The 124,083-nt window shown below is 34.9% G+C and overlaps 13 protein-coding genes, 1 non-coding gene and 3 pseudogenes across 18 annotated transcripts; 7 read left to right on the plus strand and 10 right to left on the minus strand.

Annotated features, from left to right (window-relative positions):
- Positions 1-2,049: 2,049 nt before the first annotated feature.
- On the minus strand, positions 2,050-4,290 carry LOC146951736 (uncharacterized; annotated as a pseudogene).
- A 5,833-nt stretch (positions 4,291-10,123) lies between these two features.
- LOC146951737 (gibberellin-regulated protein 1-like) lies at positions 10,124-11,915 on the plus strand. Of its 2 annotated transcripts, none has more exons than XM_085754644.1 (3): positions 10,124-10,281; positions 10,413-10,467; positions 11,131-11,915. In XM_085754644.1, the coding sequence occupies exons 1-3, from the start codon at positions 10,201-10,203 to the stop codon at positions 11,310-11,312; spliced, it is 318 nt and encodes a 105-aa protein (XP_085610770.1). In that variant the 5' UTR covers positions 10,124-10,200; the 3' UTR covers positions 11,313-11,915. The 2 variants fall into 2 exon arrangements, with proteins under 2 accessions (XP_085610770.1, XP_085610778.1); XM_085754652.1 differs by having other exon boundaries at positions 10,434-10,467.
- Positions 11,916-17,735: 5,820 nt separating this feature from the next.
- Positions 17,736-18,968, plus strand: LOC146951738 (snakin-2-like). Its single transcript, XM_085754662.1, has 3 exons — positions 17,736-17,874; positions 18,306-18,342; positions 18,475-18,968. Exons 1-3 carry the CDS (start codon positions 17,794-17,796, stop codon positions 18,654-18,656), a joined length of 300 nt encoding a protein of 99 aa, XP_085610788.1. The 5' UTR covers positions 17,736-17,793; the 3' UTR covers positions 18,657-18,968.
- Positions 18,969-22,810: 3,842 nt separating this feature from the next.
- Positions 22,811-27,686, plus strand: LOC146951739 (uncharacterized). 3 transcript variants are annotated; one of them, XM_085754681.1, is made up of 11 exons: positions 22,811-23,243; positions 23,391-23,518; positions 23,631-23,679; positions 24,422-24,528; positions 24,636-24,852; positions 25,414-25,648; positions 25,742-25,808; positions 25,901-25,958; positions 26,083-26,447; positions 26,526-26,744; positions 27,193-27,686. In XM_085754681.1, exons 1-11 carry the CDS (start codon positions 23,174-23,176, stop codon positions 27,541-27,543), a joined length of 1,866 nt encoding a protein of 621 aa, XP_085610807.1. In that variant the 5' UTR covers positions 22,811-23,173; the 3' UTR covers positions 27,544-27,686. The 3 variants fall into 3 exon arrangements, with proteins under 3 accessions (XP_085610807.1, XP_085610817.1, XP_085610800.1); XM_085754691.1 differs by having other exon boundaries at positions 26,086-26,447; XM_085754674.1 differs by having other exon boundaries at positions 26,083-26,744.
- Positions 27,687-27,724: 38 nt separating this feature from the next.
- LOC146951740 (SNARE-like superfamily protein) lies at positions 27,725-30,754 on the minus strand. Its single transcript, XM_085754704.1, has 5 exons — positions 30,660-30,754; positions 30,418-30,567; positions 29,404-29,577; positions 28,228-28,287; positions 27,725-28,001 (listed from the first exon to the last, which is right to left on the minus strand). Exons 1-5 carry the CDS (start codon positions 30,660-30,662, stop codon positions 27,960-27,962), a joined length of 429 nt encoding a protein of 142 aa, XP_085610830.1. The 5' UTR covers positions 30,663-30,754; the 3' UTR covers positions 27,725-27,959.
- Positions 30,755-31,814: 1,060 nt separating this feature from the next.
- Positions 31,815-34,784, plus strand: HXK3 (hexokinase 3). The gene is given in 10 exon segments (XM_085754713.1): positions 31,815-32,119; positions 32,303-32,453; positions 32,767-32,846; positions 32,848-32,947; positions 33,050-33,124; positions 33,231-33,386; positions 33,488-33,583; positions 33,704-33,834; positions 34,166-34,247; positions 34,397-34,784. Coding segments are annotated over 10 exon segments (1,476 nt in total). The 5' UTR covers positions 31,815-31,850; the 3' UTR covers positions 34,733-34,784.
- A 2,075-nt stretch (positions 34,785-36,859) lies between these two features.
- On the minus strand, positions 36,860-37,361 carry LOC146951742 (uncharacterized). Its single transcript, XM_085754720.1, has one exon. The coding sequence runs from the start codon at positions 37,339-37,341 to the stop codon at positions 36,988-36,990; it is 354 nt and encodes a 117-aa protein (XP_085610846.1). The 5' UTR covers positions 37,342-37,361; the 3' UTR covers positions 36,860-36,987.
- A 7,417-nt stretch (positions 37,362-44,778) lies between these two features.
- On the plus strand, positions 44,779-45,423 carry LOC146951743 (uncharacterized). The gene has a single exon (XM_085741438.1). It carries the CDS (start codon positions 44,779-44,781, stop codon positions 45,421-45,423), a length of 645 nt encoding a protein of 214 aa, XP_085597564.1.
- Positions 45,424-48,515: 3,092 nt separating this feature from the next.
- On the minus strand, positions 48,516-51,539 carry LOC146951744 (DEAD-box ATP-dependent RNA helicase 10-like; annotated as a pseudogene). The gene is made up of 13 exons (XR_015025026.1): positions 51,403-51,539; positions 51,209-51,323; positions 51,065-51,137; positions 50,872-50,934; positions 50,688-50,786; positions 50,492-50,608; positions 50,201-50,242; positions 50,043-50,114; positions 49,752-49,897; positions 49,520-49,657; positions 49,340-49,445; positions 49,158-49,246; positions 48,516-48,810 (listed from the first exon to the last, which is right to left on the minus strand). The product of XR_015025026.1 is annotated as a DEAD-box ATP-dependent RNA helicase 10-like (transcript).
- A 1,386-nt stretch (positions 51,540-52,925) lies between these two features.
- On the minus strand, positions 52,926-58,167 carry LOC146951745 (uncharacterized; annotated as a pseudogene).
- Positions 58,168-59,289: 1,122 nt separating this feature from the next.
- Positions 59,290-84,476, minus strand: LOC146951746 (ABC transporter E family member 2-like). Its single transcript, XM_085754743.1, has 7 exons — positions 83,912-84,476; positions 83,531-83,755; positions 83,337-83,434; positions 83,136-83,253; positions 82,957-83,046; positions 59,406-59,561; positions 59,290-59,375 (listed from the first exon to the last, which is right to left on the minus strand). The coding sequence occupies exons 2-6, from the start codon at positions 83,720-83,722 to the stop codon at positions 59,442-59,444; spliced, it is 618 nt and encodes a 205-aa protein (XP_085610869.1). The 5' UTR covers positions 83,723-83,755; positions 83,912-84,476; the 3' UTR covers positions 59,290-59,375; positions 59,406-59,441.
- Positions 75,611-75,717, minus strand: LOC146951747 (small nucleolar RNA R71). The gene has a single exon (XR_015025238.1). It is a non-coding gene; the product is annotated as a small nucleolar RNA R71 (small nucleolar RNA).
- Positions 84,477-86,467: 1,991 nt separating the features above from the next.
- LOC146951748 (ABC transporter E family member 2-like) lies at positions 86,468-96,546 on the minus strand. The gene is made up of 8 exons (XM_085741439.1): positions 96,496-96,546; positions 96,155-96,367; positions 90,203-90,363; positions 89,895-90,090; positions 88,236-88,421; positions 87,885-88,157; positions 87,033-87,278; positions 86,468-86,900 (listed from the first exon to the last, which is right to left on the minus strand). Exons 1-8 carry the CDS (start codon positions 96,544-96,546, stop codon positions 86,781-86,783), a joined length of 1,446 nt encoding a protein of 481 aa, XP_085597565.1. The 3' UTR covers positions 86,468-86,780.
- LOC146951749 (ABC transporter E family member 2-like) lies at positions 96,416-97,601 on the plus strand. Its single transcript, XM_085754730.1, has 5 exons — positions 96,416-96,561; positions 96,643-96,856; positions 96,959-97,056; positions 97,150-97,267; positions 97,344-97,601. The coding sequence occupies exons 2-5, from the start codon at positions 96,665-96,667 to the stop codon at positions 97,584-97,586; spliced, it is 651 nt and encodes a 216-aa protein (XP_085610856.1). The 5' UTR covers positions 96,416-96,561; positions 96,643-96,664; the 3' UTR covers positions 97,587-97,601.
- Positions 97,602-99,955: 2,354 nt separating this feature from the next.
- LOC146951750 (uncharacterized) lies at positions 99,956-101,137 on the minus strand. The gene is made up of 5 exons (XM_085741440.1): positions 100,934-101,137; positions 100,669-100,817; positions 100,508-100,547; positions 100,230-100,421; positions 99,956-100,135 (listed from the first exon to the last, which is right to left on the minus strand). The coding sequence occupies exons 1-5, from the start codon at positions 101,135-101,137 to the stop codon at positions 99,956-99,958; spliced, it is 765 nt and encodes a 254-aa protein (XP_085597566.1).
- A 2,809-nt stretch (positions 101,138-103,946) lies between these two features.
- Positions 103,947-113,059, minus strand: LOC146951751 (C2H2-like zinc finger protein). Its single transcript, XM_085754752.1, has 3 exons — positions 112,404-113,059; positions 111,106-111,206; positions 103,947-104,953 (listed from the first exon to the last, which is right to left on the minus strand). The coding sequence occupies exons 1-3, from the start codon at positions 112,919-112,921 to the stop codon at positions 104,334-104,336; spliced, it is 1,239 nt and encodes a 412-aa protein (XP_085610878.1). The 5' UTR covers positions 112,922-113,059; the 3' UTR covers positions 103,947-104,333.
- LOC146951752 (lysophospholipid acyltransferase 1-like) lies at positions 105,996-109,699 on the plus strand. Its single transcript, XM_085754762.1, has 5 exons — positions 105,996-106,562; positions 107,774-107,837; positions 107,917-108,026; positions 108,377-108,455; positions 109,230-109,699. Exons 2-5 carry the CDS (start codon positions 107,819-107,821, stop codon positions 109,286-109,288), a joined length of 267 nt encoding a protein of 88 aa, XP_085610888.1. The 5' UTR covers positions 105,996-106,562; positions 107,774-107,818; the 3' UTR covers positions 109,289-109,699.
- Positions 113,060-124,083: the final 11,024 nt, after the last annotated feature.

Consider the following 124,083-nt stretch of genomic DNA (forward strand, 5'->3'; position numbering starts at 1 on the left):
AGTGCTTGCATAAAAAAATACATGGGCATGCCTACCCATTTTGGAAGATCCAAGGACCAGGATTTTAATTTTATAATGGATAGGATAAGAAAGAAACTAAAAGGATGGAAAGAAAGAAGTATGTCTTTTGAAGGCAGAAGCATTCTAATCAAAGCTGTGGCACAAGCTATCCCTACCTACATTATGAGCTGCTTTCTACTCCCTAAAGGCTTGTGTGATAGAATTGAGAGAGCTGTCTGCTCATTCTGGTGGGGTGGTTCAGACATTAAGAGCAAAGTTCATTGGACTAAGAAATCTAATCTTTTCAAGTCCAAACAGTCTGAAGGCTTAGGGTTCAGAAACGTTAGAGATTTTAATTTAGCAATGCTTGCTAAACAAGTCTGGAGGTTTCATACTCAACCTAACACTCTCATCTCCAAGTGTTTCAAAGCCAAATACTACCCTAATACTGATGTGTTGCATGCTAATCTGGGCTATAATGTTAGCTATGCCTGGAGAAGCATTTATAACTCCATTTGGTTAATTAATAGAGGCAGCTGCTGGCGTATAGGCAATGGTCATAAGGTCAGGATATGGGAAGATCATTTGTTGCCTAACAACAACAAATTCAAAGTTTTCTCTTCTGTTAAAGAAAACATGGATATCAAATATGTTAAAGACCTTATTCTGACTGAGGCTCATAGTTGGAACTCTACTATCCTTAATGATCATTTTCTTCCCATTGATTGCAACAATATAATGCAAATTCCTCTCATCAATACTAATAACCAAGATGAGCTTATGTGGATGGGGGATCAACATGGGTCTTACACAGTTAAAAGTGGGTATTCAGCTTTACAAAATTGGAAAAAAATGAAGATGACCACAACCCTCTACTAGTGACCCTAACTCATCAACCTGGAAGAAACGGTGGGTTTAAACACAATTCCCATACACAAAATGCTAATCTGGAGAATTTTGAATAAAGCCCTTCCTCTTAGAAGTGAGCTTGAAAAAAGAGGCATACAATGCTCACCTCTATGCCCTAGATGTAATGCAAAGCTAGAGACTTCAACACACACCTTCATGACCTGTCCTATGATCAACAGAACATGGTTTGGTTCAAACCTTAACCTTAAAATTTTGAACCAACCTATATCAAACTTCTCTGATTGGCTTAATCATATTATTCAAAACGAAAAAGATGATATAGCTATTCAAGTTGCAGCTATTACCGACTACATTTGGTTCGCCCGAAATCTTAGCATTTTTGAGTCCAGAATTTTACCTGAGATAGAAATAATCAAGCGAGCTCTCGCTAGCGTCTCTGACTATCAAGCGGCCATTCATCAGCGTACCGAACCAGATCTCCACACCTCTTCCTCTCATCACATCCAGAAGATACCTCGCACCACAAGATGGGTTCGTCCAGCTGAAGGCTCGGTGAAGGTGAATAGCGATGCCAACCTTCAAGAACAAGGCTGATGGGGTTTAGGTACTGTGATTCGAGACTCTCAAGGCCTGATAATGGCAGCGGCAACTTGGAAATGCTAGGGGTTGGATAATGCAGCCATAGCTGAAGCTTTTGGCATGCTCACAGCTATGAAGTTTGCTTTGGAATGTGGTTTTCGTGAAGTTGTCTGTGAAGGAGATAATGAAACGATAATGAGAAGAATTCAAAAAAAAAAAACAATAGTTGATAGATCTTATCTTGGAGAGACTACAAAGGAAATCCAGAAGGTGCAATTAGGCTTTGACACGTGTAGTTTTAGCTTTACCCATAGAGATAGTAATATTGTGGCTCACATGTTAGCCCAATTAGCTTTAACCGACCCAAATAAGGTCTGGTTAGAGGAGGTACCCCCTCCTATTACAAATGTGTACTTACATGATCTTTTGAATTAATAATATCATCTCTTTATTCAAAAAAAAAAAAAATCTCTTCGTGACTTGGTACAAGCAGTGGCGTTGCCAGGACCCAGGGTCAGGAGGTTCAAAATGTTAAACTTTAATTTATAATAAATATAATAATATATATCCAAAAAATTACATTGTATTCAATTTACAATGTACTCAAAAAACTTCATCCATTCTTTACAAATGTCCCCTACGCGGTGCCATGTTCTGAAATCGTTGAATAATCAACTCATCATCAATTTTGTCCGCCACATCTCTCTCAATATAAGTCACGAGACAATCATTCATCCAATCATCTCCCATTTGATTACGCAATCTAGACTTCACAATCTTCATAGCAGAAAAGGCTCGTTCAACGGTTGATGTGGCAACGGGCAAAATCATTGCTAACTTCAAAAGTCTATAGACTAAAGGATAATCAATATGTTTTTTGAGTGCAACCATTTTTTTTCAAAAGATCACTTATTCCTTTCAAAGATGCAAATTCAACACTCCTATGCATATCAAAGATGTAAGTCTCAAGTTGACTATCAAGCAACTCCAATGAAGTTGGAGAAAATTCAATTGGATAAAACTTTGCAAATTCAATCAACTTTGCTTTGTCAAATTTAGAGAATGAGTTGTTTGGGCACAAACACTCCATACAAATGAGCAACCGACTATTTGTCTCATTAAAACGATTATTAAGTTCTTGAAGTTGCATGTCCACAACCGTATAAAATAATTCAATGCGGTAATGATTCCATATTGTGATAGATTCAGCATTACCTCCACGTTTTGACTTTCCACAGAAGAATATATCATCCATGCTAGGAATGTTAATGTCATGCTTATTGCAAAATAAAATTACCTCCTCCAATAAAGGTTCCCATCCATCATCTCTTAGAGCTTGTAATCGCTCCTTTGTGACGCTAACTAGGTTCATAGCATTGACGATGTCTTGATCTTTCCTTTGCAATGCTTGTGACAATTCATTTGAAATACCTAAGACCTTTTTCATCAAATGCAATGTGAGTGCAAAATCAAAAGTATTCATGAGAATTAAAAGACCTTTTGCTTCACCTCTTCCATCTTTAATTGATACATCATCTCTCAACATTTCAAGAACATCAGTTATAGAACTATACATCAATATCAAGTTCACTAAAGTTGCAAAGTGGGAACTCCAACGAGTACCAGCAGAACGCTTCATATTAGTTTCTTGGTTCAAACCTCTTCCACTAACAATTTCCCCATTTTCCAATGCTTCCTTAACACGGATTCTTTGTCTCTCACGGAGCATGTCGGTTCGTTTGCAAGATCCACCAACAACATTTGTTAAAGTGGATATTACACTAAAAAGAGAGTTAACTTGAAGATGATCTCTAGCAATAGCAATCAATGCAAGTTGTAATTGATGAGCAAAACAGTGTACATAAAATGCACACGGATATTCCCTTAAGATCAAAGTTTTAAGACCAGAAAATCGTCCTTGCATGTTGCTAGCCCCATCGTATCCTTGTCCACGAATTCTTGAAGTAGTTAGACTATGTTTACAAAACAGTTCATCTATGGCCATTTTTAAAGACATGGATGTTGTTGTTGTAACATGGACAATGCCCAAAAATCGCTCAACAATACGTCCATATTTGTTAACATAGCGCAAAACAACAACCATTTGCTCCTTATCAGACACATCTCTTGATTCATCAACAAGAATAGCAAACAATTCATCTCCAAGATCCTCAATAATAGCTTTAGTGGTTTCCAGAGAGATGGCACTAACAAATTCCTTTTGAATAGCCGGACAAATCATTTTATCATTTTCAGGAGCATTTTCTAATACAACTCGATTTACTTTCTTTTTTCTCTAAGCAAACCATCTAAGCAATTTAAGGAAGTTTCCTTGATTAGAAGATTCTATTTTTTCATCATGGCCACAAAAAGGCAATCCTTGCTTCAATAGAAGTCGAATACAATCAAGTGAGGCCGTCAACCGCCTTCGGTACAAGTTACGAGTTGTTTGAGAATGCTTAGACATCAAACCTTCAATATGTTGATCTTGTTTCATCAAATCTCCACATTTCTTCCAAGCAATATTGTGAGCAGAATTAGGGCCTGCTCCAACATGTGATGAGAGTGTGGTTTTTTTATTCCAACTTGTGAATCCCTCTGTTATAAATGTATCTCCACCAGTTTGTTTTCCAACATCAGGTCTAAAGAGATAACAACACAAACAGAATGCGGCGTCTTTTTCGATACTATACTCTAACCAATTACTAAATTCATTAAACCAAGAGGGACAAAATCTTCTCATTGAATTTCCAATTTTTCTTTGAGGAAAATTATGTTGATTAGGTTGGCATGGTCCTTTTTGTAGATATGCTCGGCGTATTATCTCTTGATCATTTGGATGGTATGCAGAGGCGGATTTGGAATTAAATTATTAGTGAGGCTAATTTTTCTTTTTTTTGAAAGAAGTAAGACTAAAATTTTGACGAAATAAATTATACAAATAATAACATTTGTATTAATCGTAACAAATTTTCAATCATTTTGTTCCTTGTGTAGTAAAGTTGTTTATATTTTAGTGAGTTTAACTTTTTAATTATAATTTTAATGACATCATAAAAATGATAAAATAATCTAAATGATTGTTAAATTTGGAGTAAAAATTCTCAATCCAAAAATAGGTCTTCCCTTTATTTTTATAGATTAGATAATGCATGACATAAGTTTCAAAAATCTTAATATATATTCATATATAATTTATGTTGTTTATATTATTATCTGACAAAATTAAGAAAATTGCAATGGAGGAGAGTTGAACTTGAAAAAATTAAAAAATGCAGTAATTGAGAGTTGAACCTGCAATGGAGGAGAGTTGAACTTGAAAAAAATTAAAAAATGCAGTAATTGAGAGTTGAACCGGAGACATCCAAGTTTCTACTCAAAAACACAAAACACACGCCACCAGTCCAAAGGTGTATAAGTGTTTAATTACGAAATAGAGGATATATATTACTTAAGATAGGCTTTGTATGAAGAAAAAAAAAAGGTTTGGGCCTGGGCTGGTGTGGCTATTGCCACACCCTGCCCTGCTCAGGTCCGCCCCTGATGGTATGTTGACATTTTAGGCCGCATCCCTGGATCCGATGATAACTCTTCTAAATTACATGGAACATGTTGAGAACTAGATCCTTGCTCATGGGATGGTCTTGATCTTTTTAAAAAATTCTGCATAACTCCTACAACAACCAACACAATAACAAACTTTAAGATTCAATGAGCATGATATAAAAATATAAACAAAAGTTAAAAACATTATCATAGTACCATGACTGATAAAAGTATGGAAGTATTATGAATAGAAGTTAAAAACAATGTCATAGAATTATAGAAACAGTGACCAAACTATAGTTGATTTACTAATTACTATAGTTGATTCAACAAATAAAAGAAACCTACCATTCCAAATAATTCAAAAGATTGAGAAAATAACAAAAGAATTAGCATCACAAGAAAGGAGATACACATACACAATCCACTATACACTTTTGGAGGAACATATTTCATTGAAATGATTTATATAAAAAAGGACAGTAAGTCGCTAACCATCCATTCCAATTCTCAGTTCACATTATCTCTTTAAACCAATTTTCCAATCAATTTCACAACACAAACATATCATTAAGACCCTCAATTGTATATTCAATCAAACAATTTATCAAAATTGAAGTTATGTAAAAAAATCCCAAATTTAAAAACCCTAAACTAAAGATTTATAATTGATTACCTTGGTGGTAGATTCAATGTCTTTGAAGGCTTTTGAATGTCCCTTTGTGGTTGCACGACGGCAGAGGACAACGAAATAAGGCGGAGAGAGTGGTGGTTTGCGTTGCAACAGATTTTTGAGATGGAGAGAGAGAACTCAATCGAGAATCCGAGACTGTAGATGGTTGGAGGGTAGGCTCGCGAGACTGAAGGTGGAAGGGTTGGATTGTGGCGCGGCAGAGTTTGGTGGTGGTACTGCCATCGGAGTGGTGGTAGTGGAGGAAGAGAGGTTCTCTAAGTTAGGAGTACGTATAGTTAGAGAGAAGTTAGAGAGAGGTTAAAATGTTCAAGTGAGGAAAGTGAAAGTGGTTTGGGTATAGGGCAGCTGGTGCAAAAAAAAAAATATGAGCAGGTTTAAAGTGCAAAAAACATAGGGGTATATGTGAAAAAATTAAGATTTGAGGGTTGGCAAGTGCATCCCCTGAGGACTATGTGGACCCGCCACTGGGTACAAGAGATAGATGATTTGAAGGGATATATAGACATACATGATATTGGTGGATCCCACCAAATATTGATCCAATTGAATATTATAATTTACTCCCTCCATTTTTTTTTCTTTTGATGTTTTACCTCTTGGCACAAGTTTTAAGGAGTAATTAAAATATATAAATATTTGTGTGTTTTTGACTAAAATGTCCTTATATATCATTAAATTCACACGTGATAAACCAAAGGTCACAACTACTTTAATAGTTTATGGTGTTTTCCAAAAAGGGTAAACTTGAGAAAACAATAATAAATTCACTAAAACATCAAAAGTTTTGGAATATAGTTGAAGTTCTAAAACATCAAAAGAAAAAAAATGGAGGGAGTATGTCCATAAGACCGGTCCTAAATTTTTTGGTGTCATGGATGAAACAATAAAATTGTGTCATTTTAATTATTTTAATATTTTTTTTGTATTTTTTGTTGCAAAAGATTCATTTATAATCAAAGTTCTATAATAATATTTTCAATAAAATTAATCAAAACGAATTAAAAATAAATATATCTATATGTACTAACTATTAAATAAAAATAATAATTTTGATATCCATGCTAAAAGGATGCCCTGGCTCAGGCTCCCGTCCACCTTCAAGGCCACCATGTATACGCACTTAACTCCTTAATGTGTTTTTCTCCTTAAGGTGTTTTAGAAATAAAGAGGATCTCAATTTTGGTTCCTCCAATCTAATTGGTGTCTAATTCTCGTCAAGTAGAATTTCTTGTACCGTGCACAAAAATACAACTAATTTTTTGTTTCTGTTTTTACACATAATATTCAGTCCAATTTTCACCTACTAAGAAAGCATTGATGTCATCAATTCCTTTTATAATTTACACAAATATGAAAGTAGTTGGAGTTTGATTCCCCTGCTCCAATCCACATAGATAATGTTTTTGAATGCAAGTAGCAGTTTTGTTATTATTAATTTTATTGAACAATCTGTAAAGTTATCATTTGAAGCGAAAAAGTACGTTATTATATCTCAAAGTAATTAATCTCTAAGCTTATGCTAATTGTATAATAGATACTTTAGTAGTAGTACCTTACCATAAATCAGACTTCTCCAGTTGTTCGAAGAATTCCTTCAATGATATTTTTTTTTTAAAAAAGGAATTCCTTCAATGATTGATGATCAACATTTATATAAAAGATGTGTTTTATCATACTCTTTGCTATGCTTTTTTATAAGAACTTGTTTTATTAAAGGGAATATAAGAATACTTCTACTCAATACACCGCTGACTAATTTAGACGACTCAAAGAACAAGAAGACAAACCAAAAGCTAAGTTGAGACTTTAATTTCTACCATTCCTAAACCCACTTGAGTTGTCCTGATGGTATTAGCTTGGGACCTAGAAGTGTGCTCCTCCTTGAGTCTCAGGTTCGATTCTCTTCAGTGTCAATTTAAGTGGGCTAATTTAACTTCTTAAAAAAAATATTCTACCATTCCTAATTCCTATATATGAACTACACACCCAAGATATATATTCCTCATATATGAACTACACACCCAAGATATATATTCCTCAACATCCAAAGTGACCATATGATTACTAATCAAAATGGAAATCTAGTTGTATTTTTTACCATTTTAGTAGTGATAAGTTCCCTCCACCCCCAACCACTCAAATACTTTGCTCCATACTTTATGGGAGAAAGAACACATGTAAAGAAAAGATGAGTGGAGGTTTCAACATGCTCGTAACAAAAAATACATACCCTCTCTATATCATATAACACCTCATTCATGAGAACTTATTTTATAAAATTAAAGTATAGACTAATTGAAATGAATTTTATGATTAATGTCATTAAATTTAATATAGAATTAACTGAGACTTATTTCCATTTGGCTTTAATTCATTTTTAGTCCCTATAATTTTATATTTTCACAATTTTAGCCACCCATTTCTAAATTTGAAAATATAATTCTCAATTTTTTTTAAATTTTAGAAAAAATTTCCAGCCAAAAGGTTTAGGCTTGTATTTGGTGATGTGTCATGTTGACTTATAAATTAATTACAAGTTATAGAAGGTGGTGTGACAATGGATATATAGATTAAATTTTATTATTTTATTTTCCATCATCAAATTCTTGTTTAATTAAAAAAAACTTAAAAATAAAAAAAATGTCAAATCCTAAATAATCCAATTTCCCAAAAATTATACATTCTTACATCACTCAGTGACTTGTTAGTTTATTACTTTATTATTTAACATGACATATCAACAAAATTAAGTCTAATTTTCAATAGTGGATTTTTTAAAATAAATTTAAAAATAAGGAGACTACATTTTCAGATTTAAAAGTTGAGAGACAAAAATCGAGAAGGAACAAAAATATGAAATCAAAGTGCACCTAAACCTTTATATTTTAAACCACAATTTTTTTCCCCTTTCCCTTTTACGCTTATAAGTTTTTGATTTATAGTGGTAGAGTATATCCTTTATTAGCATAATACAGCTGGGGTGCCGCCACAAACAGCTGTAACGTTGGCTTCAACAATCCTTTTCTTGCTTTCCACTAATGGTTCCTTCCTTTTCCACATCTTTCTTGCATCCAATTCCCATAATCACAATCTACCAAAGCCAAACTTCACGTAGGGGTAGACACTCTTGCTAATTTTTGGCTTTTAGAGCTTTTGTAGTTTTCTGTCTGCATGAAAAATATTAACCCCTACGTACGTGTATTCACCGACCCTTCCCAATAATGTAAACTAGCAAACCCTATATTAATATCTATAAATATTTTTCTTCAACCTTAGCGAACTACGTTTAATACCGTGGCACACTGATATAAAAGATACGGACACCGGATACAACAATAACACAAACACATTTGAGACATGTCGTGACTTGATGGACCACCAAACATGCCATACCTTTAATTTATAGTTTGGGATGTCGGTAATATGAAGCATAATATGCTAATCAAACTGAACTGGATATGCCTTCTTTTGGCATGATTTTTGTTAAAAATTTGACTCATGATATGGCCAAAAACGTACGAGTTTTCAGTATGAGAGTAGCTAGAGACACAATTTAATTAATTAGACAAGAGTCGTGGGGTTATGAGAGTGTGACAATCATATTATGACAAAATAGAGAGAAAACTGTGCGCTAACTAGCTGCTGAATTAATATTCTTCAATGCCAGCGCCATTACAAATTACTTACTCACACATGTCCCACTTATATATATATGATAATGGACCTATAATTAGGCTCAGTTTGGTTGGGAAAAAAAATAGTTGTTTGATAATCTATTTTATATCGGATGAACTTATAATAGATAAGTTAACTATAACTGACCGCAGATAAATTAAAGTTGATTGATTTTGTAGTGTGTAGTAAAATTACCGGTTAAAATATTTTATAAATTTATATGGAATGAAATAAAATAAATATATTAAGTTGATATTATTTTTTTCTAAAAATTAAGAAGAAAATGATAAACTATAAGCTAGTTGAAGTAGCTTATAAAATGCACTATAAACTAGCCGGTAAAAAAACGTGCATCTAATATGAACCTCTAAAAATGGTTTAAAGGTGGACTTTTACCATTTTTTAAAAAATAAATAAATTTTATAATAATAAAAAATAAAGAACGAAACTAATATTTTATTTAAATTTACTAAAAATAGTATTATTCACCTTTTACCAAAGCCATAATAGACAGCTCCCTGAAAATAATATAATCTCAAAAAAATTATTATAAAACATGTCTATTTTTATCATATGAAGTTATAAGTTATGAATCATATATCCACTACAAACGTAAAATTTGGTCTTACCAAACAGAAATTTAATTAATAATTGCATTGAGTCTAAACAAAACTTAGGAATTGGCTATCTAGCTAGCATTTCATAAAGCTAATCTCATCATATCAGCTATAAATACCAGCTCATCTTATTTCTCATTTCACAACTTAATTGGTATTGGCAATTAGTTCTTCTAAAAAATATAAAAATTTCTTCATATTCGTTGCATATAGCTAATCATGGCTTTCTCTAAGCTTCTAGCTGCTTCCCTTCTTGCATCACTCCTCCTTCTTCATCTTGTTGATGCAACAGATCAATCGGTATGTATATAATTTAAACTTTAATTAATTCGTGGTTCTTATATATACATGATTAGAGTTAGTGTTATTTTCTTAATTACTTTCAATCAATTAACTATATAGGCATGTCGTACGTACTTAACTAATTATAGCATTCTTTTGATGAACTGCAGGCATACTCAGAGGGTTCTCTTCTTCGGCAGATAGGTACAGTACTACTAAACTATACAATACACACACACACACACACACACACACACACACACACACACACACACACACACAAATTCATACTTTTAATTTTATTTGAAACTTGAAGCTTTGAGCTATGATAAAATTAAGTTCTAGTATATATATAATATTATACTAATTTATATTGATTGTATCACCATTAAGTATTAAGTTTTTACAGTACTTTCTTATTTTGCGTTTATAACAATAATAATAGATAAAAACTAATAAAATAAAATTTATTCAAATCAATTATTTTTTATCATCTTTAATTTTTTTAATTTGTGTAAAATGGTTGAGTGTAAGAGAAGCAATTATTTGGCCTGGTGAATTAGAGCTAACAAAAGTTACTGGTTGATTGCATTGTTGATGTTCCATAAATCAAACTAAATTTGATCATATTTTCTATAATTATCACTGATCACTTTTACATCATTTTTTTAAACTTTAAGATAAAATTTATAAGGTAACAAGTAGATATTGCTGTCCATAATTTAGTTATGGTGTCAAAATTATATGATATGCTAACGGATCATTTTTTAAACTTTGAATGAAATGGAATACGTTTCATACTGTATAAAAAACAAATGTACATGTACATGTAGAATTGATTAAATCCAACATTTTTTTTTTCTTCAGATTGTAATGGAGCATGTGTTGCAAGGTGTCGTTTATCATCTCGACCAAGATTGTGCCATAGAGCTTGTGGGACTTGTTGTGGAAGATGTAACTGTGTCCCACCAGGCACTGCTGGCAACCAAGAAAAGTGTCCTTGTTATGCCAGCCAGACTACCCGTGGTGGCAAACCCAAGTGCCCTTAAAAACAAAAATTACCTTAATTGGAATTTGGACTTCCACATCGACCATAAATATCCAAACCGTTACCATGCATGCATAGCAATAAATAAATATTCCTTGCTCATTGTCAAAATAAAACAAAAAAAAACCTTTGGTTCCCAAGTGCCTTTTCAATTCCTGTTGAATTATCGAATGTGAATTTAAAAAGTTAATAATCTTATTTGGGAGAATTAGTCACTTTAGTCTCTGAATCGGAAGAGATTCGTCACTTTTGTCCCTGAATGCAGATAAATTGCAAAATAGTCCCTGAATGTAGACTTTGTTAGTCAATTTAGTCCCTGAATGCAAACTTCGTTAGTCAATTTAGTCCCTGAATGTAGACTCCGTTAGTCACTTTAGTCCCTGAAATGACCATGCAGGGACTGTTTTGCAATTTCTCTTCATTCAAGGACTAAAGTGACGAATCCTCTCCCATTCAGGGACTAAAGCGACTAATTCCCCATCTTATTTGTGTATTTGTGTGATCTCTTTCAATTGTTGTCTGTTGTATTTACTTTTTTTTTTTTTTTGTACTACCTATCATTTGTATTAATGAGGAATTCTTGTTTAACGTTGTTATTTTTAAATAGGAGTATTCAATGTTATTTTGCTTTTAATTTGTTGATGATGAAACACAATGAAAAATTGTACAAATTAATTACAAATCGAACCCGTAAAATCTCATTACTTCTCATCGGTCTATAGTTTTAATCATGCCCTTAAATTTATGACAATAACAAATTTTCTTTTGATCGAATAATCTAACTACTTTGAAAAGGAGTACAACTAAATAGAAAATAAGACGTGATAGAAGAGATACGACTCATACCAAAGATCCAATAATCAAATTCTTACCTTTTTCTGTTGAAGTGTAAATCAAAGTGGCTTTGGCTGTGTTTGGTAACGCCGAGAAGCTAGCTTATAACTTGTTGAATTAGCTTATAAGCTTGTTGAATCAAAACATAACGTGTTTGGTAACAAGCTTTTCTCACGAGCTTATAGCTTTTTATGAGAAGCTAATTCAAGTAGCTTTTGAGCTTAAAGCTTTCAGCTTTTTATATTCTCTTCCAATTTTACCATTATTAATTTAATTTTATTTATTTTTTAATAAAAAAACCACCCACATTTATATGTAACTACCCACTTTTTCTTTAAAAAAAAACGTAACTACCCACTTTTAATAAAAAAAAATATATAATCACCCACGTCAGTACACGGGTACCATTTCTCATGTTGTAGTTTTTTTTATATTTCCTTTTCTTATTACCTTGCTATTAATTCATATAATATAATTATAATTTTAAATAAAATATACAATAAATAGTAAAGCAAATGTTTAGTAAAAAAAGTTAATTGAATTCATAAAACACATTTATCATTTTGGAGATGAAAATAATTTGAATATTTAAAAAGACATAAAACACATTTATCATTTTGGAGATGAAAGTAATTTGAATATTGGATGTATATAATTTATAAAAAATAAATAAATAAAAATGTCCTTTTATGTCATTTTATAAGTATCAGCCACTTCAACAACTAATTTTACCAAACACATTATTTTTAATAACTGAGCTTTTCAGCTATAAGCTACCAGCTATCAGTCATCAGCTATAAGCTAGTTTTTCAGCTATCAGATAGCTTATCAGCTATCAGCTAGCTTATAGCTTGTTTTTACCAAACAGAGCCTTTGTCTAACATATACAAGCAAAATGGCCTTGCAAACAAATGACTTTTTTATTATTGGATCAATAAATTATATCTCATTTAAATATTTAAAGGTGAGATTTATTATTGTGTATGATGCAAAACTTGTTTATCAAGTTGTGTATTGTAAAATTTTCCAAATTAAATGCTATGTGTTGTAAGAGTTATTTATGGAGATTATGATGTGTATTGGACCCCTATAAATGTATTTGAGCCGAGTCCATTAGGCATGCACAAAGAAATTTGCTCTTCTCCCTTTTAAAAATTTTCATTCCCTTAATTCAGCATGAGTTAACTCACATTCGGTATTTTTTAGCGTGAGTTAACTCATGCCGGCATTTTTAAGATCAGTTGAACAACTTAAAAAGTGATTGAACCGATCTTAAAAGTGTCAGCGTGAGTTAACTCAACTCACGCTGAATTAAGGGAATGAACAAAAACGAAAGAAAGAAGAGCAATTTTCCACAAATAGTTAAATCGCTATATATAGCACAAGCCACTTTAAATAGTTGATACTTTCCATTAGTAGAAGTTAGTTGATCATTTTACAAGTATGTGTGTGAGATCATCCTTTGAAAAAGTTCTAACTAGTATCGAAAGCCTCAAGCTTGGGGGGTTCGAAACTTCAAAATTGAAGTTTCATTTCATTGTCAAGTTTTCCAGAAATTTCTTTACATTTATTCTGATTTTCCATATTTTCAAATTGTTTTTTTTAAGGCTATGATTATTTAAAAAAAAAAGAAGATAAAAACAAACTATTCTAGCACAACGTGTGCACAAAATAGCTCTCACCAAGAGTCAAATTACATCCAAAGGAAACTCAAAAACATACATAAAATGCTACCAAAAGCATCAAGTGGCTAAAATTCGAAGACAACAAAGAGGATTGCCCAAAGATTCAAATCACAATGGAAAATTTTCTTCTTAGATTTAAACCACCACCAAGCAAAAATCTTCACTTAATCTAAAATTTGCGATAAATGACTTTCTTTCTCGCCAAACAACTAAGTATTAAGCCATTTCCACAAAACTCAAACACAAGCCAACCAAATAATCTAAAGACCTTTCTGAGACTCCATACGACTTGAGAGAAGACCTATGAAAAAGGAAGTGGCATTATATATGAATGCCCAACCAATTCAATAATACATACCCCTCCAAATTGTCCTTAATTGTATAGTTGGTAAACAATTTTGAAAAAATTGGCAAGCAAAAAAGACACCTTCAATGAAACAATTTTGTTCCAAACAAATTCGGTAGAAACTTAAGTAACCATCTCCACTTCTCGAGTAAGCATGTGTTAGACACGTATGTAGAATACTTGTTACCATTACTAATCCTCCAATCTCACCTCTTTGTGACATTTTCTCGCAACAAAGAGCAACATTAACCACCACTCGCCTCCCATCTCCTTCTAAACACATCTTTCATAGAAGCCTCTTTATGTAAAGAAAGCTCAAATAATCCATAAAAATTCTCTCTCAAAATACACTCCTCTAACCAAGGGTCACACCAGAAAAATTTTCCCTCTTCCCTATCATTCAAAACAAACAACCATCAAAGCACTTCAACCTACTCACACCCACATCTTCCTCAACATGATGGAAATCTATTCACTAGTCACACGCTCTTCTGACACCACACCACATTCTAGCACATACTCACGAGACAACACTCTTAAACCACAATTCCTCTTGATAAGTCTTAATAGCCTCCAACATCATTTTTCTAGTAAAGAAAAATTGAACTCCCGAATCTAGTCAATTTTAGAATTGTCAAATTGTTGTTTAAATAAATGAAACGTAAAGGTTTAAGTCTTGACAAGGAGTAAAAACTAACATAACATTTAACGTAACAGTAATGCTATATACCGCGAGAGTTTTCTCGCCAATATTTCAAGAAACAAAAACTGCAGTTGTAAAAAAAAAAAAAAAAACAAAAAAAAGGCCCCACTTACCAAACATGAGAGTTGCCATAGTAAAAGAAATGGCGCTCGTGATGCTTTCTTGATAAAAAAAATTCGCTCAAAACAACATTTCCCTTTACATAATAACAATTGTCATTTAAAAAAGAAACTTAAAGTGAAAAATTATTCTTGATAAAAAAGATTCACTCAAAACAGCATTTTCCATTACGTAATAACAATTGTCATTTAAAAAAGAAACTTAAAGTGAAAAATTATTCTTGATAAAAAAAAATTCACTCAAAACAGCATTTTCCATTACGTAATAACAATTGTCATTTAAAAAAGAAACTTAAAGTGAAAAATAAAGAAGTTAAAACCATAAAAAAAAAACCCTAAAACATACACTGTCTCGCATCACTAATGATTTACGAACTTATTATTCAACATGGCACTTCATCAAAACAAATGTAAAACTCAATATAACAAACACTTTTTTTTTCCTGAAATTTTAAAAATAGGAGGACTAGAATATGGGATAAAAAACTACATTTAAATCTTGAGCAATGCTATTTAGTAAGAATTATTTATGCAAGAAATAAAAGAATCCACAAAAATAGGGGATTTGACCAATTAGGTTGGACTAACCATACATGGGATAGGGGGTGGTTATTATTTGAAAGAATTACATGGTGCCACGTATGATTCTTGTGTTTCTTGCATATAATCTACAGTAACATTTAGCAATTTCCTTAAATCTTTATATTTTAGACCACAACTTTATTTTTATTTTTGGGTGATTTTTTTTGGTTAATTTATTTTTTAAATGGTAAACTATATCTTTTATTAGCATAATACAGCTGGGACGCCAGAAACAGCTGTCAAGGTTGGCTTCAACAATCCTTTTCTTACATTCCACTATTGGCTCCTTCCTTTTCCACATACTTCTTCTTGCATCCAATTTCCATATATCACAATCTACCAAAGCCAAACTTCACGTAGGGGCGCTCTTGTAGTTTTCTGTGTGCATGAAAAATATTGAACCCCTGGCTACGTGTATTCACCGACCCTCCTAATAATGCAAAACTAGCCAATCATATAGTAAATATATAAAGTATTGACGAAGTAGAAAGTAGAACAAGAGATGCAAAAATAACAGCAATTACAAATAAATCATTTCCAAATCATTATTAATATTCATGTATATAAATAATAATTTGAAAAAATATGTATTGTATATGTGTATTTTAATGTTTTCTCGGTGACTAGATCAGCCACTAAACACACCTTTAATTTAAAGTGTCGGCATAACGTGAAGTATATCATGTAACCAAAATGAACTAGATAGCACTTCTTTCGATTTTTTTTTTATTGAAAAATTGGTTCACGATATGCCAATACATACGAGTTTTCAATATGGCACATAAAGACACAATCTAATTTATGCCAATACATACGAGTTTTCAATAGGGCACATAAAGACACAATGTAATTAATTAGACAAGAGTCGTGGGGTTTGTGAGAATGAGTCGATCATATTGTGAAAAAAATTAAGAGAAAGCTATATGCGCTAGCTGCTGAATTAATATTATTCTTCAATGCCAGCCATTTGAATACTTTAGCACCATGCAAATACACCTTTTTTTGGAACGTTCAAGTATTACACTTTATCAAACTTGATTGGTTCCAAATTAGACCCCTTTTATTTTCAGCTTTCACTACCGAATTCCCCTCATCATGTGTGATCATTATAACACCAACTTTAAGATTCAGGTCTCTTCCGCGTATACACCACATTACACCTTATAACAAAGATACATTTGTCCCACTTCATATAGTGTTTTTTTTTTTTTTTTTTTTTTTTTAAGAATTCTTAGGCACCTTAAAGTTTGGTTGGGGATTGGAACTCCGTAGACAAAATTTATTTAAAATTTTATTTTTAAATAAATCATACCAAAATATGATACAACGTTGCATAAGAATACCCAACGAAACTTTAAGCGTACCATTGTGTACTTTTTTTATTATTGATGTAGTGGTCAACAAATTAAATACTCAAATCAACTCATATGAAGAGGAAGAAATATGATGATGCGAGTTCAAACCCGGATGCCACATAATAAGGTATTTTCACAAACAATGAGATGTATATCGAGGGCACATATAGAGACCTTATGATGAGTAAGTAAGATATGATAAGTCAATCATAAGAATTATCATATTTTGTCTATCTGATTAAAAAATTTATCATGAATTGGGTAAGTAACGTGCTAAACATAATAACAAAATTATTTACTCATATACCCTTATAAAATATACTTTAGATTATAAAAAAATATTCCAATAAAATATAACTATAAATTTTGAAGATATTACATGTAATTGTTTTTTTTTTTTTGAAATATCATGTAATTGTTTTATAAGGCTGATTTTATACATTTAAATATGTTATATATTTTATCATGTTATTATGCGGTACGTATAAAAATAGAATTATATAAAATAAAATAATGTTATCCCGCTTGTTATCAGGTACGCATCAATCACGCGATAACATATATGTTTATCTTATCTCAATTTCATCTTTTCCTATTCAGCCCTATCTAATCTAATATAATATTGTTTCTTTATCGTATTCTTACCATCAAAATGGGTCTCTATATGTGGTAATCCATCTGTACTTAATTAGTAAATGGTTAGCTAACAGCTAGCATCTTTTGTTCATACTACTAATTAGTAATTTCATAAAGCTCTTATGGTCATCAGCTATAAATACCAGCTCATCTTGCTTCTCATTACACACACTTGGCATTGGCAATCAACTCTTCTTATTCCACCCCTATAGCTATCTAGTCATGGCTATATCTAAGCTTCTTGTTGCGTCCCTTCTTGCATCACTTCTTCTTTTTCATCTTGTTGATGCAACAGATCAATCGGTAAATCTAGTTAAATTAGTTTTTTTCTTTCTTTCTATATTTGAGTTAGTGTTTGTTTGCTTCTGCGTTTTGCAAACCACGTTTTCCACAAAACCACAGTAACTCACCATGTTAACCCAAAAACTTCAAATGCTAACTTTTATAAATCACCACAGTTTTGCTTTGAAAATCTCCCAGACGTGCGTTTGTGGTTGCAAACTCCAAACCAAACAGGCACTTAGTTTTTTCTATATATGCAAATCTAGTTAGTTGTTATTATGATATGTTTGTATATAATTTAGAGATTAATATTTGGACTTTCTTCTTAAACTTCTTGGTGTCTAAGAGCTCAACTATTTGAGTTAAGCCTTGTTAATATTTTTTATTTATTTATTTTAATTAACTATGTATATCTACTTACCAACTTTTTGCATGCTTTTGATGAACCGCAGGCATATGCACAAACACAAGGTTCTCTTCAACAAATAGGTACGTACCACTAATAAACTGCAACATACAATTATACAATTCAATAATTCATATATACAAATACTTTTAATTAATTTATGTGTAGAATGAATGAAATGATTAATAATTTGAATATGATGTTATAAATTTCAGATTGTAATGGAGCATGCGTTGCAAGGTGCAGATTATCATCTCGTCCAAATTTGTGCCAAAGAGCTTGTGGGACTTGCTGTAGAAGATGTAACTGTGTCCCACCAGGCACTTCTGGCAACCAAGAAAAGTGTCCTTGTTATGCCAGCCAGACTACCCGTGGTGGCAAACCTAAGTGCCCTTAAAAACAAAAATTACCTTAATTGGAATTTGGACTTCCACATCGATCATTACTCCTATGAAATATATCCACACCGTTACCATGCATGCATAACAATATATACATAAATATTCCTTGGTCACTATGCTCTGATGTAAAATAAAATCCGTTTTCAATATCGGTTGAATTACCGTGTAAAAAATAAATAATCTTATTTGTGGATTTGTTTGATCGCTTTGAATTCTATAGGAATATTTGTAATATCTATCATTCGTAATATCAATCAAAATTTGTATTAAGTGTTTACTATTAAAAAAATTGTAATACTTTGTTATTATATGACCTTTTTTTTAATTTATATTAGTGGTTGCTATGAAAAAATTTGTAATACTTTGTTATTATGACTCTTTTTAATATGTCAAACTAGTCCATCAAAATTGACATCCGAGAAAATCAAACCTCAAGATGAACTCTCAAACATATGTCATCAAGCCAACTCAAATGAGTTTTTGCCATTAAGACTTAAGCATATGAGCAAAGGCCAAATCAAAATATAATAATCCATTACATGGGAGAGTCTATCGACTTCTATAATGATTGTGTAGCTTCACCGATTATTATAGACTCCAGATGACCGAGTCCGCATAGTCCCGGCTGAACAAGGTCCTACGGCTAACATACAATATTTATACGGTCTTAACACAGCCCAAAGGAATGGGGCATAATGAAATAGTATATGATTTTCTATAGCATTTGTTTTGAAGAACAAAAAATGCTAGAATGGAGCCTAATGAAATGAGAAATGATATTTGCACAACCATTTTGTGACAACCTTTTGACAATTATCTATCTCATACTTACATTATCCTCTTATTCTCTCTCTTCTTTTTTCTCTCTCCATTATTTTTGACCAATTAGAAGAGAGAAAAAAGAAGTTGTCACCAAAGTTGTTATAAATGGTTGTTCAAATATCACTACTCTAATGAAATAGAATGGAGCATTAAAGAAATAGTAATATTTAAAATTATTTTGGGGAGGTAGTGAAGGGAGAGGATTTTAATATATTCCATTGAGAGATATATTCAGATGAGTTGAATCATGGCTTTTGTCTTTTGATATAGAACACGTAAAAATTGCTTTGGCTTTTGGTAGCGTAAGAAAAAGGAAGCCTAGCAGTGCAATTATATTGTTGTGATTGAGTCCTCGTGAGCTTAACTCAGTTGGTATGGACAATGCATAAAATATGCAAGGTCCGGGGTTCAAATCCCGACCACCACAAAAAAAAAATATTGTTGTGATTGAAATGAAACTTCTAAAGCCAAGACATGAGTCAAGTCATTTAGAAGAACACTCTTCATAATTTACGTAACACTACGCACTAATCATTTGCCCCCATAACAACAACTCACGGTTTACATTTTGTGTTTACTATTAGCAAATTTGTTTTATTTTTGTTTTTTTTTTTTTGAAGGAAGCAAATTTGTTTTATTTGGTGTTCAGACTTAAGCGTATGAGAACAACCCACCAACACAAAAGACTAGTCAATTAGGTTGGAGAGTCTCATGACTTTCATTATATCGGTATTGAGTCGAAGATAACTCTTTCGTTTTTTTTATCTAACAATGACTTTCACTACAATGACATCGAACCGATGATTGCCTTTTTGCTTCTGACAGTTTCACTTATGTACCAGTATTCAATTGCGAACCTTAATCCGATAATTCTTGTAGCTCCACTCTCAAATAAAACATCAATTGTTAGGACATAACAACTCATAAGACTAATTAATTGTGTGGAAGCGACTCGTGACTTAAGTATGAAATTGAACATTTTATCTGTACAATGTATATTTTAAAAAATAAACATAAAAAATAACTATTTATGTGAACAATTTTACACATTTGTTAGAATTAACCGAGAAAGAAAACACATGAAAATATAAAATCATATAGAATCATGGAGTATAAATGTTAGGTGTGGGGTACACTTATAAATCTTCTATAATGATTGTGTACCCTCCCTCACAAGTTAGTATGGGCACAAATACACAAGACTTATACGGTCTTAACTCAGACCAATATTTCTTTTTATTTTTTTAGCCTGGAAAAACAATTCATAAAGAGCTTATAGCATTTGTTTTGAAGAACAAAAATAAAGCTAGATTGTGCAAAAACAAAGATGATTCAAATACCACAAGTAGCATCGTAATGTTTTCGTGATACGTTTGTCCACTACAAGTAGCATTTCCCATTTATAGAATGGAGCACAGTGAAATAGTAGAAGATTTATCATATTTTATCGTGCGAGTATTTTATAATGGAATAGAATACAACAAAATCTGGATGAAAATAAGAACAAACAAAATAGAATGAGATGAAATGGATGTCACCACTTTTAAATCAGCGGAAATAGACATAAATAAAGGGAAGAACTACTAATTTATAACACTTAGGGAGTATTCCAACCCCACCAAAACATGAATCCAAAGGGTTGATCATGAATTTATAGCCACAGTTACCCATATTTAGACACACAACCCAGCCATGTCATTATGTTAACGACTTCCTTAATCGATTTAAGTAAGACTCAATCCATATTCGAATTCACATGACATGACTAATCAATCGGTTACACTATCAAATAACAATAATGAAACAAGTTTACTTTCAAATCTTTTGAGGGGAGAGTTTTGGCAGTCAATGCGGTTTTATCCGACTAAAAAACTTTTGAGGGGAGAGTTTTGGCAGTCAATGCGGGTTTTATCCGACTAAAAAATTAGTCTCTACAAATATACACATAGATACTCAATTTACACCAAAAAATTGAACATAAATTGTAGATACATCAAGGAAGTTAAATGAGATTAACCAATATTCTAAATATGCTTATAGAGACCAAAATGATGTTTGGAGAGTTAGTAACATAACTCTACCAAGAAAAGAACTTTGAGTTTGATTCCTAAAGTCACCCATTTGAAAGACAAAACAACTCCAAATAAAAATAAAGATATATTCATTGTCAACTCAATAATTAGTTTGCAGTGAGTTCAAAGAGTTTAAGCCGTAAGGACAACTTAACCGATATACTAGTGATATGTCCGGTGAGGAATTGATGGAGACAACGGTGGCGGAAAGTGCTCCGGTACGGTGGCGATGAGTCTTCATGGTGGGACGAAAGGTGTATGCAGGCACGTTAGCACTACAACGCTCAAGTCAGTATGAGAAATGAGATGGAATGTGCGAAAAGTATGGGAAAAGTGAATCATACTTTGGGGTGAAGCTCTGTCACCCTTATATAGGCGTGTGTGAGAATAACCGTCTCCGTGAGATGCGGTGCCTCATCAAGAGGTCGTTGAAGGACACGTGTACGGTGCCTGATGCATGTGGGCGTGCTCCAATGGGGTAAGGTGCATTGTTGCTGGTGTGCTCCTTCAGGCGATGCGCCTTGGTCTGGTGGACGTTTGGTCCACGTGTTAGTGTTGGATTGACTTTCTAGCCGATCCAGAACAACTAGTGTTGGCGGCCAACACTCGGGTGGGATTTAGTCCCACATCGGATAGATAGGATTCTTGAGAAGAGTTAATAAAGAGGAGGCATTCCTCACCGTACAAGCTGGTTTTGTAAGGATGAGTTAGGTCTCGATATTCGTGACATGGTATCAGAGCCTATCGGGTCTATCGTTGGGCTTCCTGCATCTCCACGCTCCAGGCCCATTGGGCCGGGCTGAAGCGTGAAGGGGTGTGTTAATGTCCAACACTCGGGTGGGATTAAGTCCCACATCGGATAGATAGGATTCTTGAGAAGAGTCAATAGGATAGATAGGATCGGATAGATAGGATTCTTGAGAAGAGTCAACAAAGAGGAGGCACTCCTCACCTTACAAGCCGGTTCTGCATCTCCACGCTTCAGGCCCATTGGGCCGGGCTGAAGCGTGAAGGGGTGTGTTAATGTCCAACACTCGGGTGGGATTAAGTCCCACATCGGATAGATATGATTCTTGAGAAGAGTCAATAAAGAGGAGGCACTCCTCACCTTACAAGCCGGTTTTGTAAGGATGAGTTAGGCCCCAAATCCAACAACTAGGATCAAAGATCATTATTGGATAATTAAAAAATAAAAAAGATAAGTAAAAGATAATACTCTATCTACAAGCAAAACTCATTGTAATTACTTATCCACTATCTTTATCTCACATAAAGAACCCAATTCACTTGAAAACGATGCATGATTAATTACATTTCCTCTACATTCATTTTCCATTCAACAACAACTACACAGTCAATAGTACAACAAAGTACAAGCAAACAAACAACCTCATTCCCATTCCATGTTCCCTTTAACTGTTCTCTCTCTCTCTCTCTCTCAAACAAACTCACTTTCCTCTTCAACTTCACTTCACAACAAAAACACACTACCTCTTCCATGTGTCTTGCATTTATCACTATCATTGTTAGTGTGATTGTGATCAATGATCATAGTATATAACTGATAAATTCAAAGTGTAGTAAAAGTACTTACTTAGTACCATTCTTAGAAAGTAGAAATGGACAAGACTCAAAACATGAAGCGTGGAGCTAAGAAGCAAAGACACACAAATAAACTCTTGTTTGGTGGTAATCAACTTACACATTCTCGTTTTTTTCTCAGCTACCAAACAAAACTCATTTATCGGTTTTTCTTTATTCTATCTCTCTTTTCTTTTATTATCAGATAACATTTTCTAGTTATCTATCTTACTTTCTTTTCTTTCTGACACATAGCTCTCCAATTCTCAAAGAAACCAAAGAAGCAAGAAAAAGTTAGAAGCTTAAGTGCTGTTACTCAAATGAGTTGTCATGTTACTGAAAAACAACAAGAACATCCAAAGAGATTTAAGGTTCATAATAATGTAAGTATAATATAATGTGTTCTGTTTTATTTTTTATTTTATTCATTTCTAAATTTTTATGGACTTTCATGCTTGATGATTATATTTATATTTTTTTAACTTTTGTTCTTAGTTTTTGAATGGATGCTATGGTGCTTCTGTTCCAAGGAAGCTACGTTCAGGTGAGTATAATTTTCTAATTCAAAATCAATGCTTTTTTAATTGTTTTTTTTATCATTAGTATCTTCACTTTCTTTATATTTTTCCATAGGAACTCTATGAGTTTTATGATTAATTTCTTCACTTGAAGCAATCTTTGAAGCTTTTACTTTTTCTTTGTCATGATTGTTACACACTTGATTCTGTCTCTTTTTCTTTGTTTGTCAATTATTATTGCAAGATAGTATATCTTTTCAGAAATATATACTGTAGCAGCTTTTGATTAACCAAAGGGCCATTTTTTTTTAATGGCAAACATTTTGGATAATAAAGTTTACTTAAGCTTTTATACCATTTGAAAAATTCATATTAAGCAGTTAGGTTCATTCAATAAGCTGTTTATGTTTTTGTTAGTATGTTATAGGTGTGAAATATTCACTAACTTCACGAATAATTTTTGTCCGCGGATAATGTTATTTTCAATTTACAGGGCTCGAACATGAAACCTTGTTTGTTTATGTTAATTTGCAATGTCAATATTTATTTTCTATGTGTAATTATAAAATTTTAAACTGTATGGGATATAAGTTATGAACACAATTCTATAAGTTGTTATGAATACTTACAAAAATGCTTTTGTGGATAAGCTTTTATAAAGCTCACATATCTAGTTCTTTAATCTATTCTATCATCATGAATTTTTGTTATTCTGTTTGCTTAAAAGAAGTATGAACTTTATTTTTACTTTTCCTTTTGAAATTACAGCCATGAAGAAGCGCGGTCGCGAATCCATCTTACATGATAAAGAAAAGAAGAACCATAAGTTCAATGGAATAGAATCTCTAGAAAAGGATAATGTAAAGAAGTCAAAAGTGAGTATTGTAATAAGACATTTGTGGTTTTAAAAACTTGACCTTTTGCTTTGTCTTCTAAGTATTTTTTTTTTTCCACCTTTAACTTGGAATTTTGCATTTTGTAGAAACAGGAAATTGGCCAAAATTGGTCCCAAAGAGGAGTTTCTGGTTCTATCACAAAAGATGAGGAAGAGGTAGCTGAGACTCTGTATGCATTGGCAACAATGTTTCCTCACAGTGGCTCCAATCATATTATCAAGGAACTTGATGGAGAACCTTTCATGGAAAACTCCTCAGTTTTGCAGGACATGAAGGAGAATGTTAATGCTTCTTCTCTTGAAGGTTATTTTCACCCTTCTTCTATATGATATAAGAGATTAATTTTAATGCGTCCCCGTGAGCTTAGCTCAATTGGCAGAGACATTGCATAATATATGCACGGGCCGACCCACTTCTCTACATTTAAAATGGGTGAGCTCCAGCCACTAGGCTACCTGACAAAAAATAAAAGATTAATTTTAATGCACCATCAGCATAAAACTTTTTAAACTGTCAAATAATCAAAAACTATTATGTATATGACCTTTCTTTTTTTGTCAAGTAGCCTAGTGGCTAGAGCTCACACAATTTAATTGTGGAGAAGTGGAGTGTCCGAGGTTCGAACCCCGGCCCCTGTATATAAAATGTAATATCCCTTATGACTTTTAAGGTAGATCTAGTTAAAGTCAAATATTTGTAATGATTCAAGGATTATGATTAACTGACAGTATAAAAATTCATTACACTGACAGTGCATATCAACTACGTTCATTACATAACGATTCTTCTCTCTTACACAATACCTTTCTTTATTTATTAAATCGTTCATTTCGATTTCCCACTTTCTTTTGCCATATATTCTAGCCTCGGTTCAAGGCGAAAGTTTTTGTCGTGAAAGTTGTTTACCTGGAGAATCTTCAAAAATCACGTCTTTGAATGAAACTATTAATGGTCAAGAACTCTTTGAGAGGGCAAAGTTATTGGTGGCATCTCATAGCACAATCCCATCTACAAATCTTCAGACCATGCCTGAGACGGTTAATCACGAATATCGCGAAAAAGTTGCATTGGATGACTCTGAGTTATGTCTAGCAATGGGGTAAGTATTTTTTTTTTTTTTTTCAGTTCCATTCTGAAATCTATATACTTTTCACCTTTGTAATTAATAACATGTTTTGTCATCATATTCCAGATTAAATATGACTGGACAATCACAAATTTCACAATGCGAGAGGAAACCAGATGTTGAATTAGACGCGGTAGGCATTTCAGTTTTCACAGTTTGAGCAAAAAATTCTGTTTGTGAGCTATTAGTACTGATGTTATTGGTAACCCTGCGTTCACATTTCAGGCCAGAAATTTTGATAGCAAGCAAAAACAGCAGTTGATGAATGAACAAGTAAAAAATGGTATGCTCCCACAAACAACAAATTGTCCTAAGTGGTAAATTCTTATTTTGATCATAAAAACACAGGCTGAAGACTTTTACATCAATGTGACTAATTCTTAGTCATCTTTCTGTTGTTTCATCAGAAGGCCTTGCATTGTGGCCAGGCTTGTGTTCAGTGTCATATGATGTTAGTCATAAAAGATCACGTAAAAGATGTGCAACTCATGTTTACATCAGTCATGCGATTCGGAGTTTAGAGTCGCCAAAACAAAAAGTTATCAAAGAATCCAATCTTCGTGGGTGTCATGAAACGGGAGCAAGCGAAAGATCGAAGTATCGAGTTCTTTCGGAAGTACAAAACTTGAACAGAATGATAAATGGAGTAGTTACTTGTGATACTGTGAGGAATCCTAATGAAAGTAAGAATGGCATTCTTTTGCAGCAATGCCACTATGGTGAAATATCACAGGCTGCTTCAACATCTGGAGTATATGGTCATCAAAAGCAAGTAAGATCGAGGTTTATTTTGGTAAAGATGCTTCCCCTTATCCCCTTTCACGCCCTGATAACCATCCTTGTTATGCAGAGTTTCAATCTCTTGTCCTTGTCAACTGGAAGTTATGGATTAAAGGTCGACAACAATAATTATAATAAAGTTCGAAGTAGGTTGGAACCGTCGTCAAATTTGCATGCACCTTATTTTCAGTCAATAGCACAGCAGCAAAGGGTAATGCCAATTCCTACGCATCAAAGTCGTTACGCCTCGACAGTTTACCTTGATCATCTGACTGTTGTAGGACCACAGGTATTGATTAATTTGTTTTTGTCACAAGAGAAACTGAACAAACAAATTCTAGGTCCTAACTCTTCTATACTCCGTTCTTAATATATGTATTAGAGTTAGAGTGTTTGAGAAGCTTGGTTAAGAGTTAGTTAGAGTTAGTTACACAACTAAACTCTATATATAGAAACACTCATGTATCATTTCATCCATCTTTTATCAAATCTAGTTTACTCTACTATGAGTCACTATGGGTATCTTCCACATGAATACACCTATGCTCTCTTTCTAGCTGATCACTATGAAATGAGGTTGTTAAAGTTTGTTGCTCACAGTGAACTTAATAAACTACTCTAACAACGAAATAACATGGACATGCAATTAAATATCCCTCATAAATATATCCCTTGATCCTATTACTACAAAAGTATCTTACACTGATGTCTTTCCATGATGCTTAAATTATCTGCAGCTTCAGTTGCAACAACCTCGTTATTATGGTAGCCAATTATATGGAACTCAATATGGTTCAACAGTCTCAAATAAACAAGAGCACCAAAAATTGTGGGGGATGCAACAAGCAGCTCAAGCTAGGTCATCTGAAAATTGCAATATTAAGTGGACCAAGAATCCTAATTGGCAAAGTGGAAGAAATGACTATTCTGCAATGGGTCCATGTGCCCCCCAAATCATCTTTCCTCATACCCCTACATCACAAGAAATATTTGGATCCAAGATTACTTCAATCGTTGGACAACAGCAGCAGCTCATTTCCCCCATCCAAGACAAATGGGCAAGATCTTCATCTCAATTCTATATGTGAAGAAATTAGGGACAGATTCCAAAGTACTGGTGTAATAAGATTACTATTTTCTTTTTTTCATTTGTAGTTGTTCCTTAAAAAGTGAAATGAGCAAGTGTATCACTCATTGTGAGACGGGGGAAGTAAAATTATACAGTTCTATATCTCTGGTGTTTTGCTAACTACAAAGAAGCACAATGGATTGTTTTAACAGAACACACAGATAATGAAAAAGGGTTACTTAAAACCCCAACTTTCTGAATGTCTACAACATATTAACACGAGATTTAAGAAACCATGGAAGTGTACATAATACATGGCTCAAGGGTGGGAAAAAAGTCAAAATTCTGTATCACAATTAAAATACAAGAATCGCGCCAATTGCAATAGTAAATCATCATAGTCTCCCTGTCGTGACTCTGCTGAAATGTAATGTTTCACTCTAGTTTTTCAAGCTCCCCCATTCTTTCAATGATAGCCTGCAAACACAAAACAGGTTAGTTAAGGAATTGTGGTTTTCTGCATCATAAATTTAGCTTGTGAATAAATTTACAATCAAGCCGCAATTGTCGTAAGCAGAGAAATGTGCCCAAAGAAGCAAAGGAAATCGACAGTTAGGCCTTAAATCATAAGGTACCTATGCAGCTCAAGCCTTAAACTAGCAATCACATGTCAACAGTATGATAACATCAAAACAATACATACCTTCTTGCTTGTTTCTTGCAGTTCACCCGCTAGAATGAATTCATCAAGTATAAGGTAGACCTTCAAATCAGATAAAACTAAATGAGCAAGGAACAACAACTACAATAATTAAAATATTACCACTCCAACCCAACCCTCAGCAATCACAAACTTCATTTGGAAAGAAAACATAACACGTAGTGAACAGTAAGACTTAGGTTATATACATATCTACCGCTGTATGTTAAATTAGACACAATGGATGAAGATGTATCTGAGAATGCTCAATTAGAAACTCAACAGGTTGATGAATTATTTCCAAAAACAAATGAAAAAAGTGAAATATATTATACTCTAGCTCGTTGTTACTGCAGCGAAGTGAGAATAAGGTTGCTTTGGATCTTTTGGGGAAATTTTCGAAAAACAGAGAACTCTGTATACTAATAATGCATAGAATAACTTTTAGTTTAAAAAATTTGTACACACAACAAGGCTTGTGTTGAAGACGGAATCAAATTTTCCTGTAAGGACATTTTTCATATATATGGCAGCAAATGGAAGCAATTGCAAATTATTTACTAGGTCTTCTACAAGAAGTTGGATCTAGTATTTACGGATTTATACTACTAGCAAAGATTTTATCAGCTCAAAAAAATTTTGTTGATGTTGTGATTGTTATTGATGCTGCTTTCGATCAAAGTGGAAAATGGGGCAAAGGAGATTTTTTTTTAGAACAAAAACATATGGACAATGTGTCCTACAGTTGAATAGTGAGTCTACCAATTTATAATATATTAAATCAGCCCCGCTAATTCTAATTCTGACCCCTCAGCTCTTTTTGTGCCATCATGTATTTCAACTTTTGCCACAACCGACCATCTTCTGATGTGGCACTCCAAAAAAACACTCAGATTCTTCTCCCTATTCCATATCCACCCATCCATCTACCCTTTTATATTCCACTATTATTTTGTATCATAAATCCTAATTTATCTCGATTTCCGAGACATAGTTTTCTATAAATCAAATGAAAGTCAGTCACAAAACACAATCCCAATATCATCATAGCATTACCAACAATACAAAGATAGATAACAAGAATGTTACTCCAATGTTTTGAATATCTAAGCATGCTCAATTAGAACACCCCTACATGATTACTGAAAAACAAAAGGATAATGTGACAAAATAACAAACCTTGTGGAAGTTAAAAACCAAATCAAGTTCGCAGACATTGCTGAAGAAGTGATCCAAGATTTCAACAAACAAATGGATGCACTCTAAATATGCCAACTCATTATCAGTGATGTCAACACAAAGTGAGAAAAACAGTCCAGCATATCTCCGGTATATTACCTTGTGTGTACGAAACTGCAACAAATGTTACCCATTAAACGGTTATTATTTAACAAATGAACAAAAAAGCACACCAATATATAGAACTACAGCTTCATCCACTTTAAAACAGCAGAATGCTTTAAAACTTGCATCACATTAATTATTTATTCGCCACAGATAAATTACTGTTCACAGATGATGGGAAAATCAAACATGAGGAAGCAAAAGAGATGGGAGAAAAAACTGATGCACGGTTACTAAACAACGGAAAAGAAAGTAAGCTTTAAAAATCAGCAATGCTATTTATCGCGACTGATTTCATCCCAAAAGCTTCACGGATAGATTTTCAACCAATTAACTAGGACCTTTCAAGGAAAACGCGGAGGGAGGAAGCATAAAGGACATTCAAGGTCTTGGATCTCCAATGACAACAGTAAGGTCTAAGAAGGCAAAAAAAGGCTCTAAATATCGTGTTCTCCAGCAAAACGTGATTTAGCTCTATCACGTGTTCTCCAACCAATTAACTTGGAATCCTTCAAACAGTCATTTTCACGTGTGATATGGGAGAGTTATAAATTTCTGAAGACATGAGCAATAAGTAAACCACCAAATTAGTCCCTAACTTTGTAGGGCACTCTCAAATGAGACGATGAATATTTCAAACTTTACGATCGAATCTGTTCTCTAACTCCTAGAAGGACTACAACAACGACAATTTATCCCACTAAATGGGGTCAGCTACATGGATCAATCAAAGGATGTCATAATGTTGAATCATATACCATATTTGTATCGAACTCATTAATCTTGAAAAATAGTTTAAAACAATGATGAAAGTAAATATGCATTATTTATGGAAAATTGATACCATACCTCAACAAAATTAGTGTATTTGGGATCTCTATTTACGACAAGGCGATGAACCTCGTATTCGACCTTGTGTTTCTCGGAATCTTCAAGAGGAACATAGTATTTGGCTAAACGGGTTTTACCCTGTCTGTTCTGCAACAGAATGAATCGGATCTGCAATAAACAAAAACACGATCCAATCCAAAAAGGGGAAATTAATTTATGAAAATGAAATGAAAAGATGATGAAGTAGAATGAAAGAGTACCATTTGATTTGAATTGCGATTATGGAGAAGAATGTTAGCTCTCAGCTGAAGAAGAAATAAAAAGAAGAAGATTTGAACAATGGATGGAGTACGACGACGTTATTGTGGTGCTGCTCACCTTACTTTTGTTCACTTTCAAACCACGTCAACACAACCAAATACTTTTTTTTTTTTTTTATTAATATTGAGTCAAAAAATTAGTTTTATAAATTCATATTTGACAAAGGAGAAAAAACAATAGCGAGAAAAAAAATGGAGAATAAGAACATAATATAAAAAAAGGGAGAACAAGAACATAATATAAGTATGAGAGGAAGTTGTCACAAAATGGTTGTACAAGTATCATTTCTTTTATGAAATATTTCATCAACAATAAATTGTGGTTGTTGAATTTTATTAAGATGAGTATTGAACTAGTGTTATTTTGGTGTTATTTTAGTGTTATTTTATTAAGATGAATATTTCATCAACAATAAATTGTGGTTGTTGAATTTCATCAACAATATATTGTCAAACAATTTCTCATGAATGTTGTTATTTTGGTGTTATTTTATCCGATTGATTTAGTGTTATTTTGGTGTTATTTTTAGCATGTTTGAAGGCATACTCAATGGTGTGGACTCTTATGAAACATGCATGTATTTTTACTAAAACTACATTTAACAAAAGATTTGGAACTAACTACGTTTCTTTCTTACCACGAATCTCCACCAATTAACAACAAAAAATTGAACAAAAAGGTAATTATATGAGATTTAGGGATTAAATTCAGGATTTAGAGACTTAAGGATTTGAGATTCAATATAGGAAGATATTGATTTTCGATTTGGGACCAAAATGACAATTTTCCACTTTCACTTTAGTCTTTGTGACACCTCATGCACACTACCACATCCATTAACATAAGTTTTTGACGTGGGGGACTAAAGTGATAAGTGAACTGAACATTCAAGATTTACTTTGTATTTAATCACGAGTCAGAGATTTTTGCAATAGCGAAGAGCAGATCGAGAGACCAAAATGATCATTTACTCAATTATTTTACTAAACTTTAATGATATATGTAAATAAAAAATTTGTAACAGAACAACGGTCCATGATAAAGTCAAAGATGCAAGTAAATACAAATAACAACAAAGGAGAACATCCTTCTCCAAATAAACACAGAAGAAGAAAATCAAACAAACAAACATGTCTGTTTCTTCGGTTACTGTTACCTCTACCGTGGGACCCTTTCTTCCAAGATCCCATCGGCGATCAACAACAGCCATCCGATCCAACAAGGTGTCAGTTGGACCAACGAGATTATTAACGAAACTCAAACAAGACTGTGCCACTCCTCTACCTCTTCTTCACCATGTGGCTGATGCAATGTCTTCTCAAATGCGGGCTGGGCTTTCCTCTGATGATGGGCCCGGGCTTCCCATGATACCAACTTATGTCCACACTCTTCCCTCCGGGTGTGTCTATATTTCTTTCCTTAACTTATACGGACGAGTTAAGCTTATTCGAGGCGTGTCAGACACTAAATATGTTATTTCTGATGATCCACAATATTTTTATATATGGTTGGACTAGAACTTATCTATGCTTCCTTGTTTGTGATTTTTACTATTGACATGATTAATATGATGATGATATAGGAATGAGAAAGGGTTGTTTTATGCATTGGATCTTGGAGGAACAAACTTCCGTGTGTTGAGGGTACAATTAGGTGGCAAAGATGATCGTGTCATTGATGTTGAGTTTGATCAAGTTGCTATACCTCATGATCTCATGTTTGCTACGTCCGAGGTTAGTTTGTTTTGATTGACTTATTTGAGCTTATCGATTGTCTTAAATATTTATGAGACTGGTCGGGAGAACTTATGAAAACAACTTACGACATGTTCATAACTTGTTTTCAGCTTATTTTTCTAAGCTTTCCAAGATAGATTACAGAAACTCGTATGAAAACAATAACTCCATTTTATTATTTTGTTATAGAAATAGCTTATGCTATAAGCTGCCAATTAAATTGTTTATCCAAAAAGGCCAAAGCTTACTTTGCATGTTAAAGCTTTGATGTTTTCTTAATAATAATTGGGATATGATATAATATACGCAGGAGCTGTTTGATTTCATTGCTTTGGGGCTAGCCAAATTTGTGGACAAAGAAGATAGTAGATTTCATTTTCCTCCAGGAAGAAAGAGAGATTGGTTTTACATTTTCATTTCCTGTCAAACAAACTTCTATTGACTCTGGCATACTAATCAAGTGGACCAAGGGTTTTGCTGTTTCTGGAACTGTATGTGTTTGTTTGGTTGTTAAGTTCTTTAATCACTGCCATTAATTAGAGTTCTATATTTGGTATAGTTAGATAGTGACAAAATTCAAACTCTTTACATAGGTAGGAAGAGATGTGGTTGCTTGTTTGAACGAGGCTTTGGAAAGACAAGGACTAGATATGCGAGTTTCTGCTTTGGTACGTTGTTGTAATGTTACTAATATTGTCATTATACTTTCATTCAAGTTTAAATATACAAATGCAGTATTGGTATAAATGGTTCTAATAATTTCCTACGTAATAGGTTAATGATACTGTTGGAACACTAGCTGGAGCAGAATACTACGACAATGATGCTAAGGTTGCTGTTATTTTAGGAACTGGAACTAATGCTTGTTATATCGAGAAGTTAAGTGCCATTCCCAAATTACAAGGGCATGTTTCTTCTTCTGATAAAATGGTTAGTAAAAGTGACACACTTTCCTTTATTTCTTTGTTCAAATAATATAGATGAATTAGCTCGTCTTTATTAATGTGAGAAAAAAACATTGCTTGATTCAGATCATTAGTACTGAGTGGGGTGCTTTCTCAAATGGTCTCCCTTTAACTGTATTTGATAGAGAAATGGATGCTGCTAGTATCAATCCCGGTCACCATGTAAGTTTTCGCACCATCTATGTCGTAATTTTGTTGTTCATCAAAAAGTTACATCCCTTATATAGAAAACAAGTGAGTAACTAATGACTAACTAATTATATCTCTAATATCATCGAACAGATTTTTGAGAAGACAATCTCAGGAATGTATCTAGGTGAAATTGTGAGACGAATGCTAGTCAATATGGCTGAAGAGGAAGGTTTATTTGGGATATCTGTCCCTCAAAAATTGTCCATGCCTTTCGTACTTGGGTAAATTTTCACTCTATAGTTAAACTCTTCCGCTCAAATCATATACAGAAGTAAGAAAATTGCTAGCAAGACAGTAGATATGTTAAGAATTCTGATTGCTAATATAATTTGGTGAAATTAAAATTAGGGACATTCTATATTATTAACAGATATCGTCACTTTTCTTCCCGATAATTTTTTTACTTCTTTTCGACATGAGAAAAAAATTCTTTTCATATTTTATTTCTGAGATACACTTTGTGTTTGTAAGGTCATATATCTTCAGTTTAATTCTTTTGAGATTTATTATTAGTACCAAAATATGCTTACAATTTACAAATAAATTTTACAGGACCCCGGATCTAAGCGCCATGCAGCAAGATAATTCTGGCGATTTACAAGCAGTTGGGTCCCTCCTCTATGATAAAGCAGGGGTAAACTCTTGAAAACTCATTCTTTCATGATATTAAAATTTGAAAGAAGAACCTTAGTGTTTTACATTACCTGCCCAAGAAAGTACACATTAACCTCAATCACTAAGTTTAAAATGTCTGTTTCCTTGACACTCACTTGTTCTCTTCAGGTTGAATCCAATCTAAGTGAAAGAAAAACAGTTCTAGAGGTTTGTGACACAATTGTAAAGCGAGGCGGTAGCTTAGCCGGTGCAGGAATTGTAGGGATTCTGCAAAAAATGGAAGAAGACTCAAAAGGTGTTATCTTTGGAAAGAGAAGTGTTGTTGCCATTGATGGGGGTTTGTATGAAAATTATCCTCAATACAGGACTTACTTGCAAGATTCAGTAAAGGAGCTATTAGGAACAGAAAAGTCAAACAATATTGTGATAGAACATTCAAAAGATGGTTCTGGTATTGGAGGTGCTCTATTGGCAGCTTCAAATTCCATGTACAAACAAGATTGAGCATTTTGTTCAACTAGTATTTAATCATTGGAATGGAGCAGAATATTCATGACGTTTTTTTAGGCAATCAAACTCATAATTTTCTCATACTATTTCATTTATTATATGGTCATGAATTCAACTTGGTAAAAAAAAATAAAAAAATTGAGGATTAGTTGCATATGTAGCCACCTCGAGCCAACTAATGAGTTGCTACATTCACTTATCTCAGAAAACTCTACCAACTGAGTTAGGACAATAAACAACATCAAATGCCAAACAGGTATTCTTGGATAACACTCCAAGCTCAGAAGAATCAGTTGTGGGAATATTGAATCAATCAACTAAAACTTGAAGAAAAATTTTGAGATCTTACATATCATTTTATAAGCAAATGATTTCTCATGCTTGACTTGACACGGGTCTCACTCTCACACTTCGTCCGATTTACAATGAGCATCACTTTAATAAAAAAATATTTATTTTAAAAATATTTATTTTAAAATGAACTACTGTCTTTTGATGAAACTCATTAACCACTTCCAATCTCTTGATCATATATTTATTTTAAGGGAAATGTTAACTTGTGCCCTTAAGGCACAAGTTTAGAAGCCAAATGTAGAAACTTATTTTTGAAGATTGTGCATTAAATGTCTTGGAAAGTTAAAAACTTATTTTTTCAATACAACACACATGTTTTAATTCTTTTTTTAGATCCTTAACTTGTGCCCTTAGGGCACAAGTTAACATGACCCTTATTTTAAAATGAATGCCTTTTTTTAATTACATTGTAGTTTTTTTTCCTTCAATTGTATCATATAACTATTTCTATGTATAACTCAGGTTCTTCCGGACAATTTGTCCGAAACCTTTTAACCTCAAAACACTATTTCCTTCTACTTTTCATCTATATCAGTAACAAACTTAGCAATAATTATTTTTTGGTGCAATTTTTTATTGTTTGGTACAACAACGTTGCATAGATAATAAGGATAATTTGATAATTTTGTCAACAAAAAAAAGGATAATTTGATAAGATAACTATTTTTTCTATTTGTTCTTTTTTTTTCGAGTAGTCTAGTGGCTATTCACACACTTTTTAAGTATTTTTTTTCAATTTCTTAGTAATTCTGTACATGTGTGTGAGCTTAGCTCAGTTGGTAAGGACAATGCATAATATATGCAAGGTCTGGGGTTCGAATCCCAGACACATCCCGGACACCACCAAAAAAAATATATATATAAATCTTAATCATTTATTTTAAAATAGAGAACGTATTAATTCAGAATAAATATTTATATATTTTTTTTGGTGGTGTCCGGGATGTGTCTGGGATTCGAACCCCAGACCTTGCATATATTATGCATTGTCCTTACCAACTGAGCTAAGCTCTTAATCATTTATTTTAAAATAGAGAACATATTAATTCAGAATAAATCTTAATAATTTTAAAATAGAGAACGTATTTAATAATTTAAAATAGATAGAGAACGTATTTAATATACCAAATTTTAACTGCATTAAATTTTGTGTGACAATAATAAACTTATCTCATTATCTCATTTCAAAATATCCAAAATAAAGGATGATACTATAAACTCATAAATTTAGGAACTATAGTAAGACCTTAATGCCCTTATCAGTAAGAGCAATAAGGTTTGCTTGCCTCCTAGTGAATGGGGGGTAAGCAAGACCGTCCCAAATATTGAGAGACCAAATTATCTTTGATTATTGTACATTTATTGTTGTAACTATCAATAAATAACATGATGTGAAGATAGCATTATTTTCTAATGCTAAATTTAGAAAAATAATATATATTTTTAATGAATTTAATATACAATCAACTTTAATTAGGAAATGAAGATACTAATTAATAAATAATTTTAATTACGATTTCAACTTGAAAAAAAAAAAAAAAAACTCGTGATTTATGGAGGCGCAAAAAGCATATTCGCTTCTTCATGAATACTAATTACTGATAGTCACATGATCAAGGATGCACAAATCACACGTACGAGTGAGTCATAAAGAACTAGAAAGAAAGAAAGAAAAAAAAACTTGATATTATTCTTATCCCTCGATAATCAAAACACATGAAAATAATGACAATGGTGGAAGCATAATCAAAACAAATAAAATAAAAATTTAATGACAATGATAATCCATGGCTTAATAATGAATCATAGCTCACATTTACATTTAAAGTATATGGTATATATCCATAGATGCATAATGAAGCATATGGTTTGGAATTAGGACGTGAAAAAGAGTGTTACACATTATTAACATCTGATGATTTTCGACCATCCAAAACACCCTCTTTGTTGAAAAATTCAATGCAATCAGAAATGGCTTCATTATAATGAGAATAAGATGAATAATATGAACTGCACGAAGTCTTTGGTGGTTCAAACCTTTCAGAATTTCTGTGCCTTGATGAATCTGTTGATGACCTATGATGAGAAGAAGAGAATACAAAACGCATAAGAACCTTACGTAAACGATGAAAGATTTTCATTGTTGAAAAGTTTAACTTGAATTTACAAGGGTTTTTTTGCTGTTCTTTTGTGGCTTTTATTTGTATGACAAAGCTGCTATGTTTTTGACCTCTTTGTGTGTTGTGCATTTTCTTCCTTTGACTCCACCGGGAACTGTAATGTTATGATGTTTGTCGTTTGGTTTCTTAAGGGTATTTATAATGACCAACTTCAAATGTTTCAAAAATTTAAAAAGGGATGTGAATAAAATAAGGGGGTATTAAATGGAAATAACTTAGGTATATCCATTTTCTTATTAGGTGTATTCCGTATCATTTTTATCCAAAAATATTTATACCTACCATAATTTACTAAAATCAATATTTTTCTTTATAACTAAAATATTCAAAAAACAAAAATACCATAATAATCTACTCAAATCCATAATTTCCTTATGTGTTTTTTGCGTGGGAGTACAAAAAATGAACCTATGCCAGAGAGGATATAAAAATCACATCTTGACTAATTGAGTTCCTCAAAAAAAAAATCTACTTATAATTATAGATAAATTACACTTTTAAGGTTTTCTCCCTAAAATTTTGAGGTATATAACTCTAGTTTGAGTTGTTTGCCCTAGTAACTATGTCCTAAGTTACAAATTTTGATCATATGATTTGGTCGAATTCGTTTAAAATCAATTTTATTGTGTAATGTGATTTGCCCAATCTAAAATGATCAATGGTCGAAATTGATTACAACGTAAAATTGCATTGTATTTTTACTATAGCTTAGATATATTTGTAAAACATGTTTTAGAAAATTTGATCTGATCAACCAATCGAGATATTTTAGTAATAGGATCTACCATATTTCTCAACAAGAAATGTAAATGGGAAAATTTCTTGTAGTGTAAAGTATGTTTTCCTTTTTAAAAAAGGTGGTCATTCAAAGGTTAAAAAATTATATTCTAATTTGGAAGGCAAAGTTCCATGTGCCCAAATTATTGGCATGGCCTTCTCTTGTCCTCCTCTCAACTGGTTTCCTTTAATTTGTGTCTTAAGTTTTCTTGATTATGTTCAATTAATATCAATTATAATCACGTTTATTGATTAGCGATTAGTTAGGACTAAAATCTGATAATCATTTCAAGTTTAGTAACTAGATTAATTAAAAGAGACCAAGAGGGAATGAATGATATGATGGAATCACTTTGTTCCACATATAAAACCTTGAAGGATCTCCAACTATAATCATTTGTAACCTTTGTGGAACCCATATATAACATGTCCAACGTTAAAGTAAATGATTTTGCTCCGATTCTTCATTCAATAAATTTCGTTTTATATACAATTTCCTTATCCTGTTGGGATTTTTGTTCCCTATTTGTGTTAAAGTAATAATATGGTTCCTATATGTGACTATTTATTAACTATAGGAAGAATGATATATTTTCCTTTAAAAAAAAACTATAGGAAGAAATTATAAAAGGCAAGCTTATAATGATGATCCAATTTTATTAATTTCCCTCCCTTTAATTTATGGCAAAGGTTTAACGTTAAGAATGGATTTCATATGTGGAAGCTGGTTGGTAGCTGTATTTTGACACGTAGTGTGTTCCAATTTTTTTTTTTTTTTGACGTTGCCAATTTTTATTTTTGAAATGTACTTGCACTAAAAAAAATTGGATGAAGCACGGATACAACACGGACACGATACAGACACTGACACTGACACAACTAATAATTTAAAAAATCATATAATTTAGTGTAATTATAAGTGTCGGTGTCGGACACGGCATGTATCTGACAGAACACGCCTAATCCGATGAGTATTCGTGCTTCATATTTGAAACTATTTTCTTTATAGCAAAATGAGAGAGATAACATTATTTTTCTTCTATAGTATAGTGAATTGTAATTTGGGAGGGAATAACTTTCACTCCTCCGATCTTTTCGGTCTATAAACTCTCTTAGAACTATTCTCTAATGATATTACCAAGGGGCTGCAAAATGTGAAGATATGAATAGGAACTAGAATGATAAGTATTATGTCTGAGAATCCTATATCATTTGACCTGAAAGGTTTGAGGCAATCATGATTGATTAGTAAGCATTATGATGATGTCTTGTACTTTCTTTCCTTTAAACTACTAGAGAGATGTACATAATATCATTTTCTATGCTTAAAATCACTTCACTTTGTTTTACTCCCTCCGTCCCATATTACTTGACCTATTTAGAATATTTGCACTATTCATGTACCATGCTTTGACTCTATTTTTCTACTAATATATAAAAACAAAATATAGCATATAAGATGTTGTTAGATTCGTCTCGATTAATATTTTCAAAATATCAAATTTTCGTAATTTTTTCTACTACATTATTGAAGAAATTTAAGTTTAAAATTGTGCATTGACATACATGACAGAGTCAAATATGTCAAGTAATATGGGACGAAGGGAGTAATAAAAATATACGTGTCTTGTAACTCTTGTTAGCTTTAATGAAAAATTTACACCGGAACAAAAACATATTTTTATTGCAACACCATCATACATCATTCACATGAAGAAGAAAAAAAAAAAAGAACACTCCCTCCTTAGTGCGATTAGATATTGAATGGCCGATTCCATTTTATCTGCAATCCGCTTCAGAGTATCATGTAGGTCGTCATATGAAGTATCATTTTTCATCTCATCCAAGCAAATAGTCCTAACCCTCCTGATTATCTGGAATGTATCCACAACATTCTTGCATGCTCTTTCTCTATCAGGACCACCACATTTGTTGGTCTAGGTGGTTCTCCCTCGACCGGGGGTACTACTTTCAGATGAGATGCCCCATATAATCAGGAAATGTAACTATGTACATGTTGTCACTGTGTCTCCGAAAATAGACCATGCGCTGCCTCAATTATAACGTGCAGCAAAAAATCTTGGAAAACATGATCTGCATTGAAGACATTAATAGTATGGGGAAGGATGTCTCATAATGGTCTGCATACGACTATACTGCCTCATCACCCGCTCTAGCAAGTGGTGATAAACTCTTGCGGCCGCACTTTATCCAACTGGAGTTCCAACAAATTTCATCGTATAGACGTGTCTGCAGCCTCATCATCCGCTCTAGCAAGTGGTGATAAACCACCTTGCGGTCGCACTTTATCCAACTGGAGTTCCAACAAATTTCATCGAATAGACGTGTCTGACGATGTTCATTATTGGAGCTAAAGATCATGTCGTCGACCTCTAGGCGATAAAAATAGGTCATGTAGTTGTCTGATAATTTATGATCTTTGTCAGGAATGAACCGCGAACCACGTGGCATTTCGACAAAATAGTTGAGGTGGATATCATAGGGATATATACAAATGAAATACTCCATAGTACAGGTCTGAAAAACAAACAAATAGAAACACAAATTACAAACACAAACACCTAGGCAAATAGTGATATAGAAATGCTAGCTCATAGCAACCCAAGACCACCCATTAAGTGTACTAAGGTTCCATAGGGGCTCTAGAAACACCGCATAACACATTTATTGCTTTTGTCTAAGAAGATTCTGCATCCTGCCCGATAAAGAAGGTAAGCACATATGCAATAAGTTTGGTGGTCATTTCTCTCAGCCTCCCTTCCAACTACACTTTCCAATTTTAAGGCTTTGGTGTTATGATTCTCAAATATTTCCTTCAGCAAACATGGATATGTGTTCCCTTCAAATCCATGCACTCACCAGCAACAACATAGGATTCACACCAAGAATAACTAAGCGAAGAAGACATGATATATTAATTAGTGGAGTAAGGGGTGTCCCTGAGCACGGGCAGAGGGGGCGGCAGCCCAGGGCACCATAATTTTAGGGCCACCAAAAAAAAAATTACTACCTATATGTGTGTGTGAAATGAAAAATGCTAGTTGCTTACAAAATTATAGGGACACTACAAAGTCAAAACTAATAAATGACGTGACTAAAACTAAACTTATACTCCCTCCGGTCCTTATTATAAGAAACAATTGACTTTTTTGGTTCATAGAATAATTAATGTATCTTGTTATAAATATAGACTAGATACATCACTTATACAATGAACCTAAAAAGTCAACTTTTTCTTATAATAAGGACCGGAGGGAGTATAAAATAAAATCAGTCAACTACATGTACAAAAAAAATATTAATTACAACCATAATTTTAACAACTAAACCGATGAGTCATGAGTAAAAAGCAAGTGAATAATTTAATTATGGCACTAAAATTAAAATAATAAATAGTCACATTATTTTGCTTTTGCATATCAAAAGTCACAATATCTTACCTAGTTTATGCAGGGCCGGTCCTTTAAATTTGGATGCCTTGGGTGAATCAAGAGAGTGGTGCCCTATAAAAAAATCCACAAAAAATGATAAGATTAAGAGAAATGGATGGAAAGACTATTAAACATTTAATTTGACATTGTGCAAGAAGAACACAAGTATGAATCTTTAAAATGTGATCAATTAGCTCTAAGTTAGGATCCATGTTCCGGAGTCTAGGCTTCACTCGACAAGTTTGATTAGCTAAAGACAACATGTTTATCAAAACATCACACATGGATCATAATTCAATGTTTATATCATCACAACATTTCATAATTCAATGTTGATTCCTCAAAAGTAAAAATTCGTATGACTATTAAATAATAAATAAATTGTTTCGCAATTGCAATTGGCACCTACTCCTATCTTATGAAATTATGATCAATTGTATACGACACTTGTGCTTTTGGAAATTGGTTGTTCTTGTGTTAATAGTTGCATAATTGAGATGGAAAGATGTTTATGTTTACAAATTTAGATGGAGAGATTAGACATAGAGAATGAGAATTAGAAAGAAAAGAGACTCATAAACTCAGGGGTGGCCCTGAGCACGGGCCGAGGGGGCGGCAGCCCAGGGCACCATAATTTTAGACTTCCCAAGTATCGAAGCTATCTTGTTTAGACTTCCCAAGTACCTACAACAGATCTTGTACGCATATTCAGTGATCAAAAGAATTAAGCACATATTCACTAATCTGGCAATAAATTGAACATAACAAAGTAGTATATCTTTACATTTTCCTTTGTAATGATTACGAATTACAATCACCACCAACCACTGTTATCTCAAAATATAAGCTAATCAATAATATAATCATCATAACAATTTTTTCTTTCTCCTTATATTAGTTTTTTTTTTTCCAAAAAGTTTTCTTATATTAGTTGATCAATATTATTGACTGTTCTCCTTCCGTTGACAACGATTCTGGCACTGTCATAACGTGTGGTTAAGGAGACAACTACACACACAAACAATTCTTAATTCCTTCGGATAAAATCAATTGAAAAATCAGGGATTGACTTCTTCTTTAAATGGGTTTGGATACATTGACGAAAGATAGCAATAAGTTGAGTATAGTGAGATAGGACGCAGACATTTCTTATGTCTGGTTTGTATGGATAACATTCCGAAAAAATTCAATCAAGATTTTCGGTGTGTACTATATTCCTGAAAATTTGTTAAATGTCTTCAATTTTGGAAAACTTGATGGAGTGGGTGGGTCATGGGTGTGATTTTGAAAAGAAAAATGATATTTGTACATTTCACAACTTTCTCTCTCATACTCACATTATATTCTTATTCTCTCTCTTCTTTTTTCTCTCTCTATTGTTTTGTACCAATAGAAAAAGAGCAAATGAAAGTTGTCACACATGGTCGTACAAATATCACTCCTCTTTTGAAAATGGGTAAAATTGATATTTTTATGGTTAAAAGGGTAGGGGCATTATTGTTGAAGTATATGGTAAACTAGATCGTTTACCCGTGCTTAGAGCTGTCAAAACGGGCGGCCCGGCCCGTTTAGGCCCGGCCCGGTCGGGCAACGGGCTTTTTAGGGCCGGGCTAAAAAACCCGGTTCGAATATGGGCTGGAAAATTGGGGCCCGAGCCCGGCCCTGCACGGGCTCCCGGGCTAACGGGCCGGCCCTGGCCCGTATCTTTTTTTTTTTTCCTTTCAAAAATCAAAAAATAATTTTGTTAAAATAAGTTGAAAATGAAATATCGTGGCAATCACTTGCATGTAATTAACATGGGTGTGATGTTGAACAGTTGAAGGTTATAAGTGTTGCACTTTTGCACATCTAATATCACCAAAAAAAAAAAAAACTAACATTAATACGAAAAAAAGGGTTCTCAATTGACTGGATATTATTTTATATTAATTCTGAGACGTGAGTGAGCTTGCGAAGATGGTATTGTCTGGCGCCTGTGTGAGAACTAAGAACTGAATTTCATATACACACAAAGACAAAAAAAAAATTGTATTTTTTGGCGGGCTTGCGGGCCGCCCGCGGCCCGACCGGGCTCCGGGCTTTTTCGGGCCGGGCCAAAAAGCCCTGAATCGATTCGGGCTCCAAATTTTCGGCCCAGGCCCTGCATTTAATTCGGGCTTTCGGGCCGGCCCGTTTTGACCGCACGGGTCATAAACATTGAAGAAATAATAAAAACTCAATATGATATACTCCCTCCGTTTCAAAATGAGTGTCGCTTTAGCCAAAAAAAAATTGTTTCAAAATGAATGTCACTTTCAGTTTCCAATGCAATAATAACTTTTTCTTTTCAATTGTACCCTCCAATTAATACTTTGCACACTACTTCCAAAGTAATACTTTTAAAACTAACCAATAGTTAATAAGGATAATTTGGTAAAATAACAATTCTCTTTCTTTTAATAATTGCATTTCTTAATATGTGTGTAAACACCTAAAACGACACTCATTTTGAAACGGATGGAGTATAAGATTGTTGCCGAAGGTCTGCATATGATGATGTCGAAAGCAGTTCAACAAAATCGTTTCAATGGATATCAATTTGGTAATGACGGAGGGGTAGTTTCTCATTTACAATACGCAGACGATACACTTATTATGGGATAAAAGAGTTGGAAGAATGTATGGGCAATTAAAGCAATACTTCAATTATTTGAATTGGTGTCAGGGCTAAAGATAAATTTTCACAAAAGCTTACTTGTCAGTGTGACTATTCAACAAACTTGGATGGAGGAGGCAGCAACAGTGTTACATTGTAAGATTGGAACCCTTCCATTGCCAGTAAATGAATAACAAATACTTATCTATCGGTGGGAGAATAGTCCTGTTGAGGTCAGTCTTGTATGCGTTGCCAGTTTACTTTCTTTCTTTTTTCAAAGCTCCGACAGGTATCATCTCTAAACTTGAATCTCTTTTTAAAAGGTTTTTATGGGGTGGGGGAGAGGATTCTAGGAAGATTAATTGGGTTCGGTGGGATAAAGTGTGTCGTGCAAAAGATGAGGGGGGTTTAGGGATTCAAAATCTGAAAGCTTTCAATTTAGCGTTATTAGGAAAATGGGAATGGAGAATGTGTTCTGAAAAGAACAGCCTGTGGTATAAAGTATTAGTGAGCAGATATGGGGAATCAAATGGGAGGGGAGGAATTGTTCGGCGTGGTGGAAAGACTTGCAAAATATTGAAAAGGGTCTGTGGGGATTTAAATTGAACTGGTTCTCTGACAAGTTAAGAAAAGAAATAGGGAATGGGGTTGAAACGAGTCTCTGGGAGGACCCTTGGTTGGAGGGGGTGCCGCTTAAAATTAGATATCCAAGGTTATTTGTTTTATCCGAAGAAAATAATGTTTGTGTTATGGAAGTTTAGTTGGAGAAGAGACTTATCACAAGAGGAATCTGCTTGGGAAGAGGAGGTGATGGGTAAAATTCAGAGATTAAATTTGAGACTTAATGGAGTGGACAGATGGGTTTGGTCAAGAGGATCATATTCGGTAAAGGAAGCTTATGATACAATAATGGAGGGAGGGGTGACTGAGGAGCAGAGGAAATTAGCAGTCGCTTGGAATGGATTGGTCCCGTTGAAGGTTGCGGTTTTGGTTTGGAGGTTGTTTCAGAATAGGATACCTTCAAAGGATAATTTATGTAGAAGAGGAGTTCTAACTGAGAGTCAATCCGGGTGTTTAAACGGATGCGGAGTGGTTAAAACTGCTTCTCACTTAATTTTCGAATGCCCTGCAAGCATAGAATTGTGGCAAAATATTCTTTTATGGTTGAATCACTCATCTGCTTTACACAATAATGCATTGCAAAATTTAAATCAGTTTGCTGGTTTGGCAGGCAGGGGCAGAGTTCATGAGGCTCGTATTAGTGTTATTTGGTTTGCGTGTGTCTGAATTTTGTGGAATCGCCGTAATGAAATGATTTTCAGTAATATAACTAGTTCGGAGGATGATTGGATAGAAGAAGTAAAGACTCTATCTTGGAAATGGACAAAAGCTAAGGCGGTCGGGTTCAACTATTCGTTAAGTGAGTGGATTTTAAATCCATTGGCGTGTCTATGATTTGATGGAACCTTTGTTTTTGCAGGGACTGGTCTGAATTTTTCTTATATCTTTTTCATTTGTTTAGCTGTATCAGTCTGATTTTGAGCTGGTTTGGTGTCATCAGTTTTTTGGTTCGGTGGCAATTCTGTATCTCAACTGGCAGCTGCATCTTTGCTTATTATTTCATTTGGTAGTTTGTTATAATTGTGGCCCACTAGCAGTTTTCTTGCCTATGTGATACTGCTATGTGATTTGGTCGTGTGTGGCTTTTTTCTTTCTGTTTTTAATGTGTATGCCACCACATTTCAACCTCTTGTATTCTCTCTTTTGATCTATTCTTAGCACTCCTTGTGCATAGCATAGATCCTTTTAATTTAATTTTGCCTTTTCAAAAAAAAAAAAGTTTTCACTTATATTTGCGTCACCTTCAAGAATCAATATAAGTTGCCGCAGTCAATTAAATCAGCTAGTAGAAAAAATAATTCTCATTATCACTTCAACACGTGATTTACATTAAATTTTAACCGAGTAAGGGTGCGTTAAAAAATGTCCAACAATACGGCCAAGGAAAACTGCTCTTTGCGATCTGAATCCATCGCAACAGATGAATTTAGCATCAATACAGCTGTTAACAAAACTATAATATGATGATTGATTCGAATCAGTCTTTACTTCTCGAAAGGCAAAGCTCGAAAACGAATTCCATTCAACTAAGGCACTGGGCATATATCAACCTAGAAATATTTTGAATGAATTAGAAAATTCATTCATGTGAATCAACTATAAAATATGCCATACTGTTGCATGGTTTGCACAAAACAGGCTACTAAAACATTTTGCTATATTAGCGAAAAACAAAGAACTTGTTATCATACTTGATAAATTCAAAGTCCATGATAAAGTCATACACAAAACAGAACTTGAGAATTCACCATAAATGGCAAAGCAAACAAAACAAAAAAAAGACTTGATCCAAACATCGAATCTCAGCTGTAGTTGTGACTCGATTACACACCAAAAGTTTATCAGAACATCTGCCACATTCAGTAATCCACTTAATCAATTATTTCAGTCTTAATGCATGCAACCTTTGGCCTAGTTTTGCTGGATGACAAGTCTCCAGAAACATTTTAGGAACCTGCTAGTCAACAAATATAAGAAACATTTTTTTTCTTTCAAAGCCAAAATAGATTGTCATGTTCTCGACAATTACAGATATTTCATTACATTCATAAAAGTAAAAAACGAAAAAGCAAAAAACATAGCTACTACTCAATCATTTCCAAAACGACTCGACTTAAACTAAATAACTTGACCATTCGCTCCATCCATCGCAATCACAAACACGGCCACAAACATTAAGCGTGAATCACTTTGAAGTAGAGAGTCTCATTGTTTCCAGCCTCCAGTGCACCAACCATGACACGTAAACCTTGACGAAACCTCCGCCATTCGCTTCCAACCACCACCGATCTTAAAATGATAATATGGTCGATTTTCAAACATGACAGTACAAAACCACAGGTTGCCGCATTCATCAACCATTCTGACATATTTGGTGCGCCTATGCATTGCAACCTCGCAGAAACCTATGTTAGAAGCTCCTGCACAAAAACAACGATCAATACTTAGTGAATACTCATAACGTCGTTAACATCTTATAATAAAACAATTCACATCTCTGTTTGAAATCTGGATTAGCTTACCAACCATCCGGTTTCAATTTCGTCAGAAGTTAGTTTCTTTTCAAAGTGTGAAAGAACTCCAAGTGTGAAAGAACTCCCTTTCTCAACCTCATATAAGTATCAGGCACATAAAGTTGAATATTGTACACAAATTAAACAAAGAGGGTTGCACATACCGGTCATGGAGTAGTATGAAAGCAAAACCTGTATATCAGCCATAGCCATTGCCAAACATAACTGATTGGAATTTAGAAAGAATGAAAGATGAACAGAGTGAATGGAATATATATATATATATATATATATATATATATATATAGACACACACACACATACACACACTATCAGTGAAATCATATGCCATATAAAAGCTCCTAGCCTTGGTACACCACATTTGCATGGGAAAACAAAAGGCATTTTAATTTGATGGCATAAGTTGGAAAGTCTGTATGCAATGCATCTTGTAACGTAAAGCAAAAGAGGGAAAATTTGAATATTCTCTGTGTGTTGTGATGTGAGCCTCAAATAATCAAGATTAGATGTAGGGTTGAAAATTAATGGCGCACTAAGAGATTAGATCCAATGGTTAATAATAATTGGCGCCTAAAAACAGTAGAATTAGGGTTGGCAGCGCTAATTGGAGTGTTAACTAGGATTAGGAATAAAATAGATTTTTCCAAATGGATTAGAAGCAAAGTCACATATTTGTCACTTAATGATTCAAGTAAGAGATTTAGATTTTGAGTGAAATCTCTATGCGACCATATTTATCACTTAGCGATTCAAGTAAGAGATTTAGATTAATTTTTTTAAGAACAAAATTGGCTAACCGAAATAATCAAGCCACAAAGCGATTTATGATGATTATAATGGCTCCGTGATGGGTTGGCAAAGACTTCACAATGAATATAGAATCAAATTTATAATCATTTCCAATTACATGAATATCGTAATTTAATTGAAAAAATGGTTGCTAAGAACACAATCAAAAGGGGAACCAATACACCCAAAAGCACATTGAACATGTCCCCTTTTTCATACGAATGAGAACACTCCCTCTTTAATACATCAAAACAATTAAGTAAGACTATTTCTTTTCTAATCTTATGCATAACTCAAGCGCCTAATTTTTATGTTCTTGTGAGAGTAAATAACAAACTGTTTGGCTCATTTCTTTATACTCGATATGGAGGAGGACTCAGAAAAGTTTTTAATTTTAAAAAGCTTGATTGAATTGTTACATACGATCGTATATCATAAATATAAAAAGTTTTGGATGATTAATTGTAGTAGCAGCCCTGTAGGATGAGGTCCATACCCATAATATGTGTTTTAGATTTTAAGTGAAAATAAAAATCTTCCAAATAATAAAATAACTGACAACAAGTCCACTTTAAAAGTCAAAATGTTGCACTAGTACTAGTTGCACATGCCAATCAATACCAAAGTATGCGCGCATACGTCAGGGCTCTCAAGACAACCTAGCTTCGCTCCTGCGTGGTGCCTCCTCCTCTAAGTATCCTCCGCTCCTCCAACCGAATTCTTTCATTTCCTACACAAATAAAATACAAACAGTTAAGTATTTAGAAAAGTAATAATTAAGTTAAATCACATGAGAATAGACCAATTTCAAATCACTCATCATAATTTAATATATCGAATAATAATATAATCACAATTCATCTTATCTTATCTTCTTATTATAAAAGCTTGCTAGGCTTAGCAATTGCTTAACCCTAATCACCATTCACCCCAAGCTTTTCCCTCCTTTGCTATCAATGAAGACAAATTGGGACCACAATTTCAACTTGCCACAAAATCCAAAAACTTAACTTTTCTATATAGACAGGAAGATTAAAAGTAGCCTAAAACATAACTATGCTCAATACATAAATTTACCTCTTGTGCTAATCTTTCAGCCTCACTAACACGCCCTTCCAAAAGCAAAACTTCCTCAAATGGTGCAGGATACAATGGTAGCTTCTTGCCTGAGAAAAAAAAAATACTTGTACCAATTATATACTATGACGCTTTTGTTCTTTAAAATGGCAAAGTAAAGGCAGAGAGCATACACTCCTAACCTAGAAGCTTCTCTATCATATTGAAATGTCTCCTTTCATCTGGGCTCACAAAGGAAACAGCAACATTAACATGAGCAACAGTCCATCCCACGCGGTAGATATAATCCTGTTGATCACGCGGTCATGAGTATACTAAAACGCATCAACAAAAGTATAAAAGCATTATATAGCACATCTTACGTTTGGATACCAAGGAATGTCGTAGTTAATCACCATATCTACCGCTGGAATATCTAGTCCCTTACTAACAAAGTCACTACAAATGAGAATATTGCACTCCCCAGATTTGAACGCATTCAAGGATCCAAGTTTCTTTGCCTATAAAAAGTTATTATGTTAAGAATTAGGCATATTTCTTGTTGGCAGTTTAGAAGAAATTACAATTATAATACAGGACCTGTCGTACAGTTACCTGACTGATATAACTAATAATAGGGATTGCCTGAAACCAAGATTCTTAAGAATCAAAGCCAGAAGAAGCGCTGTACCACATTGCTGAGTGTATACCATATATTTTCTTCCACTCATTTCAGCGAGAGTGTATACAAGGTAACAATCCTATGCAAGCATGGAATTGATGAACACAGTCAGTGCAAGCATGAATAATATAATTATACACACCAAACATCAAACAAAACTTCTAATTTTTCCTCTTCTAATATTAAGAAATTCAACATTTTCTGGACAAAGGGAGAAGAGAAACCTTGTGATTTTCTTGCATAAAGCAACTCTGTTGCAGTGTGTCCGCAATAGAATATTTGGAAGATAGGTCAATCTATACAGAATAAAAAAATAATATTGTGAATAACATGAGTCTAGCAATAGATTGGAAGATAATATTTGTAAACATTAAGGTTGTACCTTCACGGGATTCCTTAAACACATGCTTAGCATTGTATGGACCTGAAATCACAAGAGTGGAATTAGATATATTAATACAAGTGTAGATTTGAAGATAAATAAATTACACAGTCAAGCAGTTCTGATTATGTAGAACCGTCTGATCTCGAATTTTACTGCAGGGATTCCGAGTCCCTTTTCATTTATAGGAATGTTTGAAATGTAAAACTCAAAAGTGGAAGCAAAGTAATTTGAAAAAGAAATTTCATCTCCCAAGAAGTTCCTAGAAGTTTATTTGATCAAAGTATTTACCTCGTCTGTGAATGTAGATGAAAAAAGAAATGTTCTCCGCTCACTAGGAATCATTCTTGAAATCTCTAAAATCTGATGTAGAATGTTCTCATAAGATAGCAGGTGTGCATCATCTATCTATGACCCGCTCAAAATGCAGAGCAGTGGACAAGATATATGAAATATTTCATTTTGTAATAATGTAAAAACGGTATCAATCAATCAAATCACATACCAAGTACTTTAAACTAGCAAGAGCAAAAGAAAATCCTTGGGTGTGTGTTAGGTGATATAAGATTAGGTCAGGCCTCCCAACCTTGAAGAGTAAGAAATAAAAAATTAGAAGCATTAATTAGTAAATTGAAATAATAAAATTTCAAGATTGTAACATTAACACTTACAATAATATGAGGTTGCTCTGAGTTGAGGATGGATTCATGTTCCTTGCGGTTCTCTTCAGCAATCTATAGAAAAAGCAATCAAAATGGATTGTGTTAGTAACCAACCAGCACATATATGGTCTCTTGCGCACATACACACTTGTGATTACATTGAATTATGCAATTTCATCGGGAAAAAAGTATTATAACTTACAATAGCACACTTGACACCACCAAATTGAGAACCTAGAGCCTCAAAGTGGTCAGCGGTCTGAAAGGCAAGTCTCCTAGTTTAAGAAAAAAGAAAAAGGTTAGTTACGTTGAATATGATCAATGATGAGATAAATGATTATGATACCTTGTGGAATAGAGCACACAAGCAAAGAAAGGGGTTAGGCTCTGCAATATAGGAAGAACAAAAGCCACAGTCTTACCGGAACGTGGTGGGGAAATTCCAAACACATCATCGTTTCCTGCATGCAGAATGAGATGAATTTGAATTAATAATAATAATAATTCATTCATTCAATAAAATTTGAATCAGATAGATACCTTGTAGTGCATGGGGAATCACTTCTCTCTGAAACTTCTCTCTGCGCATAATACCAAGGCCTTTTTGTTTCACAAATTTTTGCCAATTCAGAAGATAAGCCCAGATCAGTAAATGATTTCATTTTCTTCTAACCTAATTCAATGTTGTTGTTGGGAGAGCGAGGCGAGGTTGTGTTTTAGGGTTTTTTCTATTAAGGAGAAATCACAAGTTTTTTTTAAGGAAGAAAAAATAACAAGTTAATTAGGTAACGCTTACTTTATGAAAACATTTTCTATTTTTACTTTTTTAAAATTTGTCTTAACTAACTCCTTCAAAGAAAAAAACAAGTGTTAACTAACAAAGAGATGGTACAACTTTCAAGCAAACAATTTTATGCATTTTTTAACACCAAGGAAAATACCAAAATTAAAGAATCGTTTTCATTGTTTCCATAAATGCATCATCTTTGGCTCACATCTCTTAAACAAAACAAAAAAAATCTCATTTGTACTATACTAATTAGATATTATATTCTTTTTTTCGACAGAAATTAGATATTATATTCTATTAAGTGAACAAATTGTTTGATACGATATATAAAGAAGGCAAATGTTAATTTGTGTCTTTAAGGCACAAGTTTAGAAGCCAAATGTAGAAATAATGTATTGAAATACGTGCATTAAATTTAATCTTTAATGTTTTAATAAATTGAATGCTCGAAGTTTAAGAGAATATTTCTTTTTTGGGATTTGTTAACATGTGCCCTAAGGGCACAAGTTAACACTACCCTATAAAGAATAATAAATTCCAAAAGACTTTTCAATACAAACTCAAAAAGATTGATTCAAGAGTAACCGGATGAGATGGTAAGTGATATATTCCACTTTAACTAGAGGTTTAGGGTTCAAATTCAATCTTGAAACGGCAACAATGTTAAATCTCTTGAGAGAGGGAGGGAGGGGGGAGAGAGAGAGAGAGAGAGAGAGAGAGAGAGAGAGAGAGTTTGATCATCATTACGGTTTTACTCGACTCAGGAGATTAGTCTTTACAATTGCACGCAGAGGATGTCCAGTTCACACCAAAAAACTAAAAGATTTGAACTTGATTCATCATGACGCTCTTTGTGAAAGGAATGCATGTGAAGATATTCTAGCGAAATTGGGAGCTAATTGTATGTATTATTTGGTTGATTCACGAATTGTCTGCATGTCTTTTCTCGACTTGTTAGCTTATGTTATTGGAGTGTCCTTTATTTGGACTTAGTTCCTTTTGTTAATTTTTTCTTTTTATTTCATTTAACCAAAAAAACTCAATATTTGTTTTCTTTTAAACAATATTTAAGGTTTAATTGGGTGCAACGAATCAAAGTAACCGATGCCTCTAAAAAAATGATCTAGACAAATATTACCCATTGTGATCTAGACAAATAATTAATCTAAATACATTACAACTAGTAAATTCTCATTGCCATATTTCAATGGAAGTCTGGAAGAAGAAAAAAAGGATTTGCTCATTTTTATTTTTATTAACTACAATTAAATGCTACAAAATGTTGGATTTTAAAAATAAAAAACTATATTATGACTAAGCTACAATGTCTAAAACTTCAAGTGAAACAGCTATACATACAACTATTCAACAAGTTTAATTCAGCCAAATAGCTTCAGAAAAACCTATTGATTTTCAGTTTCACATTCAACTCCAATGTCATCCTCATTGTCCTCATGAGAACTACAAGTGTTGTCCACAAAATTGACTTGTGATTGTTGAAACTTATTGATAGCGTCTCGAGCTTCAGCAACCAATGCAACTTTTGCAGCTTTAACAACATCTGTTTTCTGAATGCCTGTTCCTTCTCCAACTACCGACATTTTTGTCTGTGTAGATGCTGCTCTTCTCCTAAGGTCCCTAAATCTTAATTGATTGACATATTTTTCATGTTGCATCTTGTTCTTTACTTGCTTTAGCTCAAGTGGACTAGCATGATCTTGAACACCTGATGAGCCACTAAATCTAGAAAGAGGCTTCTCATGACTTGAAGATGACAACGATGATCTCTCGGTGCAACTTCGTAGCAACCCTTTATTTTCCTTTAGCTGCTGTTGGGTACAAAGTGCTTGACTGAGCTGAAAAGCACTAGTAGAAAAGTCAATGTTGGGTTCAAGAACAGAAAATATGTCCCCTTTACGACGTTGATCAACTTTAAGAGGGCGCTGTAACCGATTCTCGATAGACTTCTGGATAAGGAAGCTTTTTGGTTTGAAAATATTTGATCTGCCAACCTTCTTTTCAGTAGGTTTGAGAACTTTACATGGAGATATTGAGTATTGATGAAGGGGTAGTGAGTTAATTGTCTTTGCCCTTGATCGAGGCTCACATCGAGGTGGTGTGTGGATGTCATGGTGAAATCTATCAAAGCAATTTGTTTAGACTTGCCAGGTACCTGCAACCAATTTTGTAAAGCATTTTCGATGACCAAAAGACTTAAGCACATATGCACTTATCTGGCAATCAATTGAACATAATTTATAACTATACATTTTCCTTTGTAATGGTTACAAATTACAATCATGAACCACTGCTATCCCAAAATATAAGCTAATACCTAACTTGTCCACTCATGCAATAATGCAAACGTCCACCTAAATCACTTGGTCATATAAACTCCAATATTGTATATAAATTATACCAAAGGAGATAAAAATACAGTACAGATATTATATTCGATATTTAACAGTTACGTTTAGGAAAAATATTAACATACATGAATAATATTTTTCTGGAACAACACCATTTTAAAAAGAGATTTGTGTCCAAACATCACACAACTAATAGTTCTAACTTTCACTGTAAAAAGAGACACCAAAATAAACACAAATGTTTAGCTTAGAAAATTACATAACCACTTATCCACCAGCATCCTCGTCTGTCAAAGAAGAGGTTAATTCTCACTTCTCAGCTAACATTTCTAGAATTATATTTGTATTTTAAACATTCAGAAAGATAACAAAACCATGGCATAAAAGATGGAAGCGATCCGCCACAATCATCATCTTTGAAAGAATCACCAGGAAAGTACCCTCCCCGCACACAGTCAAAGTCTAATCCTATCCGAAGCTTACAGAATACATATTATCGAAGTGACTTTTGTTTCTTCCAACAAGACGTTTTGTATTCACTGCCGAGTTCAAATTGTACTCACTACCTAGTTCAAACCTAGGGCCCAATGCTAAGAGATTCAATTATCTATCAATTGTGACGACTTCGTTGGTTCTTTGGTATGTTTGGATCAGTGGCATATTGTGGAATAGGATGGTAGAGTATTTGTTCGGATGGTAGCATCTGTTTCATTGTTTATTCTTGTTGAAATTGATGCATACTTATAGAGTAATCTTGTAAAAATAAGTGGCAATGTATTAGAGACAACTAGAATACATAGTTGCTGCATGTTTCTAAATTGTTCTAATAATGCATAGATTAAGCTGTAGCCTATTAAACTTCTTTAACAATGTAATGTAGAAAAGTCAAACAAACCAAGATTATTCCACTTCAAGAAACATCTTCAAGCACCTATAAATGGACAAACACGGGTGCAATTGTCTCCAAGCCTTTGAAATATAATGGCAATAACATTGAAGGCTTCACCACTCTATATCTCTAATCCTACAATAAATTCATTACAAATGTGTTGTCTCTTGTCCTACGTTATTAAACATTTCACTACTAGTTCTCATATAACATTTTCTAACATTAGTATCATATAGCTGTGTTTGGTCATACACTGGACGTAGAAAAATAATTCCTCTTATCACCAACTGCTTTTTAAAACTATATATTCTACAATAAGAATCTACTAAACTAGGAAACATTGTTATTTGACTCAAACACTAAGGGTCTGTTTGGATGATCAAAGAAAGTGAAAGGAAAGAAAGAGTGAGGAAAGATTATATGAGGAAAGAAAAAGAATAGAAAGTGAGAGGATTGTTTTGGTTGTTTGGTATAAAAGAAAGTGGAATAGAAAGTGAAAGGAAAGAATGATGTGTATATTTGTAAAAAGACAATTACATCCTTGAAAAGTTTTGGTGTTTAGAAAAATGGCACAATGCAAATAATATGTTACATCAAGGCTATTTTGGACATTTTCCCATGAAGATGGTGCATTTCTCTTGTTTCCTCAACCTTTCCGTTCCCATGTGTGGGGAAAGTTTTCCAACGTGGGTCCCACCCATATTCTTTCTTTCCTTCATCTTTCTGTAGTGTTTCAAACAGCTGAAAGTCTTTCTTTCCATCCCCTTTCTTTCCTTATCACAATCTTTCCTTTGAAACAAACAAGGCCTAAAGGAGCAGAGATAGCCACAATGCCACATGACCTGACTTCATTTGAGTTCAAACCCAAAACCAAAACGGAGAGAGAGTAGTTCAGATAGCCTAACAACTCAGCCCTCTTACGTTCCGGTCCAAATAATATCGTAAACCTATGACTATAAGACTCAAGTTCAAATAGAGCGCACAAGCCCAGGTGATAAATAAAAATTGAGACATGGCCTCTAAGGCTCAACTTGAGTACAAGCCCGGGAAGAAATATGCAACTACTAGAGCAAGAAGAAGTCCCAATCAGAAGTAACAATACATAAAAAGAGACTCACACAACTATGAGCAACAGTGGTCCTTGCCAGAAGTCTTCAACAAGACCGAAAAGGAGGCTCATAAGCGCAACTAAGGAGCAAGAATGAGCCCTGTCAGAAGTCTTCACATGGCCGGCAATGAGACCAACAACAACTAATGTAGCAATAAAAGTAAGAAAATTATTATCAAGGTGGATATAATACTTTTGAAAATAAATTATGATACCAATGAGTATCAATGCAAGCGGAGATAATTTAAAAAGATTCAAGTTTAAGCAACTGCGAACTATGATTGGAGTTTTTAAAACATGCATCAAGGAGAAGTGTTGAAATTGATGCATATTTATAGAATAATCTTGTAAAATAAACAGTAATGTATTAGATAAAACTAAAATATATAGTCTAGAGTTGCTGCATATTTCTAGATTGTTCTAATAATGCATAGATTAAGTTGTAGCCTATTAAACTACTATAACAACGTAATGTAGAAAGGTTAAACAAAAACCTAGATTATTCCTACTTTTAGAAACATCTTCAAGCACCTATAATAGACAAAGAAAGATGGGTGTGATTGTATTCAAGCCTTTGAGATGTAATGTCAATAGTATTGAAGGCTTCACTACCAGTTCTCATACTACATTTACTAACAATTCTCATCTATTCATATTTTGCTAAATTTACATCATAATATACTCAAACAATGAAATTCAACTTAGGTTTCATTTCATAGCAGTACAAAAAGCACTGTGTTTTGCAACTGGAGCAGTGCGGTTGCTAAAAAATGATTGTACCCATAATTTTAGACCTGTTGTAGTTGTAGGATTAATTTGGGAAGTACCAAAAACCCTAAGTCCTCTCTTGTTCTATTATGTGGCTGTATACGACTCATTCCTCTCTTCTTTGCATCGTTCGTAACCCGTTGTTCTTTCTTTCTCTACGACTGCGTGATTCATTCCTTTCCCTGCTTGCACTTTGCACTCTCACTCTGCTCGCATGTCATGTTCTTTCTTTTCTTCTCTATTTCGAGTCTTACTGTTTTTGTTTCTTTCTTTACTTCTCTGTTTCTTTCTTTTCTTCTTCCTCTCCCTGTTCTTGTTTCTCTTTCATTTTGTTGATAATATGCTTCTATTTCCTACCTTTGCTTTTCTTCTTCCTTCTTTATGTTTCATTTCATGTTCTCCTTGTTGTCTCTGCTTTTTTTATACTTGTGGCTTTTATTTTTAACTATGAATACTTCAGTTTTGAGTAATTTATTTATTTTTTCTGCAACCATGTGTTTATTAGTATTAATTGTATAGTAGTAATTCCTAAATAAATCACAAAGCACCCGCTCTGCTCCACGCTACCACTCGGGATTGGGATAAACTCAAATAAGTCAATCCAAATAGGTGCTTAAAGGTCAACTATGAGGCAATAAAACACTCTGGTATCAGGTCAACATTGACACTGGTATGTCACATGATTAATAATTTAAGAAAATGAAAGTGTGATCGATGTAACCACATATATCGGTTCAAAAACCAACATGTTTCAGATACCAAACATTTCTTTAATACAAAACGTTTGCGCTTCTAAAAGAGCAATTTTAGATAAATAGACAGAGAGCATATACAAGTTTAGAAACATTCTTTCAGAAATGAGAACTAGGTTTAGCAGTAAAACATGTTTGCAGAGCCAATTCCTGCTCCTTCGTCCACCCTTCCACAATTTCACCGCCACCACCACACGTTCTTTTCCCCTCCATTCCACCTTCAACTTGTTCTTTCTTCCACTCTTCCACAATGACACCAATTTCTTCAACTGCAATTCCCTCGTCACCACCATTTTCCTTCATTTTTATTCGCTTCACTCTCACGGAATCACTGGAAGGAAATTCTCTCATTTTAACATCAACTTTCTGCTCAATCAGGGAAGCTTTTTGTAGATTCGAGAATCTAGGAGATCGTCTGAGAGATGGAACTTCATCGTTCAACCTGGGTTTGGAGGTGGTGGGGTTGTTGTTTTCATGGAGGAGGAGGAGGAGGAGGAGGAGGAGGAGGAGGAGCCTCAGTGATCTTCGAGGGGTGGTGGGTGAGAGTACACTACAGTGGGGTTTCTGTTTGCTATTTTGACAAACACTTGACGGGGACGATTCAATGAAGTAGAGACAAAATAACTTGGTTACATGCTATTACAAAAAGCCTACAGTAACAATCTAATAAAAGAATATAACACGAATTGTCCCAAAACTATTAAAAAATAGTTGTAAAATATCATTTCCAATCATAAATATGACACATCTAGGAAATTATTTTTAATGTTATTATTCTCGTTTTATCAACATTTAAATGAATATAACCAAAACTACATTTCAATTCATTTTAATCAAAGCCCAAAACCAATGAAGCACGGAAACGATACGAGTATCGGATACGAAGCGTATTCGACACGGCGATACGTCATTTATTGAAAAATATAGGATACGATACGTTTGAGAAAAATTAAAATAAAAAGACCGCTTCGAACATTTTTTTTTGACATAAATTGAATTTGTATTTACAGGAAAAATATTTACTGTCAAACCTAGAAGAGAAAAAATAACACAGATCTTAAACATTTATTTATAGTAAAAATAAAATGGAAACTTCATTCTTAAAAAAAAAAATGGAAATTGCAATCGTTGGTTAACGTATAATTGAATGGACAACTGGTTAAATGTATCAACTATCAATTAAAGGAAAAAAAATGCATCTGCAATGAGTAATGGAATCATAGAAAAATGTACTAGAGAGGGGTAATTATGGAGGAGAAAATTTTATATGAAAACTAAATGAAATAGCTGTATCAGTGACATCCGAAGCGTATCGGTAGCGTATCGCCGCGTGTCGACGACATATCAGAATTATTTTACTTTTTAAAAAATAAATAAATCAGATACTTCGTCGATACGTATCGACGGAGTATCGGGACGTATCGGCGTATCGGGGCGTGTCGGAGACGATACGTTAGCTATTTTGAAGTATCCGTGCTTCATGGCCCAAAACTAATAAAAGAATATAACGATTAATATATTCTCGTCATATTTAAACGTCATTATTCCAAATGCAGCGTCAAAACGATTGTGGGTAAACGTAATTATCAACGTAATCACTTTTCTTCGGAGAGGATAACGGTCAACAATCAAAGCCACCCACCAAGTAATTAACCATGTTTCTAGAACATAAAAACAAAGCTAAACCAAGATTCCCAACATGTACCATGGGACCAAAAAAGTAAATCCGGTGAATTAAAAATTTAAAAAAAAAAAAAAAAAAAAGAAGGAAACTACCATTCAGCATAAGCTCCATCAACATTGAAACCATCAAAACCACCTCCATTATTAGCGATACCTCCATTGTTACCCAGATCATCGTCCAGACCTCCATTGTTACCCAGACAGACCTCCAATGTTAAACTCAGTCATCAAGGTAATAATAAGACCCAGCATTCTTTTGCTCTCTGTCCTTTGTTGATTCAAGTTTGTTGATCCTTGGGCAAAAATTAGTTGGGTCTCTTCTAAATGTGACATCAAGATGCTGCAACAGTGAAATCAAATATAACTAATATTATGGATAATAATGCCTTAAATTTTTGGTTGAGCCTAACTCAACCTTAGACTTTAAAGGCAAGGGCTGCCCATGCTTTATAAACATTACACATGCCATATCTCTGAGAAATGTGGGACTAAATCACCCCTTTCCCACCCAACACAATGAAAGTGCCGGACAACGAAAGGCAACCCAAATGCCACAATTAGGCAGCTAGGGGGACCGCAATGAATGAGGAATTCCAAACATAATGCTTACAAACAATTCTTATATTATTATGCATTACAAGGCTTTCCAATTTGTATTACTGTAGTTTCCCGATAATATGGTTAAGGGTATTGAATAAGGACATAAACATCACTGGACCGTCATGATATTCCTAAAGAGACTTAAATGACCTCCGGAAAGTCCACTCCTTTGTCATCATCACTTCGCCTTGTCCCAAGACTTGTGCTTGGGGGGCTGTGGACCGTCATAATATTCCTAGGGTCCTAGAAGACCTCCAGAAGGACTCCAAAACCTCCTTAAGGGGCGTAGAGCCTCCAGAAGGGCATGGTCGCCCTCCAGAAGGACCCCCCAGGGTCTGGCGCGCTCTGCCAAGGGCGTTGGCCCATTGGCCTTCTAGAAACCGCCCAAAACTCACATAAATACATAAATACCCCTGTTACTTGGAAACCAAGTAACCAAAGCCCAAGCCCACAGCAGGCTATAAATACCACTCTTGGGAGCATTCCCAAGGCATCTAATCATCAGTCAAAACCTTAGAATACGATACTTAACCCTAGTATCCCTTACCGTACTTTTTTGCAAGTACAGTTGGCGCCGTCTGTGGGAAAAGGTAAAACTAGCCTTGACCACGTTTCTAAATCGCAAATCGTAATTTGGGAAACCTAAAACTAGACCTCTGAATCGTAAAACCCCTTTACGATTTGGAAACCCTGATGACAGTCAGTCATGCACTATTTTTAGAGTCTTTTTCATGATATTTTTGAGTTCACAAGCAAGTTTAAGCAGCAAAAAGAGCAGAAAAATAGAAGATTTTGAAGAAACAACTATGCTGATGTTTTTATTGAGTCTGTAGCAATTTTAGACAGACTGGGGGTGTGAAAAGCAGAAAATCTGGAAATGCTGGAAAACCAGAAATCGTAGCGCGATTTTCACAACCGTAGCGCGATTTTGGCTTGGCAGAATGCATGTTTTTGAAGCAGTGAAATCGTGGTACGATTTTCACAACCGTAGCGCGATTTTGGGCGCAACCAGACTTGCCTATTTAAGCTGAAGTCAGTTCCAAACATAGGGATTACGATTTTGGAGAGCGAAAGTGCGATTTTAACACCCAGAAGGCTGCAGCGGAGAGGATTTCATCATCTCTAACCCAGTTTATGTATGTTTTAATTCTTTCATTGATTATGCTATTTGTAAACTCAATTATGAGTAGCTAAATCTCTTAGAGATTAGGTCGGAGATGAACCTATGTAACCCTAATTGATATTATGTTGCTGTGAAACTCTATTGTTTATTAATGAATTTCTAGTCTTTATTCAATTCAATTGTTCTTAATGCTTTTTATATCCTGATCAAATATAAACATGATTTTGTGAGATCGAATGACTACTGACCATAGCTTTCGACTTAGACCTAATTGAATTGTTCTAATAAACATGGTTAGTCTAGGAATGGATAATCGTTTGTTAGTGATATTAGGTTAACGTTCATAAAACCTTCAAGGATTATTAGACCACCTAAGGAATTAGGGGCTGTAGTTTAAGAAGAGGGTCCTAACTCAAGGGATTGATTAGGGCTAATTTGTTAACTATCGTGAAACTAGAAAATCATTAGTAACAATAGGTGCAGTAACCAATTAGGGGAAACATAGAGGATTCGAAGACCTGATCTCATCTCTCTCCATATTTTCTTAATCAAATCTTATTCTTTTATTTGATTTCATAAAATCAAACCCAATCTACTGCCTAGTTTTATACATCCTATTTTTATAACGCGATTGAATTATTGAAGTTAAAAACAGTCCTCGTGGGATCGATATTTTTACTACTTCGATAGTATTTGGTGCACTTGCCAGAGATCTATCAAGTTTTTGGCGCCGTTGCCGGGGACTGTTGAATTATTTCAACAAGGCAATTACGTTATTATTTAGGATTTCTGTCTTTTATATTTTTGTATATATATATTAAAAAAAAAAATATTATGCACTTTGTTTTCTTCTCATTGTGCTTTGCTACTGAAGAGTTTATCCAAGTTTTGCAGCTATGATAGACAGGGTACTTCTCTATGACACAGAAGAGATTGCTAAGTTGCAGTATGAAAAATATATGCTATCTTTTAAGATCAAAATTTTGGACAACAAAATCTCGAGTTGTGGTCATTATGAGGCGAATCAACCAGGTAGTGATGGTGAAGGGAAGAAAGAGGTGATCAACATCGGTTACAATACTCAACTTCAGAATATTTTAGATGATTTCTTGGTGTCAAATCAAGTTTCATTTGAGAAGTTTGATGTTCAGTGTGGTGATCTTGTTGAGAAAGCACATGAGTCTCAGAGGAAGCAGGTTCAGATGGAGATTGAGTGTCGCAAGGTTGTGGTGGAAGAAAATCCAAAAGTGCGGAGTGTTGACATTTTCCCGAAGTCTGAACCAACAGGGATTAAGGAAATAACTCGTGTGCAAATTGATGCATGTCCTTCTCTAAGGTGGGAGAGCTTAAATTCCAAAAGATTAACAGTGAGTGCATGGGAGTATCTGATTCTTTATGCCAAGTTCATGGAATTCCTGCCTAACAAGAGGAAGAAAAAGGGTGATATATTCTTTTTATCATATTTGCCACCCTAACAAGTGGTTGAAGCGTCAAGCTCAATGACGTAAAAGAAAGCGCTTGGTGGGAGGCAACCCATCCTTTTTATTATGTCTTTATTTTCAGTATTTTATTTCTACTGTTGAGTCAAACAATTTGTCTTTAATTTTCATTTTGGTTTAACTCGGTTATACCCCCCGTTTATGTAATTATTCCTGCACTTGTTTATTATTGATGAATTTGCTTGTTTAGTTGACTCTTTACAGTTTAGTAACAAGTGTTTGATCAAAGTGGTATTCCAAAAGTTCAAAAGGAGGAGTGACTTGGTATTTCAAAGGCGAAGTGTACGGCAATAAAGATAGGTAGTCACAACTCCCAGAAATCTCAGCCATAAGGTTCATTGCCAAATTTTGTTTTTCAATTTACATATATTAGAATATTCCATGCATCTACATTTCTAGAACTTGCGATTTTTCTCTATTGTTGATTGATCTTTGTCATTAGCACACTGAGGCAAAAGTGCTTGGTCCTGTGAGCCTTTTGAAGCCTGCCCTGATTTTAATTGTTATATATTATCCATTTCTTAGCCAATTTGAGTCGGTAGGATTAGAACTTTTTGTTCGGTGACAAACTACATTACAAGCTTAGAGACTTTTAGGACTTGTCCCTCATTGTTTTTTCTGAGTTAGGCATTGTAGAATGTTGCTAAAGATTAAGTTTGGGGTTGCTATTGGAATTTGCAACCAACTAAGTTTGGGGTGGGGGTACTAGAGAATAATAGAACAAAAGAATGAACTTTATCATGAAAAATACACACAAAAATGGTGTATCAAAAAAAAAAGGAAAAAAAATGAAAATGAATGATGAAAAGAAAGGGACAAAACATTGAAAATCCGAGTAACTTCAAACTCGATTGTCCCTAAATGTTAAAAATATTCTCTAGTACCTTTGCATTGATTGTTATTCCACAAGGTGAATGATTGAAGAATTGAATTTTGTACTTTAACTTCCGTAGGAATGCCTAACTCAAATTTTGTGTAGCCTACTTATCCAAATATTATCCCACCTTCACCTAAGCCCCGTTATAACCCTTAAAGACCTCAAAGTGTGCATTGACATTGATTTTGATTGACGTTTAGAAACTTTTCAAGCGTATGGTAATATGTAGATTGCATGTCGACTGTGAACCCTATTCAATTTGTTGCGTGGAGTTGTGAATTGGTGGATGCGAACAAGTCAAACTAGCTCATCTTTAGCTAGTAAGGTGTTGAACTTTTGGGTACTATCGCTTGATCAGGTAATTGTTATTTTACTGTCGATTGTCAATATTGCAAGTAGATTCCTTGAGGACAAGGAATGGTTTAAGTTTGGGGTTGTGATGACAGTCAGTCATGCACTATTTTTAGAGTCTTTTTCATGATATTTTTGAGTTCACAAGCAAGTTTAAGCAGCAAAAAGAGCAGAAAAATAGAAGATTTTGAAGAAACAACTATGCTGATGTTTTTATTGAGTCTGTAGCAATTTTAGACAGACTGGGGGTGTGAAAAGCAGAAAATCTGGAAGTGCTGGAAAACCAGAAATCGTAGCGCGATTTTCACAACCGTAGCGCGATTTTGGCTTGGCAGAATGCATGTTTTTGAAGCAGTGAAATCGTGGTACGATTTTCACAACCGTAGCGCGATTTTGGGCGCAACCAGACTTGCCTATTTAAGCTGAAGTCAGTTCCAAACATAGGGATTACGATTTTGGAGAGCGAAAGTGCGATTTTAACACCCAGAAGGCTGCAGCGGAGAGGATTTCATCATCTCTAACCCAGTTTATGTATGTTTTAATTCTTTCATTGATTATGCTATTTGTAAACTCAATTATGAGTAGCTAAATCTCTTAGAGATTAGGTCGGAGATGAACCTATGTAACCCTAATTGATATTATGTTGCTGTGAAACTCTATTGTTTATTAATGAATTTCTAGTCTTTATTCAATTCAATTGTTCTTAATGCTTTTTATATCCTGATCAAATATAAACATGATTTTGTGAGATCGAATGACTACTGACCATAGCTTTCGACTTAGACCTAATTGAATTGTTCTAATAAACATGGTTAGTCTAGGAATGGATAATCGTTTGTTAGTGATATTAGGTTAACGTTCATAAAACCTTCAAGGATTATTAGACCACCTAAGGAATTAGGGGCTGTAGTTTAAGAAGAGGGTCCTAACTCAAGGGATTGATTAGGGCTAATTTGTTAACTATCGTGAAACTAGAAAATCATTAGTAACAATAGGTGCAGTAACCAATTAGGGGAAACATAGAGGATTCGAAGACCTGATCTCATCTCTCTCCATATTTTCTTAATCAAATCTTATTCTTTTATTTGATTTCATAAAATCAAACCCAATCTACTGCCTAGTGGCAAACAAAAATAAACTTTTATACATCCTATTTTTATAACGCGATTGAATTATTGAAGTTAAAAACAGTCCTCGTGGGATCGATATTTTTACTACTTCGATAGTATTTGGTGCACTTGCCAGAGATCTATCAAACCCCAACCCTTTTTCTTTACAAACCTAAATCGCACCTCACGTACGATTTAGAGAAAAGCCTTTCATCATGGCAACAGCCGAAGAGTTAGAATCCATGCGAACTCAACTCGCTCAATTACAAGATCGCAACGACGCCTTACAGGCTTCGATGGAGAACATGCAACAGAAACAACTGGAGGAGAAAGAGGAATCGCACCATGGCGAGATGGACGATCCGGAACCACAACCTCTGTCCGCCGAGATCTGGGGAGCGCCAGTTCCAGAAAACTTCAAACTGCCCCATCTCTCCGTCTTCGATGGGAAGAGCGACCCTATGGAGCACGTCACGGCTTTCAACACTCGCATGTCCGTAGTCGGAGCCCCAGACTCCCTCAAGTGCAAGCTACTGGCGGGGACTTTTTCCGAAGCCGCCTTGCGATGGTACATGAACCTCCCCCGTTTCTCTATCACTAGCTACCCGGACATGACAAGGAAACTCATCCAACAGTTCTCTGCCAGTCGCCATCGCAAAGTACCCGCAACCAGCCTCTTCAACGTTCGCCAGGGACACAATGAGTCCCTACGAGATTATCTGGCAAGATTCAACGACACGACCATAAAAGTCATCAATCCCAACCAGAAAGTATTTGTGGGCGCCTTCCAGAACGGTCTGAAGGCGGGACAGTTCAACGAATCCCTCGCTCAAAAGCCCGCCGATTCCATGGAGGAGATAATCGCCAGGGCAGATTGTTACATAAAGGGAGAAGAAAGCAACGCTGAGAAGAGGGCAAGGGACACCAAGGAACGAACGTCTAATACGGAGCGGCGACCTTATCAACCATCGTCGAGTAGAGATCGAGCTCCTTACCGAAGAACTAATTACAGGCCTTACGCGCGTCCGGAGGAATTCACCCCCCCTCAACACGAAGCCAGAACGCATTCTGAAGGAAGTCTATGAAGCCAAATTAATCCCAGATCCACCTTTACCACGATACGAGATCATGGGAAAAGACAAAAACAAATGGTGCAAGTATCATTGAATACGGGGGCATGACACTGACTCATGCATACACCTACGACAGGAAATAGAGAAGCTGATACAGAATGGAAAATTAAGAGGATATGCCCAGGACAGGAAGGGCGAGAACGAACAAAAGACGGAAAAGAAGAAGGACGAAGGGAGCGAAGGAAAGAGACACACGCTCAACACCATTTCGGGCGGTTTCTCCGGGGGCGGAGAGTCCAATTCATCACGAAAGAAATACGTCAGGCAGGTAATGCTGTGCCAAGAATACGAGACCCCAGACTCTGGGCGTGAACTTGATATCTCTTTCACTGCCAAGGATTTCCGAGACGTCGTACCACACGACGACGACCCCATGGTTATTACTCTGCAAATTTTCAAGTGGGATGTGAAGAGGGTGTTGATTGACCCAGGAAGTTCGACGGACATCTTATACTACGACACATTCGATCGAATAGGATTGGACCCGGAACTGCTACAACCTTTCAAGGGAACCCTGGCAGGATTTACAGGCGAACAGGTACACGTAAGAGGTTACATCACACTCAAAACAACGTTCGGGAGCGGCTCTCATGCAAAAACCATTCGAGTAAGGTACCTCGTCGTAAACTCGCCCAGCTCTTACAACATTATCATTGGTCGCCCCGCCTTCAACCTTTTGGGAGGTTTCCTGTCCACCAAGTTTTTGGTCATGAAGTATCCCTTGGATAATGGAAAGATTGGGACCATTCGAGGTGACCAGAAAACCGCTAGAGAATGCTATCTCAATAGCCTGAGACTGCAGAAAACAAGGAAGAAGTCCAGTAACGAAGAAACTCACGAGGTCAACATGATAGACCTCGATCCTAGAGAAGACTTCCAGCAAGAACGCCTCGACCCCATTGAAGACTTGAAAGAAGTATCCATTGGTCCAGAAGCACATCAGACAACTAAGATCGGCACGTCTCTATGCCAGGAAGAAGAGATCGCCCTCGTCAATCTACTACAGAGGAATCTGGATCTTTTTGCCTGGCACCCATCCGAAATGCCAGGAATGGACCCTGATATTGCCTGCCACCATTTATCAATCAAGCCTGGAGTGAAACCGGTAGTACAGCGGAAGAGGAAGATGGGCGAGGAAAGAAGGAGAGCCGTGGACGACGAAGTTAAAAGATTAGTCGACGCCCGCTTCATCAGCGAAATAAAGTACCCAACATGGCTGGCCAATACCGTCCTCGTGAAGAAGGCGAACGGGAAATGGAGGATGTGCGTGGATTATACAGATCTAAACCTGGCATGCCCAAAGGATCCTTACCCGCTCCCAAACATCGACCATTTGATTGACAGCGCCTCAGGGTACAACACCCTGAGCTTCATGGACGCCTACTCTGGTTACAACCAAATACGAATGGACCCTTTAGACGCCCCCAAAACAGCCTTCATGACCAATACCAAGAATTACCACTACGAAGTCATGTCTTTTGGCCTGAAAAATGCTGGAGCCACTTTCCAAAGATCTATGGACACCGCCTTTAAACACCAGATAGGACGAAACCTGGAAGTGTACATCGACGATTTGGTAGCAAAAACAAAGGACGGACGTAGCCACACGGAAGATTTGGAAGAAATCTTAGGGCAAGTAAGAAAGTACAGAATTCGATTAAACCCAACAAAGTGTTCTTTCGGAGTGCAAGCTGGGAAATTCCTAGGTTTCCTCTTAACTAGGCGAGGTATCGAAGCAAATCCAGATAAGTGACAGGCGGTCATCAACATGAGAAGCCCGTCCAGCATAAAAGAAGTCCAACAGTTGACAGGAAGGTTGGCCGCCCTGTCCCGCTTCTTATCCTGCGCCGGTGACAAAGCTTTCTCCTTTTTCGCTTCCATTATAAAGAAAGAAAAATTTGAGTGGACACCAGAATGTGAAGATGCCTTTCAACAGGTAAAAATGTTTTTATCTAGCCCGCCAGTCCTTCGGCGACCAAACCCAGATTCCATCCTTTTCCTATACTTGGCGATCTCCGCAAACGCTATGAGTACGGTATTGGTCGAGGACTCAGAAGAAGGAGAAAGGCCGATTTACTTCGTCAGCAGAGTATTCAAAGGCGCCGAGCTACGCTACCGAAATTTAGAGCGCCTGGCTCTGGCCGTAGTCGCCACAGCAAGAAAACTGCGTCCGTATTTCCAAAGCCACAGAATCGTCGTAAAGACGGATTATCCCATCAGACAAGTGCTTGGGAAACCAGACCTGGCGGGAAGGATGGTCGCCTGGTCCATAGAACTGTCAGAGTACGACATCCAATTCGTACCAAGAGGAAGCATCAAGTCCCAGGTTTTAGCAGATTTCGTGGTAGAACTCACCTCCCCGTCCCAAGAAGAAGTTCCCTTCGTGTGGCTTTTATCCGTTGACGGCTCCTCCAACTTGAAGGGAAGTGGCGCAAGCGTCATCCTAGAAGGTCCCGAAGATATCATCATAGAACAATCCCTCAGATTTGAATTCAAAGCAAGCAACAATCAGGCAGAATATGAGGCACTAATCGCCGGCATGACATTGGCACAGGAAATGGGGGCTGAAAACTTATGGGCAAAAGGCGATTCTCAGCTCGTGACGAGCCAAATTACAGGCGAGTACCAGACGAAGGACCCTCAACTCATCAAATATCTGGAAAAGGTATGAATCCTAGCCAAAAGATTCGTGTTCTTTGAAGCTGTCTACGTGCCACGAGAACAGAACTCCAGAGCATATATACTGGCGAAGCTTGCCAGCACCAAACGACCGGGCAACAACAGAACCGTCATCCAAGAAGTAATCTCAGCGCCCAATATCAACTTTGAAATAGTTCACCACGTCGCCGAAGAAAACGCCGGCTGGATGGAGCCACTACTTAGGTACCTAACCGGTTCTTTCACGCCCAAGAACAAAGATGAAGAGCTGATAGTCAGAAAGAGAGCTTCGAAGTTCGTTATCATCTCGGGTAAACTCTACAAGCGAGGTCGAACAAGCCCCATGTTACGTTGTTTAGCGGAAAGTGAGACCCACCTGGTGCTTCTCGAAGTTCATGAAGGCGTGTGCGGCAGCCACATAGGAGGGCGAGCTCTAGCTGCAAAGCTCCTCCGCGCAGGATATTACTGGCCCACCATGCTCCAAGACAGCTCAGACTTCGTCAAGAAATGTGACAAATGCCAAAGATTCTCCGATAAAAAGCACGCCCCAGCAGTAGAACTTACTTCAGTATACTCCCCCTGGCCTTTCCATAAATGGGCAGTTGACATTGTAGGACCTTTTCCTCTCGCCCCAGGACAACTGAAGTTCCTCATAGTAGGAGTCGATTACTTTACTAAGTGGATTGAAGCAGAAGCCGTCGCTAAAATAACAGCTGAGAGAGTCAAAAAAATTTACTGGAAGAAAATCATCTGCCGTTTCGGTCTACCCAAATTCATAGTATCTGATAATGGGACCCAATTCGCAAGCTCGTCCGTGGTAGAATTATGTAAACACCTGGGAATACAGACAAAGTTCGTCTCAGTAATACACCCGCAAGCTAATGGGCAGGCCGAGTCAGCCAACAAGGTCATCCTCAACGGCATCAAGAAGAAGTTGGAGGCCGCCAAGAGTCTCTGGGCAGAACAGCTCCACGAGGTAAGTACATTTTCAATTTAATTTCTCCAAACTTCCAATGAAATGTGTCACACGTATGAACGTCGCCCTGGTCAAAATAAGCACAGGTACTATGGTCCTACCACACTACACCACACTCTTCGACAATGGAGACGCCGTTTACGATGGTCTACGGCACAGACGCCATGCTCCCAGTAGAAATTGATACCCCCACTTGGCGGAGAGATACTTTTTGTGAAGAAGGTATCAAGATTTATATTTATTCATCTAACTTGCTGTTTCGCAGGCAAACAATTTTTCTTCTTACAGTTTTACTTCTTACGACTCCACCATATAAATTCATGAGTTATTTCTTTGAAAAGCTAATGAGATAGGTCTTGCGGTTAGCATGGATGTGATCGACGAGGTGAGAGAGCAAGCTCACATAAGAGAATTCGCCGCCAAACAAAGAGCAGCTCGCCGCTACAACTCAAAGGTGGCGCACAGAGAAATGAAAGAAGGCGACCTCGTATTAAAGCAAGTGGTAGCCCTTACAAGGATAGGAAAATTGTTCCCCAACTGGGAAGGCCCGTATCGAGTTCGAGAGAAATGTTCCCATGGAGCTTACAAATTGGAAGAACTGAGCGGAGAAGCTATCCCCCGCACTTGGAATATAGCTAATCTACGCCATTATTACAGTTGATTTTTCGCTTTTCTTTTCTTTTTTTCGTAGTTTATCATCTTTTTGAATAAGGCTGGCCTAAGACCACCACTATGACTTGTGATTTCTTTGAATAAATTGAATAAACAGAAGGTTAGGGTAGCACTCTTTTCCCCTGCAAGGGCAGGGGTTTTTAACGAGGCGCCCTCTCCTTTTTTCAAAAGTTGCTAGCTCCTACTATTGCATGAAATGTCATTGTCAAAAATTTAAATGCAGGCTCGCCAGTTCCGTCAACCCTGGAAGGGCTCTGACGTAGATAATTAACTTCAACCCTGTAGGGGCTCTGATGCTCGCCCAAAGCGCCAACCCTGTAAGGGCTATGGCGGGGTTCGACTGAAAGTTCCGTCAACCCTGGAAGGGCTCTGACGTAGATAATTAACTTCAACCCTGTAAGGGCTCTGATGCTCACCCAAAACGCCAACCCTGTAAGGGCTCTGGCGGGGTTCGACTGAAAGTTTCGTCAACCCTGGAAGGGCTCTGACGTAGATAATTAACTTCAACCCTGTAAGGGCTCTGATGCTCGCCCAAAGCGCCAACCCTGTAAGGGCTCTGGCGGGGTTCGACTGAAAGTTCCGTCAACCCTGGAAGGGCTCTGACGTAGATAATTAACTTCAACCCTCTAAGGGCTCTGATGCTCGCCCAAAGCGCCAACCCTGTAAGGGCTCTGGCGGGGTTCGACTGAAAGTTCCGTCAACCCTGGAAGGGCTCTGACGTAGATAATTAACATCAACCCTGAAAGGGCTCTGATAGTCGCCCAAAATAAGGGCTCGCATAATTTTGATCAACGTAACGATAACCTTAGAAAGGTTCCAATAAAATTTGACAATCTCAAACCTCGAAAAAACTAGAACGCATCGTCATCCAGAGGGAAATCACGCAACATAAAGACAATAAAATAAAAACAAACAGCAGGCCCATACAAGTGCGATCATATGATCAAAATGCATCATGATTTAAAAACTAAAGAGTTCCCATACAAAATCCAAAAGGCAGAAAACAAAACAATAAAATTGTTCACGAAGGCGCTGTAGAAAGTCGCCATAATTTAAGATACAAAACCATAAAATTATCAGAACTAGCATGAATCATTCATCGTAAACAAGCTCGCCATCAATGATGACCTTAAAGGGATCAAGCTCTTCAAGTTTGGTGTCAGGATTGAACAAAAGCACCTGCTCCTTAGCACGACTAAAGCCGTTTTCAAAGTATAGCGCAAGAGCTCGCCGTCCCTCATCCACCGCCGCTTCCGACTTCTCCAAAGCAGACTTAGCCTCGTCCCTCTCCGCCTCTGCCTCCTCTTTTGCCTTTTTCATTTCTTCCAGAGCGTCTTCAGCGGCCTTTTTATCCTTCAACGCCTCCTTCAGGCGGCCATCTAGTCCGGTGGATTTGTGCTTCCACTTCTCAACATCCTCCGCAGCATCTTTATACTTCTTCTCCACCAGATCCTGTTTCACCTCTAGACAATGACTCAGCAGCAAGGTCCTCAAGGCAGCAGTGCCAATATCGGCCACCAAGTCGCTGCACTTGGCTTTTACCCCAGCTTCAACATCAACCTTCGCAAAGGGCACTTGCTCTTTCAGGTACCTACAAGCCGCCAGACCGCAATAAGTCACCTCTCGCCCAGGACAGATAAAGAAAATCGACTAAAAGGCACTCAAAAATACTTACTGACGAATGTCGAACTCCGAATGCCAAAAGGATTCCATAACTTCGTCATTCAGCGACGTCCCACCAACTTCCTTCCCCGTCGGGGGGCGGCCTCCTGCACCCTTAGCCCCTCGGACTGTTCTTGATTTTTTGGATTATGATGGAGATTCGATGGAAACGAGGGTGTGTTCCCCCCCAGCGCCCTCCAGGTCATCCACCTCAATGACCCCAGCATCCCCCTTTCCAGAAGGTTCTTTGCGCTTTAGCCTCCTTAAGGAGACGCCCGCCGAGCCACTGGACACATAACCGTCAGGATTCTTGCTCTTCTCAAGCTCGGCGAGATACTTCCTCATCTCCGCTCCAGTAAGGGGCAACATCTCCTCTGAAAAGAAAACCAAATACATCAAGTTAGTAAAAACATATGATAATCCTTGAACGAAGCCCAACATAAATAATTAAGAGAACACTCACGTAAATAAGCATTCAGACGAACCACGTCGCCCTCCCTATTTAACAGCTCATGAATATTGGTTAAAGGGGCCTCCTCCAAGAAGTCCACAAGTGCACGCTCATAGGGCGACATGGCGTCACGATCATAACCTTTCACAGCCAAAGGAGTACTAGTCCACCTAAGTGGAAACTTGGGTACTCCATTCACCAACACGGAAGATGTAGAACATTCCGGTGCACCCTGTACCCTAACAAATGTATCTCGCCATTCTTTCTTAAAGTTACAGGCATAAGTAGGAAAAAGCCTTTTTCCAGAATGGGCCGAAATAGAGATCCACGTACCCTTGTTAACATCTTTGGTCCCATAGAAGTGGAAGAACACGCCAACCGAAGGCTCGAGACCCAGGGACTTGCACAGAACCTCGAAGCCACGAATAAACGCCCAACTGTTAGGGCGTATTTGAGTAGGCGCCACATTGAGGAGCCTCAAGACGTCCATCTCGAAGGGCGTGAAAGGAATTTTCACGCCAAACTCCTCCAAAACCGCGGTATAGACGAAGTAGGATTCGTCGCCCTCGCCCATCATCTCTTGGTCACAGGCGCGCTCGTCAGGATCACAGGACAATAAAACCACGTCCTCCTCTCGTCCAGTTGCAGAGATATTAAACTTGCTCCTAAAGCAGTCAAGAGCAGAAACATCAACGTACAATGACTCTTCCAACCGCACATCCTAGGCAAATGGGGCCATTTCTGCTAACCTAGAAGCGTTTTCGTCTCCAACCAACCCTAAGGGAGACTGAAACGGACGAATCTCCTGGCAATCGTCCTCCTTATGATTCGTCCCTGAAGTGGCAGACAAGAACACACAGTCACTATCACTACCCGAATTGGCGCTAGATTCGCTAGATAAATCGCTAAACAACTCCTCCCCGAATAAACCATCATAATAAGTATCCCAATTTATCATCCCATCAGGACCGGTGGCATGTTTCAAGCATTCCTTCCTCAAACGATTTTTCTCAACTAGATCAATGGGTTGAACCAAACTCCCTTTCTCATCGCACTCCCTAATCAACACCATACCTAATTTCGAACTCTCACGAAGCGTAACAATAAAGTAAAATTTGAGAGAGGTTAAGGAATTGAGAAATACCTGTGAAGGAAAAATAGAAAAATCTGCTGAAGCCGCTTAAGCCGGTAGGGAGTTAGAAGAAGGGAGCTTGAACACCGCAAACGGAAGCAAAGAAATGAAAATGAGTGAAAAGCCAAACACGTCCTTTAAAAAGGTAAGATCGCCTCGGGAAGCGTGTTTGAAACGATTGAGTGGAACAACGTCGTTAGATCTTGACACGTGGCGATCATCGGGGACGAGGAGAATACGAAACGTTCAGAAGGCGAGCTATCGATGTCAAGATCGCCACACGAAAAACTTCGCCAAAACTCCTGATGACATTCTGTCATTACGTAATATTAGGGACTTATTGTGACATTTTGATAGAGTTCTTATGCAATTTCTACTGTTCTGGAGTGCAAAAAGCTTAAATGTTGAAGTCTGTTCGAAGGAAATCGCGCCACGCCAATTTCAAGCCGTGCTGCGATTTTTGAAGCAAAATTACATACTCCCTGTTTGAGGGAAATCGCGGCACGCCTATATACATGGCGCGGCGCGATTTTGACGGGTCAGGCCCATGACTTCTATAAATACTGCACTCAATCTGAAGAACAAGGGTTACGATTTTGGAGAGCAAAGTGCGATTTTGAGACATCGGAGACGGGTAGAAGGGCGATTTCTTCATCCTTTTACCAATTCATGTATGTTTTAATTATTTCATTGATTATGCTATTTGTAAACTCGATTATGAGTAGCTAAATCTCTTAGAGATTAGATCCAAGATGAATCTTTGTAACCCTAATTGACACATGTTGCTGTGAAACTCTATTTTGTTTATGAATTCAATTCTAGTTTATTCAATTCAATTGTTCTTAATGCTTTTTATATCTTGATCACATATAACTTGATTTCGTGAGAATGAATGACCACTGACCATGGCTTTCAACTTAGACCTAATTGAATTGTTCTAATAAACAGGGTTAGTCTAGGAATAGATAATCGTTTGTTAGTGATAATAGGTTAACGTTCGGTAAAACCTTCAAGAATTATTAGACCACCTAAGGAATTAGGGGCTGTAGTTTAAGAAGAGGGTCCTAACTCAAGGGATTGATTAGGGCTAATTTGTTAATCATCGTAAACTAGAAGAGGGTTCATAACAAATAGGTGCAGTAGACCAATTAGGGGAACTTGGAGGATTCGACGGATCTGATCTCATCTCTCCCATATTTTCTTAATCAAATCTTTACTTTTTTATTTGATTTCTTAAAATCAAACCAAATCTACTGCCTAGTGGCAAAACAAAATACACTTTTATACATCCTAATTATATAACGCAATTGAATTATTGAAGTTAAAAACAGTCCTCGTGGGAACGATATTTTTACTACTTCGATAGTTATTGGTACACTTGCCAAACGTCTATCAAGTTTTTGGCGCCGCTGCCGGGGACTGTTGAATTATTTCAACAAGGCAATTACGTTATAATTTAGGGTTTTTGCAATTTAATTTTTCTGTTTTTAATTTTTTTTATTTTTCTGTTTTCATATTCACTTGATTACTTTGCGTTGTGCAGTGCTACTAAGGTATTTTGCTGTTTATGCGAGGTAAACAGAGCTCGGACGATTTAGAGTACGATCCGGAAATTGAAAGAACTGCTAGAGCACTTCGGAAAGCTGTCCGATCGCAAAGGTTAGCTCAATCCGTTCCACCGGGTGTTCGAGAACAAGTACCGGAGCAACTCTCAAGTGAATCTGAAACAATCTCTTCTCCTAAATCTGCAACTATGGAAGGAGAAGGAGTTGTACCACCAAGACCTAAGCTTGGAGACTACGGGTTAGCCACTCATCGCGGTCAACTGACCCACACTTTTCAACCAGCTAACCCCGTAGCTTTCGACATCAAGACAACTGTCCTCAACGGTTTAAGGGACAAGCAATTCGATGGGACTGAAGCTATGAGTCCTCATGAACACTTGAGCCATTTTGCTGAAACCTGCGAGTTTTGTGTGCAACCAGCCACCGTGACTGAAGCACAAAAGAAGCTAAGGCTATTTCCTTTCACCTTGACGGGAAGAGCAAAAGATTGGTTGCTAACAATTCCAAACGGGACTGTCCAAACATGGGAAGAGTTAGAGCTGAAGTTCTTGGAGAAATACTTCCCTATGTCTAAGTATTGGGACAAGAAGATGGAGATCTCTAACTTCAAGCAAGGAGAAGGTGAATCATTGTATGATGCTTGGGAGCGATTCAATTTGCTTCTTAAGAGATGCCCTAATCATGAGTTCACCGAGAAGCAATACCTCCAAATCTTCACTGAGGGGGTAACATCAAACACTCGAATGTTCTTAGATGCTTCCGCGGGAGGTAGTCTCAAGAGCAAAACTGATCATGAAGTCCAAGCTTTGATAGAAAACATGGCTGGAAATGAGTATCGTGCTGAAGCTAAGAAGAAGGAAAGAGGAGTGTTTGGGGTGAGTGAACAAACTGCTATCCTTGCTAACCAAGCAGCGATGAACAAACAAATCGAAGCTCTAACTAAGGAGTTTCAAGGCTTCACTTTGGCTCAAAAGCAACAACAAGTAGCTGCAATCAAGTGTGACTTATGTGGTGAAGAACATCCCAACGGTGAATGTGTTCCAGAAGGGTCAAATGAAGAAGCTAACTTCATGGGAGGTTATCAAAGGCAGAATCAATACTACAATTCAGGCATTAACAAGCATCCCAATCTAAGCTACTCAAATAACAATGCTTTGAACTCTCAGATGCTCACTACTCCTCAACAACAACAAAGGAAGCCATCAGCTCTTGAGGAAACTATGATGAACTTCATGAAGATGACTCAAGGCAACTTTGAAGAGATGAAGAAGAGTCAAGAAGCTGAAAGAAAGAACAATGAAGCTTCTAGGAAGCTGCTTGAAACTCAACTGGGGCAATTAGCTAAGCAATTGGCTGAACAAAGTAAAGGCGGATTCTCAGGTAACACTAAAGATAACCCTAAGAATGAGTCTTGTAATGCTATTGAATTGAGGAGCAAAAAGGTTTTGACACCTTTAGTTCCAAAAGCTCCAAAGAAGGTTGATGATGTAGTTGAGGTAGAGGAGGATGATGTAGTTGAAAAGAATGATCATGGAGTAGTTGAAAATGAAAGGAAGAAAAAAATAGAGGGAGAAAAAAGTGAGAAGTTAATTGATGAAGATTCAATCTTGAGGAAGTCGAAGAGTCAAATTTTGAAAGATGGAGACAAACCACAGGTTATTCCATCATATGTGAAGCTTCCATACCCTCACCTTTCAAAGAAGAAAGAAAAGGATGAAGGCCAATTCAAGAAGTTCATGCAACTTTTCTCACAACTCCAGGTGAATATTCCTTTCGGTGAAGCTCTTGATCAAATGTCGTCGTATGCTAAGTTCATGAAAGACTTGTTGACTAAACGAAGGAAGCCTAAGGATGATGAGAACATAGCACTTTCTGAGAATTGTAGTGCTATTCTTCAAAAGAAGCTGCAACCTAAGCTGAAGGATCCTGGAGCTTTTACTATCCCCTGTTCAATTGGACCAGTAGACATTGGAAGAGCTTTATGTGACTTGGGAGCAAGTATAAATCTGATGCCACTTTCAATGATGAAGAAGCTTAAGTGTGGGGAACCAAAACCAACAAGAATGACTATTACTTTAGCTGATCGGTCAATCTCTTATCCTGTCGGTATACTTGAAGATGTGCTAGTCAAGGTTAATGACTTGGTGTTCCCAGCAGATTTTGTGGTCCTAGACATGGCTGAAGATGAAGACATGCCACTCATTCTAGGAAGACCTTTCCTTGCAACTGGTCGTGCTTTGATTGATGTTGAACGTGGAGAGCTAATGTTGAGGTTCCATAAGGAGCAGGTAGTCTTCAATATCTTTGAGGCAATGAAGCACCAAGATGAGAATCCCAAGTGTTACCGGATTGACGTTGTGGAAGAAACAGTCGAAGATAAATCCCTTGAATCTCAACCTATTCAATCTAAGGAGGTGGAAAGTGTGGAATCTATAGATAAACAAGAAGTGATTGAAGATGTTGGAATGATAGAGGGTGTTAAGCAACTGGAAGTAAGCAAAGAACAGATGCAACAACAATCATCAGGAGACATCCGTGACAACAAGTATGGGGGATTGACAACTGGTAACAATGAAATAAAGACTACTACCACTGGTCCAGGTGGTAAATTGGCTTATAAGAGGATTCCCTGTGGGATGCGTAATGGGCCGGCTGCTTTTCAATGGTGTATGCTTTCAACTCTCTCTGATACTTTAGAAAGAATTAGGAGGTACTGTGACGAAGGGTTGGCAAGAAACAAGCCTGTTGATGAAGCTGTGGACCTAAAAAGGTCTGGTGCACAAGGAACTTTCAAGGGTAAGGAACAAAAGCTGAAACGGTACCGTAAAGGAGGACTCCCAAACAATGAAGAGGGAGCCACATCAACTGATCCTTAGGGATAGTCATCAGTCAAGCTAGTGACGGTAAAGAAGCGCTGAGTGGGAGGCAACCCACTATTTATTTTTCAGGTATGATTTTATTGCTTTCAAAAACAAAAACACAAAAATATTTTTCTTTTCTTTTAATACAAGGCAGGGAAGTTTTAAAATTTTTTTTTTCAAGGATACCTCTTGCCAAGAAAATCATGCAAGGTACTGATGTCTTGCATGATTCTCTCCTCAAAAGTTTTTCAAAGATTCAATGAACTCAGGCATTTTTCAAGAAAACAAAAATTTTGGCCTGAGGAAGCAAAGAATTCCCCCCTGTACATTCAAAATCGAGCCGCGCCTATATATGGCCGCAGCGCGATTTTCAGAAGCAGCAAAGGTGACCCCCTGTTTCACCAAAATCGCGGCACGCCTATTATCCACCGCGGCGCGATTTTGGCTGTTATGTGAAAAAAATATAGCCGTTGGAACTATCCGTTACTAGCCGTTACAAAAATTTGCCCGTTATTGCCCGTTACAATGCAAAATCGCGCCGCGCCTTGCATATTGGCGTGCCGCGATTTTGCCCAAACAGCACTATAAAACCTTCACTGTTCATCATCATTTTCATTCCATTCTTCCTACCTTTCTCTACCAAAACTTCCCTAAACTTCCATTTACGAATTCTCCTCATCCTCATCTCCTTTTTCACTTCCTAACCATCATCATACCACATTACTATCACAAATTCACCAATCCAAACCACCATCAAACCACAATCATTTCAAACCTTCCCAAACTTCACAAAACTTTCCCTTCACCATCTTCCTAAACCACAAATGGCCTCCAACCAAAGAAACACCCGCTCAAAGAAAACTACCAACCCCAAACCATCCACAAGCAAATCCAAACGCCCTCGTGCCGCATCCGAACCACCCGAAAACGCCATCCATTTCATCAATGACCAAGCCCAAGAGTTCCATCAATCTATGAAAAGTTTCGAAGTCATAGGGGAGAGGAAGTTTGATTTCACAAAGCTAGTGAAATATCCTTTCTTTGAGTCTGAATTAAGAAGGAGGGGGTGGACGAGATTGAATGAGATGATCGACGAGGCAAACAACAAAACGGTGATCGTCGAATTCTTTGCAAATGCAAGGGTGTCCGATACACCCTTTCAATCTTTTGTTCGAGGAAAGTACATTGATTTCAGCCCGGATGCTCTCAACGCATGGCTGAATGTTCAAGCACCGGAGGAGTGTTGGGTAGAAAAATTGAGGAGGGAGAGATTTGCCATTACGGAGGATACATTTGATGAGATCATCACAACCATGTGTAGGCCTGGGTCGACTTGGAAAAAGTCCCGGATGCTTACTTATGCGGAGATGCTGCCGATACCCAAGGCGTGGGTATCATATGTGGTCCAGACTCTTGAGAGTGCATCTTGCACTTCTGAAATTCCTCTCAAGAGGGTGCTTGCTGCCTATGCCATCATCAAGGGGCACCCTATAGATATTGGCCGCCTCTTGGCCAATAGTCTTCATGATCTAGCAACCGGGAACACCACACAATTGGGACATGGGAGTCTAATTAATTGGTTGTGTGAGCAAGAATTGGTGCCGGCTTATGATAGTGATCTTAACACAAGCAATATGAAGCCAATCACCGACTCGGTCATGGATGGGTTTGTGAAGAAGTATGAAGGCTATATGAAGGAGAGAGAGAGGGAGGCAGCAAGGCAACAACGAATGGAGCAAGGAGGGAGTAGTAGCCAAGGGGGTTATGCTCCTCTTCACCCAAAGCTTGAGGAATTCATGCATGTGCAAGCTAATTGGATGAATGAGACTTCGGACCAGCTGTGGGTGAACCGTCCTAGGTTCTCAGCTGCGTTTGCTGCGGAGGCTCAATTGCATATGGGTCCGATTCGTGGGTCTTATGAGAGGTTTGGAGGCTCCCGTGAGCACATGGAGCAATATTTTACACATCAAGAAGAGTATGGGCTGCGCATGAGGAGGGAAATCACTGATGATTTCAATACCACCGAGCAAGATCAAGGGGATGGCATCTTTGAAGGATTGAGGACACCAGGGGCTGGACACTCGGATGATGATCAAGACATGGGCTGATCTACTGATGGATTAGCATTTTCTGCTTTGTATTTTATTTTTCAGTCATTTTTCTTTTGATGTATTTTCTTTTTATTTTCTTTTTAATGTCGAAGTCCATTGAACTTATTTCCCTATTGTAATTGCTCCTGCACTTGTTTTATTAATGAATTTGTTTTGTTTCATCTGACCTATTCCAGTTTAGTAACAATTGTTTGATGAAACGGTATTCCAAAAGTTCTAAAGGAGGGGTGACTTGATTCAAAGGCGAAGTGTACGGCGTTGCTAGGTAGTCACATACTCCCAGAAATCTCAGCCATAAGGTTCATTGCCAAATTTGTTTTTCAATTTACTTATATTTAGATTAGTTTTACATGCAACTACATTTCTAGAACTTGCATTGTTTCTCTATTATTGATTGGTCTTTGTCAATTACACACTGAGGCAAAAGTGCTTGGTCCTGTGAGCCTTTTTGAAGCCTACCCTGTTTTAATTTGTTGAATTTATCCTTTCTTAACCAATTGTGAGCCGGTAGGATTAGAACTTTTTGTTCGGTGACAAACTACATTACAAGCCTAGAGACTTTTAGGACTCGTCCCTTAATGAATTTCTGAGTTAAGGCATTGTAGAATGTTGCTAAAGATTAAGTTTGGGGTTGCTATTGGAATTTGCAACCACCTAAGTTTGGGGTGGGGGTACTAGAGAATAAGAGAACAAAAAAAGAAAAGAATTATGAAATTGTCATGCAAAATATACACAAAAATGGTGTATCAAAAAAAAAAAAAAGAAATTGAATGATGAAAAAGGGACAAAACATTTAAAATCCGAGTAACTTCAAAATCGATTGTCCCTAAATGTTAAAAATATTCTCTAGTACCTTTGCATTGATTGTATTTCCACAAGGTGAATGATCGAAGGATTGAATTTTGTGCTTTAATTTCCGTAGGAATGCCTAACTCAAATTTTGTGTAGCCTACTTATCCAAATATATCCCACCTTTCACCTAAGCCCCGTTACAACCCTAAGACCTCAAAAGTGTGTAATGATATTGACTTTGATTGATGTTTAGAAACTTTTCAAGCGTATGGTAATATGTAGACCTGCATGTCGACTGGTAGAACCCTATTTCATATTGTTGCGTGGAGTTGTGAATTGGTGGATGCGAACAAGTCAAACTAGCTCATCTTTAGCTAGAAGGAGAATGAACTTTTGGGTACTATCGTTTTGTCAGGTAACTGTTATTTTACTGTCGTTTGTCACTGTTGCAAGCAAATTCCTTGAGGACAAGGAATGGTTTAAGTTTGGGGTTGTGATGACATTCTGTCATTACGTAATATTAGGGACTTATTGTGACATTTTGATAGAGTTCTTATGCAATTTCTACTGTTCTGGAGTGCAAAAAGCTTAAATGTTGAAGTCTGTTCGAAGGAAATCGCGCCACGCCAATTTCAAGCCGTGCTGCGATTTTTGAAGCAAAATTACATACTCCCTGTTTGAGGGAAATCGCGGCACGCCTATATACATGGCGCGGCGCGATTTTGACGGGTCAGGCCCATGACTTCTATAAATACTGCACTCAATCTGAAGAACAAGGGTTACGATTTTGGAGAGCAAAGTGCGATTTTGAGACATCGGAGACGGGTAGAAGGGCGATTTCTTCATCCTTTTACCAATTCATGTATGTTTTAATTATTTCATTGATTATGCTATTTGTAAACTCGATTATGAGTAGCTAAATCTCTTAGAGATTAGATCCAAGATGAATCTTTGTAACCCTAATTGACACATGTTGCTGTGAAACTCTATTTTGTTTATGAATTCAATTCTAGTTTATTCAATTCAATTGTTCTTAATGCTTTTTATATCTTGATCACATATAACTTGATTTCGTGAGAATGAATGACCACTGACCATGGCTTTCAACTTAGACCTAATTGAATTGTTCTAATAAACAGGGTTAGTCTAGGAATAGATAATCGTTTGTTAGTGATAATAGGTTAACGTTCGGTAAAACCTTCAAGAATTATTAGACCACCTAAGGAATTAGGGGCTGTAGTTTAAGAAGAGGGTCCTAACTCAAGGGATTGATTAGGGCTAATTTGTTAGTCATCGTAAACTAGAAGAGGGTTCATAACAAATAGGTGCAGTAGACCAATTAGGGGAACTTGGAGGATTCGACGGATCTGATCTCATCTCTCCCATATTTTCTTAATCAAATCTTTACTTTTTTATTTGATTTCTTAAAATCAAACCAAATCTACTGCCTAGTGGCAAAACAAAATACACTTTTATACATCCTAATTATATAACGCAATTGAATTATTGAAGTTAAAAACAGTCCTCGTGGGAACGATATTTTTACTACTTCGATAGTTATTGGTACACTTGCCAAACGTCTATCAACTCCAAGCAAGGCCCTACGCGTAAATCAGTGAACGCCCAAAACAGGCGATCGCCCAAAACTGACATCAGGCGTACTAATCACTTCGCCTTGTCCCAAGACTTGTGCTTGGGGGGCTGTGGACCGTCATGATATTCCTAAAGAGACTTAAATGACCTCCGGAAAGTCCACTCCTTTGTCATCATCACTTCACCTTGTCCCAAGACTTGTGCTTGGGGGGCTGTGGACCGTCATAATATTCCTAGGGTCCTAGAAGACCTCCAGAAGGACTCCAAAACCTCCTTAAGGGGTGTAGAGCCTCCAGAAGGGCATGGTCGCCCTCCAGAAGGACCCCCCAGGGTCTGGCGCGCTCTGCCAAGGGCGTTGGCCCATTGGCCTTCTAGAAACCGCCCAAAACTCACATAAATACATAAATACCCCTGTTACTTGGAAACCAAGTAACCAAAGCCCAAGCCCACAGCAGGCTATAAATACCACTCTTGGGAGCATTCCCAAGGCATCTAATCATCAGTCAAAACCCTAGAATACGATACTTAACCCTAGTATCCCTTACCGTACTTTTTTGCAAGTACAATCACCTTCAAATCACCCTCTAGAATGCGAGTAAAGTAATTCTGCAATTCAGATCCTCGAAAATGGGTCAAAATTTCCTGCCAATCAGGGGGGTCCTGCAAAGGGAAAGAAAGGTTAAAAATGAAAGCAATGAAACCTCAACCATGTTTGTCCACCACGATTAAAAATTGTGGTAATTTCTTACTGTGAAACAACCCAAGTTAGGCTTGAGTTTTCCAGCCAAAACCTTAAGTGCAGTGGACTTCCCAATTCCATTTGTCCCAACCAAACCAAGCACTTGCCCCGGCCTGGGAACCGGCAACCTGCAATTACAATTACAATTCTTTGATTGTATTAAAAAGCAAAACATAAAAACATAAGTCACAGCACACACAACTACACAGACCTGTGAAGCATAAAGGAATTAGGACCATATCTATGAATGGTATCTTTGTCCAAATCCTTTGGCAAGTTGATAATTTCGATGGCTCCGAAAGGACATCTCTACAGCAGCAATATCATCATCATCACATTATTAACAAAACAAAAGCGAGCATCTTTAAAAAAGTGACTGAATAATGAATAGAATAATAATAATACCTTAATAGAAACAACGCATCCAATGCACAATTCCTCAGATATGTAAGCAATCTTGGACGCAGAAGTAACCTCAACGCATAATTTTCCACTTTCGACAACAGGACAACCCCTCTTGCACTCTTGAAAACACTTTTTCGGTCTGCATTTGTCGTTGTGAACGATGGCAATAAGGGTCGATCGTTCATCAGACATGTTGTCCACGAAAGTGGACGGCGCAAACAAAATCTAAATCCCAAATTACAATCAGAAAATGAATAGAATTGAATACAAAATCGAAGAGTTTACCGAATCGAGAAAGGAATGGGAGTGTTAAGGTTTTTCTATTTTTTTTTTTTAGAGAGAGAAAAGGACGGGGTTTTTTAATCTCAAAATAAATCTAACCTTTCTAAAACATCATCAAGATAATTATTTAGTTCCTGAAATAGACGGGGAGAGCATATGCCAGTTTAGAAACATTCTTCCAGAAATGACAGCTAGGTTTAGCAGCTAAACATGCTTCTTGCAGAGCCAATTTCACCGCCACCACCGCACTTTCCTTTTCCGGAATTTTTTTTTGTCTGCCCTATATTGAAAAGCAAATTCCAAATCTGCCCTACATGAAAAAGAAAGTCCAAAACTGCCCTACTTTTTCTCTTTCTCTTTATTCCCCGCAAAACAGGTTTGGGGGGTGTCATTCCCAGCAATTTCGTTTTGGGGGGAAGGCCCTGTTTTTTTGTCTTATTATGTTATTCCCCGCAAAACAGGTTTGGGGGGTGTCCTTCCTAGCAATTTCATTTTGGGGGGAAGGCCCTGTTTTTTTGTCTTATTATGTTATTCCCCGCAAAACAGGTTTGGGGGGTGTCCTTCCCAGCAATTTCATTTTGCGGGGAATAAAGAGAGAGAGAAAAAGTAGGGCAATTTTGGACTTTCTTTTTCATGTAGGGCAGATTTGGAATTTGTTTTTCAATATAGGGTAGACAAAAAAAAATTCCTCTTCAAGGGGCGGTGGGTCGGGTTTCTGTTTGGCATTTTGACAAACACTTGATGGGGGAGGATTCAATGAAGTAGAGACAAAATAATATGTTATGTTATCAGGGAGCATATAATAAATTTTATAAATTTGCGATAAGTGATTATTATACTTTGAAAATTTATAAATTCTAATGTCATTTTTCACATGAACAATACAATGATGAAGCCATAATCAGCTTTAGAGTTTGATACTTTGTTCCACAAATAAGCAATTTTTTGACGTACACAAGGGTCATGAGGATATTTTATTTGTTTTCCACCAAATGATTAATGGTTCGTTAGAGTTCTTCAAGGACCTTGTCCCCGGTTGAACAACATATCTATGGCGATAAGGTATGAGGGATTATATTTGAACATTTCCTTAGCTAGGAGGCGAATTATGTTTGAATGGGAAAATATAAAAAGGGAGGTGACAATTACATACATACATCATCATCGTCATCATGTTTTGCAATTTAGACCCTTGATCAAAGGGAAGACCTCAAAGAAGGTCAATTATTTAAGGGTTGAATATTTTTTTTTTCCTTATAAATATATCAACTTTTAGTCTCTATAAAATTTTCAATGACCACTTTTGGTACCTAGTGTAGCCTTTGTATTTTTTTTTTTTTAATAAAATTGTGCAAAAATGTGTAGAATATTGTAAAAATCTCTCCCAAATTTTTTTTGAATTTTTCAACAAAATATGAATTAAATATAAATTTTTAACCGCCAAAATATAAAAACCCAAATTTCCATTTTTTATGTTGAAAAATAATCAAAATATGTCATGTGCATAATACACATAGTCAAATTAAATAACTTATTTTGAGACAAAGGGAGTAAAAAAAGACGAAGAGAGTAAAAAAGGAAAGAAAAAGAACTAATCCATAATCTATGATTAAGAAAATAAAACTTTCTACCAACCACTATTTTTATTCAAAAGTTAAAATAAATAGAGGTATTATTTCTATATCATTCACACAAGATAATTGTACCGTAGTAAAAGTTGAACTCATACTCTTGCATAGCATCGTGGTATGTTAGATTCGATGGGAACTTATAAATTGGTGTATATGAATTCTCCCAAAATCCAAGTGCTTCTTCGGACACTAAGAAAACAATGAACCTCCATGTGTTTCTACCATGCTAAAAGCTTAGATACATACATTCAAAAAAAAAAAAAAAAGGAATAGAAAGCTACCTTTTTCATTATGCCTTCTAGGAAATGTGTTGTCTGGTCAAGGACAAGCAAAACTAATCATGTCCCAACCTTCAACAACAAAAATCCCAGAAAAATCCAGAAGAAAATGAAGAAAATCTAATGTTTTTGAATTAAAACTAACGGAAAGTACCAAAATGTGTAACAGAGAGAAGTTAAGGGACCAAAATAAATCGAATTTTAATTAAGGGACCAAAACGATACTATCTAAATAGTTAAGGAACCAAAAATGCAATTTAGCCTAGAATATAAAAGATATAATATAAATCAAGGATATCAAGTTGACAAATTTACATGCTATTACAAAAAACCTACAGTAACAATCTAATAAAAGAATATAACAATTGTCCCAAAACTATTGAAAAAATAGTTGTAAAATATCATCTCCGTACAAATTTTGGAGTATAAAACTCCCAATCATAAATATGACACATCTAGGAAATTATTTAAATGTTATTATTCTCGTTGTATTCTGGTTATATCTCGTTTTATCAAACATTTAAATGAACATAACCAAAATACCACCCAAAAAAAAAAAAAAATGAATATAACCAAAACTACATTTCCATTAATTTTAATCAAAGCCCAAAACTAATAAAAGAATATAACGATTAATTTGATTATTTAAATGCTAGTATTGTTATATTCTCGTCATATTTAAATGTCATTATTCCAAAAGCAGCGTCATGATTGTGGGTAAATAACGTAATTATCAACGTACTCACTTTTCTTCGGAGAGGATAATGGTCATTACTATATTTTGAGGATAAACTATCAACAATGAAAGTAATTAACCATGTTTCTAGAACATAAAAACAAAGCTAAACCAAGATTCCCAACATGTGCCATGGGACCAAAAAAGTAAATCTGGTGAATTAAAAAAAAAAAAAAAAAAATACTATCATTCTGCATAAGCTCTATCAAAATTGAAACCATCAAAACCATCGTCCAGACCTCCATTGTTAGCCATACCTCCATCGTTAGCCAGATCATCGTCCAGACCTCCATTGTTACCCAGACAGACCTCCATTGTTAAACTCAGTCATCAAGGTAATAATAAGACCCAGCATTCTTTTGCTCTCTGTCCTTTGTTGATTCAAGTTTGTTGATCCTTGGGCGAAAATTAGTTGGGTCTCTTCTAAATGTGATATCAAGATGCTGCAACAGTGATTAGATTAGACATATCATACGAACAAGTACCACCAGAGAGAACATAATTTTTTTATTTTAACGTGTGTGATACCCTGAATGAACGAATTAATGAAACCATTGAAAAACAATGACACTTACAGATAAGAAAAGGTTCATCCCAGTAAGCAATGATTGTGGACAGTTTGCAGTACAATTAATTGAAGGTTGACCCTCATAAACGATAACTTTGTCGGCAAGATAAGTTGCCATGATGAAATCATGCTCAACGATAAAGGCTGTTTTCTTTGCATGAAGAATAAACCTCTTAATGACTTTTGCAGCAACAATACGTTGTTCCGAATCAAGATATGCACTTGGCTCATCTATCAGATAGATGTCTGCAGGCTGTTGTTGTAGAACAATAGCAACTGATTAGAAAACTATAAATACTATTTAGTTTAAATTGAATAGATGTCTAAAGTAGCAAAAACAAACACGCAACAAAGCTGAGTGATATAGTTCCAAAAATCTTGCCACAACATCATCACAAATAGATGTCTGCAGGCTGCTATAGTAGAACAGTAATGGATCGTGAATTCAATTAATATTTTGTTTGAAATAAAATGTATACATTAAAGAGATAGAATCAATCACAACAAATCCAAGTTTCAAAAAAAATCCACAGGTTTAGCTTTTAACTTGTTTCCGTTGCATAATTTGAAAAAAAATCCAGCTGACATCACCAACAAAGATTTGGCTTCTCAAAAGTGGGGGAAGTACAACATCTCAACCATAGAAAAAATAAACAGCAGTTGATGAACATTCATAACAAATCACAGCAGATCATAGATTGTCATCAATCTAAAGTAAATCACTCATTCTGAAAGAGCCAAATTCCGCTGGTATATAGGAAACTACGAATGTATTCAAGAATGTAGAAGGGAAAGAAAAGACAGGGCAGACACAAGAACTAAGGTGGACAAGCAATCCCAAGGATGAAACATAAAATACCTTTCCAAGACAAAGGCATAAGGCAACTCTTTGCAACTCTCCACCAGAAAGATTCTGAACCTCTTGGTCCATCAACTGTTCAATAAGTAGTGGCTTCATCACATCTGATATAAACTGGGGATGAGTATATGCATCACGGATTTTTTGATGTAGCATGTATCTAACAGGTAATTGGGACTTTGGGCTAATTTTCTGAGGTTTGTATGATACGTTGAACTCGGGCATCTCCACATCAGATTCACCTTCTATAGTATCGGGTTTCAACAAACCAGCCTGAATAAAAGAAGAAGGTGAATAAATATATGAAGAATTATGCAGTTTGATAAAGAAATAATAAGACTAAAAGAATACCAGCATACGAATGAATGTCGTCTTTCCTGTCCCATTCTCGCCCAGCATCACAATAATCTGTGAATCTGTAAATTCTCCTTCAACTGCATGAAGCCTGAAATTGCCTTGAGTTTTAGTCATGGTTGGGTATTTGAATCGAGCATAAGCTTGAGCTTCCTCAGCAGTTTCCTGTGGAGTCTCTGCAACCTGGACAAAACATTAGAGCAAGGTCAATTCGATAAAATTAGTTGTTTTATATAAAATAGAGAACTGAAATTTACAATAATGAAAATTAAGCACCAGCATTTAATTTATTAGAATATTTTCATTTTGAGGTGCAGAAAGTATAATTATATGAAGGTCAAATAAAAATGACACTGTATGTTCTTTCTTAAATTTTATATAAGTGACTTATATGTCCTTATTACCCTGTAGGTCTGCTTTATATTCACAATCTATTAGGCCGTTTGGTGCAGGATAGGGAGATAGTATAGGATAAGAGTGTCCAATCCTATTTAAATCCCTTGTTTGGTGCATCAATAGGATATGATCAATTAAACCTGTTATCAATCGTATCCTATTCACTCTTTGTTATTTCTAACCTTAGTTTTTGGTGGGCTAGCAACCTATAGGATTTCTCTGACCCTTTCACGGTTCGCCTGTATTCTTCTATTCATAAACGACTTCTTTTTCTTCAAAAACATATTCAAACATCAATAACTATATTTTCAAGTTCTACTTCTACATCCATCGTTGATTTTCCAAACGAAGCATGATATTTCAAAATCAAGATTCCCACATTTCCCTCAAAAAGTTCCACAAATTCCGTTTCACTTTCATTTTTGAATAATGAGAAACAAGCTGAGAGAAAAGGGTTATAGTGCTTTGATGGGTTAAAGGGTTCTTTGAGGGAGAAATCAAGGAACTTGGCAGATTCCGTTGCTCCTCAAGGTTGTGAAACTTTCTAGAAACATAAAATTCGTGAACTCACCCAACAAATTGTTTAACAATTGATTAGAAATCCATAAAAAGGGTAGATTTAATAAGTATTCAAATAGAGTGAATGATACAATTAATGGTCATGTTCCATGGAAGCGGTCATGTAGATGACGTGAACGAAGAAGAAGAAAAGCACAACCTCATTACTCAAAAAAAAAAAGTTTTTTTTTTTTTGTCAAGTAAATATAGGATTTTAAAAAAAAAAATATATGTATTTGATTAAATAACATATATCTTATCATGCGGATATCAAGTGTCCGACAAACGCATGATATGATAAAATAATTTTATCCTATTTATTATCATGTGTTCGCCAAACACAGGATAGAATAATGTTTATCCTATCACTATCCTATCCTTATCCAGTTCATTATCATATCTTGTCTCAATCCTATCCTGCGCATCAAACGGGCCCTTAACGTTTTGTAGAAAGATAAAATCACTCATTAGTTCAGGTACATCATCTAAGCTTTTAGATAATTAAATAAAAAATTATACCAAAATATAAGGACTAACACAAACGGAAATAATTGTGATCTGTTCATTTAAATGGGGAAATTTTGCTGAGTATATTCAGAAACCAAATACTTTCAGCACTTTGCACTTCACTCGTGTATGTTTTTGATATGTTGAAACACCATTGGTTCAATGGATGGGAGGTAGGAGATAGATTATATGTACCTTAAAAGTAAGAGAGACCTCCCGAAACCTAAGATTTTCTGTTGGAACAAAGCCGGACAAGAAGATATTAATTCCTTCTCTAACTGAGAAAGGGAGTGTCACAACACCGTATACACCAGGTTTGCCATACAAACAGCAAATAAAATCCGATAAGTAGTCCAAAACACTAAGATCGTGCTCGACAACAATTACAAAGCTGAAAAAAAGAAGAGGATTTCAAATAAAATAAAGATTCATGATAAAAATCAATGACAATGCACATAGTGATATCAACAATATTTAAAGCAGAAACAGGAAAGGAAACAAACCTATTAGGCTTGAGCAATGACCGAACAACGCGAGCAGCTTTCAGCCTCTGTTTCACATCAAGATAACTGGAAGGTTCATCAAACATGTATATCTCAGCATTTTGGATGGCAACAACTGCAATGGCAAACCTTTGGAGCTCACCCCCTGAAAGATCACCAACATTACTGTTGTTTTTGGATTTTCAAACTGTTAAATTTGAATTTCCAAATTCTATCATCTACCGAAGTTGTTACTAGGTTGAGTCACGACCAGGTCGCTCTCTTTAAGACGTTTCGTGGCACTACCCAAATTTGTGCAAGGTAGACTATCAACCACGCCGCCTCCAGGATAAAACAAGCCCAGCTACAACTGTTCGATTAACTACTGCACTGTAGAAAAATCGTTCGAGAATTACACCCTCAAAATATGGCTCAATCGTTTGATCGAAGCCATTCGATACGGTACGTAACCGCTCTATTCGAAACCGTTCAAATAAATATGGTATTATTACCATTCTATTATGGTGCTGAGACCACTCGAATATGGTGTTACCACCATTCTAACTTCTCCAAAACATGAATATGGCACTACGACCACTCAAATATGGTGATACCACCATTTCTCATTAAAATAATATAAATATATTGTTAAGATCATTCTTTAATATGATCTTAATAATACTCAATATTCCGAAGAATCATATATTATCGAAGGGAATATGAACTTAAGACCAAGGGACTATGGTCTTAAGAACACTCTTAATACCGAAGGGACAGAAAGGAGTAGAAGCAGAAGAACGATTTGTTAAAATCGAAAGGGAGAAGAGAGAAAACCGCACAGGAAGCATCAACTGTGAGATTTTGGTGTAAAGAATCAAATGGGGCGAGCTCTCCTTTTATAGGGAGAGTTTGTAACAAAAAACGAGTGACTTGGGGATTAAGTCTGCTTAATCCTTAAGCAAACGCGTTTTGTTTCTTAATTGGATATATCCGGAAGTTTCTGGATATGCTTTTGGATTGGGTCGGATCGTAACAAATTTATTTGTTACGCGTAGCGCTTACGGATAATGATTAAATTAATTAATTAATTAATTTAACATTTTCAAGTGACAAAAAAAATATATCATTTTTTTTTTTTTAATTCACGACCCATATATAAACACTTACTAGTTGGGGTGACCCTTCAATGTGGGACATTTTTAAGTCACACCCACACACTAGTTTTTTTATAGTGTTTTTCTTTCCAATTTTCTTCACTAGAATTAACTAGTGTTCCAACAATCCCCCACTTGACTTCAAAATGGTTTCGAGAAATAACGTAAAACGTTTCCATAAGATTTGCTAATATACAAAGGTGTCGCCAACAACTTGAACCTTAGCATAGTGGAAGATATTCTGATTTAACAAGAGTTGCTTACAGCATTGAACTCTATCTCAGACATAGAATCCACACACAAACCTTTTCATAGGTGTATTCTAAAAGCCCGTGCGTTTTAAGGCCCTGCACGTGTATCCCGGTTTTAACGAATGTTCTAGGAATTCTGCCTCGAAATTCCATAGGACTGGCCTAAGTTCCACATTCGTATAGGTGAGTCTATCAAGGGTACTCCTGTAGCTGTGTACCCCACTCAACATAGAGTATAGATCTCATTAAGAGTTACTATTACCTCATCCTTCTTTCGCTGCAGGATCATGCTTTCTATATTCTTTCTCTCATAGCATGTTCTACCACTTCATGACTTGTTTTTACCCATTGAACCTATTTCTTGGGATCTCCAGTCATGTAGGTCGGGTTACCATCACTTGTGGGCTATAGGCATTAGTCCCATCCTACTGGATGTTTCTTGGACTTTCTCTCTATTAAGTCCTTTCGTCAAAGGATTAGCTAAGTTTTCATTCGTACGTACAAAATCAACTCTAACCGCTCCATTTAGAGATACACTCTCTAATCGTGCTATGTTTTCGCCTTATCTGTCGTCTCTTACCATTGTAATAACGATTCTTATTCTTTGCAATAGCCGCGGTACTATCACAATGAATTAACACAGCTGGTAACGGTTTCTCCCATGAAGGGATCTCAGCTAGCAAGGATCTTAGCCAACTTGCTTCTTCACTAGTTTTATCTAGTGTTCTCATCTCAGATTCATTCCATAGTGGACTGAGTCAATATCATTTGTTTTAACAAATAACTCCTCTAGTGATGCTCAATGTGCAAACACTAGTCGCTAAATATTCATCTGAAAGATGTTCAATTTATATCTTGTACCATTTAAGTACAATATGTTACTCCTAGTGAAGCAATCTTAGAGTCATAGTCTTCTTAAGACACCTCATGACTCTTTCTATAGCATGGCAATGCTTCCCATCCGTCTACTAGTAAACTTGCACAAGAGTTTCACGACTTCGACAATGTCGGATCTAATACATTCAGTGGCATACCTAAGTGCTGCCAATGATGCTCGTATATTCTGTTTTTCTAATTCCATCTCAAGTGTTCTTACACTTGGATCATAATATATGATTGCAAGTTTACGGTGAAATAATTACATTTCCTTAAGATCTTCTCAACTTTGTGAGATTTATCAAAAAAGGTTATCTTTTCTGATCTAGTAATCTTGAAACCAAGAATTACTTCAATTTTTTTTTTGTCTAGGTCTTTCTTATCAATGTTGTTGATAAACAATGATTTCACATAATTCATAACATGAATCTTTAAATCAAATATGAGCAAGTCGTCTTCATAGAGACATATGATCGTGCAAATATTATTTGTCACTTTCATTCACTTTATACTCATTCGATAACATTAGAATGTCAAATTTTTCATGCCTTTCCTCAGGAGTTTATTTTAGACCATTCAAATAATTATCTAACTTACAGACCTTGTTTTCTTGTCCATGAATTGCAAAAAAAAAAAAAAATTTCAGGTTGTTCCATATAGACTTGTTCTTCTAGTTCACCATAAAAAGACAACTTTCACATCCATTTGGAGTACTATCGAGTTATAAATGGCGGCTAAAGGGACTAGTACTCTTATGGATATGATTTTCGTGACTGGTGAATGAATGTCGAAGAAGTCTATATTTTTCTCTTTGTTTAAAACCTTTGACTACAAGGAAAGCCTTGTATTCATCGTACCATCAGGTTTTAGTTCCCTTTTTTTTTTTTTTCAAAAATCCAAATACAACCGATTGAATTTGCAACTATGAGACAAGTCAACCAAGTGTCATGTTTTGTTAGACTCTAGAAAATTCATTTCATCGTTTATTGCTTTTGCCATAATTCAGCATCCAATGAGGATATAACTTCTTTAAGGCTTAATGAATCTTCTTTCAATGTATAAACCAAGTTCATACTCTTTAGTAATTTTAGCTTTCTTACCTCCTTGAGGTTCTATAACATCTTGTATGATGTTTTCATAACTATTTCTAATTACATGAATGTGATTAGATATAGTGCCCCCACTAGTTCTTAATTTTTAAAGGGAAATTTATTTTGCCCCCACTAATGTCGTGCTCCCATTAGAGCCCCCACTAGTGCCCCCACTATTCTTTAGTTAAAGGGGTAAATATTTACATAGAATTCGACATCTTTTAAATTCTATGATCACTTTAACATTTAGGTCATAAAACCTATATGTTTCGTTATTTATCGCATACCCGATGAATACACATTCATAGGCTCTACTAGTGAGTTCAACTCTCTTGGGGTCCATGATCTTAATATAGTCCAGACAATCCCAAGTTCGAAAAATAAGACAAGTTGGATTGTCTTTTCTTCAAAAATTTCTTAATTAGAATTTTTGTTCTTAGACTTGGGTACTCTATAAATTTCAATTTTCGTTATAAAAATTGAACATTCAAGCATATCAATTTTATTTTTCCAAAGTTCACAGTCATCAATAAATATGATAAAAATATCATTTTATCATTTCTAATTTATGTGTCATCAAATTAACACATATCATTATGTTTAGAGATTCATATCCTCTAAATTCTAATTTATATGAACTTTTGATTCATATATCTTGACTGCAATAAATAAAATTGTTTATTTATATAACTTTGGAATTAAGTCCAAGTTACTCAAGTTTAAAATTAAACACTTGTTCGTGATCAATTTTGATATGTCAAATATTAAAATCACACAACTAATAACATAGAAGGAGAATTTAATTTTTAACATACCATCAAAGTGCAATCTTTTTCCACAAGAGTGCATGGTACACAAGTCTCTCTTTAAGTCTGAGTCAACTCAGTCTTATTCAATAGAAATCTGAAATTCAGATTCTTTCTTAATTTTTAGGGTAGATAACTTCTCAATTTTAGCACTCCCTATCGAACTAAAATCATGCTATTTCCTTTAACCGAATAGCCTGTGCTCAAATTTTAGAATTTGTGCATTTTTTCATATGACTATTCGGAGAGCAATTCACCACGGTAAAAACTGAATCCATCCCAACGAATTGGATCCCAAAAAATCATTAGTACATTACCAACAAATCTTTAATACTAACCTATAAAAGGTTCGCATCAAATATTGATTTTTCTATAGCAAGAATGAAGTTATAACTAACATTGGGTTTATACTTTTATCAAATTGCATAAAAGTTCTTTGACAACGTGAAGTCACTTTCTTACTTAATATCAAAGGGAAACAAGCCATGTCGAATGTAGCGAGCATGACTTTTAATGTTAAGTAAGATACACATTGCTCTCTGTTTGAATTTTAGGGTTGTAGTTTGAACCAACAAGCACTTCATCGTTTCAGTCGAAATATGTAATTCAATAGCTTGATTTATCCTTAATATATTTAGGGACAACTTAACCTCAATATGTAACTTCTTCGGTAGACATAGCAGATTGAAACGTCTTAAAATTGTTGTTTTTGGATTTTCAAACTGTTAAATTTGAATTTCCAAATTCTATCATCTACCGAAGTTGTTACTAGGTTGAGTCACGACCAGGTCGCTCTCTTTAAGACGTTTCGTGGCACTACCCAAATTTGTGCAAGGTAGACTATCAACCACGCCGCCTCCAGGATAAAACAAGCCCAGCTACAACTGTTCGATTAACTACTGCACTGTAGAAAAATCGTTCGAGAATTACACCCTCAAAATATGGCTCAATCGTTTGATCGAAGCCATTCGATACGGTACGTAACCGCTCTATTCGAAACCGTTCAAATAAATATGGTATTATTACCATTCTATTATGGTGCTGAGACCACTCGAATATGGTGTTACCACCATTCTAACTTCTCCAAAACATGAATATGGCACTACGACCACTCAAATATGGTGATACCACCATTTCTCATTAAAATAATATAAATATATTGTTAAGATCATTCTTTAATATGATCTTAATAATACTCAATATTCCGAAGAATCATATATTATCGAAGGGAATATGAACTTAAGACCAAGGGACTATGGTCTTAAGAACACTCTTAATACCGAAGGGACAGAAAGGAGTAGAAGCAGAAGAACGATTTGTTAAAATCGAAAGGGAGAAGAGAGAAAACCGCACAGGAAGCATCAACTGTGAGATTTTGGTGTAAAGAATCAAATGGGGCGAGCTCTCCTTTTATAGGGAGAGTTTGTAACAAAAAACGAGTGACTTGGGGATTAAGTCTGCTTAATCCTTAAGCAAACGCGTTTTGTTTCTTAATTGGATATATCCGGAAGTTTCTGGATATGCTTTTGGATTGGGTCGGATCGTAACAAATTTATTTGTTACGCGTAGCGCTTACGGATAATGATTAAATTAATTAATTAATTAATTTAACATTTTCAAGTGACAAAAAAAATATATCATTTTTTTTTTTTTTAATTCACGACCCATATATAAACACTTACTAGTTGGGGTGACCCTTCAATGTGGGACATTTTTAAGTCACACCCACACACTAGTTTTTTTATAGTGTTTTTCTTTCCAATTTTCTTCACTAGAATTAACTAGTGTTCCAACAATTACGATCTATAACTTGATTAAGCTCAAGATCAGCACAAAGTTTTTCCTTCATATCTCTCTCATTTTTTGAGTCTAGCGTCTGCCCCACGTTTCCTTGCACAGCTTTTGGAATGTGGTCAACATACTGAGGCTTAATGATAGCCTGTAATGTAACATATATTGAAATAAGCAAAGCCGGAAGGAAAGCAAAAGAAAAGGCATGTGTGACACGCTACCTTATCAATAGAAAGTTCAAAAACAACATAAGATCGTTTTTCAGAAATTATTTCATAGTGCATAGTATAGTAATTGAGTCATATTATTAGCCCGTGCAAAACTATCGTGCTTCCGAAGAAGAACCCTAACACTCCCCATTCCCTCGATTCGATTCTCGACCTGACCCAACTCCATTCCTTTCTGGATTCAGTAAGCTCTTCAATTTCGTATTTTCTCTCAATTCAATTCAATTCAATTCAATTCATTTTCTGATTGTAATTTGGGATTTAGGTTTTATTTGCTGCAACATAACATGTCTGATGAACGATTGACGCGTATTGCCATCGTTAGCAACGACAGATGCAAACCGAAAAAGTGTCGTCAAGAGTGCAAGAAGAGCTGTCCTGTCGTCGGAACCGGAAAATTATGTGTTGAGGTTACTTCTGCATCCAAGATTGCTTACATTTCCGAGGAATTGTGCATTGGATGCGGTATTTGTGTTAAGGTATTACTATTATTCTATTCATTCACTTTTTTAAAGATGCTCGCTTCTGTTAATATGAATAATGGGTTTGGTTTATGTGATGATGAAATGATATTGCTGTAGAAATGTCCTTTTGGAGCCATCGATATTATCAACTTGCCAAAGAATTTGGACAAAGATACCACTCATAGATATGGTCCTAATACCTTTAAGCTTCACAGGTCTGTGTGTGTGTGCGCTCTACTGCATTTTCCGACTTGTGTTTTTATGTTTTGCTTTTTAATCCAATCGAAGAATTGTAATTGTAATTGCAGGTTGCCGGTTCCCAGGCCGGGGCAAGTGCTTGGTTTGGTTGGGACAAATGGAATTGGCAAGTCCACTGCACTTAAGGTTTTGGCTGGAAAACTCAAGCCCAACTTGGGTCGTTTCACAGTAAGAAATTACCACAATTTTTAATCGTGTTCGAGGTTTCATTGCATTCATTTTTAATTTTTCTTTCCCTTTGCAGGAACCCCCTGATTGGCAGGAAATTTTGACCCACTTTCGAGGATCTGAATTGCAGAATTACTTTACTCGCATTCTAGAGGATGATTTGAAGGTGCTCTTTATGTCCTTATTCAATACCCTTAACCATATTATCGGGATACTGCAGTATTACAAATTGGAAAGCCTTGTAATACATGATATAAGAATTGTTTGTAAGCATTATGTTGGGAATTCCTCCTTCATTGCTGTCCCCCTAGCCTCCTAATTGCGGCATTTGGGTTGCCTTTCGTTGCAGCCTCCGGCACTTTCATTGTGTTGTTTTCAGAGATATGGCATGTGCAGTGTTTATAAAGCATGGGCAGCCCTTGCCTTTAAAGTCTTAGGTTGAGTTAGGCTCAACCCAAAGATTTAAGACATTAATAATCCATAATTAGTTATATTTGACTTCATGTTTCAGCATGTAGCGTTCATTATAATAATCACTAGAGTTCTTTACCATAAAGTGGGTCCCACCATGATTAATTATTTTTGAATTTTTTTATGTGTCTTTATCTTTTCAAATGGTAGAAATGGAGAGGATAATAAATGGAGAGGATCTTCACCCTACACATACGGCAACAAAACTCATTTACACGGGTATTATCCGAACCAAACTCAATTTGACTATCTCCTTGATTTGATTAGGTTCGGTAAGGATTTTCTTTTTTTCCAATTTCAAAACACAAGTATTGGACGGATAGAGATACATGGACTTATCCCATACACATACTCAAACAGTAGAAAATTAATTTATTACCATTTTTATATAATAGAACTCAAACACTGAATCATTTCACTCACATAATTAGAGTATCAGCCTTTCGGATGGCACGCACTTAATACATTACGCTTGGGGCCGAAAAATATTTTTCAATCCTCTCTTGTCTATCACCATAGTCATCGATCGACATCATCTCTTTGTTGGGTAGTGTTAATACATTGCGTTGGGGTTGAAAAATATTTTTACTTTTACTAAAAAAATATATTCACTATGGGGATGGGAATGGATCGGGGATACCCGAACCCGTTGGGGACGAGGATGAGATTAAATTTCTCATCCCCGCTAGGTATGGGTAGAGTAACATGTAAGTATATGAGAGTAAATTACTCCCAATTCATCAAGGAAAAATGTAGGTTCACCGATATGATTTTTTCTTAGTATCAGGTACCATTTTCATCTCTAGAATATCTAACTTCTTCATTTCTTTCGTTCAACGTGTCATATCCATTTATTTGTTTCAAAATTAAATCTTATTTGTCATTATGGTTAAATTATCTCTTATTTATCAAAGGGTAATGTAGGCTTCACCAAAACCTACACCATATTTTGAGAAGATTAAGGTTAGACTTTACTTTTTTTTAATAGAAAATATTAAGGTTTTTTAAATTTATATTTAGCTTAAAAATATGAGACTACATATTATAGAAATCTTTGATATTGATGGCTCGTTAAAGATTCCTCTTCAATCCACCGGTGATTGAGAAACAATAACAGAATGACAATTACATGCAACATATAATTCCAAACTGAAACATGTAAACATATATCCATAAATTGGTATATAAATGCACAGAGAGATCATTTGATATAACCTTAGGATTTCTCTTGTTAAATTTTGGCACCATTATTATTGTTCAATGCATTCAGGTTTGTCATTGTGAGATTAACCCGTAAGGACAATGTATAATATATGCAAGATTCAGGTTTAAACATCGGGCACCACCAAAAAAAAATGCATTCAAGTTTAAATTTTTCTAGCTTTTCTTAAAGAATAACCTTTATTATCACCATACAAAACCAATTCATTTTAAGAACCGTATTCATAGTACGTTGAGATCTATAAGAAAATTGTGAAACCCAAATTTCCGGTTTTTTTGTTGTTGAAAAATACTAAAAAAAAAAGAGAGGAAAGAAAACGAAAAATGAACTAAGCATTAAACCCATGATTAAGAAAAAGAAAATGAAACTCCCAATGAACCCATTTTTTTTATTCAATAGTTTAAATGAGTTGATTTTATTTTATTTTTTAAAGAAAGAAGTTTATATCATTTCATTACTTAAAATGTGTTCAATACAATCTGGTTGACATAATTGAGTACAATCTAGTTGACATAAAAATCTGGTATTACGTCAGCTAGTTTCCAGATTTTGGTAAAAATACCAGATTGTATTGAACACATTTTGGTAAAAATGATGTGCAAACTCAATACCAGATTGTATTGAACACATCATTTTACCAGAAGTTTATTGAATACCAGATTTCCATCGACCCGTGCAAACTCACATCATTTTTATTGAGTACTAGACCATCGACCCGTGCTAACGCACGAGTCATACGAAAGAACAAATATTACGCAAATATGAAAGTAAACATTTTACTTGAATTGAAAAAATAGTATAATTCAATTCATAAAATAAATTGCCAGAAACCTTTGTAATGTATCATATTAAACAATTTCCACAACATCGACCCTGTTACGGTAACATAACATATAAATTTAATGACATAGTTTATTGAAGAAAAGAAAATCCAACGTCTGTCAACATAAAAATAGTACCAATATGCAATAACAACAATACTACAAAACAAAGTGCTACACATTACGGAAAAATTCTATGTAGACCACATTTGATGTCACATCAGTATCTTGGCCGTCCTCATCATTGATCAACATCTTTAAACCATCCCTTGAAGTAACCCTCGATATTGCGACATACAATTGTCCATGTGAAAAAACAGGAGACAATAGGTAGACACCAAGATTTTTCAAAGACTGAGCCAAACACGGATTATTAAATGTCTGATTTATGCAGATTGAAGGAATTTGATAACAAAGCAAACGGCTACAACATTCAAGCAAGCTAAACATCTTTGTCGTCCTTAGGCTCAATTTTGACACGAACAAATCTGGTAGGTTTTGTGGCCAACGCCTGGCCAGCTTCACCATCATCAACAGCCACAGAGTCAATGCTATTATAGGACCTCTTAGCACCTGTTTTGGTGGTTGGTGTGTCAACCACACATGTATTGTTGCATGAGTCCTCAACCTCTGGTACATCCTGCAGACATTTGTGATAAACAATTTCATCAAATGTGTTACGGATTAAACCTTTACGGACTCACGAAAGATTAATGTAATAGTTACCATCTGAACATTTGAATTGTCTGGCGCAGCACCATCCACACTAAGCGAGAAGAGATGTTATTGCGGAGAGATAGTCATCGAAAGTTGCTTGTAGATTCATCTTGTGAAGAAGGAAATGCATAGGGGGATCAAAAACGGGGTAGGGGATACTCTTGTGAAACCTATCAGTCAATCGTATATCAAATTGCCCGTCACCCACAAAAACCAAGGTAATCCAGGCACCAAGACTGATTTTGTAAAAGTCACGAATTTCTTTCCATCCCTTTGTGAGGAAAAATGTTTCGTTTACTCTGTCGACCAATACTTCAAACTTGATAAATAACAAACAAAAACATCACAAACGTTGATAAAATTGGAACAGTACAAACATTGATAAAATAGAATGCAAATAATTAAGAATAGGTATATTTCGCAGCAAAAACATACAACATCAATGTCATATTCAACGATATATGATATGTATTTGAGTCTCAGCTTGTTGATTGCTTTGTCAAGATCAGAAACAAGGTTTTGCACCAAAGGACATACAAAATATTGAAAGGGATTGAAAGAATGATTTATACTGCAAACCAGTGAAGAATAAGTGCAAGTAAGAGGAGAGGAAGTAATTCTGATGTGAAGGAGTCTCATGTTTGATTACGTTAGTAGTTTGTTTAAAAAAAAGAAAGAAAGAAAGGGAATTAGGATATATACATACTGTAGAAAACAAATTACTATTGTTGACAATATTGGAAATAAAAGAATTAAACAAATTGTAGTGACATTTTAGCATATATGTGTGAAACCCTTGTCTTATAATCTGCTTGTAATGTTTGTAACGGAAATTAAAAATAGAAATTAAAAATAGAAACCAGTATCGGTTGATACTAATAGGACTGTTGAACATTCATCAAGCAATTATAGAGTGTTGGTGAGTAGGATTAAGAGAAAGAGTAGGAAGAAGTTGTTTAAGATCAAGGAGAAAGAGTAGGAAGAAGTTGTTTAAGATCAAGGAGAAAGAGTAAGAAGTAGATAAGGTTATATTTGAAAATAAGCATTAGGGTTAAAACAGTAAATCCAAGTATTAGGGTTTAGGTTAAAATTAGGGTTAAAATAATCACCCGGGTTAACTTTTATATATAAGAAGATATATAAGAAGAGAAGTTGTTTAAGATCAAGGAGAAAGAGTAAGAAGCAGATAAAGTTATATTTGAAAATAAGCATTAGGGTTAAAACAGTAAATCCAAGCATTAGGGTTTAGGTTAAAATTAGGGCTAAAATAATCACCCGTGTTAACTTTTATATATAAGAAGATAAGAAGAGAAGTTGTTTAAGATCAAGGAGAAATAGTAAGAAACAGATTAGGTTATATATATTTGAAAATAAGCATTAGGGTTAAAACAGTAAATTCAAGCATTATGGTTTAGGTTAAAATTAGGGCTAAAATAATCACCCATGTTAACTTTTATATATAAGAAGAAGAAGATGAGTCAATATCTTATCAAGTAAACGAAGTGTTGTTGACAGCCACTTTTTCGTGGGATGTTAGATTCGATGGGAACTTATACATTGGTATATGAATTCTCCAAAAATCCAAGTGCTTGGGACAGTAATAAAACAATGAATCTCCATGTGCCGCGATTATCATCTTGTGTTTTCTATTCTACTATGCTAAAAGCTTAGACACATACATTCAAAAAGAAACAAAAAAAGGAAAAGAAAGCTACCTTCTTCATTATGCCTTCTAGGAAATGTGTTGTCTGGTCAAGGACAACCAAAACTAATCACGTTCCAACCTCATCCTCTCCTCTTTCTTATAATTATCTTATTTATCTTTCAATTATTGCATATTACACCTAGTCACTTTGACCTCCAGCAGGATAATGTTTCCATAATTTGTTTATTCTCCTTTTTTTATAGACGAATCAATAATTATCATTGAAACCCGTTCACACAACTGCAAGATCTTAGGTTTAAATCTCTATAGGGTGTTAAACCATTTATAGGAATATTGCTAGTTGAATTTGACTTTCGAGACACTTATTTACTCCCCTTATAACTTTTTTTTAGGGGAGCCAAGACATATTTTATTCATCAAAAGTAAATAGAGGCACATTTTACTTTGTCCCATTTCTAAGGTGCGTTAATTACTTTTTCACAAAAATACTATTAATAAATGGAAAGAATTATCAACCAATACTTCTCTCACTTGATATAATTGAATTAGTAATAATTTTGAAAACATAATATACATTGTTATACTCCTTATTGATCAATGTGGTCTTATATAGAGAGAAATGTGGTATTATTTTTAGATAATAAAGCAGATAGGATGAATTCTCTATCAATTAAGAGATTTTTTTTCATATGAACCAAATTATGAACCTCTCCTGCCAATATCGAAGTATATTATCTCAACTTGTATTTCTTTAAGCCAACTATATATATCATGTGGCAATTGGTATGAATGAATACTTGAATGCTGTACAGTGTACACCCACCTTAATTTATTCGATGGTATGATGATGTTTCATTCACACATGAAGGGTCAATGTCTTTAGTTTTCAGCCAGTCCCTAGAACTTCAGGACAATCAGAAAGTTTTAATTTTCAACTACCTTTCCATTGATTAAATTAAATAACCGAAAATGATAAATTAAATTGAATATTATCTTGGCAAATTGATCAGAAGTTAGCGCGCGCGCGCACACATATATATATATATATATATATATATATATATATATATATATATATATATATATATATATATATATATATATACACAAACAGAGTATTCCAATTAGTAGTAGGTGGGATCCATACACAAAGTTTGATATCAAATTGGGTTCCACCTTCCACCACACTTTGATCATTATTTTGGGTCATGCGTGAGCATTGCACAACAAACCGACATAAAAAGGTATACTTTACAACATTCTAATTCCTATCTCTATCTCATGCAAGCTAATCTAATAAATATCAACTTGTGACATACTCCCTCTGTTTCAAAATGAGTGTCGCTTTAGCCAATTGCACACAGATTAAGGAATGAAATAAAGTAGTCAAATGTCATAGTAATTTTACCAAATTATCCTAATCAATTATTGGTTTGTTTTTCATTAAAGAAAAAATAATACTTTGGAAGTAGTGTAACATAGTATTAATTGAAGGGTACAATTGAAAATAAAAAGTTATTATTGCATTGAAAACCGAAAATGACATTCATTTTGAAACAATTTTTTTTGGCTAAAGCGACACTCATTTTAAAACGGGGGGAGTATAATATAACTGATAGATATTTGAGTATTTGATCTTAGACTCTTAACAAATTTATGTCGACAAAGTTCCCTTTATTAAATAAAACTCAATTATTTCAAAAAATTATGTTTAACAAACAACCAGAGTAGTAATCAATGTATTTATAGTTGACACATCTATAAATACTGAAGAGTTATAGCTGTTGAAAATATCTTTAATTAAGCATTTTTCAGAATACTAACAAACTAATGATAAACATATAGAATATATTCCATTTTCGTCCTCAATCTTCACGCCACGTCCTCTAATTAATTCTCAATCCAATAAAATACAAATAAAAATCATTCCCCTACATTATTTATAGGTGATCAAAGATTTTCATCTAATGTAAAATATTAGATCGCGTATCAAGATTGGGGACGAAAATTGTACTAGTAGTAGTAATTTATTACTACTATATGACAGTAATAACTCCATATCCAAGACAATCATAAACAATTTGCAAGTTTGGATTCACAATGAATTTGTTAGAATCAACCTGAGTGATCCACAATTTCACCGTGATATCAAACATGCAAGGTATTCGGTCAACATGGAAGCACTTTGTAAATAACTACGAAACAAGGAAGAATAGCTCTTGGATTGAAAACAGTTAAATCTTCGAGATTAGAGTAACTCCCAGCATTCTCCACAATAGAATCAAAACACACCATTTCCTCCTCTGACACCACCGGTGCACCTTCCTCCGCCACGCGCTTCACTTTCCCGGCAATCACGCGGCACACCAGCATTGCCCTTCTAGAATCTTCTCCAACTGAATTGTCATGGGCCCTACCACTACTAGCATTGGTCTTCACTCCACCTTTCTTTTGAAAACCGTGCCGGATTATGTTGCAAACTCCGCATCCAGGCACGGCGCAAAGGGCGGAGGAACCACTTGCACCGAGTGCACACGATAGCGATGTGCTGTGGAAACGGAGGAGTTCGTTGCCGTCCGCGGCACACCGTGGATTTTTCTTGGTGGTGTTGGATGCACGGGATTTTACCGCGTCTCTGCATTCCTCGAACCGTTGGATTGTTCGTTGTGTGTTGTGGACTTTTAGTATCCGTTCAATCTTGCACATTGGAGTCTCTCTCTTTAACCAGCTAGATTTGAAGATTATCTCTACTATGTTTCTGCCTGAATCCTCTGGACCCAGCTCCGAAACTGTTCAACAAGTACAATTCTTACAAATTAGTAAGTTATATACCAAGATAATAAAATCAACAAATTACTCACTTATCAGCATGCATAAAATATATATATATTGGATTGAGAATATACAAGAGAAAATTAGACATGCATTTGTCTGTGTAAATTAGTTTTAAACTTACGTACATGAAAGTATCATGAGTTTTCATGGAATGTGTACGTAAAACTATTTTATTTGACAATACATCTTCATTAAACTCTATACATAATTAAGTTTCTAAAAAAACTTTATAATTATACTAGTAGGAAATTATAAAAACGAGATATATCCTTTATTTAAATTGTTGCATTTTGTCAATATATAATATAATTTTAGAACAAACAAAGACATGCATATATAAAGAAAATATTAATTCACCTTGTTATGATGGAGTGATACTTTTATGAGTACTAATAATAATGGTATATCCCTCTCGATACAAAAAAGTAAATAATATTTTCAAGATGACTAGTACAATTGAGATGATATATTTTTTCAGCAATTGATTGATCTTGCGTGAAAAGTATCCTGAAAAGGGATTAGATTCCTAGTCCCTACAACTTGGCTACCTTGGTTTGAATTTCTATATGGAGAAGTAGCTACATTTACTAGTGTCAACTTAATGTAGTGTCAGTGTGTGACTAATGATAACTTTCAATGGAAGAGAGTGTTGGTCAAAATAAGAATATTACTCCCTCCGTGTCAAAATATAAGCAAAATTCACTTTTTATGTTCATTTGTTTAATGATGTATGTGGTTCATAATATAGATCACATACATCATTAAATGAATGAACCTAAAAAGTAAATTTTGTTTATATTTTGAAACGGAGGGAGTACTGGTTTTCTATCGTATGATATGGAAATTTTCTATTGTAGTAGTGTATTTGTGATTTAGAATTGATAGTGTGGATGGAGTCCAGAAATCAAGAGTTGTCACGTTGTGGAGGCAGGTCATTAATATTTCTTACACCATACAGCTGTGATATCTCATCTCGTACGTATAAGGAACTACTACTTTTTTATTTTTATTTTTATTTTTTTTGGGTGAATGAATAAGGGAACTACTTGTGTACGTATATGACTCATAACAAATGCACTGGCTTTGGCACTACTAAAAAAACAGTGGTTTCGGACGGAATTTTCGGACGGATTCGAATTTGTCTGAATTTTTCGGACGGATTTGGGACGGTTTTAACGGAGCGGAATTTTTGTCTCAAATCCGTCCCAAAATTGTGTGAAAATTTTAGCACATGTTCAAACAGGGTTTTTTCCCACGGATTTCGCACGGATTTATTTAAAAAAACAATTCCGTCCCAAAACCGTGTGAAATATTGAGACGGATTTCGGACGGCTAATATTTTTGAGGGTTTTAATTGGGAAAATTTCATCTCCCGCTTATCTCACAAAATTTCCCTCGTGTGCTTCTCTCATAACCCTAAAATTTCATCTCCCTCTTTCATAACCCTAAAACCAACTTCAAAATCAATTTCTCAGTGTGCTGCTCTTCAATCAACTTCTCCTGTGCTGCTCTTCAATCAATTTCTTCCAAAAACTTCTCAAGCTGGTCAATCAATCTTTCAAGGTATCCAAGATTCTCTTCTCTTCTCTCCAGATCTGTGGATTATCTGTATTTTTTTTTTTAATTTCTCAGTGTTTTCTTCAACAAATCAAGCATGTTCCCATAAACTTGTACCTGATTCTTGGTTCAATTTTAGGGTTTATTTTGTTTTACTTATTAAGGTTTTTAGTGTGCTTAACTACCTACACTTGGATTCACGTTTGGTGTTGAAAATAATTGTGATTGAATAGTAATTTGTGGTACTTACTTTTACTAATTTGAAGATTAATTTCGTTGTCAAAATTGAAAAGGATTAGAATCTCTTTTAGTTACTGTAGTTTATAAAATTTCATTTTTTGTTTCTTGAGTATTGTTATTTTCCCATCTTTCTCTGGTTTTCCTTCTTTGCAATAGTTGGTGTAGAGTACCAGTATCTTCTTAAATCTCTTCACAACACCATTAGAAAAAATTGCTCTAGTTTTCCTTGTTTTGTGCCACCTTGTTTCAATTCCTTCTTATAGTTAATAAAGACATTTTTGTAAAAATGCAATATTCTTTTATTTATTCATTAACTATGACATTAACAACGATTATTTTAGAAATGAAGAAGAATTTGTAAAGGAACTCATATGGTTAGATATGGAACCCTCGGGAATGCTTACTTAGATAGCTATCCGGTGTTGATTTTTGGCTTTGTTGTTAGAGTGCTGCTGTTGTGGTTGTTTTAGTGCTGAGTTTTCTTTCTTTTTTTAGCTAGTTTTGGTGCCTTTAGCAGCTATGTATGGGGTGCTGATTTGCTGCTGCTGTTTCTAGGTGCATCTAGTGTGTTTGTGCTGCTGTTTTTTTTCTAGGTGGTTGTTCTTTCTAGGTGCAATTAGTGTTTTTGTGCTGCTGTTTTTTTTTTTTCTGTTTTGGTCTGCCCTGTAAGCTTTTGCGATGGGGTGTTGTATTGTGTTTTCGGACCAACTTTCGTCTTGACAGTTGTGGCACAAAATAGGGAAAACTAGAGCAATTTTTTCCAATGGTGTTGTGAAGGGATTTAAGAAGTTAGTGGTATTTTGTGTTAGAAAACACCTCTGCCTTATGCAAGGTAGGCCTCTTCCATATAAGTGATGGTCAATCTCTGATACACATCTGTTACCTTCATCTGTTACCACGAAACAACTTTGCCAGGCTGCTATTTTGTACCGTTGAAAAGAAAAATTCATATTAACATTTTGACATTTTTATTTCAGGGGTTGTATCCTGGATACATTATATTCTTTGTTCAGTCAGCATTGATGATTGCTGGTTCCAGAGGTATAAATATTGAATTAGGCTTATTTGCATTTCTTTCTTCAGTTAATTAACTTGCGCTGCGGTTTTTCTTTTCAAACAGTCATTTACAGATGGCAGCAAGGCGTGCCTCGAACAGTTAAAAATGCCCTGGTGTTTGCTAATTTTGCTTACACACTTTTGGTTCTAAGTTATCCCTGTGTTGGCTTCATGGTTTGTTCTCTCTCTCTCTCTCTCTCTCTCTCTCTCTCTCTCTCTCTCTCTCTCTCTCTCTCTCTCTCTCTATATATATATATATATATATATATATATATATATATATATATATACAAAAATTGAATTTGTTTTTACAAGTTTTCTATCTTTTTTGTGTCGTGTGTTTGAATAGGTATTAAGTCTGCATGAAACTCTTGCCTCATATGGAAGTGTGTATTTTATTGGAACCGTTCTACCTATTGTTATCATCCTGCTCATTTGTTGATCCATGACTTTCACTGCTAGGTTTCTTAGTTGTTAGCTTGATAACTTTTTTCGGATCCGTGATTTTGTTTTACTTTATGTAGGGTTTGGGACCTTATTCCACAAGCATAAAAAAAGTGAAGGAGATAAAAGATATGGAGAAGAAAGTGAATGACTTATGTGGTATGTGAACAACAGTTAGTTTGTTTCTTTTTTCTTGAATGCTTTAGTAGATGGTCTAACTTGTAATTGTTTAAAATAAAGAAAATTACTTCTTTTTATTTTATTTTCTTGGTATTGTGGTGTATTATATTCTACGCTCCTTTTCTGTCTATAGTCACTGTGATGGTTACAATTAGTCCCCTAATGTAGACAATGCTTATGTATGCGTTTCAATGTTTATGATTTTTCTCTTGACAATCAAGTTGCTTAGGAAAGAAGTTTGGGGACGGAATAGACTACGGACACCTGACACTGAAATAGCAATACGAAATTAAACTAGTGGAGTCAATACAAAACATATTTTTTTTTATATTAGCAGACAAGTATGCCGAAATAAAAATAAATATGTAGTGGTGTTAGTGTCCTATGTTTTTTTTATATTAGCAGTGTTGAGTTATTTTTTTAATTTGTGTCGTGTCTAGTGTATGTTCAAGTCCCTGCTTCATTAGCTGAAAACTGTTCAAAACTTTTTTTTTTTGGATGTGTTGGAATATCAGCCGTTCATTTTCTCATCAACAACTGTTATTACTTTACTCTATTACATGAATTGTCAACTTTTGAAGAGCTAAATCCATTTCAAATGAACTTTTAATGCACATTTGTTGATTGAGAGTTTGTTTATGCTAAGCTTTGAATTTGGTTCTGCATATTCATGGTTATTAATATTGTTACTATTTTGAGAATGGCAAAGATCACTATTTTCTTAAATCTAGCCTCTTTCTGCTTTTTATGCAGAGACATCGCAAAGGCAACTTGTATACCTGCTGGAAGGGGCACATTGCATTACAAAGTGACACACTACAAGGGACAAAGCTGTAGAAAAACTGCACGCGTTTCTGATGTGCTTTGACATCCTAATATTGATGGCATAAAGTGCTTTGACATCTCAGAAAAATTTGATGAATGTTTTTAATGTTTCGATGCATTTGGTAACTGAAACATGCTGCTGGTGTTGCAGGATGGATCTGATATAACCTGTCTTGGTGTTGACACACTTAATACTGAAACGCTAGAGGTGGGAAAAACAATTATGTGTAATAGTTTGAGACCAAAATCACTTCCCCTATCCCTGCTAGTGCAATTGATTGTGTTACTTTTATTGTTGAGCACTGACTAATGAACAATTTAGTTATGTTATTGTGTTAGAACATTGAGCACTTGTATGAATCTAATTTATATAATTTTGTTTCAGGCAATGGCCATTTGTTTACTCGAGTTACTATTTATTTTTATTTGATTTAGTATGTATTATTGAATATAAATTGTGGCAATTCTGTAAAATAAAAAAATTATAACCACGTCCGAAAAGCATGGAAATTTTGTAAAGCAAATTAAATCCGTCCGAAATTCGTTGGAAAATTTAAATTAAATCCGTCCGAAATCTGTAGGAAATTTAATTAAATTCCGTCCCAAATCCGTTTGAAGTTTAGTCCAACGTGTTTGTGTGAAAACCGTTCGAAATCCGTCTGAAATATATTTCGGACGGAATTTGGGACGAAAATACGATTTGCGACGCGGTTGTTTCGGACAGCGCCCTATCCGTCCGAATTCCGTCCGAAAACGGATTTTCGTCCGAAATCCGTGGGAAGTTTCCGTAAATTCCGTCCCAAATCCGTCTGAAATTCCGTTTGAAAATGACTTTTTTTTAGTAGTGTGGTGGGTGCATCAGTGATAAACTGTGAATGAATTGGTGATGCTGATGCATGACTATTGAATACTAACTACACTATATATTATATACTATTCTCTCTCTCTCTCTCTCTCTCTCTCTCTCTCTCTCTCTCTCTCTCTCTCTCTCTCTCTAGTATATAACAAAATATATATTCTAAAACTAATACGAATACGTACCATGTTAATTGTTGTGAAAGTTTTACAAATTTTGCGAAGATTCATTAACCAATGTTAATTGGTTCTAGCAATATATTTTATAGCACATAATTTCTAACTAGAAAACTAGAAAAACCAAGAACAAGATAATGAAAAAACAAGAAGAAGATAACTAGAAAACAAACAGTACTTGTAAAGCAAGTAGTACTAGTACTAGTACTAAGATAATGACATGCACGGATGGTGGTCCTTTTTGCCCTCCTTGTTTCAAATTTCGAAGATGCTTTTAAGTTTTAATAACCCCACACACATGATTCAATTTTAGCACAAAGGGAATTAGACCCAAAAGATTATTTTGATGAGATATATAGACACAACAACTAGCTAACTAGCTAGCTATATGCTTGCCCTAAAAAAAAAAAAAAACTAGCTATATGCTTGAACAAAATCACCAGATCTAAATTCTTGTTACCGTGCATTAATTGGAATACAAGTTTTCATTTGATCAATAAAAGAACAGAAAACTATTACTGCAGTCATTTATGGAAATTGAGAGTTAATATGTTGGCAAAAAGTGTGAAAACATTAGCTTTGCTAGTAGTGGTCCATATATAAGAGTTAATAAATCAATTCATTCATATAGTAAATGTGATACGAATGGAATAACGTTTTTGCATGTTTTCGTCTTAAAGAAAAAGGAAAAAGTAGATAAGAAAAATAAAAGTGAAGTGATAAAAAGAGAAAAGATACAACAAAAATTAATGCAAAGAACAAAAGAGAATACCTGCATGTCGAACAGCTTGATGAAGTTCCAAGCTTTCAATCTTAGGGAAGACCTCTCCACACTTATCACAACGACATAATGTGCTTCTAGGAATTGGTAGCCTGAGTTTGCAATCACATACACAATATATATTCATTAGTTTCACTATGCAGAAAAAATAATACAGAAATTAAGCTAATTAATTAATTTTCAAAGGTATAATATCACAATCGATCCTTTAGAATGAAATATATGTGAAAAGACTTAAAAAGTAACTACATCCAACTTTTTAGGTTTTTTTTTCTTATATTTAATTTTGAATCAAGTTTGTGTACAAATAATTGTATAGAAAAATGAACTAAAACAATATCTAACATTATGACGAGTATTCTTATCTAGTATTAAAAGTTAGGGTTAATTATGTTTCTAGTCCCTATAAAATAGCGACCTTGTAAGTTTAGTCCCTACTTAATTTTAATAGCATTTTTAGTCCCTATAAAAAAAAAAATTTACTTATAATTTTAGTCCCTGCTAAAACAAAGTTTGATTAATTATCCTTAAACTCTTAAATTTTTGAACGATTTTTTTGAGACAAGATTAGAACACTATGAAAGGTTCGTTTACTAAAATTTAGAATTTTCTGACATGAAATGAATTAAATATGAATTTTTTAAAACGACAAAAGTTAAAGATAAAAAGTAATAAAATCTGGATGTAGAAATCAAATTTTGCAATAATTTTTTGCGGACGAACTTTTAGTAATGTTCTAAACATGTCTGCAAAAAATTGTTTAAAAATTTAAGAGTTTAAGCATAAATTAAACAAATTTGAATTGAGTAGGGACTAATACTCAGTGCAGAAAAACAAAATTAGGGACTAAAAATGCTATTAAAATTAAGTAGGGACTAAACTTACAAGGTCGCTATTTTATAGGGACTAGAAACATAATTAACCCTAAAAGTTATGATTGGAAAATGTAGTTGGGAGAAAATAACTCACTATAATTGAATGGTAAAGTTTTTTTTAGAGTAGATTACTCATAAAATAAGATATTGGATACTTCACACCAATAATATTGTTAAAAAAATAGTATTATTATCCACACAAAAATTGATTGTATTTATCAATATTTCCAAAAATCTTCAAACAATTGCTACAATAATTGTGAGTACTTTGACCATATATCAAAAATACTATAATTATAAATTATTAAAAAGACTTTTTCAACAAAACCTGAAAAACATTAATAAATGAATAATTATTACTACTATAATCTAGAATTCAGTGAAAACAGAGAAAAAAAAAAACATTATGTTAACCTGCTAGGGTCAACGATCATGTGACATTCATAACATCCAGATAGCTTCCTAAACTGCATTCCTCTTGAAGATGATGATGATGTGTAGTTTCCTCCACCGTTGGATGATTTCCCAGAACATGATGCAGAGCGAGTTGATGTTGATGATGATGAAGCAGTGACAGGTTTTCTTTTGAGTAAACTTGTTTCTTGACCCAAGATACTACTCTCTGGTGATGAATTATCAGACCTATGAACAACTCTAGTGTTTCCATGAACAACATCTCTGAAGCTACAAATGGAGCTACAAGAAGAACCTAATTTTGAGTAACCAATATTGTTGTTTGGTTTTGAAGGATCATGAACTCTTGAACCTTCGATCTGTTTGCATGATAGGAGGTTTTTTATTTGGTCCCATGAAGAAGGTGGTTTTTGTTTTGGTTTTGGTTTTTGTTTCTGTTTTGGTTGGTTCTTTTGTTTGGGTTTTGGGGGTGTTTTCTTGGGGTGGGATTGTTCAGGCAAGGAATTAAGGAGAGCCATTAGGAAAATAGCTAGAATAGAAGTAGTAATGCAAAATGTACTCTCTCTTTCATGGGAGAGAGAGATTGAGGTTGAAGAAAAGGTTGGTTCTCTATTCCATTTTCAACAAATTTTTGAAGGAGTTTGTGTAAATGATACAAATGAGAGAGGATGCCAGATGTGTCATAAATGAGGATGCAGAGTGATTTGTGGTGGGACAGTGTCTTAATTCTTTAATGTTTTTTCTAAAATAATTTAATGCATTATTAATTTTTTATAATGATATTCAAATATCAGTCTATGTCAACATTATTTGTGAGAGTGATTGTTTGAAAACAATTGATCTGATTATTGTTGGTCGTGATCATATCTTACACACTTATGTTTTTTATTTAAGAGGTTCTTGCACACTTATGTTACCTTGCACACTTATGTTACATATATCATTCATGTTAGAAGAGATGTTTTACGCAGAAATGGAAATACAACATTGGAGCATGTTATTGGGGAACAAAATATGTGTGCAGGTTTTATGGCTAAGGAAGAATCACATGTAAGCTACTCTGCTCACTGAAATTGTCTTCCGCCTTGCATGAAATCTCTCATCACGAGAGATAAGTTTGAAACTTAATTTCGTCTCTCCCTTGTTTTTTTCTTTTTCTTTTTGCCTCGTTACATTGTAACACTACAAAAAAAAATACAAGTAATTTTTTCTGCGCATATTACAGTTAGTTTAGTACTATTTCGTAAAACAATATGTGTCATATTTATTATTTTTGTTTGTCTCAAATTATTTGTCACTTTTATAATATGAATATAATATTTATTATTCCTTTTTACTAACATACCCTTATTTATCGTATTTCAATCAACTAATTACTTCAATAATTATAATTAATAAGGTGTTTTAGTAAATTAAATATTTTTCCTTTAAAATCAACACAAGTAATCATTTTCTTAAGATGTGTGTTATTTGAACAATCTTTTATATGACAATTTATGAGACAACCATATATCTGCAAAGAAATGTAGATATTGACACAAAAATCAAAGCAATAGAGAGATAAAATAAAAACATAATGTGAGTATGAGAAAGAAAGTTGTCACAAATTAGTTGTATAAATATCATTTCCTTTTTCTTAATAATTTTATTAAAGACACCTAGTTTGAGACGAAGTGAGTACTATGTTCAATAATGTGGTTAATTAAATTGAGTATATGATAGATATAATTCCCAATCAAAATTATAGTAAACTTCTCACGATCTGACTTTTATTTATGCAATTCTTGGTGTAACTTAAAAATTTAAAAATAACCATATCTAACGCTTGGTTAGAGTAGTTAGAAAACACACAATTAGGGGATAAAGTTTCTCCCTTAGTGTTTATTGTTTGAAGAAAGAGAATCACGCTTGAATAATCTTAACCAACCTGGATTATTTTTGGTTTCCATCAACAAGAACGTTATAATATGTTCCTTAATCGTTTAAAGGAAATGAATCTCAACTGACCTCGACTAAATCAATTCCTACGTAAAAAAAAAAAAAAAACTTAAATTTAACTCAAAATGAAATTCACTATATTTATAGGGACACAAAATATATTTAACTTAAAAATAAAAAAATGGATAAGAAAATGTCAAACATTTTAGTCTAAATTGTGGACCAAATTCATTTTACTTTCAAAATTTATTTTGCTTACAGAGGTACTTCCTCCGGTCTCAAATAGCATCTTATCACTTTTTAGGTTCATTTAATAAATGTTGTATGTGGTCCATATTATAGACCAAATATATCATTCATTGAATGAATCTAAAAAGTAAAAAATTGCTTACATTTGAGACCGGAGGGAGTATAAATTAATAAGAATTTTTTTCACACAAGAATTAAGAACTTGAAACTTAAAAGTGGAGTAGTGGACTAGGAGAGTTTTGAAATTTAAAATGTAATAAATGTTACACTGAATTCTGTAATACTATTGTTCATCGATTCTCACTCTACATCTTGACTAATACGTGGGGAGTCTTTAGACCATATGCAATGGTGTGTTTAATGTGACTTTCAACAATAATAAAAGCTGCAATGGTGTGATGAAAGTGTGTTGAAAGGTGACTTGGATGAGAGAGATGATGAAAGGATTCAACACAATTGAAAGTTGTACCGTGTGCCACGCGTCGCTTTATTATTTGTTGAAATCTGCGCTTGTGATACACGAGGGGACAAGGAGCGTGAGCATGGCAGAGGCAGGTGAGAGAGAATGAATTATGAATAGATAGGGACACGTGTGGATTTTTGATTCGCTGCCCGGAATCTTAAAATTTTAATAATTGAAACTCAATTATTTCATTGTAAATTAATTTTAAAAAAAGAAAAAAAATACCAAAATTCATGATTTTTTTTTCTCTATAAATAGAGACTTGGTTCATTTGATTTGGACACAGAAAAAAAATCAAGTTTTTCACTATCTTCTTCTTATTATACCATACTATCTTCTTCCTCTATGAATATTGTATTGCATTTGAAGTTAAGAAAAAATAAAAATAAATTATTTAAATAAAAAAAATTCAATTTTTTTTAGTTTTTCTTTATTTTAATTTAATTATAATCGATAATTGTAATTTTATGTAATTATAAAAACAAAAATATAAAATTAAATAAGAATAAGAATAAGAAATAAAAGGTGGTGGGGTAGAGTAGGTGGTGGGGTAGAGTGTTGAATGAAAAAATCATTGGAGATGTAAAAATTGAATGAGTGTTGAATTAAGAGAGAGAAGATGATGTGGAGTGTTAAAAATTGAAAAAGTGGGTGTTGAAGGGTGTTGAATGTGTTGAACCATTGTAAATGGTCTTATGAGTCATGTCTGGTCGTTCAACCAAAACAGTTTCGTCAGATGGCTCTGATTTTTTAGTTAGGAAGGGCCTACTGCTCCACGGTGATACTCCCTCCGTCTCTAATGTAAGCAAATAGTTCAACCAAATAATAGTCGTTTAAAATTTATGCACGATTATTAAGGAAATGATTAACTATGTTGATTTTGATGGTAAAATTAGTATCATTTACTAAAACATCCTTATTAATTGTAGTTAGTAGAGTAGTTAAGTTGGATGAAATTCAATAAATAAGGGTATAATAATGGAAAAAAAATAATAAATGATGCATTGGTATTATTCTAAAGTGACAATTATTTTGAGAAAAAGAAAAAATGATAAAGAGACAATTATTGTGAGACGGAGGGAGTATTTATTTGAGTTTTGTATCTTCTATTTTAAACTGTTTTTTTCCTCTTTAAACTGTTTGATAGTGTAACATTCGTGTTATTTTTCAGCTATTTTTAAACGACTAATACGTCAAATTCGTCCTTGAATTTTGACAAATCGGCCAAATTCGTCCCTGAATTATTCGAAATAGCTATTTAGTCCCTTAATTTACAAAATGTCAATCAAATTGGTCCCTCCGTTAAGTTGGTCTGTTAACGGAGGTGACGTGTAACATTAACCTCTTACAAGGCTTACCACGTCAGATGCCACGCAAGCAGGGACCAAATTGATGGATTTTCAGAAAATTGGCAACGACTCTTTCTCCTTGTACACAGTAACGACTTCTTCTCCACTTCAAAATTAACGGCTCTTTCTTCCCCAAATATATAAATATGGAACCCTGATGTTATTATTTGTCACCTATAGTTCAAAATCCCCCAAAATTCTTCCATTAATTGAGTATGTGTTCTTCCCCAATTCAAAAAACATAAAACCCAAATTTTGTTGATTCAATTCGAAATTAAAAAATCATTGGTCATTGTTGAAGAGAGGTGTTCAGATATGATGGGTGGTGGGCGTATGGGCAAAAACAACTACAACAGCTGGTCTTCATCTTCAAGCTCTATGTACAATGATGATGTGAGAGAGCTTCATTGTTGGTGTCCTAAAATTTGTGTTGTAAGAAAAGCAAACACTGTCCAAAACCCAGGAAGGCCTTTCTATGCCTGCCCTCTGCCTAAGGTTTGTTTAACAATGGTTATGTGATGTGTGAATGGTTTGTTTAAATAGTACTGATTTTGTTTTTTGATTGTATAGGATGATGATGAAAATTGTAAATTTTTTGTGTGGGTTGATGAAGCTGAAGAACTAGGCTATTTTAAAAACAATGGTGCTGGTCATGGAAGAAATGCAAGGTTGATAGAGAAGCCAAATGATAGGGGCAGAGAAGAGGTTTGGATGGCAAGGTTGATGGATATAGTTGATTGTGTAGGAAGTGAGCTTAGGTTGATTAAGATATTGATAGGAGTGTTATGTTTGATTGAGTTGTTTAGAATGATATTGTATTGTGTCAAGTCCATGTAATGTTGCAAAGCTGTAATGAAAAGAGGTCGTCAATGAATGAATCAAACCCTTCTGTCAAAAAATTTCAATCAAAATGGTCCTTGAATTATATGCATATCCATCATATCGATCCTCAAATTAGTAAAAATACCATCAAATAGGTTCTTGAATTTTTACAACAGATATCACTGTGATCCTTGGTGTATACTTTTGCTAAATAAAGTAAAAAGTAAAAGACAGACACTTTGATTATAAAAAAGCATACATTTGCATACCATCATAAGTCATATATTTGATGTTCATAAGTCATTACATAGCCAAAAAAATGCAAATTACATATCCATCAAGTCATCAAATCATTTGATGTTCTTAAGTGATTACATATCCAAAAAACCATAAACTAAACAAGTCCAAAAAGCAATAATTAAACCAGTCCAAAAGCATAATTTAAACAAGCATCAATGCTTTGGAAATCCTGGAGTTGGGATAAACTCCATGTATTGGAATTGAGTAGAAGCAGATGGCCCGTGAGTTGGATTTGGAACTCTAATAATTCCAGGAGCAGTTGGATTCTGTGGAGCAGGACCCCTCAGTGGTGTTTGTTTATGCATGTCATTTGAAATCACTGGTCCTCGCATGCCATATCTCCTTGTACTCATTCCCTGCAAATAAAATCAATCATATAAGCCCTTAAATTATAGAAAAATCCATCAAATTAGTCCTTAAATTATGACAATAAGTCTCAAATCGATCCTTATCATAGAGGGGTATAATTGTAAACACAGGAAAAATTACACTAAAAAGTTAAATCTCGAATTTTTACCATTTTCATCAATTTAGTCCTTGTACACGTGACTGCCTTCTTGACACGTGTACAGGACAACACAGCATGCAAGAGGACATGTCATCACCACTAACGGAGCAATTTGACGGAGGGACCAATTTGATGGACGTTTATAAAATTCAGGGACTAAATAGCTATTTCGAATAATTCAGGGACGAATTTGGCCGATTTGTCAAAATTCAAGGACGAAATTGAGGTATTAGTCATTTTTAAACACATTTTTTTTGACATTTCTGTTGTGAAATCAAATTGATATATTTCAATTAACTACTTGTCTTTGTACTTGTTCATAAAAACTAAAGACCTTGTAAATGATAAAAGACATATACGAAGAAAACTTAACGGACCAGTAAATATTTGTAACAAAAGTAAATGAACTTTTTTTTAAGCAAAATTAAATGAACTTGAAATATTACTTTCACAGTTCGTATATATATGAGCATTTTTACATTTGATTTTTTTTTATTTGCAGATGAAGCGGAAAATATCAATTAAGCTACGCACACAAAATAGATGATCCAAAATTACGAAATCCAAAATACTATAAAATATATACAACCTAACAATGTTGTTTACCTACGTTTGTGCTAAGCCATGTAGATTTTGTATGTCTCTTTTTATAAGACTCGTTTTACATTATTCAATGCATTAACTATTTGTTTATAAAATTGTGTTTATTTCCTCTAAAAAAATTACGCCTATTTATTTTATGGATGTATCTAATATAAACCTTAAAAAATGTCTAAAATGAATCATAATTGAGAGTTATTCGTTAAATCTTAGTTAACTTTCATGTTAGACAACAGTAATATACATTATTGATTGGATAAAAAAAGCACATATACAAGACTACAACCACATGCTTAGTTTAGCCAAAAGGCTAAAGTTTCTACGCAAAACATTATTGCTCTACGACAACAATTCACTATAAGACAGCCAAAGATAGGAGAAAAAATGCATGCAAACGGGGCCATTGCACAACATTCATATACTTCGATCATCGCCATTTCTTCATGAAGTATTTATCATTCTTCTCTTTTAGTTTTATTTTGCATTTCCATAGATATATAAACACCTCTCTAGTTCGGAAGTTGGATTATGATGGACGCGATTGTTAATTTATCTGGAATTGTGTCAAAATAATTAACTTGTGCTTATAATTTATTTTTAAAACTCGATATCTGATATAAAAACCAATTAATTTGAGCAGTTCAATTTTATCGTCTACTTGTTGAGACATCGTTTAAAGTCAGAGCAAAACACTAATTTGTATTTCTAATAACTTGGTTTTTGTTGGTATTTCAAAAGTATGAGCAAGAAGTCTTTCGTTAAATAATGTATAATCAAGACGAATCATATACTTGATAAATTAAAGTTAAAGTTTTGTGTCAAGACGTGATGTTCAACTTTTCTGCGTGATTGCTCTTGATTAAATGTGATAATTTCTTGGGTTTTCTTCACAGATCAACAATAGTATTAGAGTCGATAGTTTAACCATCTCCTTTTGTTAGGATGCGATGTCCAAATTTTTAACTATATTTTTTTGTCTCTTTCATAAATTGGGGAAGGAATTGTTTTTTATTAATTCAAGTGTCCTTATTAATTCAAGTGTCATTAATAGTCTTTTTACAATGATATTCATCAGAAATTGAACTTGTATCTTGAAGCTACAAAGCTAATTTTACTAATGAGCTAACACCTCAAGTGTAATATTTTAGCTATGTTTTGTTTACACAAAGACATGAATGGTGTACAATAATCCGTGTGCTTTTTATTAAATTAATCTATGCCACTAAGATAATCCATGCATGTGCTATCTTATTAATTAATGGTAGAGATTTACGTTTTCTACACTTTTTTTTATTAATTAATTTGCAGGAGTTAGTCACTCGATCTCAAAAACGGGCCGGGGAAGAAAAGCTAATTAACCTGGGATAACTACCATAGTTTAACTAAGATGTACTAATAAACATTGAGCTGCAAATATTATTGTTTTTTCTACAGACAATCAGTACTATTTTTAGTGTAAATCACGAGTCAAGAATGGAAACTCACCTCACCTTAATTAATCTAAGTCATACAAAATTTAGATAAAAATACTTTATTGTGACGAGAAAATTCGTATGTCTGACCAAGCCTTTAATTTTTAATATCTATCCTCTAAAATTCATAGTACATAGAGACAGACAATCTTATTATTCCGATGAGAATTGCTTCAAAAACAAACCTTTGACAAATGTGAAACCTGCACGAAGTATATATATAACTAGATGAACAAAAGCGCAAACAAAGGCACTAGAATCGGATGTATTAATTTCTAGGAAGCGGTTGCCACACATTAAGCAAATATATATGACTTGTTGATTTATACTATCTACATTAATTTTACATTAATTTGACTCAAGCTTTTTCTTTTTTGGGTGTGTGCAAATTTGTCTAGGTATTTTTAACATAAATACGTGGTCAAATTTGCATTTGAGGTTGATGCGATTACTTAGTTGAGGTTAATTTACTTAAGTATATGTCAAATGATGTGTTGTCATGTCTCAATTAAGGTGATACTATGTTAAATGATGCGATTACTTGGTTTAGTTTAGTGTTATTTTAGTCTTTCATTAATTTTCCTTTTAAACAACATACAATTTAAAGTTTTTTTTCTTCTATTATTTTACAGAAAACTGAGACCAGTCCAATATATTTTCTAATATTATTTAATTTTACAAGTTGCAAAACAATATCACTATCTAACGGGGCCAAGATTCGTAAAACAAACTAAAATCATATAAGCAAAGACAAGAAAGGCATCATCATATGAAAGAATAAGCATCCATATGGCAATTTGTGCCTTCCAACTATTACCCCGTTTATGTCTCATTGTCTTGAAGGTGTGAGATATTTGAATAGCAAGTAGTATACAAGTACAAGCTTGCAATAGCATGCAAGTGCATGTTCTTCTTCTCATAAAGAATAATGATATTTTGACATCTATTTGATGACAACTTTGTTGACAACCTTGTTTTTCTCACTTCTTATTGGTCAAAAACAATGGAGAGAGAAAAAGGAAGAGAGAGGATAACAACATCATGTGAATATGAGAGAGAAAGTTGTCCAAAAGTTGTCAAAAAGTGGTTGTCAAAATATCATTTCTCTATGTCATATCCCATCAATATCTTAAGATTCAACTTACAAAGCAGAAAAGGTTGAGAAATCAATTAAAATAATAATTAGTGAAGGTAAACCAAACAACATATGGAATCAAGTATGAGAGTCGTTATATTAAATCAGACAATATGGATTTGGCCCACCATACAATAAGCTACTTTTACATTAAGAAAACATACAAATTATGCAATCCATTTCTTTTCATTGGTCATTACATAACATATAATTAAAAATCAATTTAACAACTACAACACTAAGATATCATCCGTCGTTGCTCACCTATTAAACTATCTATTTGACGTACAATAATTTTTTTAGTTATACATTATTTACACTAATCAGGAGTTGGTTGTATTGTAGTGATCATAAAAGTCTCATTGTATTATTTGATGTAATCATCTTTTTTATTCAATCAGACAATCAATACAAAATATATTTTCAGTTTAATCATTTCATCTCTTCCAAGCCCTCTATCAAGATTCCTAACACATTCCTAAAAAAAAAAAAAAAATCAAGATTCCTAACACTATCTACAATCTCTATTTTGTTGAGAAATGAATCGATAGTTTTTCTCCCATTTGTGAAACTAAAAATATGCATTAGTGAAAACGTAAAAAATGGACGGGAATAATATGAAGAAATCTTTTGGCGGGAAAAACATTTTCAACGTGTGTAATGAAAAACGATAATTGAAATAGTAGAACTTCATTCTTAAGGAATATCGCTACAATTTTCTTTCATAAATAAACACTATATGAAGCTCTCTAGTTTTCCCACTCTTTCTTTCTTGAGCAAGACTCTATTGTGCAAAGTTGTGCTTTTTGCGTCTTGTTGTTGTGTTGCGCTTGCCCAATATATTATCTGTAAAAAAAAAAAGGAATTTTGCTCTTCACCCAGCACATTTTGCTCGCGCCATGCAATGCTTCCAAATATACCCTTGCGTTAGTTAAGTCACGTAGCGTGACTTAACTAACGCACGTTGTAAGCAATGCGTGACTTAAGTCACGCACCACTGGCCAATGCGCGAGTTAACTCACGCACGTTGGCCGGTGGTCTGAGCTCATGAACAAACGTTTTTTGGACGGTGGTCACATTTTCAACCTTCAATCCACACGTTTTTAACAAACTTTACACGTTTTTTTTTACCACATTTATGGTAGTTACAACCTAGGCTCCCATTTCTACCTATAAATACATCTACATATTTCCCTATTTCCTCACACCATCTCACTTTCTCCCCCTCCTCACTCTCTCCCTCTATTTCTCTTTTTTTTTTTTTTTTTCAATATTCTCTTTGGGGTAAAAAGTGATCAATTTTCGTCGGGGTAAAGTAACGAGTAGCCGACTTGGGGAAGTGATCGACCCGTGGGATAATTTTAAACCTGTTTTTTTAACCGCAGAAACTTTTTACCGTGGGTAAGAAGAACTTCTTGTGGTAAAAAAAAACCAGATTTAAATTTAGCCCAAAAGGGTTGATGATGTATTTTCCCCAAGAAGGTTGCTCACTATTTTACCCCACGAAGATTGATTACTTTTTACCCCAAGGAGAAAATAAGTAGATATAGTGAATAAGTTCAAACTTATTGTATGAATTATTGTAATGTATGAATTATTAATAAAATGAGATATTATTTATGCCTCAATTTTGTTCCTTTATTTTATATTTGCTTTTAGTTTCTAATGTTGTATTTACCTTTATTTATATTTGTATTTATTTAAAGAATAATATCGAATCAATAATTTAGAATAAAGTTAAGAAAATAATTTAGATTAATGTAAACAAAATAATTTCAAAATAAATTTAATAAAATAATTTAGAATAAAGTTAATAAAGTTAAGAAAATAACATAATTTGAATAAAGTTAATATAAACAAAATAATTTTGAATAAAGTTAATAACATAATTTGAAAATAGTAAGTAAATAAATTTAAAAAAAAAGCAGCCTTGTGCCACTTAATTTGCGCCACGTGACTTAACATGCGCATTAAATTACACTTACGCAAGTTAACTAGCGCATGGGTAATTTGGGCATGGCTGCAGGGTGCGAGCAAAATGTGCTGGGTGGAGAGCAAAATTCAAAAAAAAAGGCCTCCACCGTTGTACCTAAAGAAAAACGGTCCATGCCGATTAATAAGAAGTGGGCTTAAATATGACTAGTTTCTATCTCTTGAGAAATTCAACATAAAAAAAAATCCTTTGAGAAATTCTTTTCCCTCAAATACATCTTGCGCTCCCTTGTGAAATTCGTAATAATGCACTTTGATTTTGGATTTTAAATTTTGAAGTGTGTTTCTCAATCATTTAGAAAAGAAATTTTTTTGCCACGTTCAATTTAGTCAGAGTTTAATCGTTGTTAATTGTTGTTTCATTGGAGTCTTTATTAGTGTACTCTTATTGGAGCATTTACAAGTACTTTTATTAAAATATTATAAATAAGTGATGTGTAACATGAGGTCCATTTAAGGAGTCTCTATTAAAGAACCACCATTGTCGATGCTCTTAGGGATGCAATTCTTAGACATGAAACAAACACCTAAAAAAGTAGGAAAAAGTTTTGATGAAGATGGAGATCATAAATTCATGTATAAACTAGTACTAATCTCTTTGTCAGGGCCGTCCCTATATATTTGGAGGCTCGGCTCTGAATCAAAAATAGGCCCCTAATAAAATAAAAATATAATTTTTTTAAAAGAGCAATCATCTATTTAAATTGAAAATAAGATCCGTAAAAATAAAAATAAAAATACAACTTCAAGCTAATATCTTTATCAATCTTCGAGGTTGTTAATTTCCCTAATTAATTTGCACACATGTAAAAATAAAAGGTTTATAATGTGTTATTTGAGAGAATAATTATA

Source organism: Medicago sativa, chromosome 1, assembly GCF_051527215.1.
Source record: "Medicago sativa cultivar Bolivia chromosome 1, Bolivia_mono, whole genome shotgun sequence".
Lineage (NCBI taxonomy): Eukaryota > Viridiplantae > Streptophyta > Magnoliopsida > Fabales > Fabaceae > Medicago > Medicago sativa.

Coding starts and splice junctions, on each gene's coding strand:
- LOC146951737 (XM_085754644.1), top strand. CDS start 10,201: ATGGCTTTCTCTAAGCTTCTAGCTGCTTCCCTTCTTGCATCACTCCTC. Junction 10,282..10,412: donor TTGATGCAACAGATCAATCG/GTATGTATATAA, acceptor AACTAATTATAG/CATTCTTTTGATGAACTGCA. Junction 10,468..11,130: donor TTCTCTTCTTCGGCAGATAG/GTACAGTACTAC, acceptor TTTTTTCTTCAG/ATTGTAATGGAGCATGTGTT.
- LOC146951738 (XM_085754662.1), top strand. CDS start 17,794: ATGGCTATATCTAAGCTTCTTGTTGCGTCCCTTCTTGCATCACTTCTT. Junction 17,875..18,305: donor TTGATGCAACAGATCAATCG/GTAAATCTAGTT, acceptor GATGAACCGCAG/GCATATGCACAAACACAAGG. Junction 18,343..18,474: donor AGGTTCTCTTCAACAAATAG/GTACGTACCACT, acceptor TATAAATTTCAG/ATTGTAATGGAGCATGCGTT.
- LOC146951739 (XM_085754674.1), top strand. CDS start 23,174: ATGGACAAGACTCAAAACATGAAGCGTGGAGCTAAGAAGCAAAGACAC. Junction 24,529..24,635: donor ATAATGTAAAGAAGTCAAAA/GTGAGTATTGTA, acceptor TGCATTTTGTAG/AAACAGGAAATTGGCCAAAA. Junction 25,959..26,082: donor GAATGAACAAGTAAAAAATG/GTATGCTCCCAC, acceptor TTGTTTCATCAG/AAGGCCTTGCATTGTGGCCA.
- LOC146951740 (XM_085754704.1), bottom strand. Junction 28,288..29,403: donor TGGTTTTTAACTTCCACAAG/GTTTGTTATTTT, acceptor TCTGATTTGAAG/GTCTACCTTATACTTGATGA. Junction 28,002..28,227: donor TGCAAGAAACAAGCAAGAAG/GTATGTATTGTT, acceptor TTGTGTTTGCAG/GCTATCATTGAAAGAATGGG.
- LOC146951742 (XM_085754720.1), bottom strand. CDS start 37,341: ATGCACAACACACAAAGAGGTCAAAAACATAGCAGCTTTGTCATACAA.
- LOC146951743 (XM_085741438.1), top strand. CDS start 44,779: ATGGGGTTGAAACGAGTCTCTGGGAGGACCCTTGGTTGGAGGGGGTGC.
- LOC146951746 (XM_085754743.1), bottom strand. CDS start 83,722: ATGTCTGATGAACGATCGACCCTTATTGCCATCGTTCACAACGACAAA. Junction 83,254..83,336: donor AATTCCTTTATGCTTCACAG/GTCTGTGTAGTT, acceptor TTGTAATTGCAG/GTTGCCGGTTCCCAGGCCGG. Junction 83,047..83,135: donor CTAACTTGGGTTGTTTCACA/GTAAGAAATTAC, acceptor TTCCCTTTGCAG/GACCCCCCTGATTGGCAGGA.
- LOC146951748 (XM_085741439.1), bottom strand. CDS start 96,546: ATGGAGTTGGGTCAGGTCGAGAATCGAATCGAGGGAATGGGGAGTGTT. Junction 90,091..90,202: donor TCATTGCTCAAGCCTAATAG/GTTTGTTTCCTT, acceptor TCTTTTTTTCAG/CTTTGTAATTGTTGTCGAGC. Junction 88,158..88,235: donor CGACATTCATTCGTATGCTG/GTATTCTTTTAG, acceptor TCTTTTATTCAG/GCTGGTTTGTTGAAACCCGA.
- LOC146951749 (XM_085754730.1), top strand. CDS start 96,665: ATGTCTGATGAACGATTGACGCGTATTGCCATCGTTAGCAACGACAGA. Junction 97,057..97,149: donor AATACCTTTAAGCTTCACAG/GTCTGTGTGTGT, acceptor TTGTAATTGCAG/GTTGCCGGTTCCCAGGCCGG. Junction 97,268..97,343: donor CCAACTTGGGTCGTTTCACA/GTAAGAAATTAC, acceptor TTCCCTTTGCAG/GAACCCCCTGATTGGCAGGA.
- LOC146951750 (XM_085741440.1), bottom strand. CDS start 101,137: ATGAGACTCCTTCACATCAGAATTACTTCCTCTCCTCTTACTTGCACT. Junction 100,422..100,507: donor ACAATTCAAATGTTCAGATG/GTAACTATTACA, acceptor AAATGTCTGCAG/GATGTACCAGAGGTTGAGGA. Junction 100,136..100,229: donor AGCCTAAGGACGACAAAGAT/GTTTAGCTTGCT, acceptor TGTTTGGCTCAG/TCTTTGAAAAATCTTGGTGT.
- LOC146951752 (XM_085754762.1), top strand. Junction 108,027..108,376: donor ATCCCTGTGTTGGCTTCATG/GTTTGTTCTCTC, acceptor TACTTTATGTAG/GGTTTGGGACCTTATTCCAC. Junction 108,456..109,229: donor GAAAGTGAATGACTTATGTG/GTATGTGAACAA, acceptor CTTTTTATGCAG/AGACATCGCAAAGGCAACTT.
- LOC146951751 (XM_085754752.1), bottom strand. CDS start 112,921: ATGGCTCTCCTTAATTCCTTGCCTGAACAATCCCACCCCAAGAAAACA. Junction 111,207..112,403: donor ATGATCGTTGACCCTAGCAG/GTTAACATAATG, acceptor TTGCAAACTCAG/GCTACCAATTCCTAGAAGCA. Junction 104,954..111,105: donor TCAAGCTGTTCGACATGCAG/GTATTCTCTTTT, acceptor CTTGTTGAACAG/TTTCGGAGCTGGGTCCAGAG.